This window comes from Salmo trutta, chromosome 31 (genome assembly GCF_901001165.1).
Source record: "Salmo trutta chromosome 31, fSalTru1.1, whole genome shotgun sequence".
NCBI lineage: Eukaryota > Metazoa > Chordata > Actinopteri > Salmoniformes > Salmonidae > Salmo > Salmo trutta.
The window spans coordinates 11,957,681-12,087,200 of NC_042987.1; the positions used below are offsets into that span (position 1 = coordinate 11,957,681).

General features: G+C 41.5%; 3 protein-coding genes and 1 long non-coding RNA gene across 9 annotated transcripts; 2 read left to right on the forward strand and 2 right to left on the reverse strand.

Annotated features, from left to right (window-relative positions):
* Positions 1 to 8,366: 8,366 nt before the first annotated feature.
* On the forward strand, positions 8,367 to 25,619 carry LOC115169551 (alanine aminotransferase 2-like). 2 transcript variants are annotated; one of them, XM_029725273.1, is made up of 12 exons: positions 8,367 to 8,526; positions 8,964 to 9,155; positions 15,731 to 15,820; positions 16,055 to 16,163; positions 16,385 to 16,518; positions 16,672 to 16,915; positions 17,106 to 17,185; positions 20,178 to 20,314; positions 20,580 to 20,754; positions 23,874 to 24,029; positions 24,380 to 24,492; positions 24,762 to 25,619. In XM_029725273.1, exons 2-12 carry the CDS (start codon positions 9,018 to 9,020, stop codon positions 24,850 to 24,852), a joined length of 1,467 nt encoding a protein of 488 aa, XP_029581133.1. In that variant the 5' UTR covers positions 8,367 to 8,526; positions 8,964 to 9,017; the 3' UTR covers positions 24,853 to 25,619. The 2 variants fall into 2 exon arrangements, with proteins under 2 accessions (XP_029581133.1, XP_029581132.1); XM_029725272.1 differs by lacking the exon at positions 8,367 to 8,526 and having other exon boundaries at positions 8,533 to 9,155.
* A 16,477-nt stretch (positions 25,620 to 42,096) lies between these two features.
* On the reverse strand, positions 42,097 to 58,695 carry pter (phosphotriesterase related). Of its 2 annotated transcripts, XM_029725274.1 has the most exons (6): positions 58,586 to 58,695; positions 55,403 to 55,625; positions 48,161 to 48,392; positions 47,715 to 47,980; positions 46,475 to 46,615; positions 42,097 to 43,473 (listed from the first exon to the last, which is right to left on the reverse strand). In XM_029725274.1, exons 2-6 carry the CDS (start codon positions 55,600 to 55,602, stop codon positions 43,263 to 43,265), a joined length of 1,050 nt encoding a protein of 349 aa, XP_029581134.1. In that variant the 5' UTR covers positions 55,603 to 55,625; positions 58,586 to 58,695; the 3' UTR covers positions 42,097 to 43,262. The 2 variants fall into 2 exon arrangements, with proteins under 2 accessions (XP_029581134.1, XP_029581135.1); XM_029725275.1 differs by lacking the exons at positions 55,403 to 55,625; positions 58,586 to 58,695 and adding an exon at positions 48,485 to 48,491.
* A 6,588-nt stretch (positions 58,696 to 65,283) lies between these two features.
* On the forward strand, positions 65,284 to 66,695 carry LOC115169553 (uncharacterized). Its single transcript, XR_003870882.1, has 3 exons — positions 65,284 to 65,780; positions 66,152 to 66,191; positions 66,547 to 66,695. It is a non-coding gene; the product is annotated as an uncharacterized LOC115169553 (long non-coding RNA).
* A 6,277-nt stretch (positions 66,696 to 72,972) lies between these two features.
* Positions 72,973 to 116,363, reverse strand: LOC115169554 (matrix metalloproteinase-16). 4 transcript variants are annotated; one of them, XM_029725276.1, is made up of 12 exons: positions 115,891 to 116,363; positions 114,245 to 114,393; positions 113,970 to 113,984; positions 110,029 to 110,145; positions 107,451 to 107,617; positions 107,197 to 107,334; positions 92,212 to 92,388; positions 82,800 to 83,017; positions 78,662 to 78,800; positions 76,414 to 76,564; positions 75,435 to 75,550; positions 72,973 to 75,195 (listed from the first exon to the last, which is right to left on the reverse strand). In XM_029725276.1, exons 1-12 carry the CDS (start codon positions 116,017 to 116,019, stop codon positions 74,828 to 74,830), a joined length of 1,884 nt encoding a protein of 627 aa, XP_029581136.1. In that variant the 5' UTR covers positions 116,020 to 116,363; the 3' UTR covers positions 72,973 to 74,827. The 4 variants fall into 4 exon arrangements, with proteins under 4 accessions (XP_029581136.1, XP_029581137.1, XP_029581139.1 ...); XM_029725277.1 differs by having other exon boundaries at positions 92,227 to 92,388; positions 115,891 to 116,362; XM_029725279.1 differs by lacking the exon at positions 113,970 to 113,984 and having other exon boundaries at positions 92,227 to 92,388.
* Positions 116,364 to 129,520: the final 13,157 nt, after the last annotated feature.

The following is a 129,520-nucleotide window of genomic DNA, read 5'->3' on the forward strand; positions in this document are numbered from 1 at the left end:
TGCAATTTGAGTGTTAGAAAAATGCTTATTTAAACATTACAAAAATAAGCAATGGCAACACTGCCATGTTGCACTGAGCCTTGCTGTTGGAAAACCACACTAGTGTCCGACTTTCGGCAGTTGCAGATACACCTCCCCAGACTTCACTCCTTGACATTCATCTGCAGTCGGTTGCATCAGCCTTACAGCTCAAACAATCCCAATATCTCTGAAACTTTAATTGGTGCATATGACCAGAGATATGGATATAATGACGTTATGCTTTGTCTTTGCAGTAACAAGGAGATTTGTCGTCCACAGAGAGGAACGGCTGAGTGTCAAGCTCCAGCTCCGCTTATTCCTCTCTTTGGATTGGTGTATACATCTCATTATTTGAGTCATTTTTAAATGCTCGAAGAGTGGTGTTGACATCAACCACCTGTATTCAATGGAGTGAGATGCTATGCCAGCCTCATGAATATGTATTGAACATCTCGAAATTCAACAGATACAAGTCCAATATCAAGTGTTTTTTCTCAAAGTTGACAGGATGTCACGTGCATCACACTTATCAGTACACTCGTAACAACCTAAGTATTACCAAACTTCTATTAAATCAAATAAGCCACACATATCAAAATAGTAATTAATGTTAACCTTGACTGAATTTGACACTCTCTCATTGCCTCCCATACAAAAACGAAGGATCTGCTTAACGTGGACAGATTTTGGCCAGAGATAGGGCTCTCCCGTCACCTGATATGACCCTGTAGTCATGGTCACACACACACACAGTGTGACCATAACGTGTGTGCAGACACTTGAGTACAGTCGTGGCCAAAAGTTTTGAGAATGACACAAATATTAATTTCCACAAAGTTTTCTGCGTCAGTGTCTTTAGATATTTTTGTCAGATGTTACTATGGAATACTGAAGTATAATTACAAGCATTTCATAAGTGTCAAAGGCTTTTATTGACAATTACATGAAGTTGATGCAAAGAGTCAATATTTGCTGTGTTGACCCTTCTTTTTCAAGACCTCTGCAATCCGCCCTGGCATGCTGTCAATTAACTTCTGGGCCACATCCTGACTGATGGCAGCCCATTCTTGCATAATCAATGCTTGGAGTTTGTCAGAATTTGTGGGTTTTTGTTTGTCCACCCGCCTCTTGAGTATTGACGACAACTTCTCAATGGGATTAAGGTCTGGGGAGTTTCCTGGCCATGGACCCAAAATATCAATGTTTTGTTCCCCGAGCCACTTAGTTATCACTTTTGCCTTATGGCAAGGTGCTCCATCATGCTGGAAAAGGCATTGTTCGTCACCAAACTGTTCCTGGATGGTTGGGAGAAGTTGTTCTTGGAGGATGTGTTGGTACCATTCTGTATTCATGGCTGTGTTCTTAGGCAAAATTGTGAATGAGCCCACTCCCTTGGCTGAGAAGCAACCCCACGCATGAATGGTCTCAGGATGCTTTACTGTTGGCATGGCACAGGACTGATGGTAGCGCTCACCTTGTCTTCTCTGGACAAGCTTTTTTCCAGATGCCCCAAACAATCGGAAAGGGGATTCATCAGAGAAAATGACTTTACCCCAGGCCTCAGCAGTCCAATCCCTGTACCTTTTGCAGAATATCAGTCTGTCCCTGATGTTTTTCCTGGAGAGAAGTGGCTTCTTTGCTGCCCTTCTTGACACCAGGCCATCCTCCAAAATTCTTCGCCTCACTGTGCGTGCAGATGCACTCACACCTGCCTGCTGCAATTCCTGAGCAAGCTCTGTACTGGTGGTGCCCCGATCCCGCAGCTGAATCAACTTTAGGAGATGGTCCTGGCGCTCGCTGGACTTTCTTGGGCGCCCTGAAGCCTTCTTCACAACAATTGAACCGCTCTCCTTGAAGTTCTTGACGATCCGATAAATGGTGGATTTAGGTGCAATCTTACTGGCAGCAATATCCTTGCCTGTGAAGCCCTTTTTGCGCAAAGCAATGATGATGGCACGTGTTTCCTTGCAGGTAACCATGGTTGACAGAGGAAAAACAATGATTCCAAGCACCACCCAACCTTTTGATACTTCCAGTCTGTTATTCGAAATCAATCAGCATGACAGAGTGATCTCCAGCCTTGTCCTCGTCAACACTCACACCTGTGTTAACGAGAGAATCACTGACATGATGCCATCTGGTCCTTTTGTGGCAGGGCTGAAATGCAGTGGAAATGTTTTTGGGGGATTCAGTTCATTTGCATGGCAAAAAGGGACTTTGCAATTCATCTGATCACTCTTCATAACATTCTGGAGTATATGCAAATTGCCATCATACAAAGTGAGGCAGCAGACTTAATATTTGTGTCATTCTCAAAACTTTTGGCCACGACTGTACAATTTGAAGTGGAGTACATAAAGGACCCAGTAGAAATGTGAAGACTTTAGGTTAGTGATTTTATTTACCTGATCAGAGTTATGTAGAGGTGGTAGGACCTTGATTGGGAGGAATATAAGATGGTACATACAGTGCCTTCAGAAAGTATTTACACCCTTTGACTTGTTTCACATTTTGTTGTTGAAAAGGTGGGATTCAAATGGATTTAATTGCCATTGTTTGTCAACGATCTACACAAAATACTCTGTAATGTCAAAGTAGAAGAAAAATTATAACATTTGTAAAAAACATCATGAAAACAATATATCTTCATTTGATATGTATTCAACCCCTTGAGTCAATACATGAGTCAATTATTTGTTCGAGCAGCTTTGGCATCTATTACAGCTGTGAGTCTCTAAGAGCTTTCCACACCTGGATTGTGCAACATTTGCCCATACATTTTCCAACAACCATTTTCAGGTCTTCTCATTGATTTCAAGCAGATTTAAGTTAAAACTGTAACTCAGCCACTCAGGGACCTTCACTGTCTTCTTGGTAAGAAACTCCATTGTAGATTTGGCCTTGTGTTTTAGGTTATTGTCCTGCTGAAAGGTAAATTCATCTCCCAGTGTCTGGTGGAAAGGATTTTGACTGTGCTTAGCTCCATTCCATTTCTTTTTTATCCTGAAAAACTCCCCAGTCCTTAACGATTACAAGCATACCCATGACATGATGCAGCCACACCATGCTTGAAAATATGGAGAGTGGTACTCAGTAATTTGTTTCATTGGATTTTCCCCAATCATAATACTTTCTCTTCAGGACAAAAAGGTAATTGCTTTTTGACTTCCTTCTTTTCATTGTCAATTTTGTTAGTATTGTGGAGTAACTACAATGTAGTTACAATCTCAGCGATCACTGCCTCATTGCCTGCACCCGTAATGGGTCAGCGGTCAAACGACCTCCACTCATCACTGTCAAACGCTCCCTGAAACATTTCAACGAGCAAGCCTTTCTAATCGACCTGGCCCTGGTACCCTGGAAGGATATTGACCTCATCCCGTCAGTAGAGGATGCCTGGTTATTTTTTTAAAATGCCTTCCTCTCCATCTTAAATAAGCATGCCCCTTTCAAGAAATTTAGAACCAGGAACAGATATAGCCCTTGGTTCTCCCCAGACCTGACTGCCCTTAACCAACACAAAAATATCCTGTGGCGTTCTGCATTAGCATCGAACTGCCCCCGCGATATGCAACTTTTTAGGGAAGTTAGAAACCAATACACACAGGCAGTTAGAAACGCCAAGGCTAGCTTTTTCGAACAGAAATTTGCTTCGTGCAACTCCAACTCTAAAAAGTTCTGGGACATTGTAAAGTCCATGGAGAATAAGAACACCTCCTCCCAACTGCCCACTGCACTGAGGATAGGAAATTCTGTCACCACCGATAAGCCCACTATAATTGAGAATTTCAATAAGCATTTTTCTACGGCTGGCCATGCTTTCCACCTAACTACCCCTACTGCATTCAACAGCACTGCACCCCCCACAGCTACTCGCCCAAGCCTCCCCCATTTCTCCTTCTCCCAAATCCATTCAGCTGATGTTCTGAAAGAGCTGCAAAATCTGGACCCCTACAAATCAGCTGGGCTTGACAATCTGGACCCTTTCTTTCTAAAATTATCTGCCGAAATTATTGCAACCCCTATTACTAGCCTGTTCAACCTCTCTTTCGTGTCGTCTGAGATTCCCATAGATTGGAAAGCAGCTGCTGTCATCCCCCTCTTCAAAGGAGGTGACACTCTTGACCCAAATTGCTACAGACCTATATCCATCCTACCCTGCCTTTCTAAGGTCTTCGAAAGCCAAGTCAACAAACAGATTACCGACTATTTTGAATCCCACCGCACCCTCTCCGCTATGCAATCTGGTTTCAGAGCTGGTCATGGGTGCACCTCAGCCACGCTCAAGGTCCTAAACGACATCGTAACCGCCATCGATAAGAAACATTACTGTGCTGCCGTATTCATTGACCTGGCCAAAGCTTTTGACTCTGTTAATCACCACATCCTCATCGGCAGACTTAGTAGCCTTGGTTTCTCAAACGATTGCGTCGCCTGGTTCACCAACTACTTCTCTGACAGAGTTCAGTGTGTCAAATCGGAGGGCCTACTGTCTGGACCTCTGGCAGTCTCTATGGGGGTACCACAGGGTTCAATTCTTGGGCCAACTCTTTTCTCTGTATACATAAATGATGTCGCTCTTGCTGCTGGTGAATCTCTGATCCACCTCTACGCAGACGACACCATTCTGTATACTTCTGGCCCTTCTTTGGACACTGTGTTAACAACCCTCCAGACGAGCTTCAATGCCATTCAACTCTCCTTCCGTGGTCTCCAACTGCTCCTAAACACAAGTAAAACTAAATGCATGCTCTTCAACCGATCGCTGCCTGCACCTGCCCGCCCATCCAGCATAACTTCTCTGGACGGTTCTAACTTAGAATTTGTGGACAACTACAAATACCTAGGTGTCTGGTTAGACTGTAAACTCTCCTTCCAGACTCACATCAATCATCTCCAATCCAAAGTGAAATCTAGAATTGGCTTCCTATTTCGCAACAAAGCATCCTTCACTCATGCTGCCAAACATACCCTCGTAAAACTGACCATCCTACCAATCCTCGACTTCGGCGATGTCATTTACAAAATAGCCTCCAATACCCTACTCAACAAGCTGGATGCAGTCTATCACAGTGCCATCCGTTTTGTCACCAAAGCCCCATATACAACCCACCACTGCGACCTGTATGCTCTCGTTGGCTGGCCTTCACTTCATAATTGTCGCCAAACACATTGGCTCCAGGTCATCTACAAGACCCTGCTAGGTAAAGTCCCCCCTTATCTCCGCTCACTGGTCACCATAGCAGCACCCACCTGTAGCACGCGCTCCAGCAGGTATATCTCTCTGGTCACCCCTAAAGCCAACTCCTCCTTTGGTCGTCTCTCCTTCCAGTTCTCAGCTGCCAATGACTGGAACGAACTACAAAAATCTCTAAAACTGGAAACACTTATCTCCCTCACTAGCTTTAAGCACCAGCTGTCAGAGCAGCTCACAGATCTCTGCACCTGTACATAGCCCATCTTTAATTTAGCCCAAACTACTACCTTTTCCCCTACTGTATTTATTTATTTTATTTATTTTGCTCCTTTGCACCATATTATTTATATTTTAACTTTTAACTTTCTTCAAACTACAAATCTACCATTCCAGTGTTTTTCTTGCCATACTTTATTTACTTTGCCACCATGGCATTTTTTTGCCTTTACCTCCATTATCTCACATCATTTGCTCACATTGTATATAGTCTTATTTTTTTCTACTGCATCATTGATTGTATGTTGTTTTACTCCATGTGTAACTCTGTGTTTTTGTATGTTGTCGAACTGCTTTGCTTTATCTTGGCCAGGTCGCAATTGTAAATGAGAACTTGTTCTCAACTTGCCTACCTGGTTAAATAAAGGTGAAATAAAAAAAAATACAATGTTGATCCATCCTCAGTTTTCTCCTATCACAGCCATTAAACTCTGTAACTATTTTAAAGTTACCATTGGCCTCATGGTGAAATCGCTGCGCGGTTTCCTTCCTCTCCGGCAACTGGGTTAGGAAGGACACCTGTATCTTTGTAGTGACTGGGTGTATTGAACACCATCCAAAGTGTAATTATTAACTTTACCATGCTCAAAGTACTCAATGGCTGCTTTTTTTTGTACCTTCTTTGCGAGGCATTGGAAAACGTCCCAGGTCTTTGTGGTTGAATCTGTGTTTGAAATTCACTGCACGACTAGGTAGTCATTCAAAAATCATGTTAAACATTATTATTGCACACAGTGAGTCCATGCAAATTATTATGTGACTTGTTAAGCACATTTTTACTCCTGAACTTATTTAAGCTTGCCATAACAAAGGGGTTGAATACCTATTGACTCAAGACGTTCAGATTTTCATTTTTAATTAATTTGTAAACATTTCAAAAACATCATTCTACTTTGATATTATGGTGTATTGTGTGTTGGCTAGTGTAAAAAAAACATTTCAATTGAATCCATTTAAAATCAGGCTGTAACAACAAAATGTGGAAAAAGTCAAGGGTTATGAATACTTTCTGAAGGCACTGTAGATACAGATTTTGTTGTGGCAGAGCAAGTTGGACTTTATCACTATAGCCGGCAGGGTGATGAGCAATAGGACAAAGCAAACCATTAACAGATTGTATGCAGATGGTAGCAGGTAATAACAACTCCATCATAACATTAGTTAATGAGCATATGTTATCCATAGTTGTATAACACCCATTGAGGACAGAGATCCAGCCATTGAGGGAAAGACCAACTGCAATGCAGGAAAATGTTATTATTATTATTATTATTATTTTTTTTTAATAACTACCTAATACACACAAATCTAAGTAAAGGAGTGTAATAAGAATATATACATATAAATATATGGATGAGCAATGACAGAGCAGCATAGGCAAGATGCAATAGATGGTATAACATACAGTATATACATATGATGAGTAATGCAAGATATGTAAACATTATTAAAGTGGCATTATTAAAGTGACTAGAGATCCATTTATTAAAGTGGCCAGTGATTTCAAGTCTGTATGTTGGCAGCAGCCTCTCTGTGTTAGTGATGGCTGTTTAACAGTTTGATGGCCTTGAGATAGAAGCCGTTTTTCAGGACAAGGCTTCTCACAGTTGTGTCAAGTTGGCTGGATGTCCTTTGGGTGGTGGACCATTCTTGATTCACACAAGAAACTGTTGAGCGTGAAAAACCCAGCAACGTTGCAATTCTTAACACATTCAAACCGGTTTGCCTTGCCCTTACAGTACTACCATATCCTGTTCAAAAGCACAGTATTACTTTACTAGGTGACTTTCACTTTTACTTGAGTAACATTCTATTAAGGTATCTATACTTTTACTCAAGTATGCCAATTGGATACTTTTTCCACCACTGGTCCTAGCAAAAATGTAGCATGGGAAATTGCTCTTTGCTAAGAAGCATTTTTTGTTTCTTTTTGACCATTTTAATTGAAAACAGTCACAGTAAGGTACTTAATTGTTACCCAGAAATAATTTGATATTGATATAAAAATGGCTGCATTGGACATTTCATTTAGGAATGGATATATCCTTTGAATGAAGTATTTGCTATGTTAAAGAACTATCATATCATATAAAAAGTACCCAATTGTCATACTTGAGTAAAAGTATAGATACCTTAATAAAAAAGTTACTCAGGTAAAAGTGAAAGTCACCTAGTAAAATAATACTTGAGTAAAAGTCTAAAAGTATTTGGTTTTAAATATACTTAACAAAAGTCAATTTAGTTGCTAAAATATACTTAAGTATCAAAAGTAAAAGTATAAATCATTTAAAATTCCTTATATTAAGTAAAGCAGAAGGCACCATGTTGTTGTTTTTAAAATGTACGGATAGCCGGGGCACACACCAACACTCAGAAATTATTTACAAAAGATGCATTTGTGTTTAGTGAAGTAGGGATGACCACTTGTTCTCTTGATAAGTGTGTGAATTTCACTGAAAATGTAAGGAGTACTTTGGGTTGTCAGAGAAAATGTATGGGGTAAAAGTACAATATTTTCTTTAGGAATGTAGTGAAGTAAAAGTTGTCAAAAATATAAATAGTAAAGTAAAGTACAGATACCCCAAAAAACTACTTTAGTAGTTCTTTAAATTATTTTTACTTAGGTACTTTACACCACTGTAAATATGCTATAAAGGGGAGTGATAAAGCGACATTTACCTCAGTCATTCACACTAAAAACTGAACTAGCCTAGAGTAGAGCGCCCTTAAAAAGTATCAAGTTAAGCGCCGTGCACATTTCGTGCAAATACTGTATGCTGCTCCAACAGTGAGAGAGCTGGTCTCGTGTCCAAACAGGAGGAGTTGCGCTCAATTTCTGCAGAATAACCAGGTCCGTAGTCTCCTCCCAATAGGTTAGAGCGCGCCGCCGGGTGTGTGTAAACCATCAAAAGAGAGGGAGTTGCACGGAGAGGGTGAAAGATTGAAGCTGCCCCAGATCTCCTCGCATAGGCGTGTCGCTTGTGTCTGTCTTTTCGGATACCGGAGATCTGTTCCTGACGGACAATTTATCGGTGCGTAATGGGGAAATGAGGGGATGGAAGTTGGATAAAACTCACATGGGGGAGTAATGTTACAATATATGTACTGTGCAGAAGACATACATTTCAGGTTGAAAAGAGTGCCCCAGTCTGTGAATAACAGGGTTGTGGAAATTGTAAGGTACAAAGGTCTGGCCGGCTTTAAAAAAATATTTTAAAGTTTGCCAGTTGGACAACATTCATTGAGCGTGAGGGTGGTCGCAGCGCTTCACAACTAACGTAACGAGATATAATATTGTGACATGTCTGCTTCGCTCATAGGGCAAATGTTGTCATCCAAAAGTTTGCGCGTTATAACCAGAGGAAAGTACCGTTTTTTCGGCAATGGGGCACAATACCCCGCGGGGCACCTCACCTCTGGTGTCCGCTCAGTGACGATCCCCTCTCCGCTGTCACCTTTCTCTTCCCAGAGAAGAGCACTTTCAGGAGTCAGTGAACCGCCGCGTGGACTTGTCCAAGAGAAAATGACCGAGAATGCAGCGTTCTCCCAGAACAAGGTTTTGACCATCGACACCATGAACCCCAATGTGAAGAAGATGGAGTATGCCGTGCGCGGACCCATTGTGCAGCGCGCGATGCAGATCGAGAAGGAGCTGAGAGAGGTATACTTAATAATAAAATGTAACTTTCTTAAATCATTATTTTCTATTTTTTCCCATTTGTTTTTAAATTGCTCAAATCATTTGTTTCTCTCAATCTGAAATGTACAGCAGTTTGCAAAGTGAGAAAGCAATCCTATGCACTGTCTGTCTCACCTAGACTCATTGCAACAGTCTGACTTTTAACTTGACAGTTTCCTGTGGCCTCAAATGCTCCGTTTTTCTGGATCTGCAACTGCAGCAGTGACATGCAGCCTAGGCCTGCAGGCTTGTGTGATTATAGGGTGACCAGACGATTTTGGTGGCCTGTCCCCCAGCTAAAGATTTCCCAGAAATGTTCCTGATTAGCTCCCAGAAAGAAAAAAAGCAACTCTGAAGTAAATTGAGGCTGACAATTCACTAATCAAATGCTATATTCAATCAGATTTGTATGTAAAAACAGTCTATCCCTGTATCAAACATGTTTGCTCTCTGCTACCAAACTTGGGTGATTCTAAAATAAATAGATAGGCTAAGATTAAGAACTATGGAGAGTTAGGCTAATCCATTTCTGTGTTAAAATTGATAGAAGTATTTGAACCCCCCCTAAAATGTCATAAATAACTGGTTTCCAGTGGCTTGAGAAGCTCTTGTCATGCCCTTTGCCATCTAGCCTAAATGCTCACCAAAATGTATACTTTTTGAGTGCATTTGCTCACACACCCAGTGTGTCACCCACAAGCAGATTGACCCCTCATCGGAAATCAAATTATTGTTAAAACACCACATCGCTGATTTCTTATGACACCTGTCTAGTTATTTGTTCAACAATGATGAGGCAAGAGCTTATTGGCTTTGTTGTTGAAGATTGGAGAGAGCGTAATCGCTCTTTCTTTCACTCTCACTCGCTCGCTCATTCATTATCTCCCTCGCCCTCTCCCTCTGACTCGCTCTCCCTTGTCACTGTTTGTTCTCGGTTATACAGTATCAGTTTTCATTGGAGCTGAGGAAGAGCAAGGTCAAAGTCCTCAAGTCAAACAGCAAACCGAGGGATTCACTTCAGTTCAGTCTGTTGTCTGTTTTTACAACGGCTCTATTTAAACTTCTGAGCTCACAATGACGTACAGTATAAAATCTATCAGAGGTCAAATCCTCACTTTCCCCCAGACCAATGCCACTGTCTCCTTTAACTCTCTTAAAAGCAATAACTCGTCACTCCTAGAGTCGCCAGCCCCCCTCCAGTCCTACGACATTTGTTATGTGAAATTGTTGGTACTCGCTGGTCATCATGTTACAGCTGCTAGTAAGTGGAGTGGTGTTTCTAGATTTAACAGTCCACTCAAGAGTGAAGAGGTAGGTTGTTGACATTTTGATGTAGCCTACTGACATTTATTTTTTACAATCATACTGTACATTTTTCAACAATGTACACATGCACACAATGCAATATTTGTTGTTTTTCTCAATTTCAATCTACATCTATTGATATTGTCCACACTGTTACAAACTTTGATCAGACTTTGTCCTCTTAGGTCAATGTTATTTTCCAGTTGGTTTTTATGTACCTGCCCTCAGTGTAACCTTTACCTGCACCATCCCGTCCCCTCTCACTTAATTTCAAGGGTTGTCATGGAAACCCAGAGAGCATAATTTACTGAGGTCAGTCAGGTGTGTAAAGCGGACCCTCCGAGGGGCTCTTTCCAGGAAGACGAGCAGCGTGTATCTGTGTGTGTGAGAAAGAGGTGAAAGGGTCGCTTTTTGGCTGCGGCGGGGTGTGGAGGGACTATCATAGTAATGACTATGGTGACCTTTACCAGATGGTCCTGGGGCTTTACCCAAATACAATTTGGATTCATGGATTTTCTCTCTACTATTTGTTCCGAGTCATCCTCAAACACCCCAGCCAACCAAGAGCCAACCTGGGTTAGGGAATGTTGGTTATTACCGGTAATGGCGCCGGAGAGGATGGCTGCCGTTTTACGGGCTCCTAACTAACTGTGCTATTTTGTTAGTTTTTTCGCATTGTTTGTAACTTATTTTGTACATAATGTTGCTGCTACTGTCTCTTATGACCAAAAAGAGCTTCTGGACATCAGAATAGTGACTACTCACCTCGAACTGGACAAATACTTTTTCTTTAATGAGTCCGACGCAAAATATATACTGCTTTCCCGAGACCAGAACCAAATCCCTGTCATTCTCATGAAGAAAAGACGGAAATACAGGGGGCGGAGGTAAGGGTGCCTTGTGAGAATTTGTCGGCAAGTAGGTAAACCGCCTCTACCATCCATTCTATTGGCCAACGTGCAATCACTGGAAAATAAACTGGATGATCGGCGATCGAGACTATCCTACCAAAGGGATATTAAAAACTGTAATATCTTATGTTTCACCGAGTTGATGCTGAACGACGACACGGATAACATAGAGCTGGCTGGGTTTTCCGTGCATCGGCAGGACAGAGCAGTTACGTCTGGTAAGATGAGGGGTGGGGGCGTCTATTTTTCAATAACAGCTGGTGCGCAATGTCTAATATTAAAGAAGTCTCAAGGTATTGTTCGCCAGAGGTAGAGCTCCTCATGATAAGCTGTAGACTACACTATTTACCAAGAAAGTTTTCATCTATATTATTCGTAGCTATCTACTCACCACCACAAACCGATGCTGGTATTAAGACTGCACTCTACGAGCTGTATAAAACCATAAGCAAACAAGAAAATGCTAATCTAGAAGCAGCGCTCCTAATGGCCGGGGACTTTAATGCAGGCAAACTTAAATCCATTTTACCTCATTTCGACCAGCATGTTACATGTGCAACCAGAGGGGAAAAACTATAGACCACCTTTACTCCACACACAGAGACGCATACAAAGCTCTCCCTCGCCCTCCATTTGGCAAATCTGACCATAATTCTGTCCTTCTGATTCCTGCTAACAAGCAAAAACTACAGCAGGAAGTACCAGTGACTCGCCTGTACCCCCGAACATTGACTCGGTCGCGGTGCCCCCTGTATATAGCCTCGTTATTTTAATTTTATTGTGTTACTTTTTATTTAATTTTTTACTCCATTTTATTTAGTAAATATTTTTTTAACTCTATTTCTTGAACTGCATTGTTGGTTAGGGCTTGTAAGTAAGCATTTCACGGTAAGGTCTACTACACCTGTTGTATTCGGCGAATGGGACAAATAAAATTGGATTTGATTTGATTGATTTTGTCTGTCAGAAGTCTACATCAGGGGTTTAATAAGAAGTTGTTACGTCCTCATATCGTATTGAGCACCTGTAAATCCAGGCTGTATCACATCCGGCCGTGATTGGGAGTCCCATAGGGCGGCACACAATTGTCCCAACGTCGTCCGTGTTTGGCCGGGCTAGGCTGTCATTGTAAATAAGAATTTGTTCTTAACTGACTTGCCTAGTTAAATAAAGGTAAAAATAAATCCAAAAAAACAAATATGAAAGCAAGTGTGTTTTGTTATTTAGGGGAACCTCCAAATATATTAAGTCTGAAACATAAAACTTGTTAATCTGTGCTGTATCAGGTGAACTAGCTGTAGGCTATTCCAAGTCTAACCTGATTTTCATACTGAGCTCTGATGGGTGTTAGATTTCTTTGTGAAAACAGGGAACAAAGCTTACATTCACTTGCTTGCTTTAAAAAAGGTAAGGAAGGAACACCCACTTTCACACAAAATACATTCTCTTTTTCTCCACTCCCTCTCTATCCCCTTTTCACCCCCTCACTATTTTCTCCTACTAACACACCTTCCTATTTTGAGGGCTCAGATGAACTGTAATGTTTCAGGTGCAGATAAGGTTCAGGAACATTTTCTGAAACCTGATACGGCTTAAATTGTCCTCATTAGTTAATTCCCCTCTTAGCCTAGCAGGAAGAGAAAAAAACACTAAGTAGAATGTGAGCAAAACAACTTCAACCCAATAACAGCTCTAGGACCAGGCTAGAGGCCCACGGAGATACCTTCTACCGCCTCAGTGGTCTCCATGGAGACTGCAGGAGAATTTCTGAGTAGCACGGCACACTGTGACTTTCTTTAATGAATGAAAGACATCACATTTCATCTCCTGCCTCTGCTACTTCGCTAATTTTGAAGAGTAAACTAGTAGCCATAATGATGTAGCTTTCTTTGGCCAGACTTTGAATTTGTTTTGCCAGACCAATTAGAATGCTACTTACCAGAGACAGAAAAAGAGGCAAATAAACTTAAACACGCAGAAAGAGAAACAACTAGAGACCTGGGTAAGGAGGTAGAGAGAGAGAGAGGGCAAAATCAACTGTAGGCTAGTCTCAATCATCTTATAAAGAACATGCAATATGCAGGACTCTGACAAGAGCACATGGCCTAATCAGTGAAGGTTTTTCAACAAGGGGCCTGCTATGTGGTCTTTATGTGACAATGTAAAAAGACTCCCTGAGATAAAATACCTGATTAGAAGCACTTTGAACACTTAAAAATACTTTTAAAGTTCCCAGAAAAAGAGGGGGACTGATTTTTGGAATTATTTTTGGATTTGTTTTTTAATAAAACGTACTCTCGTCACTTGGGAACATTTTTTTTTTTTTTTTTTTTGCAACATATCTCGTTGCAAAAAAATGTAAACTGCTCTCTACTCTCAGTATGAATGGAATGGGAGGAGGTCCTTTGTTATTCAGTGGGTGTCACTCCCCTGCTGTTTGTGATTGGTCTGAACTGAGAGACACCTCTGTCTTGTGACCAATGGGAGTGTAGGAGGTTTATTTTCTGTTGTGAACTTTGGTGGTCATTGCTGGTCCAGCTGGCCCAATTAGATTGGATAAATGTCTCTGGTGGGTAGAACAACAGCAGGGCTGCTTTGCTTCCCTCTGGGTTTGAATGAGTTCCACTTGTGGCCACTGATCGCTGTCCATGTTGTCAAATACCGAGCATCTGGACACTCACTGAGGAGCCTGTGTTCTTGGCCAGTTTAGTTCCGTTGTCCATCCAGGACAGGTTGTTCTTAAGGAGATACTTTCAACCTCTTGACATATTGTTCTCAGATAATGAGAGAAGTAGCTACATAAGTAGTTGCATTTTTCTTTGCTTATAAGGACAGAGAAAAGGGAACAGACTGCTAGTGTTACCATTGGCCTATAAGAACAATATTTCACCACATTCCTTGACAACCTCCCCAAATTCATTATTTTTTCCTATTCTCCATGACCAGTTCTGTTTTGCAGTCTGTTTTTTACACCGCATTTGACACCTACTTTACACTTATCGTCTGTTTCTACAGCTGGAAACGGGCTGATATAACACTTGACAAGCCTTCCAGGCAGCAGCCAGCATGGGACTGTGTGTTTCTTTTTGCTTTCCAGACGGCATTTTCTCTTCTTTAATATATTACTATACAGTAGTTGGGCTGAACAACTTCTCGTTTTGACTTCCTCCACTCTGCTCCCAAACACACAGACACACATGATGTGTTTGTGTTTGTAGGTAAGTGTGTACAGTTGGAAACCCTAACATTGGAAAAGCTAAAATTGGATTCTGTCACTCATGTGTTTTATCTTTTTCTTATGGTTTTATTTAATTTCATCTTTATTTAACAAGGCAAGTCAATTAAGAACAAATACGGCCTGGCAAAAGGTCTCCTGTGATGTCCTACATTTTAGGACCTAAAAGCAAGGGATGAGGAAAGCACATATTTAAGCAATGCAGGCTGCCAAGTCATTTCTCCTGGCAAAGACTATACCTGCATTTTGTATTTGTGCTTGAGAGTTTAAGTAAAAACACATGGCAAAGGAAATTATGAAGAGCTGTTTGGCTTTAAGGGTTGTCTATTTAAAGGTCTAAGGGCTAGGGGCTGGGTTTCTACTAAACTAACATCTGGAATTGTTTTACGATGGTCATACCAAGGATCGTTTAGCTATTTTATTTTGAATTTTAGGACCCCTTTAGGTATAAAAAAATATATATATAAAAATGATTTGATGAAATATTGAATTTAGCTTATAGAAACGCATTGAATAACAGATTCATACATGGAAAACAGTGTACAAATAAAGGAAGTATGTTGTCCAATATCTGAGAGATATAAGAAAGCTCAGGAAATAAAAAAAAAGTTCAATGTGGAATTATCTGTATACCTTTGATGTGGAACTGCCCCATTCACTTCCATTCATTTTTCGGCCCGGTACCGGGTTACCTTTAGACGTGACCTCATATTCCAGCAGGAAGTGACCTCATACTCATGTCTTACTTAGAGGGACACGCTCAGATAAGTAGTTATAAATTGTTAATTATGAGTTTATAAAGAATAAAATAAAGTATTGGACTGCCTTTATCCCCTGCACACCCCTGTGACCAAAGAACGCATGGGACACACTCTTTTCACTACTCTTTTTGCTATCCCTAACCATTTTCCTAACCTTAACCTCAGTCTCCTAACCTGCTGCGCAAGTTCCCCTAACCTTCTATGAAAACGTAACTTCGGTATCGAAGTGGCGTGAAGAGTGTTTCCCAAGAACACATTGTATTCATCCATCTCTTTCTTCCTTGCCCTAATTGTTTCATCCTCTCTCTGCCTCATTGTTTTCTGTCTTGTTTCTCTGTCCTGCAGGGAGTGAAGAAGCCCTTCACTGAGGTCATCAAGGCCAATATCGGTGACGCTCATGCCATGGGCCAGCAGCCAATCACCTTCTTCCGCCAGGTCTGCTTTTATCCCCTATGTTCCAAACCATTAATCTAAAACAACTCTCTTTTTGATTACAGGGTGTCTTTCATTGTCCTTTGTCATTTGAAACCGTTCTGTATATGGCAAAATCACATTGTGACATTTTCATGCAGATTCATGCAGCGTTTCATGCAGATTTGTGTACACTATCCTGCATCAACTCCTGTCTGTTCCTCACCTAGCTCTCGCTGTCCTCTCTTCCTCCTGAAGGTCTTGGCACTCTGCTCCTACCCGGAACTCTTGAATGACAACATGTTTCCAGAGGATGCCAAAAGCAGAGCGCGCCGCATTCTGCAGGCTTGTGGAGGGAATAGTTTGGGTATGTTGTTCAGATACTTGATTGATTGTGTATGGGAGGGATGTAAGTTAAGATAAAATTCACAAAGGGGATATTTTAGCCAATAAGCCTGTGTCAGCCTGTTAGTGTCTGCATAAGCAATGAATGACCTTTCGCAGTCTAGGGTGGTCAACCCCGATCCTGGAGAGTTCCACAGTCCCATTCCACAGTCCCATGCTTGCTCCTCTCTCTCTCTCTCTCAGGTGCGTACAGTGCCAGTCAGGGTATAGACTGTGTGCGGCAGGATGTAGCTCGCTACATCGAGCGTCGGGACGGGGGCGTGCCCTGTGACCCAGACAACGTCTACCTCACCACCGGCGCCAGCAACGGCATCGTGGTAAAAACTAAAAAATCAAATAATTAGATTTTACAAGTAAACTTCTCACTGCAGATGGGGGGGGGGGGGGGGGGGGGGACAGGAGGGAAGCGTTGAGGACTCTAAACTTGAGATGCACCCATCGGTCCTCCTTCACTCCCATCTCTCTCCCAGACTATGCTGCAGCTGTTGGTGTGTGGTGAGGGTGCGTCGAAGACAGGGGTGATGATCTCCATCCCTCAGTACCCTCTGTACTCGGCTGCTCTGGCTGAGCTGGGCGCTGTGCAGGTCAACTACTACCTGAACGAGGATAAGTGCTGGAGCATGGACCTCAGTGAGCTGGAGCGCTCCCTAGCGGAGGCCAGGAAGCACTGCAACCCCAAAGCCCTCTGCGTCATCAACCCTGGAAACCCCACTGGTAAGCAGCCAAAGCTTAATACATACGGAATTCATGATGCGTCATGTAGAGGTTGACATAGTGATTTCACAGTCCTCCCAGTCATGTCACTAGACGGCGCCAGAGGACATAGATCCCACTTAGACATAAACCAAAATGTCCAGTTCTGCCAATATGAATCTGAACCTTTCCCTCTCCTCCTCTGTAATAGGTCAGGTCCAGAGTAGACAGTGCATTGAGGATGTGATCCGATTCGCTGCTAAGGAGCATCTCTTCCTGATGGCTGATGAGGTAAACTAATCAGGCAAGGTCAAGAACTGGGGCCTCATTTATAAAGGTTGAGTACCCATAGAATATGCCCCAAAACATGCGCGTGCCAGTTTTCACCTAAAAGTTGGCATTTATAAAAACTGAACTTGATGTAAGAATGTGCTTATCATCCCGCAAACTTTAGACCATGTATACGCACAGTTTCTAATGGTTAAAGTATTGCATTGAAAGAAGTCAAAAGTAGCCTAGTAGCTTTTTGCAAATAGGGAATATATGATGACTTATTCATAACAAAAAAAATCTAATAACAAGATGCAATCATTTGCTGTTAGTGAGAAGTGTGAAAATATATACATTTTATCTTTGCGTTCTAAAATAATTAGAAATCTCTTTCCAATTATTTATTACATTTCCATGATTATTGCAGAACACATTCTTCACCTTTTCTGACTGTGATGGTTTAATACAAGTCAGGATAGGCTACCATTCATCCCATCTCTCATTTGATTGGACCCACTTTACAGTAGTGTATAAATAATCAACCAATATTTAAAGTGTTTTGCCTTATGCGGTCCGAAGCACAGTTTAACGGTAGAACAGACTGTTCACATTTTCCATTGACATTTGTAGGCAATGTCTGTTTACCATAATGTCGAATGTCTAGACAATATATCATTTATTAACGTAATACATACAGTACCAGTCAAAAGTTTGGAGACACCTACTCATTCAAGGGTTTTTCTTTATTTTTTACTATATTCTACATTGTAGAATAATAGTGAAGAAATAAAAACTCTGAAATAATATGGAATTTATGTAGTATCGCTGCAGAATTCTGTGGTAGCCATGCTGGTTAAGTGTGCCTTGAATTCTAAATAAATCACTGACAGTGTCACCAGCAAAGCACACCCACACCATCACACCTCCTCCTCCATTCTTCACGGTGGGAACCACACATGCGGAGCTCATCCGTTCACCTACTATGCATTTCACAAAGACACCAAAAATCTCAAATTTGGACTCATCAGACCAAAGGACAGATTTCCACCGGTCTAATGTCCATTGCTCGTGTTTCTTGGCCCAAGTAAGTTTCTTCTTCTTATTAATATCCTTTAATAGTGGTTTCTTTGCAGCAATTCGACCATGAAGGCCTGATTCACGCAGTCTCCTCTGAACACTTGATGTTGAGATGTGTCTGTTACTTGAACTCTGTGAAGCATTTATTTGGGCTGCAATTTGTGAGGCCAGTAACTCTAATGAACTTATCCTCTGCTGCAGAGGTAACTCTGGCTCTTCCTTTCCTGTGGCGGTCCTCATGAGAGCCAGTTTCATCATAGCTCTTGATGGTTTTTGCGACTACACTTGAAGAAATTTTCCAGATTGGCTGACCATCATGTCTTAAAGTAATGATGGACTGTCGTTTCTCTTTGCTTATTTGAGCTGTTCTTGCCATAATATATACTTGGTCTTTTACCAAATAGGGCTATTGTAAGGGCTGTCGTCGGAAGAAGTGGACCAAAACGCAGCGGAGTTAGTGTTCAACATATTTAATTATTGCCGTAACACTATTCAAACAAAAACAAGGATCTGACAGCCAACACAGTCCTGTCAGGTGAAACACACTAAACAGAAACAATTACCTACAACCCCCAAAGGAAAAGTAGGCTACTTATGTGTGACTCCCAATCAGCCACAACCCTCTACAGCTGTGCCTGATTGGAAGTCACACGGCCAAAATAAACGAAACAATCAAAACACAAACTTCTCTTCTGCCACGTCCTGACCCAACTACACCCTCTACTGGTCAGGACGTGACAGCTATCTTCTGTATACCACTTCTACCTAAACACAACTGATTGGCTCAAACGCATTAAGAAGGAAAGAAATTCCACAAATGTACTTTTAACAAGGCACCCCTGTTTTTTAAAATGCATTCCAGGTGAAGTTGGTTGAGATAATTCCAAGATTGTTCAAAGCTGTCATCAAGGCAAAGGGTGGCTACTTTGAAGAATGTCAAATATAAAATATAATTTGATTTGTTTAACCCTTTTTTTGGTTACTACATGATTCCATATGTGTTATTTCATAGTTTTGATGTCTTTACTATTATTGTACAATGTAGAAAATAGTTCAAATAAAGAAAAACCCTTGAATGAGTAGGTGTGTCCAAGCTTTTGCCTAGTACTGTGTTTATATATATACATATGTATGTATGTGTGTATGTATTTTAACTGACAAATAAAATAAATCAATCATTCCAATTTGATGAATGGAAAGAGGCATCTGTTACAAAACACTCAAAAGTTTACTGACATTCAGAGATTGTCAAGCCAAGCCTTGGGCAAGCCTACAAGATAGGGAGGGATGTGTTTTCTGTTTGCCATGATTGACATAGTCTATTTATTGTGGTGTTGAAAATGCAAACCATGATATTGAAGTGCCGGTATGTTTTGTTTATTGGTTGTGTGGTGCATTGGCACAGAATCATGTTGGTGGAAAATGTGTTTTATTTATTTTATGTAATTATAAATATGGCATCAAAATGTTGAAAATCTGATTTCACCCCAGCTGATAATTGTCTGCAACCGGCTCTGATCGTAAAGTAATGAAACAGGTAGGGAGAGTGAGCTCCTGTGTGGTGGCACGTAGCCCTGTGTGGCATTGACTGTGACAAAAAAAGCAAAGTAGATATCCACGTTTATAAACACAGGGTCGCTACAGTTATTGTTATTTGTGGTCATAAACATTATTTTGAGTTAATTCTATGAGGGGGAGGGTGTTAAATAGATTTGACAGTACAAGGGGAAGGTCATGTGAAAAGAAATGTACTTTGAGGAGGGGGGTGCATTTTGTTTATGACAGCTTGAGTTGGACCAGCCTCCCCCTTCCCACTAGTAAATTTAGATCTGTCCCTTACCAATATCATACTGATGCTCCTCATAAACACAATTTCAACTGTGCTTACCTTTACGTAATCTACTAACATCCCCTTCCCTCCTCTTCTGTCCCTCAGGTGTACCAGGATAATGTGTATGCGGAGGGTTGCCAGTTCCATTCCTTTAAGAAGGTGCTGTTTGAGTTGGGACCACAGTACTCGAACACTGTAGAACTGGCATCTTTCCACTCCACCTCCAAGTGCTACATGGGAGAGTAAGACATTTTCTCCCTCTCTTGCTCTTTCATGCTCATACCCTGAACCGTTCACAACCAATATACAAACAGGCCAAGAGGACTGAGTTATTTTCTGTAGAAACCTCAAGAGCAATATTCAGTAACCTGACTTGACATATAAACCATTATATGACTTAATTTAAACCAGTATATACTGTATCACCAATAGATATGGTAATGGTACGGTGATGTGTTGTCTTATGAACCACTGTACTGTAACTGGTCTCCCCTTTTGCTCTCCCAGGTGTGGTTTCCGTGGAGGTTACATGGAGGTGATCAACATGGACCCAGAGGTGAAAGCACAGCTCACTAAGCTGGTGTCGATCAGACTGTGTGCCCCCGTCCCTGGTCAGGCTCTGATGGACCTGGTGGTCAACTCCCCACAGCCAGGAGAACCTTCCTACACCACCTTCATGAAGGTAATCATTTGGTTATATGGTTATTTAGCAGACATTTTTTAATCAAAAATGACTTACCGGACTGTTAACATTGATAGGGACACATATTTAATATACAGCGGGGTCTGGAATGATTGACACCCTTGATAAAGATGAGCAAAAATGACTGTATGAATAAATAAAACAAATACTGAGCAATATTGTGTGCTCCAAAAAATTGGGGAAATTATATTATTTTCTACTAATACAATTGCTCAGAGACATAGATTTTGTTTAACAAGTAAAACTTTTTTCTCAAAAAGGTAGGGGTAAAAATGATTGACACCCCTGTTTTCAAAATGGTTGCCTCTGCCTTGATATCCTTCGTCTACGCTTATGGACTGCTCTCTTCAATTCAAACCACAAAACATCAAAGATCGACCACCATAATTTACAGTAGGTATGGGGTTCTTTTCTGCTCATGCATTCTCATTTAGATGCCAAACCCACCACTGCTGTGCGTGGCCTAAGAGCTCTTTTTTTCACGTCATCTAACAAATGTAAATGACTGGAGTTTGCTAAATGGCATTGGCACTTGGATTGGGACTGGTGCTTTGGGCAAATTACATGAAAATAGAGCTCTTTGGCCACGCACACCAGTGGTGGGTTTGGTGTCGAAATGAGAATGCATTAGCAGAAAAAAAACCCATACCTACTGTAAAATATGGTGGTTGATCTTTGATATTATGGGGCTATTTTGCTTCCACTTGTCCTGGGGCCCTTGTTAAGGTCAATGGCATCATGAACTTTACCCAGTACCAGGACATGTTATCCAAAAACCTGTTCGCCTCTGCCAGGAGGCTGAAACTTGGCTGCAAGACAATATCCCCAAGCACACATTAAAATCCAGAAATAAATTGTTAACTGGCCACAAAGTTTACATTTTGCAATGGCCATCTCAGTCTCCAGACTTGAAACCCATTGAAAACCTGTGGTTTGAATTGAAGAGGGCACTCTATAATCGCAGACGAAAGACATCAAGGATCTGGAAGGATTCTGTATGGATGAATGATCTAAGATCCCTCCCAATGTGTTCTCCAACTCATAAAACATTTTAGAAAAAGGCTCAGTGCCCTTGTCCTCGCAAGGTGATGTATTGGTAATGTATGAGAGTTCATTTTTGACGGAAAAAATTGTATTTTTTTGCATACAATATAGTCAATAATAGTCAAAAGTTTGGACACACCAAGTCATTCAAGGATTTTTCTTAATTTTTACAATTTTCTACATTGTAGAATAATAGACATCAATACTATGAAATAACACATCGAATCATGTAGTAACCCAAGAAGTGTTAAACAAATCAAAATATATTTGAGATTAAAGGTTCAATTAAATAAAATAAATATATAATTAAATTATTCAAAGGAGCCACCATTCGCCTTGATGACAGCTTTGCACACTCTTGGCATACTCTCAACCAGCTTCACCTGGAATGCTTTTCCAACAGTCTTGAAGGAGTTCCCACATATGCTGAGCACTTGTTGGCTGCTTTTCCTTCACTCTGCATTCCAACTTATCCAAAACCATCTCAATTGGGTTGAGGTTGGGTGATTGAGGAGGTCAGGTCATCTGATGCATCACTCTCCTTCTTGGTGAAATAGCACTTACACAGCCTGGAGGTGTGTTGGGTCATTGTCCTGTTGAAAAACAAATGATAGTCCCACTAAGCACAAACCAGAGGTGACGGCGTATCGCTGCAGAATGCTGTGGTAGCCATGCTGGTTAATAAATCACAGACAGTGTCACCAGCAAAGCATCCCCACACCATCACACCTCCTCCTCCATGCTTCACGGTGGGAACCACATATGCAGAGATCATCCATTTACCTACTCTGCGTCTCATAAAGACACAACGGTTGGAACCAAAAATGTAATTTGTACTCATCAGACCAAAGGACAGATTTCCACCGGTTTAATGTCCATTGCTAATGTTTCTTGGCCCAAGTCTCTTCTTCTTATTGGTGTCCTTTAGTAGTGGTTTCTTTGCAGCAATTTGACCATGAAGGCCTGATTCACTGTCTCCTCTGAACAGTTGATGTTAAGATGTGTCTGTTACTTGAACTCTGTAAAGCATTTATTTGGGCTGCAATCTGAGGTGCAGTTAACTCTAATGAACTTATCCTCTGCAGCAGAGGTAACTCTGGGTCTTCCTTTCCTGTGGCAGTCCTCATGAGAGCCAGTTTCATCATAGTGCTTGATGTTTTTTGCGACTGCACTTGAAAAAACTTTCAAAGTTCTTGAAATGTTACGGATTGACTGACCTTCATTGGGCTCCCGAGTGGCGCTGCGGTCTAAGGCACTGCATCTCAGTGCAAGAGGCGTCACAACAGTACCTGGTTTGAATCCAGGCTGTATCACATCCGGCCGTGATTGGGAGTCCCATAGGGTGGCGCACAATTGGCCCAGTGTCGTCTGGGTTTGGGTGGAGTAGGCTGTCATTGTTAATAAGAATTTGTTCTTAGCTGACTTTCCTAGTTACAGAAAGAAAGAAAAAGGTCCTAAAGTAATGATGGACTGTCGTTTCTCTGTGCTTATTTGAGCTGTTCTTGCCATAATATGGACTTGGTCTTTTACCAAATAGGGCTATCTTCTGTATACCACCCCTACCTTGTCACAACACAACTGATTGGCTCAAGTGCATTAAGAAGGAAAGATATTCCACAAATTAGCTTTTAACAAGGCACACCTGTTAATTTAAATACATTCCAGATGACTACCTCATGAAGCTGGTTAAGAGAACGCCAAGAGTGTGCAAAGCTGTCATCAAGGTGAAGGGTAGCTACTTTGAAGAATCTCAAATATAAAATATATTTTGATTTGTTTAACACTTTTTTGGTTACTACATGATTCAATATGGGTTAATTCATAGTTTTGATGTCTTCACTATAATTCTACAATATAGAAAATAGTAAAAATAAAGAAAAACCCTTGAATGAGTAGATGTCCAAACTTTTGACTGGTACTGTAGATCAGTATTTGACAGTATAAAATAAACGATTCATTTTTCTTCATCTTTGTGAACGGTGTCAATCATTTCGGGCCTCACTGTTTGTGGCCCATTCGCAAAATGAAACACACACCGTCTTCCCTGTGTCCAGGAGCGAACAGCAACCCTCAGTCTGCTGGCAGAGAAGGCCAAGTTGACAGAGGAAATTCTGAACACTGTACCTGGGATCACCTGTAACCCTGTCCAGGGAGCCATGTACTCGTTCCCCAACATCAGCCTGCCTCAGAAAGCCATCAAGGAGGCGAAGGTTAGTCAGCCCTAATTAGTTCTGCTCTGCTGTTAGGACCTGAAACAAGTCAAATTCAGGAAATGAATTTCCATTTTATTTGAATAATAATAATAAATTGCATTTGTAGAGCGCTTTTCGTTTACAGACGTAAAATCACAAAGCTCTTTACATTCTGAGCAACCATTCAAAGAAAAAGCTTTAATAAAAAGGGCTAAAAACATTAAGCAAGACATTTTTAAACAAAATCCTTTTGTAAAAATCTGGTTGTGAAATACTTACTCTATGGACGTGTGAACCTACTGCAATACCGTAATTCACATATGCTTCTGAACCTGCTTTAATACTGTAATTTGTGCTTCTCTCTCCAGGCTCTGGGCCAGGTACCAGACATGTTCTACTGTATGAAGATGTTGGAGGAGACTGGCATCTGCCTGGTGCCGGGAAGTGGCTTTGGACAGAAAGACGGGACCTACCACTTCAGGTATGGCCAACCCAGTTTACTCAAACATCTTATCACAACCTCTCTCAGCGTAAAATGGGCATAGTACGTTATGGTGAAACTGGATCTTTTGGATGTACATCCCAAAGTAGGAATGTAGACAACATAAGTAACGTGTCATCCATAATTTCCAATGCACTGCTTTCTGTTCAAAGTCCAAGCTGTAGTAGATTACCAAGGTGTGGAGTCTATTATTTATTTTACAGCTCTTTAATGATGTTCTCTTTCATTTTCTCCCTTCCTTGTTCCAGGATGACCATTCTGCCGCCCACAGACAAGCTGAAGATCTTACTGGCTAAAGTAAAGGAGTTCCACCTGAGATTCACTCAGCAGTACTCTTAATCATCCTCCTTAACTTCCTAACTTTCACCAAATCAGAAGAGAATAGGACACAGACCAATATGTGCACAGTCTACCAGCCAACCTATCAGAAATCATCTGTCACTAAGTGCCTACTGTACTAGTGCCTCTGTCTTCGGTCACCTTGACAATGCACTTTAACTCCTAGGCCTACAAGATTCCAAGAAATGGTGGACTCACAGACTGTACATGTGAAAATGTAGTGGTTGTGAACACCAAGGAGATTTAGTTTTTATAAATCAGGATTAGAGCTGTAGTTTTTTTTTTTAATGTTGGGACATATCAAATTTATCTGACATATATAACTTGATGTTCATTGTCATCTCAGTTGTGTGTCCGTGCACACACTTGTGTGGGAGAGAGGGTGTGTGTCATGATCCCACAAGTCAAGGCCAGTATGATGGTATAGTACATTTTAGTCATTTATCACACACTCTTAACCAGAGCAACTTACAGTAGTGAGAGCATACATTTTCATACTGGTCCCACATGGGAATCGAACCCACAACCCTGGCGTTGCAAGCGCCATGCTCTACCAACTGAGGTACGCTGGACTAGTAGTAGTGTATGAAATGAAGAAATGGAAAGAGCTACTAGATTATTTCCAGACTCTGTAGAAATAGTTTTGTAAGTATTGTAGTAAGGTACTGTATAAGATAGTATTATGTAAGAGAAGCTTTCACATAATGATTTTAATTGAAATATGATTTTATTACATTTGCTAAATAAATATAACATTTTTGCCTTTTTTTTGTGTGGAACTTTCCGCCATAGTGCTAGAATTCCACAAGAGGGCACACTTGTCACACGCCATACATCTACTACAAAGAATGTCCTTGACTTTCAGTTGAGTAGCATACCGTTACATTCTTTAGACCAAATTCATGGAAAAACCGGGATAAAAAGGAGACAGCAGGGAGAAAAATCAGAGACCAGTTTTTGAATAGCAGGAGAATGAAAATAAAAGAAATGCTGTCAAGGATTTGTAGAATTATGAAGACAACAACAGCTCATGGCAGTTATCATGGGGAGTGAGTCAGGAGCCTACTGTGAGCACACACACATTGGGAGAGGTTGTCCCCTGAGGATGAGTTCTCCTTGAGGACTGGCCTGCTTTCACAGGTTTTATTGAGAGTTCAGTTCCTGTTAATATTATCTCTAATGATGTCACGTGAATGTATTTATTATATAACCACCACTTCCATCTTCTAGCTATTATCTACAATGATCAAGATACTGTTGGACATATACTTTATTTCTTGAGGGAGGGGGAGAGCTTTTAGTCTGTAAAGCTCTTTCTCTCTCCTGTCCTCTACAGTGGCTGCCAACATTCATTATCCCTGACAAAGCAGACCCCCTTTCCTAATTAACCACCTCTTCGTCTTTCTGTAGCCCTTACAATCCCCCCTCACAGCTAGATACGTCCAGTCAGCCACACATCCCTGTCCTCACTAATTGAATTGGGTGAACTTGTTTTACACTGTCGCCATCAACTCGTTTGATCTGACCTTGGTCAGAGTAGGACGACAAAGGCAACCTGTATATTTGCAATTTCCATTTAATCCACCAGAAAATACAGAAAAATAATACAACAAATATTGTGGTTAAACTCAAATATACTAATTGATTAAAAAAATATATATATAATTTAAGAATGTTTAAAATGTATAATCTTCATAAATGATATCATAAATAGGACTCGTGGAGTAATGTGACACATGCAGCTAACAAAAACACATGGAAATGTCTGCTCTACTCAAAATTACAACCAACTACTTGCAGAATTACAGCAAAAGTGGAAGAGGAAAGTGGAAGGGGGAAAAAGTAAGGAACTTATCTGTCGCCCCTGCATTAAAGACCATAACTGTCATAAATAAAAAAGTATACCAGTTTCATTTAAGGACAAGAAAATTGACAGCTGTGCCATATAGATTGCAAAATAGTTTGGGAAGAGATTTTTGACGTACCGATTCCATGGCACATGGTTTATGAACTGATACTCAAAACGACGGCGGATTCAAAACGTAGAATTTTTCAATTTAAATTATTATACAAAATTCTTGCAACCAATAGAACGTTATTTATATGGGGGATACAACCTTCCCAGCTCTGCAGATTTTGCTGCGAAGGACCATAGTCATTAGATCATTTGATTTGGTCCATATCTAGCTTGTTTTTGGTCACAGATCCAGGAATGGCTGAAGAATTGAAATATTTACCTGGAGCTAACCCAGCAGATAGCACTACTGGGTGATCTGAAAAGTCATAGTCAATCGATCAATAATACTTTTAGCAAAAACAAGCATGGCTACCCCAACATTCTGCAGCGATACGCCATCCCATCTGGTTTGCGTTTATTGGGACTATCATTTGTTTTTCAACAGAATAATGACCCAACACACCTCCAGGCTGTGTAAGGGCTGTTTGACCAAGAAGGAGAGGGATGGAGTGCTGCATCAGATGACCTGGCCTCCTCAATCACCCTACCTCAACCCAATTGAGATGGTTTGGTATAGGTTGGAATGCAGAGTGAAGGAAAAGCAGCCAACAAGTGCTCAGCATATGTGGGAACTCCTTCAAGACTGTTGGAAAAGCATTCCACGTGAAGCTAGTTGAGAGAACGCCAAGAGTGTTACAAAGCTGTCATCAAGGCAAAGGGTGGCTACTTTGAAGAATCTAAAATATAAATTATATTTTGATTTATTTTAACCTCTCTAGGGTAGGGGGCAATATTTGCACGGCCGGATAAAAAACGTACCCGATTTAATCTGGTTATTACTACTGCCCAGAAACTAGAATATGCATATAATTGATTTGGATAGAAAATACCCTAAAGTTTCTAAAACTGTTTGAATGGTGTCTGTGAGTATAACAGAACTCATATGGCAGGCAAAACCTGAGAAGATTCCAAACAGGAAGTGCCCTCTCTGACCATTTCTTGGCCTTCTACACTCTCTTTATTGAAAACTGAGGATCTCTGCTGTAACGTGACACTTCCTACGGCTCCCATAGGCTCTCAGAGGGCGCCAGAACGTTGAATGATGACTTAGCAGGCCATGGCTGAAAAACAGTAACGCATTTGGTAAGTGGTCGATCTGAGAACAATGAGACGGGGGCGCGCATGCACGTGAAGAGTCCATTTTAGATTTTTAGTCTTTGAACGAAAACAGGGTTTCCCGGTCGGAATATTATCGCTTTTTTACGAGAAAAATCTCATAAAAATTGATTTTAAACAGCGGTTGACATGCTTCGAAGTACGGTAATGTAATATTTATTTTGTCACGATACGCGCCGGGCGCGTCACCCTTCGTCACCCTTCGGATAGTGTCTTGAACGCACGTACAAAACACAGGATATTTGAACATAACTATGGATTATTTTGAACCAAACCAACATTTGTTATTGAAGTAGAAGTCCTGGGAGTGCATTCTGACGAAGAACAGCAAAGGTAATCAAATTTTTCTTATAGTAAATCTAAGTTTGGTGAGTGCCAAACTTGGTGGGTGTCAAAATAGCTAGCCCGTGATGGCGAGCTATCTACTCAGAATATTGCAAAATGTGCTTTTGCCGAAAAGCTATTTTAAAATCGGACATAGCGATTGCATAAAGGAGTTCTGTATCTATAATTCTTAAAATAATTGTTATGTTTTTTGTGAACGTTTATCGTGAGTAATTTAGTAAATTCACCGGAAGTTTGCGGTGGGTATGCTAGTTCTGAACGTCACATGCTAATGTAAAAAGCTGGTTTTTGATATAAATATGAACTTGATTGAACAAAACATGCATGTATTGTATAACATAATGTCCTAGGAGTGTCATCTGATGAAGATCATCAAAGGTTAGTGCTGCATTTAGCTGTGGTTTGGGTTTATGTGACATTATATGCTAGCTTGAAAAATGTGTGTGTGATTATTTCTGGCTGGGTACTCTGCTGACATAATCTAATGTTTTGCTTTCGTTGTAAATCCTTTTTGAAATCGGACAGTGTGGTTACATTAACGAGAGTCTTGTCTTTAAAATGGTGTAAAATAGTCATATGTTTGAGAAATTTAAGTAATAGCATTTCTAAGGTATTTGAATATCGCGCCACGGGATTCCACTGGCTGTTGAGTAGGTGGGACGATTTCGTCCCACATACCCTAGAGAGGTTAACACTATTTTTGTTACTACATGATTCCATATGTTTTACTTCGTAGTTTTGATATCTTCACTATTATTCTACAATGTAGAAATAGTAAAAATTAAGAAAAACCCTTGAATTAGTAGGTGTGTCCAAACTTTTGACTGGTACTGTATGTATATACACTTGCAAAAAAATATATGGGGGATTGGAAGTGATGCAGACAATTACATTGATGGAAGCTACAATCTATCCTCAATATTAAAGCTGATCTACCCCCTAAACAAAATATTTGTGGGGGTCAAAGTCACCATAAAACGGGGTCAGCAGAGTGACAGTCAACATCAGGCTGCACCATTTTCCCGGCTCTTGAACATAAGCCTAACTTGCGATTCTCATATTTATGATGACTTGCCTTGGCTCTGTCTCTGTTTCCCTGCCTCTACTACTACAGTTCTCTTCCATGCATCTTCAAGGTCGCATGTGATGGATGATAGTGTAGTCTGCTAAGCGCGGCTACTTTCAAAGCTGGTACCCAACCCAAATGCAGCCACCACTCATGTTGAAATCAGAGGGTGTGGTGGAGCGATTGCTGAACTGAGCTGAGCCTGATTTAATGATCAGTGGTTGGGTTTGAATGTAATTGCAGACTTGAAGAGTGAAGGAGAGGGGAACTTACTTCTGTGTGGTTTTCCTATAATTGTTGTGAATGTCTGATTTGCCACTTGTTTAGCTCCCTGTAGCAAACTATTATAGGCTTCTATCATCCCCTCTTTTTCTTTCTACACCACTCCTTTTCCGTCACACACTTCAATCATTTTTTTTTTGCATCTTATTGTTTTTCTGTCTTCTCTCTTTCCTCATCCCTCTCTCTCTCTCTTCTTTCCCACCGACCCTCTGTTCAATCCCCAAACCCCACCTCTTTTCTCATCTCTCCCTCGGCACCGTTTTCACCTACACTCTCACACTCATCCATAAACCTCTGCCATTACATTTCAACATGCCAGAGTCTGTATTTTACGTAGCACATGTAGGCCTAGGCCCAATGAAAGTAGTAAGAACTATTAAGAGTGAGAGCTAGTGGAGTAGGAGATTGCTAGGATGTGATCTGGTTTCTCTGTGGCTCCAACAGCACCTCAGAACCTCTTGCAGCCAGGGTAATTAGTTATTCCCAGACTGGCCTTATCGATCGTTGTCTCTGTGTTCCCCTGTGTTCCACTGGCATGTTGACAACTTTCATCTAATTTGCCACTAAGCTCCTCGCCACCACTCAATTGCATTGGCAGGGAGTGTGACCCCCCCCCCCTGATGTCATCAGCAAGTGGAACATTGATCGGTGTTCCTCTAAGAATCCATCCTCTCTTTTTCATTTGGGGGATTTGTTTTTGTCTAGTTTCTACCTGTAACAATCCTTTGCAGTTTTGGCATGGCAGGTTCATTTTACTGTCTCAGGATGCCTAGCACTAAGTCCACGTAGCACCAAATGTTTGATGACAAAAACGCATAAACAACTAAGAGCACCCAAAAAAATACATTCTCGAAATATGAACTCAGATCACAGTCCTTTTGTCTTTGAGAGGTTTCTATTTCAGAACCCAGACCATTTTTTATTGGAATTGATTGAAGGTTCTAGAGGTGATGTAACCACTGATCAGCTACAAGACACACTTTGAGGGGTTGGTGGTGTGGTCACAGGGGGAGTACATACAATTTGACACATATCCATGTAAAGATTCTGCAGAAAGAGCTGGTTGTGTGAAAAGCACCAGGGTTGTTAGGCCTACATCCTTTGAACAATGTGGACATCCAACAAGCAGGACAGATTGATAAAATACTTATTTACTCTGATTCCTTTTTAATTAAATCATTGCACATCTCACTATTAATATCCTCACTATGATGAGGTTTTGATGTAAGGTGCCTCTTCTAATTTTCGTGCCAAATCATGTTCAAATAATCCTAAAGTATCAGAAAAAATACAGTTTTACTCAATTAAGTTAATTGTAGATGATTTGGACATGATTTGCAAAATGCTAATTTAGGTACCATTGATTTGCATTGGATTGCCGGAGAGCATTGGAGCGGGGGGCAGTTTCCCCCAAACACACTCACCTTAAATTTGACTGCTTTATTCAAAACTGATTATATATCTTTAGGATCCCCTAATGGGATATATATGAAACGTTTATAGATCTAACTTACTTAGATTATATATATAACTTTTTCAAAACGACAAAATATTAGATCAACTAACTTTTGTTAGAGTGACTTAAAAACATGTAGATGAGACATAAAATGTTTAGGACATCGGTTTAACGTCTCATCCCAAGACTGAATTTAATATATGAACAACTTCAATTAATGAACTGATCTCTCTGCTGTCTTTTGGGTGATTGCGTTATCATTCAGAGGCAGTTTATCCAGTTATTTTATCTTTCACTAACCAGGTTTCCAACCTTTTAAAGCAAGTAAAGTAGGCCTATGTCACGCCTACACTGCTCCCTCCCTCCAGAGCTCGAAGTTGCCATCTACTAACCACCTGCTCCCCATCGTTAAGCACACCTGGACTTCATCACCACCCTGATTACACTCCCTCCATATAGCCCTCTGTAGCCTCAGTCATTAGGCAGTATTGGTTTTGGTTACGTTCAGTACATGGCTCATATTTTGTATTTTCGTCATGTTTATTATTATTATTAAACTCCCCGTCTGCATCTGACTCCCTGCGTATTCGTTACAGCCTACATGTCGGGTATTTTTTTTTTATGACAGGCCTGATGGAAACAGAACACTTATCGGTAAACTTTCCAAACGACAACAAAACAAAATATGGTAGACAAGGTGAAATCTTTTTATGTGGGTAAAATTAATTATGCGAGAAATGTCGGTGGAACCGCTTTTATGCGCAAATATTGATATAATAACCATCAAATCGAAGTAGAGTCACGCGATGACATTGTGTGGTCCTTCCAGTACGACTGGTCAGGAAAGCATGCAGTTTATTAGGCTACAGATTAAATAAATTATGATGAACTTCACAGAGTGGTAAATTTGTAAGTCGCTCTGGATAAGAGCGTCTGCTAAATGACGTAAATGTAAATGGTGAAAGTGCAAGGTGATGAGTTTGAAGCGCCTTTCCAATACCTATCAGGGTCTTATTCTGGTGACATGATCATTGATGTTTTGCTGCCTTTTGACAAATAAAAATTATATCGCTCTTTTGTCCATAATAATATCATGTAGGGTAGGCTATATACCTGCACTGTTGGCCCATCTGTGAGCTGTAGGCTAGAGTGCCCGTTCCAATATCAGTGTGGGCACACTCGCTATATAACGCAACATTTTTCGAGAGAAAACCATCCGTAGAGTAGAAAATGCGATGGAAACCCATTTAACTTGTATTTTTTTATTTAACTGCAAAAGGTATTTTTATGTTTGCAACGTCTTCACACACAGCCTTTTATCCTCAACAAGTCAATTTGAAGGAAACACAAAGTGCGATTTTATAATATTCGCATGAAAATCTGTCGCTAATTGGATGGAAACCTAGCTAATGTGCATTTGATCTCCACTTATTTAGCAAAAATAAATAAATATGTATTTATTTATTTAGCCTGTTTTGCATGTTATTTTGGCATTCATACGTGTCACATGTCAGTTTGCAAACAATGTAAAAAAATATATAATAATTGCGTTAATAAAGCCGTAAACAAACATGGTCTCTTTTTTGCTTTCTTGAGTTAGGCAGCTCCAAAATGCAGGTGTTTCAGCCTAGCTCAGTTTCACGAAGTTCTATCAACACATTGACTGTAGTACTCGCACTGGGATAATACTTGACCACTGCTATTCTTTTTCCGGGATGCATACAAGGCCTTCCCCCGTCCTCCCTTCGGCAAATCAGATCACGACTCCATTTTGCTCCTCCCTTCATATAGACAGAAACTAAAACAGGAAGTACCCGTGCTAAGGTCCATTCAGCACAAGTCTGACCATTCGGAATACATGCTTCAAGACTGTTTTGATCACGCGGACTGGGATATGTTCCGGGTTGCCTCGGATAATAACATTGATGTATACACGGACACGATGGCTGAGTTTATAAGGAAGTGTATAGGGGATGTTGTTCCCACTGTGACTATTAAAACCTACTCAAACCAGAAACCGTGGATAGATGGCAGCATTTGTCCTAAACTGAAAGCGCGAAGCACCACATTTAACCATGGCAAGGTGACTGGGAATATGGTTGAATACAAACAGTGTAGTTATTCCCTCCGCAAGGCAATCAAACAGGCAAAACGTCAGTACAGAGACAACGTGGAGTCGCAATTCAACGGCTCAGACACAAGACGTATCTGGCAGGGTCCACAGACAATCACAGATTACAAAGGGAACACCAGCCACGTCGCGGACACCGATGTCTTGCTCCCAGACAAGCTAAACACCTTCTTTGCCCGCTTTGAGGATAACACAGTGCCATCGACACAGTCCGCTTCCAAGAACTGTGGGCTCTCCTTCTCCGTGGCTGACGTGAGTAAGACATTTAAGCGTGCTAACCCTCGCAAAGCTGCCGGCCCAGATGACATCCCTAGCCGCGTCCTCAGAGCATGTACAGACCAGTTTGCTGGAGTGGTTACAGACATACTCAATCTCTCCCTATCACAGTCTGCTGTCCGCACTTGCTTCAAGATGTCCACCATTGTTCCTGTACACAAGAAATCAAAGGTAACTGAACTAAATGACTATTGACCCATCGCACTCGCTAATGTCATCATGAAGTGCGTTGAGAGGCTAGTTAAGGATCGTAGCCTAGTGGTTAGAGTGTTGGGCCAGTAACTGAAAGGTTGCAAGTTCTAATCCCTGAGCTGACAAGGTAAAAATCTGTCGTTCTGCCCCTGAACAAGGCAGTTAACCCACTGTTCCTAGGCTGTCATTGAAAACAAGAATTTGTTCTTAACTGACTTGCATAGTTAAATAAAGGTAAAAAATATTACCTCTATCTTACCTGACACCCTAGACCCACTTCAAAATACTTACTGTCCCAATTGAACTGCATGCTGCTGTATCTCACCTGGACAAGAGGAATACCTACAGTTGAAGTTGGAAGTTTACATTCACTTAGGTTGGAGTCATTAAAACTCATTTTTCAACCACTCCACAAATGTCTTGTTGACAAACTATAGTTTTGGCAAGTCGGTTAGGACATCTACTTTGTGCATGACACAAGTAATTTTTCCAACAATTTTTCCAACAATTGTTATTTCACTGTATCACAATTCCAGTGGGTCAGAAGTTAACATACACTATGCCTTTAAACAGCTTGGAAAATTCCTGAAAATGATGTAATGCATTGTGTCCCACCACCCACCAAACTCTTTTTTTAAACTCTACTGCTACTCTCTGTTCATCATATATGCATAGTACTTTAACCATACCTACATGTACATACTACCTCAATAAGCCTGACTAACCGGTGTCTGTATATAGCCTTGCTACTCTTATTTTCAAATGTATTTTTACTGTTGTTTTATTTCTTTCTTTACTTACACACACACAATAATTCCCAACGAAAACACACAGAATAATTCCCAACGAAAACACACACACACACACACACACACACACACACACACACACACACACACACACACACACACACACACACACACACACACCTTTTTTTTCGCACTATTGGTTAGAGCCTGTAAATAAGCATTTCACTGTAAGGTCTACACCTGATGTATTCAGCGCACGTGACAAATACACTTTGATTTGATTTAATGACTTTAGAAGCTTCTGATAGGCTAATTGACATCATCATTTGAGTCAATTGGAGGTGTACCTGTGGATGTATTTCAAGGCCTAACTTCAAACTCAGTGCCTCTTTGCTTGACATCATGGGAAAATCAAAAGAAATCAGCCAAGGCCTCAGAAAAAAAATTGTAGACCTCCACAAGTTGGTTCATCCTTGGGCAATTTTCCTTGAGCAATTTCCAAATGCCTGAAGGTACCACATTCATCTGTACAAACAATAGTACGCAAGTATAAACACCATGGGACCAAGCAGCCGTCATACCGCTCAGGAAGGAGACGCGTTCTGTCTCCTAGAGATGAACGTACTTTGGTGCAAAAAGTGCAAATCAATCCCAAAACAACAGCAAAGGACCTTGTGAAGATGCTGGAGGAAACAGGTACAAAAGTATCTATATCCACAGTAAAACAAGTCCTATATCGACATAACCTGAAAGGCCGCTCAGCAAGGAAGAAGCCACTGCTCCAAAACCGGCATAAAAAAAGCCAGACTACGGTTTGCAACTGCACATGGGGACAAATATTGTACATTTTGGAGAAATGTCCTCTGGTCTGATGAAACAAAAATAGAACTGTTTGGCCATAATGACCGTCGTTATGTTTGGAGGAAAAAGGGGAAGGCTTGCAAGCCGAAGAACACCATCCCAACAATGCACGGGGTTGGCAGCATCATGTTGTGGGAGTGCTTTGCTGCAGGAGGGACTGGTGCACTTCACAAAACAGATGGCATCATGAGGCAGGAAAATTATGTGGATATATTGAAGAAACATCTCAAGACATCAGTCAGGAAGTTAAAGCTTGGTCGCAAATGGGTCTTCCAAATGGACAACGACCCCAAGCATACTTACAAAGTTTTGGCAAAATGGCTTAAGGACAACAAAGTCAAGGTATTGGAGTGGCCATGACAAAGCCCTGACCTTAATCCTATAGAACATTTGTGGGCAGAACTGAAAAGGCATGTGCGAGCAAGGAGGCCTACAAACATGACTCAGTTACACCAGCTCTGACAGAAGAGGAATGGGCCAACATTTGGGTAGCTTGTGGAAGGCTACCCAAAACGTTTGACCCAAGTTAAACAATTTAAAGGCAATGCTACCAAATACTAATTGTGTGTATGTAAACTTCTGACCCACTGAGAATGTGATGAAAGAAATAAAAGCTGAAATAAATCATTCTCTCTACTATTATTCTGACATTTCACATTCTTAAAATAAAGTGGTGATCCTAACTGACCTAAGACAGGGAATTTTTACTTTTTTTAAATGTCAGGAATTGTAAAAAACTGAGTTTAAATGTATTTGGCTAAGGTGTATGTAATCTTCCGACTTCAACTGTATGTAAGAATACTGTTCATTGACTATAGCTCAGCCTTAAACACCATAGTACCCTTCAAGCTCATCATCAAGCTCGGGGCCCTGAGTCTGAACCCCGCCCTGTGCAACTGGGTCCTGGACTTCCTGACAGGCTGCCCACAGGTGGTGAAGGTAGGAAACAACACCTCCACTTCACTGATCCTCAACACAGGGGCCCCACAAGGGTGCATACTTAGTCACCTCCTGTTCACCCATGACTGCGTGGCCCCACACGCCTCCAACTCAATCATCAAGTTTTCAGATGACACAACCATAGTAGGCCTGATTACCAACAATGACGATACAGTCTACAGGGAGGAAGTGAGGGCCCTGGCGGAGTGGTGTCAGGAAAATAACCTTTCCCTCAACATCAACAAAATGAAGGAGCTGATCGTGGACTTCAGGAGAAAGCAGAGGGAGCTCTCCCCTATCCACATCGACGGGACCGCAGTGGGGATGGTGGAAAGCTTCAAGTTCCTCGGCGTACACACCACTAATGATCTGAAATGGTCCACCCACACAGACAGTGTGGTGAAGAAGGCTGAAGAAATTTGGCTTGGCACCTAAGACCCTCACAAACTTTTACAGATGCACAATTGAGAGCATCCTGTCGCGCTGTATCACCGCCTGGTACGGAAACTGCACCACCCGCAACCGCAGGGCTCTCCAGAAGGTGGTGCGGTCTTCCCAAAGCATCACCGGGCACACACTGCCTGCCCTCCAGGACACCTATAGCACCCGATGTCACAGGAAGGCCAAAAAGATCATTAAGGACATCAACCACCCGAGCCACGGCCTGTTCACCCCGTTATCATCCAGAAGGAAAGGTCAGTACAGAAATATCAAATCTTGGACGGAGAGACTGAAAAACAGCTTCTATCTCAAGGCCATCAGACTGTTAAATAGCCATCACTAGCCGGCTACCACCCGGTTACTCAACCCTGCACCTTAGACATTGAATCACTGGTCACTTTAATAATGTTTACATACTGCTTTACTTATTTCATATGTATATACTGTATTCTATTCTACTGTGTTTTAGTCAATGCCACTCCAACATTGCTTGTCCTAATATTTACATATTTCTTTATACCATTATTTTACTTTTAGATTTGTGTGTATTGTTGTGAATTGTTAGACATTACTGCACTGTTGGAGTGAGGAACACAAGCATTTCGCTACACTTGCAATAACATCTGCTAAATATGTGCATGTGACAAATAACATTTGATTTGATTTCTGTGGTGGTGGGGCAGCCAGCGGAAAATACGGAGCGTAGGGGTTGCTAATGTTCTCTAGGTGCACCGTGATTGGCTCACTGTTCCGTCACCTATGGGGAAACTACATCATAACCGCAAAATCTACGGGTAGAGCTTGAAAATTCAAGAAAATTGACTAGAGATAAAATGTCAAATCACGTTATATCTACTGTAGCTTTGACTGGACTGATCATGTCAACATCATACTTTCAACATTTTTGCTAGCAAGAAAGCAGTCATAATCATTAATCAAGTCGACAATCTACTGCCAAGTCCTTTTCAATCCTTGTCATATGAAGAGAAATAATCTAAAACATATCGGTGCTCATCGGCCATTGGACATAAACATTACACAATCAGTTGGAAATCGCAAATTGAACAATGAGTGTTTTGGAAGGAATCAATGGCTAACTGCAAGCGTTGCAAAGCAATCACTAGCCTGCTATTCCATGGAGTGGATGTGTGGTCCAAAGTCTGGGTTTAAGGGTCTCTTTTCCATGCTTAAAAGGATAAACATTAATTGGGCCATAAAAGGTTGAATATTGGCCATGCTGTCAATCCAGAATGACTTCTGCTGCGTTCAAAACAACTAGAAACTCGTAACTGGGAAATCTTAGACTTCAGTGAGTTCAAGACAACTGGGAAAATACGTTTTGAATGGTCCTCCAACTCGGAATTCAAAGTCGGGAACTCGCGCCTCTTTCTAGAGCTCTGACCTGAAGTTCACTGACGTCATAATTCGAGTTCCAGGTTCCCAGTTAACTTGAAAGCACCATAAATCCAGAGAATGCCAGACTTTGATGACAAAGTTTCATGACAAAATTTGCCCACAAGAAGCATCGTCGTGCCACCTTCCTATTCAAGTGAGCACAGCCCAATGGTCCAAAAATGTATTGTATGCTGTTCCATAATTATGTAATTTTCCAGGGAGCTATGTATACTGTAGCTAAGAAAGTAATACTAAGTGTATGTTGTGTAGTAAGTTGTTGTGCCCATGTGTCTCATCCTAAATATTTGTTCCCTTTCACACTCATAACTTAGCCTACTGTTCTGACTTGATGGTGCACATGTAGCCTATAATGTAATCATGAAATATTGTAATAGCTTTCATTGTCTGCTTATTTGCCCCCTTTATTTATCCTACAGTTCTGACTTGGTGTATAGGGAGAATACTGTAAGAATGGCCCATGTTCTGAATTCTGTCGCTGTACATTTTAAAAGTGCTGAACTACTGACAACGTCCGTCCTAGCTCATTTATTGTCTTAATCAAAATTACGGATTGCCTTTTATTCGCTCGTCATCCCCTTATGTGATAGCTAGTACATCTCAATTGTCAGTAGAAACCACATTTATTTAAGCAAGTCAGCCATATCAGCTATGTTTTTTTTAAAGGCAGTAAACGAGGCTAAATTAACTGCTTCACTGCCAGACAAGGCTTCCCTGACAGCCAGGTAGTAAGGATTCACTCCATGGTGCTGAAAAGAAAGCTCTGTTGTTGGGACAGCTTTATGTAGGCCCTAATAGTTTCTGGGCACCGTTTGTCACCTTTATAGCGCAATTAATGTATGTTTAGTGTTGTGTTGTGGATTTGCTGGCATGCATCCCCGAAAAATGTGGGAGTTTGCCCCACCAAGATTTACATTCTGAAATCGCCACTGCTAATGTGTATGGGGAAACATGCCCTACACCCAACTCCCACCTAATGCTATCCCTCTGTGGCTTTATTGATTTTCTCCAGTGATTAATTGGACACAGGGGGAGCTGAGGTGTGACCAGGTACCAAGAAAACTTACTGCCCATGTCCTCTGTGGCCATCCAGAAAGGCCATTCTACAAACAGCATGCCTCTGTTAGTGGATGTTCAAATATGAAATTGCAAAAATCTCTCTCTCTCTCTCATGAATTTGCAAAACTCTCTCTCTCTCTCCTTTTGATGGAAGAGATTACATAATATTTGAATTGGAGTACTTTTCCCTCAACATGCATCTAATATCAGAGCTATCACCATATCTCCCTCCTCCCCTCTTCTCTCCAAACACTCATGCACAGGGAATCGCTGTGACCATTTTGAAGATATTGTAGCATGGTTCATCGCGCTCTAGCGACTCTATGTGGCTGGCCGGGCGCCTGCAGGCCGACTTCGGTTTTCAGTTGAACAGTGTTTCTTCCGACACATTGGTGCAGCTGGCTTCCGGGTTAAGCTGGCGGGTGTTAAGAAGCACGGTTTGGCAGGGTCGTGTTTCGGAGGACGCATGACTCGACCTTCAATCTCCCGAGCCTGTTGGGGTGTTGCAGCGATGAGACAAGATTGCAATTGGATATCACGAAATTGTGGAGAAAAATTAAAAAATTAAAAAAATATTAGGCTACTAGGGAATTATAGATTGAACTAATTGTGAGTTTTAGTTGAATACAAAAGAAAGGCTCCAATGTAATGTTACTGAGCCATACCAGCACGGAGAGGAAAAACAGAATAGATATTGTTGCGTGTAAAAGTTGAATTCATTAATACCTTTTCAAGACAAGAACGGGACAACATTAGAAAAGCCTGCTGTGCATAGATTATGCACACAAATTTATAATTTTTTTGTCTACTTTTCCAATCATTAAAGTGCTCTGGCAGAACCAAGCGATCCCTGTCATCCACCAAAACTTAGTCCAGAAGCAGACTGGAAGACCGTCCACTCAGGAGAAGGTTGGCCGCCGGGCTGAACAAACAGCAGAAGTGCTGAAATTTGATGACGTGGTCACCAACCTTGGCAACCACTTTGATTAGGATTCAAAACATCAACTTAAGGCTACAGTTTTACACACACATAATGCACACCCTTAGGAGGCTGAAAATATTTGTCATGAGCCCTTGGATCCTCAAAAAGTTCTAAAGCTGCACCATCGGGAGCATCTTGACTGGCTGCATCACTGCTTGGTATTGAAAATGCACCGCCCTTGACCACAAAGCGCTACAGAGGGTGGTGTAGACAGCCCAGTATATCATGGGGCCGAGCTCCCTGCTATCCAGGACCTCTATATCAGGCGGTGTCAGAGAAAGGACCGAAAAATGACCAAAGACTCCAGCCACCCAAGCCATGTACTACTATTCACTTTGCTACCATCCGGAAAACGGTACCGGAGCATCGGCTCTCAGGCCAAAAGGTTCCTAGACAGCTTCTACCCCTAAGCCATAAGACTGCTAAATAGTCAATTAATGGTACCTGAACTATCTGCACTGACTCTATCTTGCACTGACCCTACGCACACTCACTAGACTACATATACAAACCATATACACACTCACTAGACTATATATACAGACCATATACACACTCACTAGACTATATATACACACCATATACACACTCACTAGACTATATATACAAACCATATACACAAACCATCTACACACTCACTAGAAAATACATACAAACCATATACACACTCACTCACACATATTCACATACGCTACATATGCACCCACTCACTTTTACCGACACAACACACACACACACACACACACACTTTTATACATCATTTGCTGGTGCTACTCTGTTCTTTATTTTATTATATTATTTATCCTGATACCTAGTCACTTTACCCTGCCTTCATGTACATATCTACCTCAAATACCTCATACCTCTGCACATTGATCTGGTACAGGTACCCCATTCTTGTGCATATTAATTTATTCCTCATTGTGTTACTATTTTACTATTTGTATTAGGATTTTTAAACTCTGCATCGTTGGGAAGGGCTTTTAAGCAAGCCTGGTCTACACCAGTTGTATTCAGAGCATGTGACCAATACAATTTGATGAGGTGAGTTTATGTAGGTACCAAAGGGGTTGCATCAATCAGAGAGGAGCCGTCAGTGGTGCAGAAGTTCCAGTCCTACACCCAAGACGCCGACCAGAACTACGACTTTGCCAGCGACAGTGTCGTCCAGCATCTTGAGCCCGGCGATGAGATCTACATCAAGCTGGACCGGGGATAAGGCAAGAGGTACAGCACCTTCTCCGGCTTCATAGTCAACGCCGATAAACAGATCATCTATTCTACGCTAGGCTATTCCCTTCATCTGCTATAGTCTCTTGTTTAGATTGGTGAACCCGCTGTCGTTTAGAAGACAGGTGGTTACAGAGAAACTGGGGGACCTTGACACAGAAGTGAACCTTTAAATTTACACTACAATGGACATTTAGTTTTACGAGTAAAAATCTCAGAATTATGCAATGTCCAATAAAGAAAGTTGAACACGTGGAAACAAGGAAGGTGATGAGTGAACGTTTCATGTGTATAAGCCAATATTAATGCAGGTTAAACAGGAATGGTGTTAATGCTTCATTGCTGTTCATGGCTTTTGACATTGGGTCAACGAATCAATTCATTTCAATTGGTCTTGTAAGTCTATAGAATAGGAAATAATACTCAGAGGTGATTAAATCTATACTGTATGAAGTAATGTTTGGTGTGTTTCCGTCTGCATCTTACTGCATTGCTGATCTGTTACTAATGCTTTATCAGACTACTGCATTAGTGTAAAAGAGCCATCATTATCTTCATACACAGTCCAATTCAACCTTTTCCTGGGAAATGAATTAAGTGCTACTTCACTAAGATGAATTAGGCCTACAGCCAGTATTTGAAATGGAAACGATACATTATACGTAAGAAAAACATGCCACTAGAGAAAATAAATCAAAACCAATTTTAATGACTTTGGTACAGTATTCATGTAAAAATCAACAGGTCAGTTCTAATTTTAGCAGAGCATTAAAAATGGTAAGAAAATATTCCTGTGTTACATTTCCCTTTGAATGGTAGGCTACCATGATGTTCGATTTGGTGATTTTTCAGGAAGAAAAAAAAGACACTCCCTACTCCCTAACTTTTAAAATCCTATCACACTGTCCTAAAGTGACATAATGGTTATGTATTGTCTGCTGTGATGTCATTGCTCATGTGGTGAAGTCCTTCTGTGATGCCACCTGTTCTCAGAAGGAGAGACCATGTCCTTCAGGATGACCTACCAGCCAACCAGCCCCCTCCCATAGGAACCCATTGGGTGACATCACAACCTACCAGCCAACCAGATCCCCTTCTATAGCCACCCAGTCACAGTGTGACATCACGAAAACTCATCTAACAAGCTTTGAGTGCAGAGCATACTAATAAAGAACTTTTGGTACCCCAATATCTTTTAGTAGCAAAAAAAAAAAAAAAAAAAATCGAACGGGAACAATGTTACTACTTTTCACAAAGAATCTTTGTTAAATGTTATTACCACAAACAAAGCTCCTATGGCTTTCAATAAAACTAGTCAGAACAGAGAGCACCATATTTATGAGTAGAGTACCAAGTGCAGACGATGTGCAGTCCACGTCCTTGAGTTTGTTTGGGGCAGAAACTGTTGTTTTGTGTTGTTAAATGACATTCGGTTTCTGTGTATATTGGCACCACAATTATATTTAGTCTGCGACTTATTTTCTAGCTGGATGGTTTAATTTATTTGCTTACAGTATTAATTATTAATCACAAACATTAATTGAAGCTTTGATTCAGTCATGGCTAGTAATTGTGTGACAAATAAAAATATTTGATTTAACGTTACTCCTCACTCAGCTATCAGAATGTTGTTAGTGTTCAATCCAAGGTTTTTTCCTTGTTTACTTCTCAATAGCACACTTTAATTCAGTAAATCACAGACAAGTAGCAAGAATAAAGTGTCAACTTCTGACGTCAATTGCATTTGGTAATTTGCAAGTAATAAAACTTTTTTTTTTTTTTTTTACTGTGAGTTCAGTAGCTGTTGCAAAGGATAAAGGCCTATGGAGCAGCCTTTCTATCTGATTCTGATCCTTCATTTGAATGTGAGCCAGCGTTTGGGGTTGTCTATGAGGATCTTGTCCACCTGGGTCTGGTTGATCCCTCTTCTCAGCATCTTGGGCACGATGTTCTTCAGTATGTGTGAGTAGCCGTGCCCTCCGTACTTGGTGAGACGGTTCTTGGTGTGGATGTCGTGGGCAATGACAATGTTGTCCTCATATCCCTCCTGGACCAGGAACGCCAAGCTAGAGAGGGTGGGAGACACAGGCACAGGAGCGAGCGCACACACACACACACACACACACACACACACACACACACACACACACACGAGTCTAATGGCGCTGGAGTTGATGGCTGCCGTTTTACGGGCTCCTAACCAACTGTGCTATTTCATTAGTTTTTTCACATTGTTTGTAACTTATTTTGTATATAATGTTGCTGCTACCGTCTCTTATGACTGAGAATAACTTCTGGACATCAGAACAGCGATTACTCACCTCAAAATGGACAAAGATGTTTTTCTTTAATGAGTCTGACATGAAGGATATGCTGCTTTCTCGGGAACGGGCCCAAATCACTGTCATTTGCGTGAAGAAAAGACGGAGAAAAAGGGGGCGAAGGTCGGGCTGCCTTCGGAGAATTCGTAGGCAAGTGATTTGTAATATCTTCTGTTTAATCGAGACGTGGCTGAACGGCAACACGGATAATATAGAGCAGCGGAATTTTCCATGCATCGGCAGGACAGAGAAACTATGTCTGATAAGACGAGGGGCAGAGGTGTGTGTCTTTTTGTCAATAACATCTGGTGGGCGATGTCTAATATTAAAGAAGTCTCGAGGTATTACTCGCCTGAGGTAGAGTACCTTATGATAAGCTGTAGACCACACTATCTACCAAGAGAGTTCTCATTTATATTATTCGTAGCTGTCTATTTACCACCACAAACCGATGCTGGCACTAAGACAGCACTCAACCAGCTGTATAAGGCCATAAGCAAACATGGAAATGCTCATCCAGAAGCGGTGCTCCTTAGAGGCCGGGGACTTTAATGCAGGCAAAGTTAAATCAGTTTTACCTCATTTCCACCAGCATGTGCGACCAGAGGAAAAAATAAATAATAATTAACTCTGGACCACCTTTACTCCACACAGAGACGCATACAAAGCTCTCCCTCGCCCTCCATCTTGTAAAGTGACCATAATTCTACCCTCCTAATTCCTGCTTACAAGGAAAAACTAAAGCAGGAAGTACCAGTGACTAGCTCAATACGGAAGTGGTCAGATGACACGGATGCTACACTACAGGACTGTTCTGCTAACACAGACTGGAATCTGTTCCGGGATTAATCCAATGGCATTGAGGAGTATACCATCAATAAGTGCATCGACGACGTCGTCCCCACAGTGACCGTACGTACATGTCCCAACCAGAAGCCATGGATTACAGGCAACATCCACATCGAGCTAAAGGCTAGAGCTGCCACTTTCAAGGAGTGGGACACTAATTCGGACAATTATAAGAAATCCCGCTATGCCCTCAAACGAACCATCAAACAGGCAAAGCGTCAATACAGGATTAAGATTGAATCCTACTACACTGGCTCTGACGCTCGTAGGATGTGGCAGGACTTATAAACTATTACAGACTACAAAGAGAAACCCAGCCGCGAGCTGCCCAGTAGCACTCACGTCGGTAGCCATGAAGTGCTTTGAAATGGCTCACATCAACAGCATCATCCCAGATACCCTAGACCCACTCCAATTCGCATACCGCCCCAACAAATCCACAGATGACGCAACCTCAATCGCACTCCACTCTGTCCTTTGCCACCTGGACAAAAGGAACACCTATGTGAGAACGCTGTTAATTGATTACAGCTCAGCGTTCAACACCATAGTGCCCACAAAGCTCATCACTAAGCTAAGGATCCTGGGACTAAACACCTCCCTCTGCAACTGGATCCTGGACTTCCTGACTGGCCACCCCCAGGTGGTAAGAGTAGGCAACAACATATCTGCCACGCTCATCCTCAACACTGGGGCACCTCAGGGGTGAGTGCTTAGTCCGATCCTGTACTCCATGTTCACCCAAGACTGCGTGGCCAAACACGACTCCAACGTGGTAGGCCTGATTACCGACAACGATGAGACAGCCTATAGGGAGGAGGTCAAAGCGCCAGGACAACAACCTCTCCCTCAATGTGAGCAAGACAAAGGAGATGATCGTGGAGTACAGGAAAAGGTGGTCCGAACAGGCCCCAATTAACATCAACAGGTCTGTAGTGGAGCGGGTCGAGAGTATCAAGTTCCTTGGTGTTCACATCACCATAGAACTATCATGGTCCAAACACAAGACAGTTGTGAAGAGGGCACAACAACACCTTTTCCCCCTCAGGAGACTGAAAAGATTTGGCAATGGTCCCCAGATCCTAAAAAATGTCTACAGCTGCACCGTCGAGAGCATCCTGACCGGTTGCATCACCGCCTGGTATGGCAACTGCTCGGCATCTGACCATAAATCGCTACAGAGGGTAGTGCGAACGGCCCAGTACATTACTGGGGCCAAGCTTCCTGCCATCCAGGACCTATTTACTAGGCGGTGTCAGAGGAAAGTAAAAAAAAATGTCAAAGACTCCAGTCATCTAAGTTCTCTCTGCTACCGCATGGCAAGCAGTACCGGAGCGCCAAGTCTAGGTCCAGCTTCTACCCCCAAGCCATAAGACTGGTGAACAATTAATCAAATGGCACCCCTGACTATTTAGATTGCCTGCCTGACCCCCCCCCAAAATTTGTTTTTACACTGCTGCTACTCACTGTTTACTATCTATGCATAGTCACTAGACCCCTACCTACATGTACAAATTACCTCGACTAACCTGTACCCCTGGAAAATTGACTCAGTACCGGTACCCTGTGTATATAGCCGCGTTATTGTTATTTTATTGTGTTACTTTTTTTTTTTTTACTTTAGTTTGGTAAATATTTTCTTAACTCTTTCTTGAACTGCATTGTTGGTTAAAGGCTTGTAAGTAAGCATTTCACGGTAAGGTGAAATACCTGTTGTATTCGGCGCATGTGACAAATAAAATTTGATTTGATGCACGCACACACATCAAAAGAGATCCACGGGCGTTATTTAACTTTTTACGTTTGGTAAAGTATTACGAAGTAGATACAGACAACCAAATTGACCTAGTTTAGCTGCAGTTGTGTAGTAGGTAGTTTGGTAGCAAAGAGCACTCACGCCTTGACTCTCTGGCTGTCACTGGGCATGTCCACCTCCAGGTTATAGGCGTAGTTCAGCGTCTCCATTCCAAACAGGTCGTATTCCAGGTAACTCCCCATCTTTGCAAACTCCAGCAGCTCTCCATTGTCCAATATGGTCCTGTGTTAGGGAGAAAAGAAACATGAATAATTTAGTCACTCATCACTGAAGCTACCTTTGAGGCATCAGCAGATTAAAATTCTCCACAATACGCCTTAACACATTCCTGAACAATTACAGTGTATTCGGAAAGTATTCAGACTCCTTCACTTTTTCCACATTTTGTTACAGCCTTACTCAACAAAAAAAAATACTTAAAAAAAAAAATCTGATCTACACACAATACCCCATAATGACAAAGCGAAAACAGGTTTAGAAATGTATAAAACATGAAAAACAGAAATACCTTAGAAGTATTCAGACCCTTTGCTATGAGACTTGAAATTGACCTCAGGTGCATCTTGTTTCCATTGATCATCCTTGAGATGTTTCTACAATTTCATTAGAGTCCACCTGTGATAAATTCAATTGATTTGACATGATTTGGAAAGACACACACGTCCATATAAGGTCCCACAGTTGATAGTGCATGTCAGAGCAAAAACCAAGCCATGAGATCCAAGGAATTGTCCGTAGAGCTCCGAGACAGGATTGTGTCAAGGCACAGATCTGGGGAAGGGTACCAAAACATTTCTGTAGCATTGAAGCTCCCCAAGAACACAGTGCCTCCATCAGTCTTAAATGGAAGAAGTTTGGAACCACCAAGACTCTTCCTAGAGCTAGCCTCCCAGCCAAACAGAGCAATCAGGGGAGAAGGGCCTTGGTCAGGGAGGTGACCAAGAACCCGATGGTCACTCTGACAGAGCTCCCGAGTTCCTCTGTGGAGATGGGAGAGCCTTCCAAAAGGACACTCCACCAATCAGGCCTTTATGGTAGAGTGACCAGACGGAAGCCACAGCTTCAACAAAGAACTGAGTAAAGAATCTCAATACTTATGAAAATGTGATACTTTTGTTTTGCTTTGTAACGTAACAAAATGTGGAAAAAGTCAATGGGTCTGAATACTTTCCGAATGCGCTGTAGAAGCTTGCTTTAAGTAAAATTGTTTATACTATATTATAAACCCATGTAGGCTCTGACTTTTTCCTGACCATGTGACTGACCAGGAAAAAAATTCCTGCCACCCCTCCAGTCCACTCTGGGTCCTGAAAGCTCTCACCTATCCAGGTGTGACATAACGGTCTTGCTGATGTCACCTCCAGCTTCCTGCAGGAGACGGACTATCTCAGCCGGTGCACCAGGGTTCCGTCCTGGGTGGATGATGACTGGGCAGCCCAGCTCGGTCTGAGCGTGTGCAGTGGCTTGCAGCACTTTCTTCTCACTGTCCGTGATTGGCCAGCTGCAGCCGATCTCTCCAATCACACCGCAGCGGATCTCGGTCCCATCTGCCCCGTGGAGAACCTCACTGATGATGATGTCTGTGAGCTGGAGAGAGAAGTCGGGTGTTAGTCAGGGGAAGTAGTGGCAGACAATGGACACAAACTGGCCATAGCTCCCTCAGGTGGCTGACCAAAGCCACTTGGATACATTTGACTGAGACAGGGCTTCTACAAAATGGGCCAGTATACCTTCACACAGACACAAACTAACATAAACCTCCCCCACCTTCTCCACGGTCATCTTCCTAGTGGCCTCAGAGTGGGTGGCATCCACATAGTACCCCGCCCCTCCTATGATGTGGACGCCTGATTCCTTGGCCAGCTGTTTGAGGCAGGGCAGATCCCGGGCGATACCCTGGGTAGTGTTTTCTACGATGGTTCCCCCTCCTGCCTTTCGGTACTCATGCAGCTCTTCCCGCACAGCATTGGTCTCCTGCAGCAGCAGCAGGTTCTCATGGCTGAAGAAGATTGTTACAGGGACACAGAGATTTGTCTATTGGCTTCAGCCTGATCACGTTCTAGACTGCCTGCTGTACAGGTTCTAGATTACCTGCTGTAAAGGTGCTAGACTACCTGCTGTATGGTTCTAGAAATCTGCCTGCTGTACGGGCTATATAGACTACTTGCTGTTAGGATGCTAGACTACACTGAGCGTACAAAACATAAAAAAAACACCTGCTCCATCCATGACAGACTGACCAGGTGAATCCAGGTAAAAGCTCTGATCCCTTATTTATGTCACTTGTTAAATCCACTTCAATCAGTGTAGATGAAGGGGAGGAGACAGGTTAAAGAAGGATTTTCAAACCTTGAGACATGGATTGCGTATGTGTGCCATTCAGAGGGTGAATGGACAAGAGAAAAGACTTAAGTGCCTTTGAACAGGTATGATAGTAGGTGCCAAGCGCACCGGTTTGTGTCAAAAACTGCAACGCTGCCCGTTTTTTCACGCTCAACAGTTTCCTGTGTATATCAAATCAAATTTTATTGGTCACATACATATGGTTAGCAGATGTTATTGTGAGTGTAGCGAAATGCTTGTGCTTCTAGTTCCGACAGTGCCGCAATATCTAACAAGTAATATCTAACAATTCCACAACAACTGCCTAATACACACAAATCTAAGTAAAGGAATGGAATAAGAATATATAAATGTAAATGCACTACTGTTCAAAAGTTTGGGGGTCACTTAGAAATGTCCTTGTTTTTGAAAGAAAAGCACATTTTTTGTCCATTAAAATAACATCAAATTGATCAGAAATATAGTGTAGACATTGTTAATGTTGTAAATGACTATTGTAGCTGGAAACCCGCAAAACACCAGTCTCAACGTCAACAATGAAGAGGCGACTCTAGGATGCTGGCCTTCTAGGCAGAGTTGCAAAGAAAAAGCCATATCTCAGACAGGCCAATAAAAAGTAAAGATTAAGATGGGCAAAAGAACACAGACACTGGACAGAGGAACTCTGCCGAGAAGGCCAGCATCCTGGAGTCGCCTCTTCACTGTTGACGTTGAGACAGGTGTTTTGTGGGCAATATTTAATGAAGCTGCCAGTTGAGGACTTGTGAGGCTTCTGTTTCTCAAACTAGACACTAATGTACTTGTCCTCTTGCTCAGTTGTGCACCGGGGCCTCCCACTCCTCTTTCTATTCTGGTTAGAGCCAGTTTGTGCTGTTCTGTGAGGGAAGTAGTACACAGCGTTGTACGAGATCTTCAGTTTCTAAGCAATTTCTCGCATGGAATAGCTTTCATTTATCAGAACAAAAATAGACTGACAAGTTTTAGACTAAAGTTATTTGTTTCTGCTATTTTGAGCCTGTAATGGAACCCACAAAGGCTGATGCTCCAGATACTCAACTAGTCTAAAGAAGGCCAGTTTTATTGCTTCTTTAATCAGACAACAGTTTTCAGCTGTGTTAACATAATTGCAAAAGGGATTTCTAATGATCAATTAGCCTTTTAAAATGATAAACTTGGATTAGCTAACACAACGTGCCATTGGAACACAGGAGTGATGGTTGCTGATAATGGGCCTCTGTATGCCTATGTAAATATTCCATTAAAAGTCAGCCGCTTTCAGCTACAATAGTCATTTACAACATTAACAATGTCTACACTGTATTTCTGATCAAGTTGATGTTATTTTAATGGACAAAATGAGCTTTTCTTTCAAAAACAAGGACATTTCTAAATGACCCCAAACTTTTGAACGGTAGTGTATTTCCTCCTAATATTGTACAATCTGTGTGTCGCTTCATTGGCCTGGGCTATTGTTCTTTTTTAAAATTCAAGACCAGCTTGATCTCAGTTTGTCAGTCAGAGTAGCCACTCATTTTGGTCATTTGTGTGGTATTAAAAAAGCTATAAAAAAAACTAAACTAAGTACCTATGATTTCTTTTTTTCTATGATTTCTTAATCCAGCCATGCTCAAAGGTATGCTTTCAGTTTTCAGAATTAGAAGTGTGTGGGCTGGGGATGAAAATGAAGAGGAAAAAAAAGATATCTGCCCCATGTGGGATTAGGGTGGCAGGTAGTGGTTAGAGCATTGGGCCCATAACCAAAAGGTTGCTAGATCGAATCCCCGAGCTGACAAGGTAAAAATCTGTCGTTCTGCCCCTGAACAAGTCAGTTAACCCACTGTTCCTAGGCCGTCATTGTAAATCAGAATTTGTTCTTAACTGACTTGCCTAGTTAAATAAGGGTTAAAGAATTTTTTTTAAATAACTCACAACCATTGAACTATGAGCCAAGTTGTCATGACCACCATTGCCATCTACTTCTTGTTAAGATGATGTAGCTACAAATATAAAAGTATAATCCTCATAGCCTACATTTCTTTTCTTTTTGGAAAAGCACATAATGTGTATGAAACGTTGAATTTGGTCATTTAAGGAAATGTGCCTTACTGCCTTTTGAATTTTGAGTAACTTTAGTAGTCTAGTCAAGAAAGCATCATGCAAAATATATTGGCACACTATACTTACCAAGACCATTGCCAAATAAGGCGTGCTGTCACCTACTTTTATAGTAAGGCTGAGGTGGTACCACCCAGCACATCTAGAAGGGAGTGTATTTCATACCGAACACCTCCCTTGAGATGACGTAGAGGCACGTTGCACCTTCTCAAGGTGCCTACACATCATGATGTCAATGGTAGAGTTGAACCGCTAGGGGCAAAAAGAGCTAGATTTACTACTGAAGGACCAAAATCTATCACTTTTGTAACGAACTGTCAAAATGAAGACCAGAATCGACTTGTTTCACTATAACGAAGACATCTGGTTTTCGATTATGTTATTTTTTATCTTCGTAAAAGTTACTCTTTAAAAAAGTGTGATTTTGAGATCGAAAACCTGAAAAACTGATGAACGTAAACCTAGAAAAACTCAACGGAGAAAACAGAATTTGGGAAAAAACGGAATCAGGCAAAAATAAAACTGGTTTATAAAGCCCTATGACTGGAGTAATTTTCTTTCTAAATGAGAAGATGAGATGTTTCTGAACACTTCTAAATTAATCCTGATAATGCCATGGTTAAGAAAAATCATGAATGAATCAAATCAAAATCAAATCAAACTTTATTTGCCACATGCGCTGAATACAACAAGAGTAGACTTTACCGTGAAACGCTTACTTACAAGCCCTTAAATAACGGTGCAGTTCAAGAAGAAAAAAAATATTTACCAAGTAGGCTAAAATAAAAAGTAACACAATAAGAATAACGAGGCTATATACAGGGGGCACCAGTACCGAGTCAGTGTGCAGGGGTACAGACTAGTTGAGGTAATCTGTACATGTAGGTGGGGGCGAAGTGACTATGCATAGGTAACAAACAAACAGCGAGTAGCAGCAGTGTTCAAAAGGGGGGGGGGGTCAATGTAAATTGTCCTATGGCGATTTTTATGAATTGTTCAGCAGTCTAATGGCTTGGGGGGAGAAGCTGTTGAGAAGGCTTTTGGTCCTAGACTTGGTGCTCCGGTACCGCTTGCCGTACGGTAGCAGAGAAAACAGTCTATATCCTGGGTGACTGGAGTCTCTGACAATTTTATGGGATTTCCTTTGACACCGCCTATTATATAGGTCCTGGATGGCAGGAAGCTTGGCCCCAGCGATGTACTGGGCCGTTCGTACTACCCTCTGTAGCGGCTTACAGTCAGATGCCGAGCAGTGGCCATACCAGGCGGTGATGCAACCACTCAAGATGCTCTCGATGGTGCAGCTGTAGAATCTTTTGAGGACCTGGGGACCTATGCCAAATCTTTTCAATCTCCTGAAGGGGAAAAAGTGTTGCCGTGCCCTCTTCACGACTGTCTTGGTGTGTTTGGACCATGATAGTTCGTTGGTGATGTGGACACCAATGAACTTGAAACTCTCGACCCGCTCCACTACAGCCCCGTCTATGTTAATGGGGGCCTGTTCGGCCCGCCTTTTCCTGTAGTCCACGATCAGCTCCTTTGTCTTGCTCACATTGAGGGAGAGGTTGTTGTCCTGGCACCACACTGCCAGGTCTCTAACCTCCCTATAGGCCGTCTCATTGTTGTCGGTAATCAGGCCTACCACTGTTGTGTCGTCAGCAAACTTAATAATGGTGTTGGAGTCGTGTTTGGCCACGCAGTCATGAGTGAACAGGGAATACAGGAGGGGACTAAATACACACCACTGAGGGGCCCCAGTGTTAAGGATCAGCGTGGCAGACCTATTGTTGCCTACTCTTACCACCTGGGGGCGGCCCGTCAGGAAGTCCAGGATCTAGTTGCAGAGGGAGGTGTTTAGTCCCAGGGTCCTTAGCTTAGTGATGAGCTCTGTGGGCACTATGGTGTTGAACGCTGAGCTGTAGTCAATTAACAGCATCCTCCCATAGGTGTTCCTTTTGTCCAGGTGAGAAAGGGCAGTGTGGAGTGAGATTGCGTCATCTGTGGATCTGTTGAGGAGGTATGCAAATTGGAGTGAGTTTAGGGTGTCCGGGAGGATGCTGTTGACGTGAGCCATGACCAGCCTTTCAAAGCACTTCATGGCTACCGGCGTGAGTGCCACGGGGCGGTAATCATTTAGGCAGGTTACTTTCGCTTGGGCACAGGGACTATGGTGGTCTGCTTGAAACATGTAGATATTACAGACTCGGTCAGGGAGAGGTTGAAAATGTCAGTGAAGACATGACAGTTGGTCCGCGCATGCTTTGAGTACACGTCCTGGTAATCCGTCTGGCCCAGCGGCTTTGTGAATGTTGACCTGTTTAAAGGTTTTGTTCACGTCAGCTACCGAGAGCGTTATCACACAGTCATGCAGAACAGCTGGTGCTCTCGTGCATGCTTCAGTGTTGCTTGCCTCGAAGCGAGCATAAAAAAGGCATTTAGCTCGTCTGGTAGGCTCGCGTCACTGGGCAGCTTGCGTCTGGGTTTCCCTTTGTAGACCGTAATAGTTTTCAAGCACTGCCACATCCGACAAGCTTCAGAGCCGGTGTAGTAGGATTCAATCTTAATCCTGTATTGACGCTTTGCTTGTTTGATAGTCCGTCTGAGGCCATAGCGGGATTTCTTATATGCGTCCGGATTAGTCTCCCGCTCCTTGAAAGAAGCAGCTCTAGCCTTTAGCTTGATGCGGATGTTGCCTGTAATCCATGGCTTCTGGTTGACACATGTACGTACAGTCACTGTGGGGACGACGTCCTCGATGCACTTATTGATGAAGCCGATGACTGAGGTGGTGTATTCCTCAATACCATTGGGTGAATCCCGGAACATATTCCAGTCTGTGCTAGCAAAACAGTCCAGTAGTGTAGCATCCGCGTCATCTGACCAATTCCGTATTGAGCGAGTCACTGGTACTTCCTGCTTTAGTATTTGCTTGTAAGCAGGAATCAGGAGGATAGAATTATGGTCAGATTTGCCAAATGGAGGGCGGGGGAGAGCTTTGTATGCATCTCTGTGTGTGGAGTAAAGGTGGTCTAGGATTTTTTCCCCCCTGGTTGCACTTGTGACATGCTGGTAAAAAAATTGGTAAAACTGATTTAAGTTTGCCTGCATTAAAGTCTCCGGCCACTAGGAGCGCCGCTTCTGGGTGAGCATTTTCTTCTTTGCTTATGGCCTTATAAAGTTGGTTGAGAGTGGTCTTAGTGCCAGCTTCGTTACGTGGTGGTAAATAGACAGCTACGAATAATACAGATGAGAACTCTCTTGGTAGATAATGTGGTCTGCAGCTTATCATAAGGTACTCTACCTCAGGTGAGCAATACCTCGAGACTTCTTTAATATTAGCACCAGCTGTTATTGACAAAAAGACACACCCCCACCCCTCGTCTTACCAGAGGTAGCGTCTCTCTTCTGCCAGTGCATGGAAAATCCCGCTAGCTCTATGTTGTCGGTATCTTCGTTCAGCCACGTCTTGGTGAAACATAAGATGTTAGAGTTTTTAATGTCCCGTTGGTAGGATAATCTTAATAGTAGGTCATCAATTTTATTTTCCAATGATTGCACTTTAGCAAGAAGAATGGAAGGCAGTGGGAGTTCTCGCTCGCCTCCGGATTCTCAGAAGGATCCCCGATCTGCGTCCCCTTTTCCGGCGTCTTTTCTTCACGCAAAAGGAATGGATCTGGACCTGTTCCAGTGAAAGCAGGATATCCTTCTCGTCGGACTTGTTAAAGGAAACATTTTCTTCCAGTCTGCGGTGAGTAATCTCTGTTCTGATGTCCAGAAGTTATTTTCGGTCATAAGAGACGGTAGCAGCAACATTATGTACACAAAAAGCAAAAAAATTAAATATGGTTGGGAGAATGTAAAATATCAGCCATGTTCTTCGGCACCATATTTTCACAAATCATGAATAATGAGTAAGACGCCGTTCAGAGGCTACAACAAAACATGCTAACCTCTCACCATTATCAATAACAGGCAAGATTAGCATTTTGAGGGGTGGTATGATCTTCGTGCCTCTGTAACCTTCTTACTCATCATTATTCACTCATCATTCATGACTATCCATAATCATGATAGCATCCACATGGATGTAGAAGTGTTCAGAAACATCTATCCTTACTTACAATAAAAGTGACTCCCAAATGGCAGACGTCATTATTCATCATTCAGTTCCTATTGGGAAAAACATAATCCAAAACACAACCATAACAAACCGCAAATGCATCCAACAAGTTTGTAGAGTCACAAGCCTGATGTAGTCATTCTGTGCAAGGAATATGGGACCAAATACTAAACTTTTGACTACATTATTAAACTAAGTGAATTTGTCCAAATAATGATGACTTCTTCAAATGGGGAGACTAGAAATTAAAGGACTTTATGCATCTAAACAGTAAAACAGATATGTATGAAAATACCCTCAAATAAAATCTGACATTATGTACTGTCACCTAATATGAAACATTCTCTCTCAAATCTAAAATGCTGGAGTATAGACCCAAATGAAATAAAAAATGTCCTTCACTGTCAAAATACATATGGAGGGGAGTTTACCTGCTGTAAGGGTTCTGCTTCAGCCAGAATAGATTCTTCATCTGGATGGGGGCCTGGGCCACAGTCTCGTCCCCCGGGGCCGGAGAGAAGTAGCAGCACTCAAAGGTCATGGTCAGGTGCTCGTGGGTCATGGTTCTACCCAGCTGGTCGGGTTCTATCGGACCCAACACCGTCTGGACCTTACCGCTCAGTGCTGACATGGTTGGGTCTCTGGGTTTTAATCCTGCAGAATATAATATTTTATAATTACTACATTACACATAACGTATTAGTTATGAGCTATTCCAGTTCTGGAAAAACATCCCTTAGTAAAAAAGATGGTAAACAGAGTGCAGTATAACTGCATTATGCTGCAAATACTGCATCCAAAATAAAATAAAACATTTACTGCAGTAATTTTGCAGACTAACTGCAGTTATTCTGAAATTACTGCATCCAAAATACCACAGTCGACTGCAGTTACTACACTTCTACAGCAGTTTCAAATCTGCAATCTTTTTTTAAAGGGAAAACTATTTGGTTGATGAATAGTTCCATGGATTACTGGTTTGATTGAGACCAGCAGGAAAACACAGAGATAGAAAGCTACTGGACACACGTCTTTCACATGAATAGATATGACTAGACAGGTGCCCACTCAAGCAGGGTTGCCATGTTTGTGGTTTTCCGGTAAGAATTGGGCTACTTTGAAAACGATGTCGCGGGTGAAAATGTATTGTTCGTAGTTTCAGGGCTACTTCTAAATTGCACCGCGGCCGCCACTGCATTTCTCTTTAAAAAAAAAATCTATATTTCGCTGTGACCTGCTGTTGCTGACTATCAGGCAGTGAGCAGGCTGTTACTGAGGAGGGGAAGAGCCAGCCGGAGGGGTGAGTGCGTTAAGGGGATTGGTTGAGAGAGCGGTGAGACAGAGCAGTACGCGCGCACATCGTGACAACTTTTTAACCAGTTGTTGGTAGGTCATTACGGAGACACCTATTTCAACCCCCTTTTCCATAAAACATATTAACGCGCTAAAACTGACATAGCGTCGACAAAGCATTGGAAATCTAGAGCTCTTTAGATACATTCGTTCAGAGGCGGTTTAAAGTAAACTGCATTCTAATGTCGACGTTTCCTTTGGGAAACCGTATCAAGCGAAGGTTTTTACTCATGCTCAGTTCTAGGGTCTGGAGCGCTGAGCGAGTGGATATTTGAAACGGTAAACTGACATTAAAATGTGTAAAATGATACATTTGCATCTGTTGGCCATCAAACATGTTATTCATGTGGTTGCCATTGTAGGCTACCATTTGATACAATAAAAATGTTGAAATGAAGATATCACTGGAGTCAATGCAAATCAATGTGCCACTTGTGTAGCCTACCTGGAGCTGGCAATGATCAAATGTGATCATGGTGACAGCTCTATCGTAAATGTATCATCCTCCACATTTAATGCCAGTTTCATCGTGGACTTCGGCATGTTGGCCTGTCAGGGCCTATAGGCTACCTGCATCTAGCTCAGCAAACCATGGCAAAGTTGAATTGAAATTATAAACCCAGATTTTAGTCAGTAGCCTACCCAATTGAAATGACAAGTACATCTTGCAAATAGGCTATTTTTTATGTTTTATTTAACCGTTATTTAACTAGGCAGTTTAGAACAAATTCTCATTTACAATGATGACCTACCAAAAGGCAAAAGGCCTCCTGCGGGGTCGGGGATTAAAAATAAATAAAATAAAAATATAGGACACACACATCATGACAAGAGAGACAACACAACATTACATAAAGCGAGACCTAAGACAACATAGCATGGCAGCAACACATGACAACACAGCATTGTAGCAACACAACATGGCAGCAGCACAACATGGTAGCAGCACAAAACATGGTACCAACATTATTGGGCACAGACAACAGCACAAAGGTCAAGAAGGTAGAGACAACAATACATCACGCAAAGTAGCCACAACTGTCTGTAAGAGTGTCCGTGATTGAGTCTTTGAATGAAGAGACTGAGATAAAACTGTCCAGTTTGAGTGTTTGTTGCAGCTTGTTCTAGTCGCTAGCTGCAGCGAACTGAAAAGAGGAGCAACCCAGGGATGTGTGTGCTTTGTGGGGAACTTTAACAGAATGGGTGTTGTATGTGGAGGATGAGGGCTGCAGTAGATATCTCAGACAGGGGGAGCGAGGCCTAAGAGGGTTTTTATAATGGTTTGTAGTCTTAACATCTGGCACATAATAATGGCACCATTGACAGTGTTTCTTGAACAGAGATTGAGATCCTCTGTCCAACTTAGATCATTCAAACTTTCCTATCATATTTATCTATAGTTATGCACATGCGTAAACAGGATTTATTAATAATTATAAACTGGATGGTTTGAGCCCTGAATGCTGATAGGTTGAAAGCCGTGGTATATCAGACCATGTAGCACGGGAATGACAAAAAAAATTGTCCTAAGAACAATTCTTAGTTGTGGTAAATTGGCCATATACCACACCCACTTGGGCCGTATTGCTTAATCATAGCAGTCAAAACAAGTTAAATCGACATCCATTGATGGAATATTACCTGGCAAGTTTAATAAGGGTGATTTATATGCTCTTGCGACATTCTTAAACTCGCAATAATTATTATTTTGATGGAAAACCAAATTTTGCTTCTTAGCCTGTCGTTATATGACGTCGATATTTGTTCTTAATTCGCTCAATAACATTATGGAAAAAATGTTTATTTGATAAATGTGGCAACTCTTTTCATGTGAAAAAATATTGGGCTAGTTTTCAGACCTTGTGGCAAGATTTTAGCTAGACCTGGCAACCCTGCACTGAAGAGCCCTTTAGACCTATGGTTGTATACAAGAGGTCAAGTGCCCCCATTTTAACTCACATGTCCTGCTAACTAGTCTACTGCAGTCTCTGGTGCGAATAAATATAATTGAATTGTTCCTAGTGTTATTTTCTTACAAAAATAATGCATTCTTGCACCGTTAGTTTTAGATTTTGTATCACACTTGTGATCTCGAATTATTGAACATGCAATCAACTGAATGTAGTAACTGAGCCTAGTAAATACAGCGGGCTGAAGCATGCAACTGCGATTTCTGCAAATGCAACAGCTATTCAGTTCATTAGTGAAAAATATACATTCATTGTTCATGACACTACGATGTAGCAAAAATTATATAAGACCTGGAAATCTTGCTTCAATTCAGTAGTCCAAACGTTCTTCTTAACTTGCAAAAGAGAGGAAGACCCAGGAAGCAACAAGTCGTGCGATTAGGCAGTCTTAACTATCGCGAGAATTTGACTGATACAAAGTATGCTACTGTAACCCGCCGGAATGTATCGTACATCATAATGAGTAAATACATTAGGCGACTAAATGACATTACTCATACGGTCATTGACATATTAATATAGCCTTCAAGAATATCCTACCACCATGTGTTTGAAGAACTGAGTATTCTTGCAAAATGCTACACACCATTTACAGTGCCTTCAGAAAGTATTCACACCCATTGACTTCTTCCATATTTGTTGTGTTATATCCTTAATTTAAAATGGATTACATTTAGATTTTTTGTCACTAGCCTAAGCACAATAACCCATAATGTCAAAGTGGAATTATGTTTTGGGGAATTTTTACAAATTATAAAAAATGATTCAGTAAGTATTCAACTCCTTTGTTATGGCAATTCCCTTACGAAAAAGATTGCAGTACACTGCAGCATAACTGCAATTAGAGTGCAGTATAACTGCCATGTTTTTAATTTGTCATTATTGGGTATTTGTAACGGGTGAGTGACTGGTTGCCGGGAAGTCAGGCGCAGGAGAGCAGAGATGGGTGATAACAGTAGAACTTTAATATACACCCTGGCCCAAAGGCACAGGAGAGGCAGCACAAAGCACAACCACGGTAACATGAACCGGATTAAACAAAACAAACAAACCTAGCTGTCAAGTGTCAATGTGCAGTGGGTAGGACGGAGTCAGGCGCAGGACACAGAACTGAGTAAAACAACGTACTTCACTCGAATAAACCACAAAACAATTCCACGCAGGGAAAATACTCCAGCTCACAGAAATAGCGAACACTTAACAACGAACAATCACGCACAAAAACCATGTGGGAACCAGAGGGTTAAATAGGGAATAAATAATAATGTAATTGAAACCAGGTGTGTACAATCAAGACAAAACAAATGGACAATGAAACGTAGATCGGTGGCGGCTAGAAAGTCGGTGACGTTGACCGCGGAACGCCGCCCGAACAAGGAGAGGCACCAACTTCGGCGGAAGTCGTGGGGGAAACAGAGGGTAATATACATTTAGTCTGATGAGGGAATGTGAACCAGGTGTGCGGGAAAACAAGACAAAACAAATGGAAAATGAAAGGTGGAGTGGCGATCGCTAGAAGACCGGTGACGTTGAGCGCCGAACGCTGCCCGAACAAGGAGAGGGACCGACTTCGGCGGAAGTCGTGACAGTATTGTGTGTAAAAAAAAAAAAAAAAGATTTAATCTATTTTAAATTCAGGCTTTAACACAACAAAATGTGGAATAAGTCAAGGGGTATGCACTTTCTGAAGGCACGGTATAACAGGATTGATTGTAATTTGGACATGTTATCACATCCCCTTCGTTCATCTCTATCTTTCTCTGTCATCCTCTATTCTCTCTAAATTCCATATTTTCTATTTCCTTTGTATAGCTCCCATTCCTTGACCAGGTTCACTGACAGTGACAGATTGATTAGGTAACCTCAGTGTATCATTCTCACTCAGTGACTGGCCCAGTGGATATAGAACTCATACAGCATGTGAGATCATTGCAGAGAGCCTGATATAGGCTACAGTTTGAGTTAGGGCCAACGTATGTGCTCTCTCTGAGCAAGTTTGAGCAGAATCTTTTGCACTTTATGTTCTCCAGCATTCTGTTATGAGAAATGAGTTCAGAGTGAAGTAAACCATTTCTCCCAATGATTGAGTGAATGACAGACTACGGCTGTTCTCCATCTGCAAGCAAGAGGATGACCTCTCAACAGTGTCACGTGGGACAGAAAGAGAGAGAGAGGCTATGACAATTTAAAAAACCGATGTTTTGCCCTAGTTATTGTCTTTAATTGGGACCCAGAGCTTTTCCAGCTCAGATCGTATGATCAGAAAAAACTCAAGCCCCTAAAGATGACTGAGGCTTAAAACTAGAGTTCACTGCCCTCAGTGACGGACTTACCATTAGGCAGAAAATGCAATTGCCTCAGGCCTCACATCATAAAGGGGGCTCGTGAGCTTGGCATAAGAAAAAAATACTATTAATACATTTGTAAAATAATTTCTCTGCTTGAGGTCCCCCAACCCCTCCTCCCACGACAAACGACCCGTTGTCATGGGCTGCTCAGCTCATCGCTTTCATAACCCTTGGTTCAATAGGTTGGTTCAGCAGCAGCAAAATCTTCAGGAAGCTTCAAATTCGGAAAGGACATGGGGAGGGAGGACATGGGGAGGGAGGATGGGGAGGGAGGACATGGGGAGGGAGGACATGGGGAGGGAGGGAGGACATGGGGAGGGAGGACATGGGGAGGGAGGGAGGGAGGACATGGGGAGGGAGGACATGGGGAGGGAGGGAGGGAGGACATGGGGAGGGAGGACATGGGGAGGGAGGGAGGGAGGACATGGGGAGGGAGGACATGGGGAGGGAGGGAGGACATGGGGAGGGAGGACATGGGGAGGGAGGGAGGGAGGGAGGACATGGGGAGGGAGGACATGGGGAGGGAGGGAGGACATGGGGAGGGAGGACATGGGGAGGGAGGGGGGGGGGGGTTTGCCTGGCCACTGTGTTAAAAAAATGAATTCATAGACCTGTTGTCTGAAAACTTCACGAAAATAATTAGCGTGCATCGATGTGGCCGGAAGCTGTGCTTTGTTATGATTCTGAACGGTTAGATCCAGTAGCTAGCAATAATGACAAGAACCTGCCATGCGGGGAATTGTAGGTTTCGTTTCAGCTAGTTTTATCTTGTTCTTGATATCATGTCTTGTTTTGAGGTGTTTTGGCTGATTTCATGTCAATGCTAATATGGCAACAAAATCCCTAGCTAGCTAACCAACAACGGTAACAATGTATTTAAGAGACAACAAGTGTTCATTGTGCAAATGTGTTTATGTTTTCAATAAACATTTTGACACTAAATCTAGTTTACATGTTGTCAACGATGTCAGCCAACCTCTAAGAAAAATGTCCTTAGTTAACGCATTTCTTTAGGAAAAAGACAGGTTCTGCTGTGGTGATAATTCCTGCATCGTCCAGACAGCATCAAATACGTGGGCAAATACGTGGCCTACATATAGTAAGACAGAGAGGCCCTGTTTCGCTCGCTCAAATGCTTTCTCCGGTGAGATACATGTCCTTTCAGCACCTTGCAAATTGATGAAATGTTGGCATGTGCACAGTGCACTGTTCGGATGCTGGATTTATTTTGGATGAACCGTGCAAACTTTTTGAAGTGATTTGTTTGACAATCAGATGAAAACATCATGACAGTTTGTGTTCATGGCACATTTAAAGGCAATACTTTTTTTACAGTTAAATTCCATCTTTACTATAAAACACATAAAAACATCAGTCACCCTGACTCTGCTGCACGTACGCACACAGAGAGAGGCATGGCATGGGGGGAGGGAGGTGATTTCATGCATAGTTTTGCTGTTCTTTGATAGTGGTCGTTGTCCATTGCCATTTGTTAATCATTGTGAGTTAGGGGTAGGCTGTTGCTACCCACGATGTCTTGGTTTTCACAAACAAAGAGGGCAAAAAAGATATACTCATGTTAATGTTTTACTGTATTCTTAGCATTGGGATTATATTCCTGAATTTATAAATCAGTAAATTAAATCCCAAATTGTCAATCGGCAATCACTCACTACATACTACTGTTCATAACGTTTTGAAAGCTCTCCTGTCATGCTGGAAGGCAGGATACTGTGTTTACCATTAGATCATAAGGCCCTCTGTGGGTGGAAAAGGAGAGCTGCATGCAAACTGACTATTCATTTATCCAAAAGTCAATGAATAGACTGCAAGGATGGTCGTAGACAGGAGAATATGAATATGACTTTGATTCCTGCATATCTCCCACCCCGCCACTCCCATTCCCCCATCCACACATTCCTTTTCCAGATTAGTACAGCAGCTGCCAGTTAGTTGTGGATTTTTCTATAACATAGAAAGCACTGTAATAGTGGACCATTCCTCTGATCCATCTAAGAGGTTTAAACACCTAATAAAGAGCATCATGATAATCAATAGGTATGCTCTGGCCAATGATTAGTGTTGCTGTAGCTGATCAGTGGAGAAACATTACAGGGTTGGAGTTAATTCCACAAATTAAATTATAATTACATTTCCTCTCTCCGGTAAATTCCATTTAATTCAACTCAAATACCAGATCAGTCTTTGAATTCAGAGATAATTAAATTCCTCTCAATTCAAATGTTAGGTAAATTCCAAGAATACAATTCCTAATTCAATATTATCCCCAACAATTCCACAAATTCCCTTAGGCTTTCAGGTGGATCATGTCACTGGAGTACTAAGCTAACATAGTGAATTGTTTTAAGATTATCATCCAATGGATCATTTAGCTATTTTATTTTGAATTTTAGGACTCCTTTAGGTATAAAAAGAAATCCCCAAAAGATATTTGATAAAATATTGAATTTGGCCTTTGCTACAATTGTCATGTCGTGTGTGTGTGTAGGTGGCAGGGAAGTCAGGCGGCAGGGAAGTCAGGCGCAGGAGAAACAAACTTGGTGTAACTGGAGTAGTTTAATAAAGTTAAAAACAAACTCCAAAAACCAAAGTACATAATAAAATAAACATGGGTACAATAACCCGTCGCGCACCAATCCAACAACACGAGCACATAACAACAAACAATCTCTGACAAGGACATGAGGGGAAACAAGAGGGTTAAATACACAACATGTAATAAATGGGATTGGAACCAGGTGTGTAGGAAGACAAGACAAAACCAATGGAAAATGAAAAAAGGATCAATGATGGCAGGAAGACCGGTGACGCCGACAAAGACATCATAAGGAATAACGTTTTAAAGTGTCTGTCCTATATCTAGGAGATATATGAACGCTCAGGAAATATATTAGTTTTTTTTTACACATATTTAACCTCTTATTTTAGTTGGCACAGAACTACCTCCATACTTCCACTCGTTTGTATAGGGTACCTTGAGATGAGTCCCATGACACTTGTGGGAGTCAAAACGGAGAACACCATTGTCTTTGTGAGAGTCTCTCCTTTCCATAATAGGTTGTGGCCGAAACCGTTCGGACGCTAAAGACATCTTTGTGGCATGACCGATTTTCGGGATGTCTCGTGGTCTGACAAACAAACACCACTGTAGCTTGGCCACCTTCCACCGCAGATGGGAAAGTCCGACATAGGCGGATGCAGTGAATTGAGACAGCCCATGCAACAACGGATTTTGATGTTATTGTTTTATTATGGTACTTAAATTGACGGAAGGCGTCGCTAGTCGCTAGTGTCAAACGCATGCTCTTTGGCAATTTCGACATGTAAAAGCCAGCACTGTAGTATTTTCCAACCCAACCCTGGCACCATCTTATATCAGCCCCTTGTGCTGAGGGGTGGAAATATTTGAGGTGTGTTCGTTAAAAATGTGTGCCAGTGTGCCTATTTCAAAATTCATTAAAAGCTGGTATTTTATTATTATCATTGTTGTTATTTAAAGCTGGTCTTAGCGATAATGCAATTGGTTATGCCATCGATTGGTTATGGCATCACACAGCCCAGCCTAACTAGCCTAATCACCTAGCCTAATTAGTAACCTATAACCTATCATGTTTATTGCAATATCAGAGCAGCAAAACAGTCAACAGACATTCAAGTAGATTTTTTTATTTATATTGTAAATTATTTTGTCCATACAGCTTCTGTGAAAAGTTTGGACTCATAAGGCCTAAATGCGATGTACATTGAATGAAAGGTGTCAGTGACTGCAGGGAGTCTGTTTTGGAACATCAAGTTATTACAATAGAATAGACTGGTTACTGTTTATCCTTTAGAATACTTTCATCTGTTGGACCTAACTGTCAAATCAATTGTAGGTTAGGCTATTTCCCTGCTCGTTTGTTTACCTTTCACGTGGCAAAGTCACTAACAGGCCATATCAACAATGATGGTAGGCTAATCTTATTATAAAGTTTGGGTAATCTGTAATTGTACATGTCTCGAACATGCAGTGCATTCTCAATATGCAAATTCAATGTGTGTAGAGGATTTTTTCCATGTTAAAGCTAATAAAAAAAACACGACATTGGCTACATGATATTGGCTACATTTTTGTTTACAGTATTTTGTGTAGATCGTTGACAAAAAAAAGACAAAACAATTTTAATCCCGCTTTGTAACACAAGAAAATATGAAAAAGGTAAAGGGGTATGAATACATTCTGAAGGCTCTGTATGTAACCGTTGTGAAATGGCTAGCTAGTTAGCGACGCGCGCTAGTTGCGTTTCAATCGGTGACATCACTCACTCTGAGACCCTGAAGTAGTTGTTTCCCTTGCTCTGCAAGTGGAGCGATAGGTAACCATGCTTCACAGGTGACTGTTGTCGTGGTGTGAAAAGGGTCCCTGGTTCGAGCCCATTTTGGAACAATGCGGAGGGCTCCGTATAGCTCCGTATAGACATGATTGGTTGATGGTAGGTGGGAGCGGGAGGTCCAGTATAAACACAAACTCACACCCTTGACAACTTCCTTCACAACTGTTCTGCGCTGCTCCGTGAAGAGCAAGAAATATGAATGCCCTGACTTATGCAGAGGCCGTATCCCCATAAATGCTGCACGCCCTATGCAGATGTCGGATTTGACCATGTAGCACCTTTAAAGGTCATGTTGTCCAAAAATCAGGAAGTCACGCTCTGGCTCCTGTTGCCAGGTCTGACTAATTAATGCTATGCTGCTTCCTTCTTTAGGCCGACCGGATATGACAGGCCTATTATGGTCATCTAGAGTCAAAGATCATTTACAAAACTGTCAAAGATCAAACAAAACCTTCCCAAATATGTACCAAGACGTCGTGCCATTGTCTTACAAATCCATGTCGCACTGCTCTCTTTTCTTTACACATGTCAGTCCTATGGTGTTGAAGATTTTTGGGAAGAATCCTTTATAAAACCTGGGTTTGCACCGCTACGGCACACACCGACACTCTTCCCAAGGAGCAAGCAGCTACTGAAGAAGACACCAAACCAGCTCCATCATGCCTGTGAAACATCTGCTCTGATCTTGGGGATGTCCATGATCTCAAATGCTTCACCCGTCCATGCATTCTGAAACGTGATCTGGTAAGTCTCACTGATCTCTGATTCCTTTCAACAAACATTTCCGTGTACGTTTTCCGGTCTCTGTCATGATAGCATCTTGAGTAGTTTGGAATTGTGTTACTAACTAAGATGAGGGTGATCATGCTGTTGGGAAATCAATTAGAAACTAACAGGACAGTAAATCGTTTTTTGTTTTTTAGATTTCAAACGAATATAGTCAGGTTACTGCAGCAGTTGTATATCTATCTATATAGCATGTCATAAATTAAATTAGTCCTAGTGATGCCAAAATCTGTATGTGTCTGTCTGTATGTCTGTCACTCACACTCTAAGTCTTGCTCTGTGTCTTTTTATTAACCTGCCTGTCTTTCTTGTCTCTTGTCTTTCTCCAGGCTGTTTGGGCAGCCATGTGCTGAGGTCAACAAGGCTCTGGTGAGTCAGAGTAAAGCCTGGAGCCGCATGGCCGGCTGAGGAAAGAACCCTGCTTCTGTATACATCACACTTAACTTCACTGTGGAAGATCAGTTTTCGTAACAACGTTTTTTTTTTTATTGAAATAGAGAGTGCTCTGACTGATATGACAAAGGAGCTTTCTCCAAAACGTGAATCTGTTTTATCACCTCAGACACTTTGTCATTTCTTTCCTTGCTAGTGGTGTAGGCATAGTAAAGGTTAATATATGCACCAACTGGTGCAGTTTATAACAATTTAAAACACTGTACTGTAGCATTACAAGACAGGTAATACACACTTAAACATTGCTGGTCTTTCTCTTTCCCTGTTCTAGCTGACATCAGCCTCTGTAGCAGAGATAACATCCAACCACACGTCTCCAGATAACCCCCAGGTTGAGAACCTTAGCTTTACCATGCCCTCTATCAAAGTAGCTATGGGCTGCTAGGTGTCGGTGAGTCAGACAATTGTAGTTCATTCAATGTAAAAGGAAAACTATCACATCATCAACAGCAGCCACCATTTTTATTCTAAACAAGACAAATCTTGGCTCATCATAATACCGCAGATGTAACAGTGTAGGTTCCGTCCATCTCTTCGCCCTAACCTGGGCTCTGTTGACACTGGCTCTTACAAACCATTTTAATATGATATATATTTCTTCTTATTAATGGATTAAAAAACAGTTATTAGTGCTTTTTGTTGTGATTTTCAACAGGGTTCATCAAAAACTCTCTTGGTTCAGTCTTCTGGACAATGGAACCAACTACTGCAACCTCTACAACCTGCTGCAGGGTAAGACCTAGTTTTCTATTGTAGAGTAGTTCTCTACAATATTATTACATGTCACACTGCTCATGAAGTCTTATAACTGGTACCGGGTCCGACGAGTTTGGGGGGTACCTCCCCCCACAATTTTTGGGGTCAGAAAATAGAAAGTGACATATCATTTGATAGCTACAGCCCTTGTCTTTTTGGAAATCAAACTCAAATCTTACTGCAGGCAACGTCATAAGAATATTCCTGTAAGCCCAAAAATTACATTGCACAAGCCCTGCACATTTAAAATGGCTGTGTTCCTATGGGAATTTGTCCATGCTTAGAGTGTCACAATTAGGTAAAAATCATTTTGGAACAGTAATTGGTGACATATTTTTCCCCCAACATTTAAACATTGTGGGGCCTGCTGTATCTCAGACTCTGTAATTGTCACATTGTTTCTGACACTTTTATCCACATTTCTTACCTTTCTAACAGTATGTAGCATGTGTTTGTAGGGCTTAGAGTTTTGAAACCTAAATATACTTTAGAGGGTAGTATACAATATTATGCATTGCTTAGAAAATGCCACCAGAGGGCATCAGAGTTTAACAGGTTAAGTATTTTCATGTCTGTTTCCTGTCTTTACAGGAAGTGGACTCCTCTTTGTTCCAGGCTATGTTGAGATTTAAAAATATATATATATTAAATTAACTAGGCAAGTCAGTTAAGAACAAATTCTTATTTACAATGACTGCCTAAGCGGGGACCGAGAGACTGAAAAACAGCTTCTATCTTAAGGCCATCAGACTGTTAAACAGCCATCACTAACATTGAGTGGCTGCTGCCAACATACTGACTCATCTCTAGCCACTTTAATAATGAAAAATGTATGTAATAAATGTATCACTAGCCACTTTAAACAATGCCACTTTATATAATGTTTACATACCATACATTACTCATCTCATATGTATATACTGTACTCTATACCATCTACTACATCTTGCATATGCCGTTCGGCCATCACTCATTTATATATTTATATGTACATATTCTTATTCATTTCTTTACACTTGTGTGTATAAGGTAGTTGTTGTGGAATTGTTAGATTACTTGTTAGATATTACTGCATGGTCGGAACTAGAAGCACAAGCATTTCGCTACACTCACATTAACATCTGCATGTGACAAATAAAATGTGATTTGATTTACCCTGGCGACACTGGGCCAATTGTGCACCGCCCTGTGGGACTTCCAATCATGACCAGATGTGATTCAGCCTGGATTTGAACCAGGGACTGTAGTGACCCTTCTTGCACTGAGATGCAGTGCCTTAGACCGCTGCGCCACTCGATTGGTCCAATGATTGGTCCTGTCTTGGATACTCAAACCAGTAAATGTTTGACCAATGACATTGTGGGGCTGACATGTACCTGATAATTGTCTGTTGAGAAAGAGAGATGGGCAATTTGGATATTTTGTGAATAAGTATTTAACATTTTCCTCAAAGCAATACAATAGAATCTTTTTATCAGGAAAGCTATATTAACCTACTATGTATTGTACCATAATTATTTCATAAAATACTGTAGATTTATCAGACAGTTTCATCCTGAATGATTCTCTGATGGACCTTAGATAGCTGTAGATCCCTACAGAAAGTTTATTTTACTGATCCACCTCCCTGAAGTGGTCAGGATATTCTCCATTCATACATAAAGTAGACAATCATTCACAAATTGGATGATATGCCAATTGAGGAGTCCGCATGTCTCACCTGGTATGACCATTTCCATGTAGTATTATCATGCACTATGTTGTGTGGTCAAGGGAAGAAACATCTGTGACATTAATAATGTGTCCCATGCAGAACAATAATTAATTGTTTCTGTGAGAATGTTATTATCCTTTTATAAGTCTCTGTCCCATGATGCATGTCAAATTACCCCAGCCTTTCTGGGAAGCTCAGGTTGAGAGCTTCAAGTTCCTTGGTGTCCACATCACCAATGAACTGTCATGGTCCAAACACACCAAGACAGTCGTGAAGAGGGCATGACAATGACTATTCCCCCTCAGAAGACTGAAGATTTGGCATGGGCCTTCTGATCCTCAAAAAGTTCTACAGCTGCACCATCGAGAGCATCCCCGCCTGGTATGGCAACTGCACGGCCTCCGACCGCAAGGCACTACAGAGGGTAGTGCATACGGCCCAGTAAGTCACTGGGGCCAAGGTTCCTGCCATCCAGGACCTATATACCAGTCGGTGTCAGAGGAAGGCCCTACAAATTGTCAAAGACTCCAGCCACCCTAGTCATAGACTGTTCTCTCTGCTACCGCACAGCAAGCTGTACCGGAGCACCAAGTCTAGGTCTAAAAGGCTTCTTAAAAGCGTCTACCCCCAAGCCATAATACTCCAGAACAACTGACTAAATGGCTACCCTACATGCACATACTAGCTGAATCACCTCGACTAACCTGTGCCCCCACACATTGACTCTGTACCGGTACCCCCTGTATATAGCCTCGTTACTGTTTTTTATTGTTGCTCTTTAATTATTATTATTTTATTTTTTTCTTCTTTGTATTTATTTATTGTTTACTTTATTTAGTAAATACTTTATTAACACTTTTTTCTTAAAACTACATTGTTGGCTAAGGGCTTGTAAGTGAGCATTTCACTGTAAGGTGAAATACCTGTTGTATTTGGCGCATGTGACAAACACAATTTGATTTGATTTGATTAATCTGCTACCTGACACTGTTAATCAAAGATGAGGTACCTACCGTGGAGCTGCAGTACTACTGTAACTCTCCTGGATAATACATATTTCAAACCATCTTTGACTTTATCTTCATTAGCATATGTTTTTTCTGTAATCATCCCATCACACCTCACACTGCTTTCACAGTGTATTTTTGTTTTGTCGAACGTCATTAATTGTCGAAGACAAAACAGATGGATATGAATATATGGGTCTGTGCTGTGGGAGTGTGCGCCCCCCTTCTCTCTCTCTCTCTCTCTTTCTATCTCTCTCTCTCCAAAAATGTCACGTCTCTTGTATCGACTGCTGTGTAATGGCCTCTTCCAACTTCCATTAATGGCACTCCAAATGATCCCTAATGGCTTAATAGCATGTGTCAAAGCAGCAGAGAGAGAGGCACTCAAGAGCCTGGTAAAGGCAACACTTATCTACTTCCAGAGGACAGACAGAGCTGGTTACTATGCCAGACAGTTTTAACATTTAATGCTCCTGGTTTTTATGACGTTCCCTTTTGCCCTTACTGGAGAAGATCTCATGTTAGTTGACTATACAATTATAGGGTTTTGGCTTGTTATGGCATTGATGCTGATCCTTTGTACACACAGATGGAATTCTCTATACAACCCAAACTGATTTAATGGCAAAGCCTTTTTTTTAAGCGTATTCATCCTTTTGGTTTAGCCTTTTTTCTCATTTTCTCTTTTGATCTCTTTGCTTTCAAACTTCAATCATCACTTCTGTTGGCGATGATACTACTACCACTGTATTTCATTTTCTTAGAATTAAACACTTAAAAGGAAAATAACATTTACATGAATGGCGTGACTGTAATGTACAATGACAAAAACAACCAACAACAAACAAAGCATGAGGATGCCCAAAAAAGCTGCACTGCATTTTAAAATCCACTTTATTGACAGACTTTATCTTGCCCTCAGAACAGTGCAACGAGACTGAGGTGCTGATGAGCACAGAGGAATAAATACAGCAATGCAGTACTGACTGAACAGAACTAGCCTGACTGGCTCTGCTTCAGAGTTGGGTTCCATTTCAATTCAATTCAGTCAATTCAGGAAGTACACCAACTGAATTCCAAATCCTCGTTAGGGAAAATTTGAATTTCAGCATACTTCACGAATTGACATGGAATACTAAGCTACTAAGCCATATGGAATTGTTTTAAGAAAGTCATACCAAACATAATTTTGCTATTTGATTTTAAGACCCCTTGTATAAATAATATATATATATATTTTTTTATGACCATTTTTATTTGGTCTTACTGCTATTAGCCTATCCAAACGCATTGAATAACAGATTCACATTGAACAACCGAGTCCCCCCCAAAAATCTAAAGGAAGTTTGTTCTGAAGTGTCTGTCTGATATCTGAGAGATATAAAAAAGATCAGATAACATTTGTTATTTTTTTGTTATGTATTTAATCCCTATTTTTGGCACTAAAGTCTCCAGATACACTTCCATTTATTTTTTCGAACTGGTACCTGGGGACCTTCAGACGAGTCTTGTGAGGCCTGTGGGCGTCCTAGAGCAACTACCGACATGTACCTGTTCGTGAGAGTCTCACATTTCCATAGAGTTTTGTAGGCCAAACTGTTCGATGTTACAGACGATTTTGTGAGAAGACCGATTTTCGAGATGTCTCATGGTCTTCCAAAAACCGCTCTAGCTCTGTTACCTTTCAGCGCAGATGCGGAAGTGCGACATTTCTGCGGGGGAGCGGACATCGACTCTAGATTAAATGATCCATGGAGAACAACAATGAAAAATGTATGGCTTGATAAGAACCGTTTAGTTCTATGATTTCTAAGGGTTACAATTCAGTGTCTAGTGAAAGTCTACACACCCCTAGCAGTTTTCACATCACCGATCTACACAACCAACTGCACATTTTCAAAGTGAAAGAAATTGTATAGAACATTTCTCAATGTCAATTTTTAAGGCAGCGATTCCAAAAGCAGGGGTCGCGACGAACTCTGGCCTCTTTCTAGAGCTCCGACTATCCGACCTGAAGATCACTGACGTCATGATTTCACCTCATATTTTTCGGAGTTCTTATGCCGCGTTCAAAACAACTGGGAACTCAGAAAAATACAAGGTCAAATCATGACGTCAATGATCTTCAGGTCAGAAAGTCGGAGCTTTAGAAAGAGGCCTGAGTTCCCGAGTTGGAATTCCGAGTTGGATGACCCTTCAAATCATTTTCTCCCAGTCGGAGCTCGTTTTTTTCAGAGTTCTCAGTTGTTTTGAAAGCACAGGTCGGAAGTCTGAGATTTCTCAGTTCCCAGTTGTTTTGAACGTGGGAACAGTTGTCTTGAAAGCACCATAAATCTCATGGTACCCTTCGCCAGCTCATATCTGTGTGAAGCTGGATTCAGTGCTCTCATCTGCATTAAAACCAATTATCGATCCAGGTTGGAAGTGACCGCAGAGATGAGGTGTGCACTGTCGACCACGCCCCCTGACTTTAAGAACCTCCGACGCAACATGAATCAAGCACTCCCATCTCATTAGTGGATATCAGATATCAAAATGGTGTTGTGGGGCAAAAATGTTTGGGAATCTCTTTTTTAGGGCAACATACACTGAGTGTACAAAACATTAAGGACAGCTTCCAATTCACCGGGGCATGGACACTACAAGGTGTCGAAAGCATTCAGGGATGCTGGCCCATGTTGACTCCAATGCTTCCCACAGTTGTGTCAAATTGGCTGGATGTCCTTTGGGTGGTGGACAATTCTTGATACACATGGGAAACTTTTGAGTGTGTAAAACCCAGCAGCGTTGCTGTTCTTGACACAAATCAGTGCGCCTGGCACCTACTACCATGCCCCATTCAAAGGCTCTTTAGTCTTAACCCTCTGAATGGCACACATACACAATCCATGTCTCAATTGTCTCAAGGCTTAAAAATCATTCTTTAACCTGTCTCCTCCACTTCGTCTACACTGATTGAAGGGAATTCAACAAGTGACATCAATAAAGGATCATAGCTTTCACCTGGTCAGTCTATGACATGGATAGAGCAGGTGTCCTTAATGTTTTGTATATCCATTGTTTTTGTAAAAATGGCTCAAACTCAGTCAATTTCGTTTGAAATGATTGATGTATAGAAACATTCAAACCTTGTCTCTGTTTTTCAAGAACATTTAAGTCAGGACTGAGACTGGACCACTAAGGAACACTAACACGTCTTCAAAAGCCATTCTGGAGTGTATTTTGCCTTAAAACGTGTTTTATTTGTCCCACTGAAAAATACAATTATATCGCAGTGTTAGGTCTTCAGAGGACTGAGGCAGGTTTTCCTCAACATTTTTACATTGACTTTGTTCCTTTCATATTTTTGGGATCTGGACCAACTCCCCAGTTCTTGCCGGTGACATGCATACCCATAACATATTGCCCCCACAATACTTGGAAATACACTTTTTCACTCTGTGATGTGTTGGATTTGCCCCAAACCTTCCTTTTTAAAAAAAAATCGAGGCCAAAAGTTTATTTCTTTGCCATGTTCTTTCACTGTGGAGTAGATTGTGTACACCAAAAAAATCCCAATTTAATCTCTTTAGATGGAAATTTAAGGCACAAAATGTTAACTTTTACAAGGTTGTGTAGATTTTCACAAGGGTGTGTAGATTTTCACAAGGCACTGTATGGTATTTATATAGCTGTTGATATGGGAGTTCAATATCCTGATTCTATCAAATATTTTTAAGTAAAAACAAAAAAGAAGTACCACAAATGTGCACAACTCAAATCCCTAAAAATGAAAAGAATAACGTTTTTTTCACGTTCACCGAGTCATCTCACACACGTCGAGAGGAACGTGACATCACACAACCACATTGATTTTAATATCATGGAGGGCAACCATGGGCAATTCAGAGACAATATACTGTAACATGTTTCTTGGGACCTACTGTATATTGTATTCACATTGACTGAACCTACTGTATATGTCTTCAGATCACAGCCAGGATTTTGCCACTTTTTCTTTAACTTTTTTTTTATCACACCATGTAAAAGAATACATGAAAAACCAACCGCTGTCACTGCCAGTCAGAAGAACAACATGTCAAAAGATGTTAAGAAATGGATACAGTAAACCCCACTACCACCATCTTCATACAGATTTGTGGAGCCTACATACAGTAGATATGTTAATGCACACACACACACACACACACACACACACACACACACACACACACACACACACACACACACACACACAAAGAAACATAAAAAAAAGTAAGCTATGATTAAGGCAGTCTCCAAAATATTGCAGAGATGGTTTTGGCCCCTGTGTTAGAGACAGACTGCCACAACAGTCTTATTCAGTTCTCAGCTCTGTTCCTAGCTGCTGCTGCTTCCCATAGACCACAGACAGACAGAGAGCACACCAGACCAGACGGATGGTCATGAGCAGATATGGAAAAGACATGGCCAAAGAAAACGTAAGCGTGATGTCATGATGACGTTAGATTAGAATTAAACATCCCAACAAAGAATCCCGGAGTCGTAATCCTCACAAGGAAGGGAAGATAGGTCAAAGGTCATATTTGGTTTGGGTATCAGACAGTCCACCTCACAAGTACTAATATTTGAAAGAGAATGAAATCAAAAAGCACAGAGTCTGGGCAACTTGAACTTTACTAGGACATGAAAATAAAAAGTAGTAGCCTATTACTAAATGGTCCACTGTAGTTAGTAAGGGCTTGTTAGGGGCGTGCAGAGACAGAGATAGACATAGGTCCCACACAGCTTTCCTTTTTCTCCAATAACTACTGAGTGTACCCAATGATAGAGTCAAGAGTTAAATCAGACACATCTTCGTTGGAATTGGCAGCCACAGTCCATCATAGTCTTGAATGAAGACGGCTAGCTTCGCTCCACCTTGCATGTCACAAAGAGGGCAAAGCACAGTTTCGAACATGTTAGGCGGACTCCTCTACTGTACTGCACATACTGTCCATCCACAGAGGGGGTTAGTTTAACAACTAGAGAGCACAGTCCCTAGTGGAAGTTCCCATACACCTCCCCTACAGTTCCAGTCCCCTCTTAGGTTCAGCTCAGACCCACTCCTGCATGGAGCGCTTGCAGTACAGTATGTGTCTCTGCGTGCTCTTCCTCCTGAACTGGAACACGGTGTAGAGCAGGACCATCATGCACAGCGCCAGGACGCAGGGGATGGCGATGGCCACAGCATTCTCTGTGCCCCCCGTGCTGTCCAACTTGATGACGACGTCCACGTCACCGTTGCTGCTGTCGGAGTGGCGCTCCTCCACCTCTGGGGGGCTCCAGTCCCAGTCGGGGTCGGCCGGCAGGCCGTCGCAGCCCATGAAGTCCCTCAGGACGGAGCGGGGGTAGCCCGGCTCCACACGCAACCGCTGGTTGTTGAACTTCCAGTACTCCTTCCCCTTGTAGAAGTAGGTGAATCCTGTTCACAGGAGAGGAAACTCAACATTTAAACATTCGTACAAGTTAATAAAATGACTTGTGCCAAAAAGTTTATCCTAAAATGTACATTTTCTAGTTTTAGAACACCATCAAAAATGTCCTGTACTGAGAAGCAAGGCATAAATAGGCTATATAGAACAAAGAGGCCAATTTGAGTCATTAGAAAGAGATGTGATGCAGAGATAGAGGACGATATAGAGGGAGGAATGGATGGCCTACCGTTGGCCTTGTCCACAAACGCCCCCTGAGGGGAGTCAGGGATGCCCTTCCAAACCGTGATGGGTTTGGGGTAACCAGGGTCCATGTTCCTCATGTCTTCATTGTACCTCCAGTATCTAAAACCAGGTACGAATGAAACAGTGCAGTCAATATCCATAAACGCAGATTAGGATCATCATTTGAGCCAGTTTACTAAAGCAGGGAAATAATCCTGCAGCAATAGGAAATTAGAATTATTATGTGGATTATAATTAATTACATTTTTATAAGGGTTGATACATTTTTTGTTAGGGCAACTTAAGTCGGACATTTCAAAGTGGAAATTCCAAACTTTAGAAGCTTTTTTTAAAACCCAAATACACTACAAGTTTGCATTTCCTGCACACACACACACACACACACCACACACACACACACTAATCTCATGATTTTCTACACGCACACACAACTTTTAAGGCTCAAGATAATGTTATGCTGTCATACACAGAGGGACGATGGCGTGGTCTTAAAGAACAACTGCGGAATGATGACAGCATCATGACAAATCATTTGATCTGCCCTCGCAACAGGGTCAGCGCCTCACATGATTTAATATACCATGACAGCTTCACAAAATATTTGAGTCATATCGGTAAACACCATGTACTAAGAATAGCATCTTATCCTCTTGCAGTCCACATACATAGATGGTCTCCTTAGCAGACAAGTCCCTCAACATTCGTGCCAATATCAGTCAATTCTATATCAGCTAGCCTGTATCATTGTCATTGATAAAAACTAATACAGTATAACATACAACCTAATTCACAATCTAACAAATCTAATGTAAATAGATGGTCAGATGGTCTCAAAGCCTCAATAATATGCAGGCCCCTTGTCATCAATGCCTGCCAGTCAATTCTGTCATCAGCTGCAATCTATCGTCACTATGAATAAAAACCAATGTGGTGTCATGGAGACATGAGAAGGTTAAACTGACCTGTCTCCCTTGAAGAAGTATGTCTTGGCCACGTCCTCCCACCACACAGCGGTCTCTATACTCTGGGTGGGCATCCCGCTCCCAAACAGAGAGATATCCTGAGGGTAGGTGGGCTGCAGAGTAGTGTCCTTGAACACCCAGAAGCGGTTCCCTAAAAAGAAAAATAGACACAAATGGATCAGTGGTCATAATTATCCAGTAATCACAAACAGAGCCTGGGTCCAAACATTATGTTTTACACTGTTGCTATGTAACACTGTGAGCAGTACTGGCGCTATTGTGACTTTTAATTCATTCCAATAATGAGGGCTTATTACACTGGCGTACCGGACACCCCCGCAGCCCCTGCAAGGCGGAGGGCCCACACCTCTGGGGGCCCATCCGCATGTCCTCTATGTCTATTTTATTTACTTATTTACATTTTTTTACAGTAACCCTCCAAAAAGTAATTTATAAACCTTTTTCATTTCCATACGTACTAGGAAGCTAAGTGTGTTTCTTGGGCTTCAGGAATGTGTCTCAAGTGCCTCAAGCCTTGAAAAAAAGAAACTGATTGAAAGAAACGGGATATCAGTGAACAAAGGCCGTGGTCAAGGCTACGACGGCGCTAGTGCAATGAGTGGAGCTTCCTCAGGTGTTCAAACGCGCATATCAGACCGAGAGAGTTTTTGTTCAGAGAACGATCTCTCCGCAGAAGCGACAGTTACAGGGATGGGTAAAAACAGCTTGATTGCCGTAGCAACATCAGGGAAACTGGGCAGAAGGGAGTGGTGCTTTAAATACAGTAGTTCTGTAACATCTTTAATTAAACCTCTCATTCTTCTTAATTGCCGGCCTCAACACGTTAAGGAAAGAGATGAACTGTATAGGAAGCTCTGGGGACAGGTCGTCTGGATACTGGACAGTCAATACATTTGGCATTAATAGATTGGTTTTACGCACAACAACTTTCTATCAAAGCTGGGAGAAAGCGTGAGGACAGCTCATGTCATGCATGTTCAGGTAGGCTATACAGGACCGTTGTATATTCCCAAAAAATCAATTGGGAGCTGATTAGTATGCTGCTGCATCAAAAATGTATTTTACAATCTGCAATGTTTGAATGTCCTACTTTAATTACCGAACAAGTAATTACATTATTGCCGCCAGCCGGCAGACACTATGTATAGCTTCGTGAAATGTTAGGATTAACATGAGAAAAGGACGACTAAATAGGCCTAGTAAGAAACATTTATCCAACCCATTAGCTAAAGCAAAGCTACAGGCTACATGCCCTGGCATCATCGATTCTATAAGCAGCCAAATAGACATGAAGAGGGGGGGGGCACTGCATTACGCCAGTGACTTATTTGCATAGTTCAGGAAGAAGTAAAGAGCTACTATAGTGTTGTGAGATTATTTAAGAGCTTTTGAAAACTAGTGTAATTATAATGAGTACAATAAGGGGCTACTGAAGTGTTGTTTTATTGTGAACGCAGTACAATAAGGGGCTACTGAAGTGTTGTTTTATTGTGAACGCAGTACAATAAGGGGCTACTGAAGTGTTGTTTTATTGTGAACGCAGTACAATAAGGGGCTACTGAAGTGTTGTTTTATTGTGAACGCAGTACAATAAGGGGCTACTGAAGTGTTGTTTGATTGTGAACGCAGTACAATAAGGGGCTACTAAAGTGTTGTTTGATTGTGAACGCAGTACAATAAGGGGCTACTAAAGTGTTGTTTGATTGTGAACGCAGTACAATAAGGGGCTACTAAAGTGTTGTTTGATTGTGAACGCAGTACAATAAGGGGCTACTAAAGTGTTGTTTGATTGTGAACGCAGTACAATAAGGGGCTACTGAAGTGTTGGGAGCCCAGTCCAGTAAGTAGCTCCTTCACGAGGTAATAAATAAAGCATGATGCTCTGTGATCCTGCTGGGTGACAGATGTCATGTTAATCTGCCTGATGGAGGGATGCAGGAGGGGCTGAACTCTCACCTGTTATCATACAGTACAAAATGGATGCTATTTAGAACATATTTCTAATTGCATTGGCATTCTCTTGTACTTATTAATATGACATTGTGATGACCACAAACTGCTTTGCTCTGTCTTTTTCTCTCAATTGCTCTCCTCAAACTACACTTCAAATGTAATGCTACCTTCTGCTGATACAAGAGTAAAATAAGCTCCCTTTCATCTCCGCCATCTCTCTCCCATCCTCTCCTTTTTTCCTCTCCTCCATCTCTCATTCCTCTCTTTCTCTCACCTTTGAAGAAGACAAACTTCCCTTCGCTGTTTTCATAGACGGCGTCGATCTTGGCAGGCAGGCCTTTCCAGAAGTAGTTGATCTGCATGGGGTAGCCAGGGACCACCGAGTTGTCCCTCACCCTCCAGAACCACTGGTCCTACACACGGTGCAGACAACAACACATGATCGTCATCTCCTTCTCTGTGGTGGCATAAACCCAAACTCTGAAACCTGCTTCGTCGCATTCCCTAAAACCAGCAGTGATTGATTCCACTGAAAGCCTTCAGTGAACACTTCCACCTCCTTATGTAAACATATCTTTTAACATCTCTCCATCCAAAGTCAGGGGACATGGTCAACAGTGGAAGTGTAATAATAACCATAAAATCTAGCGGTCAAACAGAGAAATGGTTCCAATAATTTTCCCACCATTCATTTTCCCCATAGGAAATGTTAGAAGCACTTACAATAAGGATTGTGTTTCGTGTAGGCTTACCCGGCATGACGTTTTGGTAACCGTGTAAATCTCTTTCGGACAAGGGGACTTTTATCAATGTAGTAGGTTTTATTTACTCTCAAATTCGAAAACGCTAGTTAGCATTGCTAACAGGTATTGTGTCAATTTAAAACTTACAAGACAGTTCACAGAATTTCCAATTTAAAGAAATTTTGAATTTTTGAAAATAATTTAAAATCTGTGTTTATCAAAGATAGGTGATAGTGAGAGCACTGGGTGGAGTCCTTACCTTTTTTTAAAAATAAAAGCAAAATTAGTGCTGTATTTACATCCCTTCAAAACAAACCTTTGTGAACGGCTGTGTTAATCATTTCAAGTAGCAGTGGACCTAATTGGTTCCCCAAAAAATGATAGACCTCAGGAGAAATACCGTCACAACCAGGTGATTTGTCTTTATTCATGTTATCCAATGCTCTTTTGCGGTCATGGAGAGAGATGTGGGCTCCCAGGAAGCTGGCTTCTTCAGTTGAAAAAAGATGAGTTCTTATAGCTTTTAAAAATGATTCAATCTGGCTTTGTGTGGACAAATCAGAGGTGTACAATTATTTTATAGAAACGGGAAGTAATTAGTAATTCACCTGATTAAGATTCAATAGTTGCAATATCCGCTAATCGATCATTACTACAAAGCTCGTTAGACAGACGACTGGATGGATTACTATGGAAGTAAAGGTTGAGTCTAACTTGATGGATGTCAAATTCTGCTCTCTGTCTTAAAAATAGATTTAGATCTGTCTTGACTTTGAAAAGAGTAGTCGCTACCTAGTCTGATAAAGGTGTTTGTTGAAAACACTCTAACGTCGTTAACAACTTTTCCAATTCTGATATCTTCTTTTATTGTGATTTATTCAGCCCAGATGCAAATGCAGTTGCATTGTTTTTAATAAAACCTTGACATCCCATAAAATCTGATGATCATCAATTTAATTTTTGTTAATCATTATCAATTAAATTAATTCAGTTTCAAATTGTTCACAGAAAGTATGATTTTGTAGTAAGGAAACATTAAAGCGCCATCTTGTGGTTCTTTTAGGAGATTCTGGCATTTGTATCTGGCAATAGTAAGCATGATGATCAGATATGCTCATATGTCCAATTTCTATTCTCATGATTTAAGAAAATAGAGGAATAGATATTAGCACAAAGTCAATACGGGAGAATGTTTTGTGCCTGTTTTAATAGAAAGTGTACTCTTTTGCTTTAGGGTTATGAGCTAGTCAGGCATCAATGAGGTTGTAATCAGAGAGTATGTGTTGGAGAGCCTTGGCTGCCTGTGGATTGTAGTTTGTCTTATTAGATTTGTCCCGCATGTCAAAAATGGCATTCATGTTTGTCCCAATAACCAGTTGGAATTCCCTTAATTCTAATAATATGCTGCTCAGAGAATCAAAAAACATAGGATCATATGAATTTGGAGCATACATATGAGTAAAGGCAATTTTCTTTCCATTATGGCTACAGTTAAGGAAAGTGATTCTGCCTTCTTGGTCTTTGCCTTTACCCAAGATGGTACTTTTTTATTTATTGTGTGTCACAATGATTACCCAAGCAAAAAATAAGTATATTTTAATATATTACAAGTATACTAAAGTATACTGAAATATACAAAAAATTCTAATAATATACTTCAAATATGAGATGTATTTTTCTAGTATATATTAAGTAGACTATAATATTATATTCATTGTTTTTCAGACTTGTAGTATAGTATAAATATGCTATCATCAACCTTCAATACACTTATTAAAAGTTAACTTTAAATTAATCCTTTTTCAGTCTTTAAGTATACTATATGCTCACTATCATTAAACTTAAACACATTAAAACTGTACTTGAATTTCAATCGCTTGAATTGTAATTTAGTATATTCATTCAAAATACACTAGGAGTTGTTTTTAATAAGTTGAAGCATAATTTTTTTTTTTATGAAACTCTTGTGATTGATCAAGTGCACTATAAGTATACAGTGCCTTGCAAAAGCATTCATACCTCTTGTATTCAAATTTGATTGTGTTAAAAAGTGGGATTAAAATTGATTTCATTGTCATTTGTTGTCAACAATGAACTCAAAATACTCTGTAATATCAAAGTAAAACATTTATATTACAAATTAGATCACAAAAATATAGCCATTGCATAAGTATTCAGCCCCTTTGTTTAGGCAAGCCTAAATTAGTTCAGGAGTAGAATTTGGCTTAACAAATCACAGAATATGTTTCATGGATCTGTGTGAAGTAATAGGGGTCGACAATTTTTTTTGTGACCAACCCTTCCTCTGTCCCCCATACAACATAGGTAAGGTCCCTTAGTCAAGTATTGAATACCAAGCACAGATTCAACTACAAAGACCAGGGAGCCTTTCGAAAGTCTCATAAAAGGGCAATGATTGATAGATCGGTAACAATACAAAATCAGACATCGAATATCTCTTTAAGCATGTTCAAGTTAATAATTATGCTGTGGATTATGAATTAAACCACCCAGACATAGCAAAGGTACAGTCGTTCTTCTGAACTGAGCTGCAGGACAGGAATGAAACTGCTAAGTGACGTTACCATGGTGATTGGTGATTGATTGTAAAACAATTACAGACAATGGCTGTGATGAAAGAAAACGGAGGATAGATCAACAACATTGCAGTGACTCCACAATAATGATGTAAATGACAGAGTGAAAAGAATAATACAAATATACAGAAGAAAAATATTCCACTTTTGAGAAATACACATAAAATGTACTTAAGGTGTATTCAAAGTATATTAGAATACACCTTAGTATCTAATATTCTAAGAACATGCCCCAATTTAGATAATTTTGTATGTATTTAATATACTTGAATGGTTATAAAATACAAATAAATTGACATTAAATGCATTCATTAAATTTATTTAAAATGTTGTTCCAATTTAGATCATTTTAAATATACTTAAATACATATACTTAAAATATTAATGGTGTATGATTTAAGGATATTTAAATATTAATATTTTTTGCAAGGGTGCACCTTTAGTTTTGTTTGGGGTTGATGAAAAAGAAACAGTTTGTACAAGTAGTTCTCTATTCTATGTGTGTCCTTTTGGAGCAGGTGTTTTCCTTGGAACTTCACTATATCAATATGGTTTCTTGCTAGAATATCAAGACAGCTGGAACATTTGATTGGTGAGTTTAGGCCTTTCACATTCCAGGAGAGAATAGCTAGCGTTGCCATTGTCCCCCCCCCCCCAAAAAAAAGTAGTATTAAGTAATAAGCCCATGGCTGTAAAACAAAAAGCAGGAGCCACAGAAAAAAACACTAATTTGTCGTTCCCCCCTCATGAACAAGCTGGTATTGAGAGACGACATATTCCCACAGTCGAATTGTGAACAGACAAATTCTAGCTGCTGGAGCGCCTTAGACCTACTAGTTATTCCTTGTCACACAATGAATGTTCCATACCTTAATATGATGTTTATTATTGACAAGTTTTAGGAAATAAGTCCATTAATTTATAGTAATTTGCAAAAGAAAGCCGTGAAAAGCCACACGTTTCAATGCATGCCACCGGAACCAGAAGGAAAAATCTATTACCTTTTAACACTTTGTAGATTTTATAGGGTAGACAAGTGTACATTATACAGTATCTGTGCATGCCGACCTACCTTAAATACGAACAGCTCCTGTCTGAGGATTGCCAGGGTGTTGAAGCCTCCGTCACAGATGTTGGGTTTGGCGTAGGGGTTGGAGGGTTTGGCGCCCTGAGGAGGGCGGTGGGGCCGGACCTGGCGGTCGTGCTTACGGGGTTCCGAGGGGGAGTGGAAGCGTGGGGGAGGGGCCGTGGGTGGGGCCCTGGTGGGCTGGAGAGCCCTGTCTGGTGGACCTGGAGATGAATGAGAAACATTAGCCTAGCCAGCTAACTAGCTAAGGGCATAAAAAAATATACATATTGTCATTGAACATTATCATTGAACATTTATTCCTTCAATGAAAACAACAAAACAAATGTTTTTTAAATTATATACACAATACTATTATTATTATTATACTACTTTGTGTAGATTTAGTGTACTAAACAGATTGAGGGCATTACTATAATATAATATTATGTTGGAAATGAAATGCAGTACCATAGATACAGGTAAATACCCAAATAAAGGAAACACTTGAGTAAATGAAGGATACAAAGTATATTGAAAGCAGGGGCTTCCACACAGGAGTGGTTCCTGAGGTAATTAAGCAATTAACATCCAATCATGCTTAGGGTCAGGTATAAAAATGCCCAGTTGCTCATTATTTTGGCAACCATGGCAAGAAGAAAGGATCTCGGTGACTTTGAAAGAGAGGTCTCAAAGGAGCATAGGGGGTTTAAAGGGTGTGTGTGTGTGTGTGTGTGTGTGTGTGTGTGTGTGTGTGTGTGTGTGTGTGTGTGTGTGTGTGCGCGTGCGTGTTAGTCATAAGATCTTAACCCAATTGAACACTTGTGGGAGATTCTGGAGGGTTCCCTTTCAGTCAGTTAACTTCAGTACAACCTACTATGGGTAGTCGCACTCTAGTTGAAGGATCTACAATCACGCCTGATAAGGCAAATTAAATCCACGCCTCGCTAGAAGCCCAGTGTGAGGCCCGGATTCTTTCAATTACTCCACTCTTCACCACGTGTAGTCCCGTGTGGCTCAGTTGGTAGAACATGGTTTGATTCCCACGGGGGACCAGGATGAAAATGTATCTTGCTCTCACTACTGTAAGTCGCTCTGGATAAGAGCGTCTGCTAAACGACTAAAATGTAAAAACATGAACGATTCACGCTACTAACACAAACAATTGGAAAAGGAGACTGTCTTACGTTGCACTAACTAAACTGTCCCATAGTGATAGAGTGAGATCACTTCCTGTACGCTGTACTAGTTCTCATAAGTTTTCTAATCACAAACAAAGTTTTTAGTTATTAGTTATTCTTCAGTTTGCTGGTGCAATGAGTTAGTTGGCCAACAAAACGACTGAGACAATAATCCATATGCCAGGTTTGGGGTTGAGATCATGCCCCCAGTCATGAGGTTATAGCATTTCTCTGAAAGATACTCATGATCTATGTGTAGTTTGCCTCGGCTTGGAACACGCTCAGGTGGCCCTCAATCAAACCAGTTCGGGTACGCATTGCCACGTACTGTGTACAAACTCCCTGGAAAGACGTGTAGCATTCTTGAGGAAGCTTGGAATTACTGATGGTGACTTTCCTTTCCCGAATGCTGGAAGCGGAGATGGATTGGGTGGTCTGCCTGGGCGTGGGGTATGTGGTGGCTGCCTGTGCCCATCTCGACTTCTGTGCACTCGGTCATCGGTTTCGGGAGGCTACTCGGAGAGAAGGGGCATCCTGGTTCGGTGGGTACCTCCCACCGCCTGTGTGTCTCAGTCATCGGTTTCGGGAGGCTACTCGGAGAGAAGGGGCATCCTGGTTCGGTGGGTACCTCCCACCGCCTGTGTGTCTCAGTCATCGGTTTCGGGAGGCTACTCGGAGAGAAGGGGCATCCTGGTTCGGTGGGTACCTCCCACCACCTGTGTGTCTCAGTCATCGGTTTCGGGAGGCTACTCGGAGAGAAGGGGCATCCTGGTTCGGTGGGTACCTCCCACCGCCTGTGTGTCTCAGTCAAGCACTGCTTGCCTCTCTTCCCAGACTTGTTGATGAAGGGTCCGGCCCACCTCAGTGAACCATTCCTATGTGGACTTTCGAGACCGGGCTAGCTAAACAAGCGCTGCATAGCGCGCTAGCCAGGTTGGCTAACTCACTAAGGCAAGCAAGCTATTACTAGCTATTCCTGCCTCCCCACAGTGGAGTTTCTGGACTAGCTCTCTTGTTTAGTATATGTATCATTAAGTCGGTTGGTTATTCTAAAACGAACCGTGCTGCGGTCAAAGAGGCTAGCCTAGTATCATGACGTGGCCCTTTCTGGGTATGGATCATGCCCCCCCCCCCCCCCCCGACTCTCTCTCCTAAACCCAGGTTTTGTTATCTCAGGCCATAAATTCTTGGCAGAGGCTCTCTCCCCCTGGTCATGCAGAAAAAGAGGGAGAGAGCACAGAGAGAGAACAAAGGACTTCACTTTGCCAAACTCCTAAATCCCCAAAATGGGAGAATTAAACTATTTCTACTTTTGAGAATGTGGGAATGGTCCATGGACACTTAAGGGACAGTTATAATGAGTGTGTTTCATTTGGTGATCTCATGAAGGACAGGAAACACACATAACGTTCTCTTAAAGTGTATATTTCCCAGCTGTCAGGTTTACATCTAAATATTGTGAAAAGGATGTGATTAAAAATGAAACTATTTGTGAAAAGATGTAATGTGATATTAACCTTCTAAATGAGAGTATGGATTTTCATAAAAAGATTAACTAGTCAGTGGCCACACTCCTGTGAGCCCAGACATCACATTAGGCGTCATGGCCCTTTTCTACTGAATGGTATCTCTTAAAGTGTACATTTCCCAGCTGTCTGAAACGTATAAAACCCACTCCTGATGAAACTCACATCAGACCACGTAAACCCCGATGTAAGCTAAGGTTGCAAATGGTTGAATTTCTAAGACCAAAACATGCCGTGTGATGCTGGTGTGTGAAGTGGTTTAAACTACAACTCTACAACTCTTTGAATGAGTGGTCGTTCATGTAAAGTATTAGCAATTTCTATGAGTGTAGTAATCCTCTATGAGTTTCCCGCTCTTTATCGGTCCACACCCCCTTTCTTTTGTCTACCAAGCCATCATATTGGCTTTGCCAGCTAGGGAGTCTTTTCTTTGTATCATGTAGCAACCCAATGTATAATATCTACTGTTTGTTTGTTATGTATTTATGTGATTTGATTAGTTAGTAAATAAATAATTAAGCCAATTTGTATAATGCTGATTCATAATTTATGCTAGGGTTCGTGCAGAATTTTTAAGACGTTCCGATGAGACTGATAGAAGGTAAAGAATAATTAATGATGGACTGCTATTGATATAAAAGATCGTCAGATCTTTAAGAGTGGATTTGGGAGATAGCCGCTCCATATAAACGAATGCTTCCGTGGTGCCCCGGATTCCTAATGAGTTAGTTATTGCCTGATTAATTTAATCAAATAATTAAACGTTAGGTAATCGTTTTGAAAATAGCCTGTCATCACATTAAGGATAATAGAGACACGACACTAGCTTATGCTAAAAAGCCTCCTGGCTAACATTGGCTAGCCTACTTAACCTATGGCAAGTAAAACTGACTAGCTTTCCACTGGCGTTATGGCAACCTTCTTGCTATTTTCAGTTCCTGGAGTTGGAGGGAGTGAAACAAATGGAGTTTGTGTGCACCTCAGATGAAGAAGCAGTCACCCGGACACTTGGCTGGGGTAACGCCCAGAGCGAGGGGCTTTGGCATGGGTCTGTGAAAACAGTGCCCCTACTTTAGCTAAAACGGTTACTATGTCAGCCATTGCCAGAGACCCCTGTGCCAGTAAAGGGGCCGGGCTTCATGCAGGCTATACAGTCTCATGGAAGCACAACGTATGTTGGAAGCTTGGCCATGTTTAAAGCTGCTCCCTCTGTTACCCCATGTTCCACGTTGTTCACAGGGTTGAAGGGGTATATCAGTGTCCCCAGGTTGAGAGTGACAAGTTGGGTCACTGTCCGCAAGGGGGTGTCCCTCCCCCATAGGTGGGATCCATTGCTGATTCCTGCCTGTAGCTCACTAGTCCCTTTAAGGTGTCTAGTGATACAGGTTATGGGCTCTATAGGCAATTAGTTGTTGGTAGGGGAGTCGAGGGAACCAGCAGGGTTGGACATGACAACGCTATTATCCCACACGCAGTCTCTGTGGTTAATATGAATGAGCTATGTCTCCAGCTCAACGCTTTTCATTCCTGGGAATAAGATTAAATTACAAATCGCCCCTGTCTGCTACAACAAAAGGGGTTCGTTTGTTAGAGCTGTCTTCCCATTTCCAATGATGTTACAAGGAGCTTTGTCACCAGTACCTATCACTGGTTGGTAGGGTAACCTCCATGATAACGTTTTTTCCCTGGGTCTATTTTTAATGCGTCCAGTCCAGCTCTGGGTGCCAGCAGGTTACTGGAACACATTTTACCGCCTAAACCGAGTGAGGCTCATTGTGGCACGGACAATCGGGGTACATCACTGGCTGCATTTCAAACCCATAAAAGACACATACTCGTCCACTTACCCTCGCCTTATGCCCTTGGGAGAATCCCCGCAGCCATATTTGTCATCGGTCCAAATGATTAGCCAAGCAAGGGAAGTTTGCAATGAATGCCCCTCCGCCCTCGATTTTAATGGAGTTTGAGAGTGTACATTTATGTTCACGTCGGTGCTGAAATGCCCCATAATTCAATTCGCGATGATTGTACATCCACTAAGAAAAGTCCACCAAAACTTGTGTGTAAGTAAAAACGAATGTAAATAAGTTAGAAATGGTGCTACTAATGCACATGACGGCACAAACACGTCTCGTAAAATTAATGTTTTTGTTTGGGTAGCTTTTGGAAATTGCAGAAATAAAAAATGTTCCTTCTTCAGAAGTAGCTAGGAAGGCTAACGTTATTTAGCTAATTCATTTGCTAGCTATCATACAGTAGGTGTATATTAATAATTATACATTTAATGTAAGTAGAAATGCAATCATAATTGACGGTAGCAAATATAAAGCACCCACAAGCTACCAGTGGCTGAAAACACAATCATCGCGGGATGAATGAGTGACGAATTTTCGGGCAAGGGCGGTCCATTTAAAAATCATTCCTTCCTCCCACGCCCCTTGCCCTGCAAGTGTATACTCGTCAGACGTCATGATATGTCATTAGAAGTGTCCACTTAATTTGAGGGCTGAGGGGAGAGTGTGTGTCTGTTAAGTGTTTGTAATGCAGCCACTGATAGCCGGAGCCATTGTACCCAGAGTGGGATGGGCTTTAGGCAAACCTTGGCACAAACACATTTTTTTTTCAAGTGAGTTCCACACTGTTCACGGGTGTTAAAACTGTTGTTTCCTGTATTTGAGTTTAATTAAACGTTTTCCTTCTCTGGGCTTCTGGTGACACAATTTAGGAAATGGCTGCTTGATTTTCCGTACTGCACATCGGTTGGGTATTTTCCCCATAAATTCAAGTATTTACTCTGAGTATTATAGTAACTTACACTAAAAGGGGAAAGTAGGAAAAGTTAATGGAAGAAGGACATTGTGACCTCTGGTGGACAATCAGAGTGTGTACAAGTGGCCCACAGGAAAGGCCAACAAAACCCCCTTAAAAGAAGGGTTGGTTTCAATAGAGATAGATGACGAATGACGGCATTCAAACGCGTAAATACAGTAATTTCTTACTCCCAACGGGCGGTGGTTCGTATGCAAAGTAAATGGTTACTGTGAGTGTAGTTTACAAAAGTGTCTCTTTCCCTTTGTCTCTCTCTCTCTCTCCCCCCCTCTAATGTTATGTTGTAACAAGCCGTCATATCTTGTCAGTCCACTAGGGACTTTTGTCTTATGCAAGTGTGTATGTGTATTCTGTGTTATTATTTAGTTAGTAAATAAATGATTAAACCAATTTGTGTTATACTGAATAATCAGCAAGGCTGGGGTTCTTGCAGATCCAAGAAGGTTACGACTGTTCAGAATGAGACTGATATGAGGTAATGGTTAATAAGTGACTTATCAGTATATAACTTATATATCATTTAGAGTTTAATTCAGGAGATGGTATGTCATTAAACAACTTCTTCCGTGGTGCCCCAAATTCCTAATGAGTTCATTTGTTACCTGATTAATTTAATACTAATGCACATGACGGCACAAACACGTCTCGTAAAATTAATGATGTTTTTGTTTGGTTAGCTTTTGGAAATAAAACATTTTCCTTCTTCAGAAGTAGCTAGGCAGGCTAACATTATTTAGCTAATTAATAGTTAGCGGATTAAATAAATAACAGTCATCAGATTAATGAAAGTCACTACAAGGTTTTGTTTGCGTCACGCATTTTGACATTTGAGTGAGGGGCCCCTCCAACAGTCAGGCTCATCCCCCTCAGTCCTCTTACATTGCAAAGTCTTTCCCCACTTTAATTTACTTTTTTATTGTTCTTGTTTTTTCTGTCTTTTTTAGGTTGATGCTAAGCAGGCTGTTATGGTGCACAGGTTTTTTGGTTTATATCGATGCACCATCGGGAATTTAAGGTCATAAATTTCAGTGTAAACAGATTGGGGAGTGCCATCAAGAGAAGTGAGGTAATAGCAAAGTTGAAACGGGAGAGAGTTGACATATTATTCTGGCAGGAAACTCACTTATCCTGTCCTGATCACGAGAACTCAAGATTATGGGATATAGGAATACCATTTTCTCTTCTTATAAAATGGGTAGAAGGGGCATTGCAATTTTGATCCCAAATTCAGTTCATTTTGAGCTTATATCAGAAATAAAAGGAAAGGAGGGTAGATTTATCTTTGTTAAACATAAACTGGATCACAAGGAAGTTACATCATTTAATGTTTACGCGCCACCGGGGAATGACATGGTGTTCTTTAGGAATGTGTTTGATTTAACTGCCACAGAAACCTCTGGCACGCTTATCAGTGGAGGGGATTTTAACATGATTTTAATCTCAGAATTGGACAGTACAAATCAAAATCGGAAAACGAGCTTGGTTGCTAAAAAGATCAATAGGATATTACAGGATTTAGGACTGTTTGATGTTTGACGCTACTTCCATATGTCAGATAGGGAATGCACTTTTTACTCAGCCCGCCACACTGAATACTCCAGGTTAGAGTACTTTTTCATGTACAGTGCAGATAGACACAGGCTTAAGGATTGTAGGATCAGGCAGAACGACTTATTAGATCATAATGGAGTTGACCTAACTCGACATCTTGATAGCAAACCAAGAAATACTCTATGGAGGCTTAATACACGCATGCTGAATGATCCAGCATTTAAGGAGTCAATAAAGACAGAATTGAATGTCTATCTGGAGAATAAGGATAACTGGGAAGTATCCCCTGCTGCATTGTGGGATACACTAAGCTGGGTAATAGAGGGAAGATCATAGCCACATCATCTCTCAAGAAAAAGATTAATGCACAGAAACTGCTGAAATTACAGGAAACATTAGGAAGCTTAGAACGATCTCATAGTCAATACAAAGACCCTCTTATATTACGAGAGATTCAAAAGGTAAAACAGGAAATAGACCAGATTTATATTGAAGAAGTAGAGAAAAAGCTTAGGTTCCTGAAAGAACGATATTATGAAGCAGACTCAAAGGCAACAAAATTACTAGCACGGGGACTCAGAAAACAACAAGCACAGAATACAATTTTCTAAATAAAAGACTGCAAAACAAAGCAGATTACATGCAAATTATATGAAATACAGAATGCATTTGAATCATACTATACAAATCTGTGCAAGCAACCAGAGAAGGCAGATGCACAGACAACAGAGCGTTTTTTGAACTCACTTCATCTCCCTTCAATTGGGACAGAGCAAAAAAATAGACTTACTTCAGAAATAACTACTGAAGAAATGAATAATGCAATATTTAATCTAAAAGCAAAAAGATCTCCAGGCACTGATGGCATGACTGAGAACAACTAACTTCAGAGAACAACTAACACCTCTACTTCAGGCCTCTTTTAACTGGAATCTACGAGAGGGAGATCTACCACCATGGAGAGAAGCCATCATATCTGTAATTCCAAAAGTGGGTAAAGATAAGAAGGAATACAGTTCCTATAGACATATCGCAATTCTTAACATGGATTATAAATGGTATGCATCAATAATAGCCAAAAGAATGTAGGACATAATCCCAGAATTTATAGGAATTGGGACTTGGCACTGGTTTTGGAGGCACTGAGCCTCTGGATTCGGTGGATCTGAAGATCCTCTCCTACAAAACCTCCCTTTGGCCTCAGCTAAACATGTTGGGGACCTCCGTACATTGTTATCCGTACATCCTTCCTGTATTCAGCTCTAAGGTGACATTGCGTCCAAATGCGGCCTTCGCTCCAAAAGTCATGGCTATGTCCTACAGGTACTTAGCTTTTGAGCTATTTCCCTTTTTGTGTCCTCTTTTTGCTTCTGAAGAGAAACAGAGGTTACATGCCCTGTGCCCCTTTGTGAGCTTTATGCACGTATATTGAACGGACCCAGGACATCTGGTTATGTGACCAACTTTTTGTCTGTTTTGCTAATCCAGCTCACGGCAGGGCGCTCTCTATGCAGCGTTTCTCCCATTGGATTGTGGAGGCTTTCTCACTGGCATATAGCAGCATGGGGCAAGGGTTACCTAGCGGTGTACATGTCCACTCCACCAGGAGTCTGGTGGCATCTTGGGCATTGTTTAAAGGGTTGACTATAGGAGATATTTGTGCTGCGGCGAGTTGGGCATCACCACACACTTTTGTGAGGTTTTATTGCTTGGATGTCACTGCTCCAGGGGAAAGTCACTAGCCAGCACGTTGTGTGCGCAATACCCAGACTGCCGCATCTGGCGAGATCAGGTCTGGGTGGTTTGCCATGGGCCGTTTCATTTACTATCCGTTGGGGTCGGCTTGGGGCGTGATTATATTTCCCCATTGTATGTTGTACCGAAGTTGACTGACTGAAAGGGAATGTAACGTTATGACTATAACTACTGTTCCCTGAAGGAGGGAAACGCACCATCCATTCCTGGGCTCGGTTAAGAGTGGTATTAAATTGAAGGAGTGAATCCGAGCCTCATGTTTATCACCTGTGGAAGACGTGATTGTAGATCCTTCAACCGAAGTCGCAAGAGTGTGACTACCCATAATATGGTGTACCTTGTTGCCCTCATTCAGGGAACAGTAGTTAAAGTCATAACGTTTTCCACCACCATCAACAAAACACTGAATTATGGAATTTCTCGTGGAAGAATCGTGTCGCATTCCTCCAGTAGAGTTTCAGACACTTGTAGAATCTATGCAAAGGTGCAGTGAAGCTGTTCTGGGGGCTCGTGGTGGTTGGCCCAACTCCCTATTAAGACACTTTATGTTGGTGTTTCCTATATTTTGGCAGTTACCTGTTGGTACAGTACCATAGATTTTCTGGATGCCCTGAAGGTCGTCGTGAGGAAGTTTGAAGTTCTCTGTGTCCATGTACTGGTAGAATGGAGCCATGATGGCTGTGGGATCATTGGAGTGTTCCAGACCCAGGGCGTGGCCCAGCTCATGGACTGCCACCAGGAACAGGTCATTACCTGGGAAGGGAGAGAAAGCCTAGGGATTAGAATCACACAAACACACACACGCAGTGTGACTGCACACACACATGCACACACACAGACCTCAGCTAGCACATTTGGTTCCTTGGAAGTTGTGGGAATGTATACTACCATTCAAAAGTTTGGGGTCACTTAGAAATGTCCTTGTTTTTGAAAGAAAAGCATTTTTTTGTCCATTAAAATAACATCAAATTGATCAGAAATACAGTGTAGATATTGTTAATGTTTTAAATGACTATTGTAGCTGGAAATGGCAGATTTTTTATGGAATATCTACATAGGCGTACAGAGGCCCATTATCAGCAACCATCACTCCTGTGTTCCAATGGCACGTTGCGTTAGCTAATCCAAGTTTAGCATTTTCAAAGGCTAATTGATCATTAGAAAACCCTTTTGCAATTATGTTAGCACAGCTGAAAACTGTTGTCCTGATTAAAGAAGCAATAAAACTGTCCTTCTTTAGACTAATTGAGTATCTGGAGCATCAGCATTTTGGGGTTCGATTACAGGCTCAAAATGGCCAGAAACAAAGACTTTCTTCTGAAACGCATCAGTCTATTCTTGTTCTGAGAATTGAAGGCTATTCCATGCAAGAAATTGCCAAGAAACTGAAGATCTCGTACAACGCTGTGTACTACTTCCTTCACAGAACAGTGCAAACTGGCTCTAACCAGAATAGAAAGAGGAGTCAGAGGCCCCGGTGCAAACTGAGCACTGAAGGGAAGTAGACAATTTAAGGGGAAAAACTGAAGGGGAATAGACAGTTTAAAGAAGCTTTTTTAAGCCTTGAGACAATTGAGACAGGGATTGTGTATGTGTGCCATTCAGAGGGTGAATGGGAAGTACAAAGGATTTAAGTGCATTTCAACGTGATATGGTAGTAGGTACCAGGCGCACTGCACCGGTTTGAGTTTGTTAAGAACTGCAACACTGCTGGGATTTTCACACTCAACAGTTTCCCGTGTGTATCAAGAATGGTCCACCACCCAAAGGATATCCACCCAACTTGACACAAGCATTGGAGTCAACATGGGCCAGCATCCCTGTGGAATGCTTTCGACACCTTGTAGAGTCCATGCCCCGAATAATTGAGGCTGTTCTGAGGGCAAAAGGGGGTGCAGCTCAATATTAGGAAGGTGTTCCTAATATTTTGTCCACTCAGTGCATATGGTTTTAAATAACATTGTTAGAAAGTTCCTTGAACGCTACTGATGTTCTTGTGGTTTTTATGGAAAGTTCTCTTAATGTTCTGAGAACATGACATTAAATAGAACTATGAGGAAACCTGCAGAAAACATTCTTCTGAAGTACTGAAATTCCCACAGAAGAATGTTGTTTCTTAACGTTCTCTGAACGTTCTGAGAACATTACTTTAAATTGAACCGTGAGGAAACCTGTCGAAAACATTATGTTGAAAATATTGAAATTCCCACCTGAGAAACTGAAAAAGAAAAGTAAAAGCTGGGTATCCTGCACCATTCTCATAACTTTGTGGGAAAGTTGCATGCAAAATAACTATAGGACAACCAAACTCTCACCAAGCTCTTAGAAACATATGGTTCTCAGAACGTTATGTGCTAGCTACGACACACACACCTACGAAACTGGCTCATTTCCAATTGAATTCTACAGAAGTGGATCAACACGTTAATCACACTGCTGACATTTACTATAGTCTATAGGGCTATAATTCATACGGTTTCGTGTTTTTCACCTGGGGATTCAACTCTATTATGAACGGCAAGGTTAGAATGAGGCTATTGAGGCTGGGAAACGTGAAGGGCATATTATGTGTCTATAGGGAGTCACAGCTTACAGAGAAAAGAGTGTCCCTGCCCAGGGCATTGGAACATTCATGTCCTGTTACACAACACACACACACCACAGATATACGTGCTTGACTCCACGTTACTAGTCATAGGTCTGGAGTATGTGTAATTTTAACTGACTTGTCCGGAAGGGCCCGTACAGACCTGAACGCAACTGCTGCAGTAGAGAGAGAGAGAAATGGTCTAATTTATTCTGTTGCTCACGCTTTTCACAAGAGTGGAGCGTGACGCATGTAGCTTGTTGTTGTTGGCCAATCACAAGTCATTACAAGTGGCTACAGTCGTTGAGCCTCCGTGTGGAAAAAGTTAGGAGATATCTAATCAACGGAAGATGGAATTAATATGACAGAATTAAAAGTTAAAGGAGAAGGATAGGCTACAACCACCAAAAGCCAACAACTAGCCTGCTATTTAGCTAATATTCTGAATGGAGTTGTTGTTATTTGCAACTGTAGGATGAGAAAATGCATCAACTGCAGCGTCAATTAGCCAAGCTAGCTAACGTTAGCTGGTTTAACTAGCTTCTCCCGGTTTGATGCAGTCAAGACAGGTACCACTTAATCACATTTGATGATAAATAACCTAGCTATGGAAGCTATTAGTCTAATATAGCGCGAGTCGGCTTGGTTGGTTGGTTGCTGTCTCTCCGTCCATGCTCCCTGTTTCACTCGTTCACAGTACGGCCCCTCCCCCACCTGCTAGAGCGGCACCTCTCTTCTTCTTCCATGGGGTTTTTGCAGCAATTCGACCATGAAGGCCTGATTCACGCAGTCTCCTCTGAACAGTGGATGTGGAGACGTGTCTGTTACTTGAACTCTGTGAAGCATTTATTCGGGTTGCAATTTCTGAGGCTGGTAACTTTAATGAACTTATCCTCTGCTGCAGAGGTAACACTGGGTCTTCCTTTCCTGTGGTGGTCCTCATGAGAGCCAGTTTCATCATAGCGCTTGATGGTTTTTGCGACTGTACTTGAAGAAATGTTCAAAGTTCTTGAAATTTTCCTGATTGACTGACCTTCATGTCTTAGTAATGATGGACTGACATTTCTCTTTGGTTATTTCAGCTGTTCTTGCCATAATATGGACTTGGTGTTTTACCAAGTAGGGCTATCTTCTGTATACATGTCACGGATCCCTCCGGAACTGTCATACGCACACCTGGTCCCTATTCCCAGTGATTAGTATTGTATCCCTTTGTTCACCATTTGTTCACCATTGTCCTGTCGATTATTGTTACAATGTCAGTTGGTCGTGTGAGCACCTGTGCTGTGTTGTTTTGGCTTTTATGCCACTTGTATTGCGTAGATGATTAAGGGTCTCGTCCCGTGTAATAATCATTGTGTGTTCGGGTCTTGTCCCGTGTATTTATTAGAGGTACTCCTCGCTCTTTTGTTTGGTCTTCGTCCCCGTGTTTTTACACGGCACACTGTAATTTGGGAAATAAAAACCCCTATTACGCATTTCTGCGCCTGTCTCCTGACCATTTATGCCAACGTGACATTACCTTGTCACAACACAACTGATTGGCTCAAATGCATTAAGGAAAGAAATTCCAAATGAACTTTTAACAAGGTACACCTGTTAATTTAAATGCATTAAACGCTTTTCCAGTTCTGCCCACAAATGTTCTATGGGATTGAGGTCAGGGCTTTGTGATGGCCTCTCCAATACCTTGACTTTGTTGTCCTTAAGCCATTTTGCCGCAACTTTGGAAGTATTCTTGGGGTCAATGTCCATTTGGAAGATCCATTTGCGACCAAGCTTTAACTTCTTGACTGATGTCTTCAGATGTTGCTTCAATATATCCACATAATTTTCCTTCCTCATGATGACATCTATTTTGTGAAGTGCACCAGTCCCTCCTGCAGCAAAGCACCCCCACAAAATGATACTGCCACCCCCGTGTTTCACGATTGGGATGGTGTTCTTCGGCTTGCAAGCCTCCCCTTTTTTCCTCCAAACATAACGATGGTCATTATGGCCAAACAGTTCTATTTTTGTTTCATCAGACCAGAGGACATTTCTCCAAAAAGTATGATCATTGTCCCCATGTGCAGTTTCAAACCGTAGTCTGGCTTTTTTATGGTGGTTTTGGAGCAGTGGCTTCTTCCTTGCTGAGCGGCCTTTCAGGTTATATCAATATAGGACACATTTTACTGTAGATATAGATACTTTTGTACCTGTTTCCTCCAGCATCTTCACAAGGCCCTTTGCTGTTGTTCTGGGATTGATTTGCACTTTTCGCACCAAAGTACGTTCATCTCTGAGAGACAGAACGTGTCTCCTTCCTGAGCGATATGATGGCTGTGTGGTCCCATGGTGTTTATACTTGCGTACTATTCTTTGTACAGATGAACATGGTACCTTCAGGCATTTGGAAGTTGCTCCCAAGGATGAACCAGACTTGTGGAGGTCTACAAATGTTTTTCTGAGGTCTTGGCTTATTTCTTTTGATTTTCCCATGATGTCAAGCAAAGAGGCACTGAGTTTGAAGGTAGGCCTTGAAATACATCCACAGGTACTCCTCCAATTGTCTCAAATGATGTCAATTAGCCTATCGGAAGCTTCTAAAGCCATGACATAATTTTAAAGGCACAGTCAACTTAGTGTATGTAAACTCTGACCCACTGGAATTGTGATACAATGAACTATAAGTGAAATAATCTGTCTGTTGTCATGCCCTGACCTTAGATTACCGTTTATTTTCCCTATTTTGGTTAGGTCAGGGTGTGATTTGGGTGGGCATTCTAGATTTTGTATTTCTATGTTCATTTCTATGTTTTCTATTTCTTTGTGTTGAGCCGAGTATGGTTCCTAATCAGAGGCAGCTGTTTATCGTTGTCTCTGATTAGGAATCATACTTAGGCAGCCCTTTTTTTTTCCACTTTCAGTTGTGGGATCATGTTTTTGCACAGCTTTGTAAAGCCTGCAGAACGTGACGTTCGTTATTTGTTGTTTTGCTTTAGTGTTCTGAGTTTAAATAAATATTTATCATGAGCACTCAACACGCTGCACCTTGGTCTACTCATTTCAACGAGCATCACATCTGTAAACAATTGTTGGAAAAATGACTTGTGTCAAGCACAAAGCAGATGTCCTAACCGACTTGCCAAAACTATAGTTTGTTTTAACAAGAAATTTGTGGAGTGGTTGAAAAACGAGTTTTAGTGTCTCCAACCTAAGTGTATGTAAACTTCCGACTTCAACTGTATATTCAGGAAAGAAGCAAGGTTGTTCTTGTATGCTGGATATAAAAGAAGCTTCAGCGTTCACACTGAACTGGCGGGGAAGATTGAATGGTTAGAGCTTCTCTGGTGTGATACGATCACATTGGCTGGTGGTTAAAATGCAATAAACGGAAATCCTCTGTTCTCCCCACGCCCTGTGTTTATGTTTGCAATGAAATGTATTACCTCAGAATGCCCGATGCTATAATGTATGCAATCAAATCCATTAATTAAGTTTTCCTATCAATCTAATTTGCATAAACATTGTGATTGGAGTATAGCTGTGACGGTTATCGAATCAGGATCAAATCCTCTGATTTCCTCGAGCTCATTAATGATAGAATGTTCATATTTGAAGATTACCGAAAGGGTCAGTCTCTTTGGCAATGACAAGGGGTGGAATGTTAGCTAAAGAGACTGGTACTAAGGCTATAGATACAGTAGGACACAAACATTTTTTTTTATTGTGGTACGGCATCAACATGCGCTCAGGTGTGACCAATTAGTGGGCACTGCCAACCAGTGCTGGAAAAAGTACCCAAAGTAAAGATACCTTAATAGAAAATGACTTAAGTGAAAGTTACCCAGTAAAATACTACTTCAGTAAAAGTCTAAAAGTGTTTGGTTTGAAATATACTTAAGTATCAAAAGTAAATGTAATTGCTAAAATATACTTAAGTTTCAAAACTAAAGGTAAGGATAACTCATTTCAAATTCCTCATATTAAGAAAACCAGATGGCACCATTTCCAGGGGCTACCTCCAACACACAGACATAATTTACAAATAAAGCATTTGTGTTTTGTGAGTACGCCAGATCAGAGGCAGTAGAGATGACCAAGGATGTTCTCTTGATAATTGTGTGAATTGGACCATTTTCCCATCCTGCTAAGCGTTCAAAATGTAATGAGTACTTTTGGGTGTCAGGGAAAATGTATGGAGTAAAAAGTACAATATTTTCTTGTGTAGAAAAAGTAAAAGTTATCAAAAATATAAATAGTAAAGTACAGATACCCCCAAAATCGACTGAAGTAGTACTTTAAAGTATTTTTACTTAAGTACTTTACACCACTGCTGTCAACACATTTGAACACAGTTAACAAGATAGACGATAGAGTTTTGTTGACACAGAATGGAATGTACATATTTTTAAATAACATTCTTATAACGTTTTCTGAACGTTGCTAAGTTTTCCTGTGACTTTTATGGAAAGTTTTCTTCATGTTCTGAGAACGAAATTTAAAGCTAATTGATTCTTTAAATTGATGTGTAGAATAATTATTTTTCTTACATTCCCAGAATATTGCCAAGGACTGACACAAAAGAGAACCACACATTCTCTGAACATTCTGAGAACATCGCTTAAGGAGTTTCGGCTTTCCATGGTGACATCCCCATGCGGTAAATTGGTTAATAGACCAATAAAAACCTCTGCCAATAACACCTAGTTTTCAGTTTTCCCCTCCCCACTCAGACCACTCAGACAGTCCTAGCGTAATTCCTGCTTGAGAAATAGTTTTTTGCTAAAAAAGCAATTTTTGCTGATTTTATTGGAAATCTCTAACAGTAAGGTACTTTGTCAAAATCAAATGAAATGTTATTGGTCACATACACATGGTTAGCAGAGGTTATTGCGAGTGTAGTGAAATGCTTGTGCTTCTAGTTCCGACAGTGCAGCAATATCTAACATGTAATCTAACAGTTCCACAACAACTATATATATACAGACAAATCTAAAAATGATTTGACAGCTCTGTTTTACAGTCATTGATTTACACACACAAGCTGAGGCAAAGGATTGAACCAGAGTCTATTCTGCGTGGTTAGCCATGATTTTAAACAACATGTAGAGAGAAATCTGAATCAGAGATAATAACAAGAAGCAACTGAGGAGAATTGATAGGGGGCTACAGGACAAAAAGCTGAACCAAGAAACAAACAAAACACTGGCTGCTATTGCCCTTTTCACACTGACAGGCAGGCGGCATAGGAGGCGACTGCCTATCTAAGTGGCAGTGTTGTGCCAGTTAATGCTGCCTGACAGCCCTCTAGATGTGCTGTTCCGCAGGCAGTACTAACGGCAGCCAGAGCAGAGCAGGCTGGCAGCAGGGTAATTAAAGTAAAGTGCTGCCTGACGGTGGATGGATGGAGGCTGACAGGGCTGAGAGAGGGATCTGATTACCCTCTTCAAGCTGCAGCTCTCTAGGGCTGCAGGCTGGATCCCCACTCCACCCTGCCCTGCAGCTACAGTACAATACACTCCCTGACCATAACAGAATGAAAATGTGAGGGTTTATATCTGATAACAGCAGGGTGTGGTGCAATACAATGCAGCCTGTTGAAATGCAGACTGTATCAGTGACGTGCAGTCAGGGTAGGCGGTCTAATAAAAGCTGTTATGAAAAGCCTAATAAAAAATACAATTATATAAAATATGGTAATTCTATTTTTTTTATCAGATGTCTTTTTTCAGTGATTCTATTCTGGTGGTTTTTAAGCTCAAAATCCCAAAATGTGCAAAAACTGTATCAAAACCTCAGGAAAGACGCCACGGTATGCATTCCTTCCTTCCCATCCTTTAAAATCCATTCAAATCGTTGATGCACACGGCCGTTCATGATTCCAGTCACTGTTAACGGACAGGGTCAGGGTAGGACTCACTGCTTTGCCTAGCTGACATTCGTTGCATTGAGTGGATTTCATATTTTGCATGTTTTGCCTAAACATGTTGTGTGGGAAAGCTCTGCACATTTGGGCATGTCTACATAATTTGGCGCGTGCATCCTTTAAACTGAACGATGCTAGCTAGCAAAAACAACATGACAAAATGGACACTATTGTACCTCAAAAAACTTCCAATTTACTGTATGTATTAGGTATTTTATTAGCATCCTGATTAGCTGTTGCGAAAGTAGCAGCTACTCTTCCTGGCGTCCACACCAAACATTAAACATGGCATAATACAGAACATTAATAGACAAGACCAGCTCAAGGACAGAACTACATACTATACATTTAAAAAGTCACTCATAGCTATATATCAATACATACAGTACACACAAAATATTGAGGTCAAATAGGGGAGAGGAGTTGTGCCGTGTGTTGTTTATAAAAAATGTTCAACCAGGTTTGCTGTTCATTTGAGCAATATGAAATGGAAGGGAGTTCCATGCCATAATGGCTCTATAAAATACTGTACGCTTTCTTGAATTTGTTCTGGATTTGGGGACTATGAAAAGACTTAGATTTCCAAGGAAAACTTGGTAGAATTCAGAGAGGGAGACCAACACCTGCACTTACTGAATTTCAACAGAGGATGGGACAGAAAATCATACGACCGTTTAAACAGAAGTGGTGTAAAATAAAAGAGTGGCCGTTTGGCTGCGCTACTAGAAGCCGCCTGTACTCTTTCTCCTGCCTGCTCTTCTCATCCGGGGACAACGTTCGGGTGGAAGGCGGCTACTGCAACCTCAACAACCTGACCAATGCCCTCAACAAACACGAAAAGTCGGCATCGCACATCCAACACCAGATCACCCTAAAAACTTTTGAGAACACATGATCGATCTGGCGTTAAATGATGGGCAAAAACAACAAGTGACCATCCACAATGCTAGTGACCATCCACAATGCTAAGGTAAAGGAAAACTATGAGATTTTGAAGGACCTTATTAGAGCAACATGCTACCTAGGGAAACAAGAGTTAACATTTTGCAGTAATGATGGCGCCGGAGAGAATGGCTGCCATTTTACAGTCTCCTAACCAATTGTGCTATTGTGTGTGTTTTTTCGTGTTATTTGTAACTTATTTTGCACATAATGTTTCTACCACAATCTCTTCTGACCGAAAAGAGCTTCAAGAAATCAGGACAACGATTACTCACCTCATATTGAAAGATGATTTTTCTTTAATGAGTCGGACAAGAGGGATTTACTCCAGATACCCGACAAGGCCCTCATCCCCGTCATTCCCAGGAGAAAGAGACGGAGATATCGAGGACGAAGGTCGGGGTACCTTGTAAGAATCTGACGGTGAGTGGGTAATTTGCCTCTACCATCGGTCCTATTAGCCAACATACAATCATTGGATAATGAAATAGACTAACTACAAGTACGTATATCCTACCAATGGGACATTCAAAACTGTAATATCTTATGTTTCACCGAGTCGTGGCTGAAAGATGACATGAATAACATACAGCTGGCAGGTTATACACTGTATCAGCAGGAAAGAACAGTAGCCTCTGTTAAGTCAAGGGGTGCCGGTCTATGTATATTTGTAAACAACAGCTGGTGCACGATATCTAAGGAAGTCTCAAGGTTTTGCTCGCCTGAGGTAGAGTATCTCATGATAAGCTGTAGACCACACTATTTACCAAGAGAGTTTTCATCTATATTCTTCTTAGCTGTCTATTTACCACCACAAACCGATGCTGGCACTAAGACCGCACTCAATGAGCTGTATACGGCCATAAGCCGCTCATCCAGAGGCGGCGCTCCTATTGGCCGGTGTTAATGCAGGGAAACTTAAATCTGTTTTACCTCATTTCTACCAGCATGTTAAATGTGCAACCAGAGGGAAAAAAACTATAGACCACCTTTACTCCACACACAGACACGCATACAAAGCCTCTCCCTCGCCCTCCATTCGGCAAATCTGACCATAATTCTATGCTCCTGATTCCGGCTGACAAGCAAAAACAACGACAATATTTGACATTTATTTAACTAGGCAAGTCAGTTAAGAACAAATTCTTATTTACAATGACAGCCTACAGGAGTTTAACTGCCTTGTTCTGTGACAGAACAACAGATTTTTACCTTGTCAGCTCAGGGATTTGATCCAGCAACATTTCAGTTACTGGCCCAACACTCTAACCACTAGGCTACCTGCCACCCTAGTAGCAGGTAGCATCAGTGACTCAGGCAATAAAAAAGTGGTCAGATGAAGCAGATGCTAAGCTACAGGACTGTTTTGCTAGCACAGACTGGAATATGTTCCGGGATTCATCCAATGGCATTGAGGAGTACACCACATCAGTCACTGGCTTCATCAATAAGTGCATCAATGACGTCGTCCCCACAGTGACTGTACGCACATACCCCAACCAGAAGCCATGGATTACAGGCAACATCCGCACTGAGCTGAAGGGTAGAGCTGCCACTTTCAAAGAGCGGGACTCTAACCCCAGAAGCTTATAAGAAATCCCACTATGCCCTCCGACGAACCATGAAACAGGCAAAGCATCAATACAGGACTAAGATTGAATCGTATAACACCAGCTCCGACACGCATCAGATGTGGCAGGGCTTGCAAACTATTACAGACTACAAAGAGAAGCACAGCCACGAGCTGCCCAGTGACACGAGCCTCCCAGACGAGCTAAATTACTTCTATGCTCGCTTTGAGGCAAGTAACACTGAAACATGCATGAGAGCATCAGCTGTTCCGGACGACTGTGATCACGTGCTCAGTAACTGATGTGAGTAAGACCTTTAAACAGGTCAACATTCACAAGGCCGCAGGGCCAGACGGATTACCAGGGCGTGTACTCCGAGCATGCGCTGACCAACTGGAAAGTGTCTTCACTGACATTTTCAACCTCTCCCTGTCTGAGTCTGTAAGCAGGCCACCATAGTGCCTGTGCCCAAGAACACCAAGGTAACCTGCCTAAATGACTACCGACACGTAGCACACGTCTGTAGCCATGAAGTGCTTTGAAAGGCTGGTCATGGCCTACATCAACACCATTATCCCAGAAACCCTAGACCCACTCGAATTTGCATACCGCCCCAACAGATCCACAGATGATGCAATCTCTATTGCACTTCACACTGCCCTTTCCCACCTGGACAAAAGGAATGCCTATGTGAGAATGCTTTTCATTTACTACAGCTCAGCGTTCAACACCATAGTGCCCTCAAAGCTCACCACTAAGCTAAGGAACCTGGGACTAAATACCTCCCTCTGCAACTGGATCCTGGACTTCCTGACGGGCCGTCCCCAGGTGGTAAGGGTAGGTAACAACACATTCGCCACACTGATCCTCAACACAGGGGCCCCTCAGAAGTGTGTGCTCAGTCCCCTCCTGTACTCCCTGTTCACTCATGACTGCATGGCCAGGCACGACTCCAACACCATCATTAAGTTTGCTGATGATACAACAGTGGTAGGCCTGATCACTGACAACGATGAGACAGCCTATAGGGAGGAGGTCAGAGACCTGGCCGTGTGGTGCCAGGACAACAACCTCTCCCTCAATGTGATCAAGACAAAGGAGATGATTATGGACTACAGGAAAAGGAGGACCGAGCACGCCCCCATTCTCATCGGGGCTGTAGTGGAGAGCTTCAAGTTCCTTGGTGTTCACATCACCAACAAACTATCATGGTCCAAGCACACCAAGACAGTCGTGAAGAGGGCATGACAAAACCTATTCTCCCTTGGGAGACTGAAAAGATTTGGCATGGGACCTCAGATCATCAAAATGTTCTACAGCTGCACCATCGAGAGCATCCTGACTGGTTCCATCACTGCCTGGTATGGCAACTGCTCGGCCTCCGACCGCAAGGCACTACAGAGGGTAGTGCGTACAGTCAAGTACATCACTGGGGCCAAGCTTCCTGCCATCCAGGACCTCTATACCAGGTGGTGTCAGAGGAAGGCCCGAAAAATTGTCAAGGACTCCAGCCACCCTAGTCATAGACTGTTCTTTCTGTTACCACACAACAAGCGTTACCGTAGCGCCAAGTCTAGGTCCAAAAGGCTTCTCAACAGCTTATACCCCCAAGCCATAAGGCTCATCTTTTACACTACTGCTATTCTCTGTTTATTATCTATGCATAGTCACTTTAACTCTACATACATGTATGTACATATTACCTCAATTACCTCGACTAGCCAGTGCCCCCGCACATTGACTCTGTACCGGTACCCCCTGTATATAGCCTCGCTATTGTTATTTTATTGCTGCTCTTTAATTATTTGTTACTTTTATTTCTTATAATACTTAACACATATTTTTCGTAAAACTGCATTGTTGGATAAGGGCTTGTAAGTAAGCATTTCACTGTAAGGTCTACACCTGTTGTAAAATTGTATTTTATTTGAGTACAAGCTTATGTAATCGTGGCAACTATGTGGAGTTATTGTATACCTTTGCTAAAAAAAACTTCCACTGTGTTTTCGGTTATCAAACAGAATACAGAATGATTTGATTGAAGCAGTCATTGATATGATTCGAAAGGACTTTGAAGATGAGATTAATGTAGCCCCATTTTTGCAGTAGAAGTAGATGAAACCATAGATGTTACAAACAAAGCCCAGATCTCTGTAATTTTTCGTTATGTGGCTAAAAGTGAAATCAAGGAGGTGTTTTGGGAATTTAATGATGTGAGGGATAGTGCCTAGCGATTAGTGCTTTTCGAGGTTGTTTCAGTTTCAGCTCGATTATTAGTTCGGAAAACTGCCCTTTTCGTCCTTATGCTAGCTAGCAGTAGCCACAGCAGTCATTTTGGAATGTCATTCTCAGCCAATTAGCTTCTTTGTTGTTATTATTATTTCAATCTTCTCAATGTATCAGTGTGGATAAAGGTAAAATTTGGAGTACAGTGGCATATCTCATCCCTACATTGAGGTAAATTTTCCGACCCATATATCGCAGTGGCTCCACAGTGTCTTAAAGTAACCATGATTGTGTTCCGACCCCAGTGCAGCTCAGTGTAAACAACTGTAAAGGCAGGGTCGGTATCTTCTGGTAAACATCCATAGAAAATATTTCAGTAGCAATAGTAGCCAGCCAGCCAGACCATCTAACGTTATCTCTGTCCTCCCTATACTGTACTGTCTTTAGTCATCCTATTTATCTAGGCTAACCTGCCTAAGTATGCTGCAGAGCTGTTTGACTAAATCATTTTACTAGTTCTTCAAAGAAGATAAGGCATACTTTCACAAACTGTCTCTATCCCTCTCGTCATTGTTGTGTACATTCCTCTTTCATGTGGTCTATGTGGTCTGTGTGTATCTAACCTAATGTAGCAGGTAGTAAAGTGTATCTATCTCTGTCCGAGCCAGAAAGAACAGGCGCAATGGATTATGGTCATTGTAGTTAATTACCACGTTTATGCGCTGACCTAGGTTGATGAAAACTCCAACTCTATTCAGCCCAGCGTCCCACATAGTTCTTGACTTGATTTCTCTCGTGAATGATTTGATTTCTCTCTAGAGAAATTGCGCGTCGGTCAATTAGTTGTTTAATAACCAACATTTTGGTTAATCATTCAGCACTAGTGAGTGATGACAAATGAGCTGCAGCCTTGGCAGATTATGTATTGGGAGTGTTGGGGAAGTACAACTGAGTTGAAACGCTGGTAGCTCAAACATACGATGGGTCCTCAGTGATGGCATCCCAGCTTAATGGGGTGCAGGCCAAGATAAGAGAAAAAGTGCCCGAAGTTCCATTTATTCACTGTTAAACTTGGTGATCTCACAGTCAGTGAAATGCAGCCCAGAGTGTAAATTTTTATTTATTTATTATTATTAATTTTTTTGCAGTTTAGGTTACTGTTGACTGAACATGAGAATATTGCTGCTTACCATTCAGCACAACAGAGTTAACCTGTAGGCTATCACGTTAGTTGCCTCCAAGGCGCTGTCCATTCAGTAGTGCTGAATCCTGGCCACAGCCTCACATACCTTTAATCAAATATTTTCCTTTGTAGCTTACTTCCTCATTTTCACCATTGTCTATACTTTAGTGGCTTTAATATGTATTTCATTTCCTTAAGCTGTCTAGCTGTTTATGGTTTTGATTAACGGACAACATCCCTTTGATGCCTTCCCTGTAGTTCAGTTGGTAGAGCATGGTGTTTGCAACGCCAGGGTTGTGGGTTCGATTCCCACGGGGGACCAGCACAGAAAAAAAAAATGTATGAAATTGTATGAAATGTATGCATTCACTACTGTAAGTCGCTCTGGATAAGAGTGTCTGCTAAATGACTAAAATGTTAAAAAAAATGTAAAAATTGATGCATTTGATTTATCAAGCTAGAATTCCGTTTTGATGAGACACTTTTCAGTCATTTCGATTGTTGATATGGACATTTTGTTAATACCTTATTTATTATATACAGTATTTGTGTGTAATAATATTTGACCTAATAATATTATTGTGTGTGTGTGTGTGTGTGTGTGTGTGTGTGTGTGTGTGTGCGTGCGTGCGTGCGTGCATGCGTGCGTGTTATCGTTGGGAATTATTCCGATTAAATGTGTCCACACATGGGTATTTTAGTGACATCAGTTGTAACTGTGGACGCTACATCGGCCTACGGCTGAGTTGAGCAGTGTGTCATTTTGTCGGATGATATGAAATATGCTGCCATCGGAGGCTATCCCTTGTGTGTCTTAGCTACATTGGTATTTACATTTGGTGATATTTTTTTGTTAATTTCAGTTAATAGCTTATGTCGCTGGTTGTTGGAGCTATCTGTTATATGGTGAATTTGGGCTTCATCAAGGTTTATTTGTGAGTAAATCTGGCTTTGATAATAGCCAGTGCACCGACCTCACCGCACGTCACTGGACAGGATCCATTTTTGGACTTGTTACTCTTTGATATGATTCTCTCACAACTATATTCCTTTAATCTTTCTCTCTAAACCTCCCCACCCCCTCTCCACTCCCTCTTTATCTTTCCCCCTTTCTCTCCCTCTCCCTCTTTCCATCTCTCACCATCGTGGTTGGGGTTCCCCAGGGTCCAGGGTTCGTCTGAGTCGAAGTGGGTGTCCCCTCCGATCCCAGGGCCCGGAAAGTAGGCGTGGGCTAGGAACCCGCCCTCGCCGTCGAAGGGTGAGCTGTCGCCATGGAAACCTGAGGTGAGATCAATTTCATTTAACTTCAAAGTTTACATTGGGAGAACGGGATTAGGCCGACATTGACATAGTTTCAGTTTTCCTCTCCCAGGCACCATTCAATACAATTCTCACCTGAGGCGAAGATGATGGTGATGTCCACATCACGCCTGCCGCTCTCCAGGGCGCTGTAAGGGACGGCCTCGAAGTGGAGCGGCGTCACCCCCTGCCACACATCAAACGCACGCCGGATGGCATCGTGGGTCTCCCTGGAGCCCACTTTGGGTGTGACGTTCTTTATGCTGAGGGAGGAAGAGAGGGTGAGTCAATTAAGAACATATTCTTCTTTACATTGACAACATGTTTTACAATAAAGACCTGATGTTAGGAGAGAAATGGATAGGGAATATGATAAATGTGGAAAACAGATTGTGTGATCCATCCTGGGTGGGGGGTTATTGGGAGGTTGGATGGTACCACCAGCTAGATGAGAGCAAGGTTTTACTGGTCATTTTTTTTTATAAGACATTGACAGTAATATAAGAAAAATATTTTACTCCTTAGAAAGATTTAACTCCTATTCTGATCTAACCAGACCAATTATACCCACATTGTCACGTCCTGACCATAGTAAGATGTTATTTTCTATGGTAGAGTAGGTCAGGGCGTGACAGGGGGTGTTTTTCTATGTTTTCTATTTCTATGTTCATGTTCTAGTTTTGTATTTCTATGTTGGTTTTGTTTGGGATGATCTCCAATTAGAGGCAGTTGGTCCTCGTTGTCTCTAATTGGAGATCATACTTAAGTTGAGTTTTTTTCCCACCTGGGTTTGTGGGAGATTGTTTTTGAGTAGTGTATGTTTCACATCTGCGTCACGGTTTTTTTTGGGGGGGGGGTTATTCAAGTTTGTTTATATGTATTGCATAGTTTCACAGTGTAAATAAAATGTGGAACGACACACACGCTGCACTTTAGTCCGCTCATTCCTACGACAACCGTGACACACATCATTCATCATTTTTACTGCAGTGGGCTAAATCAGGGTCACACAGAGCGTTTCTTGATAGTCTTAAACAAATCTACTTTGAAACAAAAGTATACACCTCACACACATGGTTATGGGCTTAAAAAAGGAGACATCTGAACCATGTCAGATATAGAGCTGATATGTATTAAATGTTGAGTTTGATTCCCAATATTACAGTTTTTACGCATCACAGAAGACTAAAATATAACAAACCATTAGATATAGAAACACTGGATTTTCGGCATTTGAAAAAAAAAAGAATGTTGATTAATTATGACATTCAAAAATATATTAACATTCCACCCATGAGGCCACGAGAGGGTGATTTGGTCATTCGATTGCAGGAAGGGAGGCTACAACAAAGCTTTAACACAAGGCAGCCCCGCAAACAGAGCATTTTAAATAGAGAACGAAAAAGATGGCTACAGCGTCACATACAGCACCACATATCATATACTGTATGTCCAAATCTGAACCACCCTCCCACTATTGCTTGGGGAGAATATTCTCTAAAATGGTTGACGAGACACTCGAAAAAGTTTCAGTATTAAACTATTCCAACAAACCCAGCAGCTTTCACTGCACTTTTAACACAGCTGTCGTTATCAGTCGCTCGCAGACAGAGAGAGAGGGAGAGAGAGAGGGGGGGAGAGAGAGAGAGGGAGAGAGGGAGGGAGAGAGCAAGGGAGAGAGAGAGAGAGAGAGAGAGAGGGAGAGGGAGAGAGAGAGGGAGAGAGCGAGGGAGAGAGAGAGAGGGAGAGAGAGAGGGAGAGAGAGAGGGAGAGAGCGAGGGAGAGAGAGAGAGAGGAATCTTCTTTCCTGTTTTCTCTCCCCAACTCATTTTCATGTAGAGAGTGCAGTCAGTAGTGACAGCCAGAGCCTGGCAGCACAGCCAGGCTGACTGACATTCCATTAGAAGAGGTGCCTCATCAATTCACATGCAGGAAGGAAGGAAGGATTTAAATAAATTGACAGTGTTATCGTCTATTACGGCTGTAACCTGTCAATTTCCCACCGCGCCGAGCAGCACCCCTTATCCCGCTCTCTCAGACCCCATTAACAGTGGAAACTTAATCACGCGTGATAAGATGGGGAATTTGAATATTTTTGTTGCGATTATTGGATGATTTGCATTGAGGAATTTGGAGAGAATTGGACAAAGTAAAAGTTGTCCTCGTCTCGGTCGTCCTTGCTATTAAAATTTGCCAGTTTGTCTTCTGGTACTCTTAAAAGGAGAAATGAAAGATAACTGCAAAGGAATGCAATGGAATGCAAAGAAGAAGAAAGTTGAAAACCATTACATCACTTTATTCTGTTCTCTGACCTGACTTCTATTCACACACAAACAACTCTTCCTCTATGTATATCAATGTGTGTGTGAGTGTGTGTGTGTGTGTGTGTGTGTGTGTGTGTGTGTGTGTGTGTGTGTGTGTGTGTGTGTGTGCGCGCGTGCGTGCGTGTGTACCCATATGTGCTATCTCTAAGGCAACGCTGAGGGAATGTGAGACCAAGGAGGAAGCGAGAGCACAAATTAATAACTACACTGACAAACACAGAACCCTATCATAACCCTTGGCTTATCTGACTAACAGCTGGTTGTCATGGTAACCGTCAAGGCTGCTGGAATGAGTCTCTCACCTGTAGATGATGCGTGTGTGCGTGCATGTGCCGGCCTACATTTCTCACCTGTAAGTGATGTGTGTTCGCTGCCACTTCTGCCCCGTCAGCGCGTACCTCCGCTTCCGTGACCTTGAAATGCCCTTTAGTTTGTCTGGATTTCCACACCTCGGCCTCTTCATCCAACTAAGAACAAAGGAAGTAGTGGAGGTGGAAGAAGCGGACAATGGAGGGAAGAGAAGGACAACAGTTTGGGTTTGGCGGATACCAGGAGAATGCTAATTGCCCCAATGCATAGTGCCAACTGTAAAGTTTGGTAGAGGAGGAATAATGGTCTGGGGCTGATTTGCATGATTCGGGCTAGGCCCCTTAGTTCCAGTAAAGGGAAATCTTAACGCTACAGTATACAATGACATTCTAGACGATTCTGTGCTTCTAACTTTTGGGGAAGGCCCTTTCCTGTTTCAGCATGACAATGCTCCCATGCACAAAGCGAGGTCCATACAGAAATGGTTTGTCGAGATCGGTGTGGAAGAACTTGACTGGCCTGCACAGAGCCCTGACCTCAACCCCATCGAACACCTTTGAGATGAATTGGAACGCCGACTGCGAGCCAGGTCTAATCACCCAACATCAGTGCCCAACCTCACTAATGCTCTTGTGGCTGAATGGAAGCAAGTCCCCTAGTGGAAATACTTCCCGGAAGAGTGGAGGCTGTTATAGCAGCAAAGGGGGGACCAACTCCATATTAATGCCCATGATTTTGGAAGGAGATGTTCGACAAGCAGGTGTCCACATACTTTTTTTAACCAGACGTTTGACTGATTATATCTGATGCCACATCAAGAACTACTCTGAACTAGAATACCAAACACATGGCCTTACATACTGCAGTTAAGTGCACAATGGGACTAGTACTTCCCACAATAATATACACTGAGTGTACAAAACATTAACAACACCTCGTAATATTGAGCTGCACTCCCTTTTGCCCTCAGAACAGCCTGTATTCGTCGGGACAAGGACTCTACACATTGTCGAAAGCGTTGTCCTATGGGTGGTGGACCATTCTTGATACACACGGGAAACTGTTGAGCGTGAAAAACCCAGCAGCGTTGCAGTTCTCGACACACTCTAACCGGTGCGCCTGGCACCTAGTGGTTAGAGCGTTGGACTAGTAACCAAAAGGTTGCAAGATCGAATCCCCGAGCTGACAAGGTAAAAATATGTCGTTCTGCCCCTGAACAAGGCAGTTAACGCACCGTTCCAAGGCCGTCATTGAAAATAAGAATTTGTTCTTAACTGACTTGCCCAGTTAAATAAAGGTAAAATAAAAAACCCGTTCAAAGGCACTTAAATATTTTTTCTTGCCGATTCACCCTCTGAATGGCACACATACACAATCCATGTCTCAATTGTCTCAAGGCTTAAAAATCCTTCTTTAACCTGTCTCCTCCCCTTCATCTACACTGATTGAAGTGGATTTAATAAGTGACATCAATAAGGGATCATAGCTTTCACCTGGATTCACCTGGTCAGTCTGTGTCATGAGAAGACTTCCTATTGTTTTATATAATCAGTGTAGAGCTGCCTCTAACTACCCCTAATAATCCTACTAACACTGACCTTAACATCAACCCAAACAAAATACATCATCATAAGCCTTAAAACAGTAACTGCAAGACTGTACAGAGATGGTGTGACAAAAAAGTTTTTTCAAGTGTATATACAGTCAATTGGAAAGTATTCAGACCTTTTGACTTTTTCCACATTTTGTTGCATTACAGCCTTATTCTAAAATGTATGAAATAGTTTTTTTTCCTACATCAATTTACACACAATACCCCATAATGACAAAGCAAAAACAGTTTTTTAGAAATGTTTGATAATTTATATAAAAATAAAAAATGGAAATATCACATTTACATAAGTATTCAGACCCTTTACTCAGTACTTTGTTGAAGCACCTTTGGCAGCAATTACAGCCTTGAGTCTTCTTGGTTTTGGTGCTACAAGCTTGGCACACCTGTATCCAGGCTGTATCACATCCAGCCGTGATTGGCAGTCACATAGGGCGGCGCACAATTGGCCCAGCGTCGTTCGGTTTGGCCAGGGTAGGCCATCATTGTAAATAAGAATTTGTTCTTAACTGACTTGCCTAGTTAAATAAAGGTTCAATTAAAAAATTAAAACAATTACAATGTTGGTGAGTTTCTCCCATTCTTCTCTGCAGATCATCTCAAGCTCTATCAGGTTGGATGGGGAGTGTTGCTGCACAGATATTTTCATGTCTCTCCAGAGATGTTCGATCCGGTTCAAGTCCCTGCTCTGGCTGGGCCACACAAGGACATTCAGAGACTTGTCCTGAAGCCACTCCTGCGTCGTCTTGGCTGTGTACTTAGGGTCATTGTCCTGTTGGAAGGTGAACCTTTAACCCAGTCTGAGATACTGAGCGCTCTGGAGCAGGTTTTCATCAAGGATCTCTCTGTACTCTCTGTTCATCTTTCCCTCAATCCTGATTAGTCTACCAGTCCCTACTGTTGAAAAACACCCCCACAGCATGATGTTGCCACCACCATGCTTCACCGTAGGGATGGTGCCAGGTTTCCTCTAGATGTGACGCTTGGCATTCAGGCCAAAGAGTTCAATCTTGGTTTCATTAGACCAAAGAATCTTGTTTCTCATGATCAGAGTCTTTAGGTGCCTTTTGACAAACTCCAAGCTGGCTGTCATGTGCCTTTTACTGAAGAGTGGCTTCCGTCTGGCCACTCTACCTGTAAAGGCCTGATTGGTGGAGTGCTGTAGAGATGGTTGTCCTTCTGGAAGGCTCTCCCATCTTCACAGAGGAACTCTAGAGCTCTGTCAGAGTGACCATTGGGTTCTTGGTCACCTCCCTGACCAAGGCCCTTCTCCACCGATTGCTCAGTCTGGCCGGGCGGCCAGCTCTAGGAAGAGACTTGGTGGTTCAGACAGGGTCTGAATACTTATGTAAATAAGGTATTTCGTTTTTTTATATACATTTGCAAAAATGTAAAAAAAACTGTTTTCGCTTTGTCATTTGTCGTGGAAATTCTAATCAATAATGAGGAGAGACAAGATCGATCACCAATCAGGATATTACTTTATTCAAAACGTATTAATAACATTGATTCATTTTTGCAATAATAAAGCTGGTCGACGAACCACCCTTAGATGATTCGTTGAGAGCACAACGAGCGGATTTGAGCCACAGCATCTTATAGCAAAGTACATCCTCCTGAATGTTCATGACAAACAACAGATGTGTGAAATGGGTTGTATTTGTTAGGATTTTATATGAAATAAATTAATAATTCACAGCAAACAGTATCTGCTGTAAAGACTGTTCTCATTGTGTGGAAACCAGGGTCTGACCCCCAAAACAAGATTCCTCTCATATTTATCCATACCCGAACCATCTCCACCCTGGTACCTTCCAGCACACAAACACTAACTCATGCTATGGAATGCGGTCTTTAGATTTTATCACCAAATGCATCGTAAATCCACTGTCAGCATTAAGCCCCCAGACGCCCAACTCAGAACACACACAGATGACAGTGTTCTAAGAACCCTATTCTACTCCATAAAACAACCATTTGATGCAATAACAGCATTATAACATCATCTCACACATTATGGGGTATTATGTGTAGATTGCTGAGGAAAATGTTTTCTTTAATCAATTTTAGAATAAGGCCATAACGTAACAAAACGTGGAAAAAGTCAAGGGGTCTGAATACTTTCCGAAGGCACTGTATATTACTTCTGGGAGCGAAACCAAAAAATATTCTAGTACAAAACAAAGTAAATATATGACCATAAAAATGTGACATCTAGTTGACTGAAATGGTTCTTTCCATTCTGAGAAAAAGTGGTGAGACTGTGCTGGCCAGGTTAGAGCTTCAATGACTGATCTCGTTACATTCAAACCCATGTGACACATATGGAACACTGTGCTCAGAGATAATATGGAAAAGATAAAGCCTCACCTTAGTGTGATATCACTTCATCAATTTAAGCAAGAAAGAGAGGAATGAAAAGTGTTATGATCTCAATGGGGCTGCTAGTAGAGATGGAGCTAATTTGGGTAAGTCAATGTAGGCTACATACATTTATCATTGGTGATAATTACTTTTTTGTGTTCATATTTTCACTGATACATCAGTGCCATTCTGTGTGTGTGTGTGTGTGTGTGTGTGTGTGTGTGTGTGTGTGTGTGTGTGTGTGTGTGTGTGTGTGTGTGTGTGTGTGTGTGTCTACTCACTATGTGGTCCTCTCATCCAGTGTCCCTGTGACATTGAGGCCGTAGACACGCTGCATTGCTGCGATGGCTTGCTGCATGGTCTGGGCTGAGCGCAGGACAGCCATTCTGGGGTCTGTATGGGGCAGGTAGCCGTACTTCTGTAGCCATCCCTACAGGACAGAGAGAGGGAGAGAGAGAGGGAGAGAGAGAGAGTCATGACAAATGCTGCTATTACTTTGTTATTACGTGAGTTATAAGCTACATTTTGGTCATCGTCACCAAGATAGAAATGACAGGGTGCTGTTCTGTCCTTGTTCATAAAGTCTCTAGTATGAGTCAAACTGATCGTACATTCCAGGTTCATACACTCGGGACTGAAGTGTAGCCTGTAAGCCACGTCCAATGGGCTACAGTATACCTCCATGCCCTCCAGAGTTACAGGAACACTCAGTGCTGTCTATCACCACCACTGCTCAAAGCTTCCACCCACACACAGTAACACTGACAGAGGAAAGGCCTAGTTCAGGTTCAGATCTTCTGCATATTAGGATGGACCAAAGTCCAGTATTCAAGGCTGAACACTGTAACCCATGTGGCTATGCCCAGTTACCCAAATCAGTTCCCAATAACATTCACTCAGTGTTTCTACCTATAACCACCACTGGTCAAAGCTGCCACCCACACAGAGTGACACTGCCACCACTGCACTCCTTCTGAGTAAAGTAGAGATTCAGTGTCGTCCAGGGGTCATTGTCAGACCCAATCCCCCGTTTACCGTTAGCCAAGAGTCATGAGGTGGCGGCTAGGCAGGCAGCCACGCTCCACCACAGCTGTCCACACTGCCGTCCAACTGCTGCTGCTCACAATCACCATCATTACCCAGCCTATGAGACGCTTCCGCTAATCCTTCATCTATCTCTCCCTCACCCCCCCCCCCCTCTATCCCTGTATCTCTATCGCTTGCTCACTGAGCCAAATGCCTTGTTGTTGTTTGTCCATCTTTCCCACCATCCCTCAATCAGATGTAGTCAATGGTTGTTTCTTTGTTTTGTCTGTGTATAGCTAAGGCCCGGGTTCTGGTTCACAGCACAAAGGACCGAATAAGGATCCGAGGCCAGAACGATGAGAGAGAATAGCCTACAGTAGACTAGGCCTATATAGAAAATATGGTACAATATATTCAACCCGATCTATCCTATTACGCACCTTGGATCACATCTTAATCTGCACAACCATAAACCCACCCAGTTGCGTAGGTAATTTATAGAATACTAGTATATACAGTATACTACAGATATATATTTACAGATGTATGACAACAAATATTACAGACGGTGTCAGCTCATGAGCCGACTGAGCGGAAGGGCGCTGGACCATCTCGTTCAAAACAATGCCAACAGCATCAGATGTTGTTTTTGTGATTGTAAAAAAAAAAAGAATAGAACGCATAATCATTTCGATGTTCCGCGCGTCTTGAAACATCCATCCGAATCAGATACATTTGCCATGCCATCCACCATGCTTCAGTGATGATGTAGCAGATAAATAACAACCCTCGTCTACAGTTAATGTTGTTTTTCGCGCAAAGCGCTGCCACCCGAGCAGAGGAGAGTGCACAGTAATTTATGATGAGCAGCCGCGAAGCACAAGCAGGCCATTTATCTTACCTCAACGCTGAACTGATGATGCTCTTCTCCGGACACAGCGCATACAATCCACAGCAAGAAATGCAAGCAGAACGCTGCTGCGTAAAAACAATCCAATGGTTTTCTTTTAGATGAGGATACTAAGGTCATAATGACCCGTTTTTCCCAAGTGGGTTATTAGATAAAACCGCCCGTCGTGTGATTAGGTTCGTGCGTCAAATTAAGAAAACCATCCGGTGAGGTGTCAAAGCCAAATTCGGAGACGCGCATAAAAGGACGGCCGCGGTGGTTTTGCCAAGGGGATAAACCCAGATGCCATGTATTACTTTCTCATGTCAAGCTGTGATAGAATTAGGCATGTTAGATCCACCGCCTCCGTCGCTGTTATTTACATCGCTGGTTTGGTTTATCCAGCGGCATCGATGGCCATGTACAGTAATCATACCTCCAGAGTCCACGCCTGCGCTTTGATGTTTCCAGCAGCGCAACACTCCCCATGAAGGCGTAAAGACCAGCGTCTTGTAATGTTTGCCTGGCTACCCAAACTCCTTGCTCCCAAACGCAACGCGATTTACGCCCACGGCAGTTTTACAGCTTATCTCATGCTATTTGACACATTTTGCCGTGAGGCTGAGAGAAAATGTTGCCGTTTTAGAGGGATCCTTGAAAGACGGGACAATCTCAACTTTTTCCCCAAAAATATTTATATATAGATGTTAATCATAATGTTAATCCCTGAGCTAATTTCTTGCTATTCTACACATTTTGCCATGAGTCTGAGAGAAAATGTTGCAGTTTTAAAGCAAATTGCCAGTAATTTAAAAAGAAAATCATGGTTAATGACGTGTTCATATGCTATCTGGTGGACCCGAACTCCGGGTGGACCCCAACCTACATTGTATTTTATATATTTCGTTTTTAGGAAGGGTTGGGGGTTGCAGCGGTGGTGAACTATACGCCAGTGGCCCAGGGATGTTAGTTTCTTCTCCCCACTGAACATAGAGCAGAGGAAGAATTCCGTTTCAGTCGTCAGGCAAATGTAATGTACCCTGGTATAAAATATGTATACTGGGAATAGAAATAGCCCGAGACAGATGGAGCAATCATCCTTCAATATGCACCGATATCATTCAAGTACAGACTATTACACGGTTATAACAATGTAATGTAATACGGGGTATATTAACAGTTTTAATCATATGGCCTATTCCGTAATACGATACATACGAAGATACACATATGATATTCGGTGAAGACAAGCATTTTAATATCAATAACCATTCAGTCAGATAAGCCTATCCCAACACCACTCTAGGAAATACTCCATTAGCAGGTTCATGGTGATTGGTGAATGAATGCATGGAGACAAGAAACCTCATCTGGGTACCAATGTCAGGAATCTGCATGAGACAGAGATACTGTACTTTAACCACAAGCTGGCAGTGTTGAACTGAGAAACAGGTTCCCTACTACTACTTCAATGGGGTCAAGATAAATATATCTTAATTAAATAATTATGTGGCGTGTGCTACACCCTACTCAATGGATATGACAGATTAAAGAGACATTGTTACATTTGTTGGACGGAATACGCCTCTATCTCTCAATGTCTTGCGCTTGACAACAGACCAAGGGTGCACTGCAGTGTAGGAGGGAGTCAGGGGGAGGCTAATGAGGCTACGTTAAACCAACACACACCATGGAAAATCGCCACAGATCTGTCTCACCTTTTCATGATGAAATTGGATTGATTACTCACTATACAGTGCATTCGGAAAATATTCAGACCCCTTGACTTTTTTCCACATTTTGTTACGTGACGTTTGGTGGTTACAGCCTTATTCTAAAATCGATTACATCATTTTTTCCCCTCATCAATCTATGCACAATACCCCATAATGATGAAGCGAAAACAGGTTTTTAGAAATTGTAGCAATACCTTATTTAAATACCTTATTTACATAAGTATTCAGACCCTTTGCTATAAGACCTGAAATTGAGCTCAGGTGCATCCTGTTTCCATTGATCATCCTTGAGATGTTTCTACAACTTGATTGGAGTCCACCTGTGGTAAATTCAATTGATTGGACATGATTTGGAAAGGCACACACCTGTCTATATAAGGTCCCACAGTTGACAGTGCATGTCAGAGCAAAAACCAAGCCATAAAGTCGAAGGAATTGTCCGTAGTGCTCCGAGACAGGATTGTGTCGAGGAACAGATGGGTACCAAAATATTTCTTCCAGCATTGAAGGTCCCCAAGAACACAGTGGCCTCCATCATTCTTAAATGGAATAAGTTTGGAACCACCAAGACTCTTCCTAGAGCGCGCCGCCCGGCCAAACTGAGCAATCGAAGGGAAAAGGGCCTTGGTCAGGGAGGTGACCGAAAACCTGACGGTCACTCTGACAGAGCTCCATAGTTCATCTCTACAGCACTCCACCAATCAGGCCTTTATGGTACAGTGGCCAGACGGAAGCCACTCCTCAGTAAAAGGCACATGACAGCCCACTTGGACTTGTCCAAAAGGCATCTAAAGACTCTCAGACCATGAGAAACAAGATTCTCTGGTCTGATGAAACCAAAATTGAACTCTTTGGCCTGAATGCCAAGCATCACGTCTGGAGGAAACCTGGCACCATCCCTACAGTGAAACATGGTGGTGGCAGCATCATGCTGTGGGTATGTTTTTCAGAAGCAGGGACGGGGAGACTAGTCAGGACCTTCCAAAAGGAAAACAACCCTATACACACAGCCAAGACAATGCAGGAGTGGCTTCGGGGCAAGTCTCTGAATGCCTTGAGTGGCCCAGCCAGAGCCCGGACTTGAAATGGATCGAACATCTCTGGAGAGACCTGACAATAGCTGTGCAGCAACACTCCCCATCCAACCTGACAGAGCTTGAGAGGATCTGCAGAGAAGAATGGGAGAAACTCCCCAAATACAGGTGTCCCAAGCTTGTAGATTCAAGGCTGTATTCACTGCCAAAGGCGCTTCAACAAAGTACTGAGTAAAGGGTCTGAATACTTATGTAAATGTGAAATTAAATTATTTATTTTTTGCCAAAAAATCTAAAACCTGTTTTTGCTTTGTCATTATGGGGTATTGTGCGTAGATTGATGTGGGGGAAAAACAATTGAATGCATTTTAGGTGAAGGCTGTAACGTAACAAAATGTGGAAAAAGTCAAGGGGTCTGAATACCTTCCGAATGCACTGTATGTACTGTACAATGGACATTCTGATACTGTACTTTCCTTAAGAGTTGAAACAGGACAGGATGACTAGTCTACCACTTGTGGAAAGATTCCTATTGGATTAAAATAACCAGGTTCATTCATATACTCTGAGTGTTTACTGTATAAGCCAATGGGCTGCTATGGAGACCACATGCTCTGGCAAGAACTGTATTTGCCTGGGGAGATCGTTGGGAAACGGTAAACCATCACCAATGAGACAAGTCCTATTTCACTTTGTCAGTACAAAAATGTGTGTGTGTTTGTTTTTCTGTACACAGAGCAGCCAGGACTGAAATAATTGTTTTTTGTCACATCATTCTGCCCTTGAACAACGCAGTTAACCCCCAACAACAACTTCTCCCGGGCCCTGATAACATCGATTGAGACAGCCCCCCCCGCATGTCTCTAATTCAAATTGGTTTGGTTAAATGCAGAACACACATTTCGGTTGAATGCATTCAGTTGTAGGTATCCTCTTTCCCTTTCAGTCGTTATCACATTATGGTGGAGCAGGGGAGAACGACTGCCCCCTCTCATTGAGGATTTCAGTTCAAGACTGACCGGAGTACTGCAGGCAATGTTTTCAGAAAACAGAATCCCCCATTATAGTCAATCAAAGTATGGCGATCTTCGTGGTCAATATCCGTGAATATAAAAGAAAATTGAACACAATAATGGCACCAATACGTGCTTCTATTTCCCCAGATGTATGTCCTTGAACCGATTGTTTTAGAATCGCACACAGAAGAAGTTATAAGGATAATTTTGTGGCTACAGTAGTCTGCAGTATCCCAGTCGGCTTTCAACTTGAGATTCTCAATGAGAGGGGGCAGCACTGAGCTTGCCTGCAACATGACTTCCTAGAGTAGCTCAAACTGCGCCTGCAATGTTTCCATAAACACCTCCATGAAGCAAGATGGTGACACACTAAAATGACATTTTCTGATCTTCAAATGATTTTTAGCATGTGGATGTGTTGCAACTAGTTTGCCCTCTTAGAAAAGATTAAGGTAACACTTGACACCCAGTGTAATACCACATTATGACACTGTCATAACCATATCATATCGTCTTAACAACTGACATAACGTTCATAATATGGTCCTAACACTGTCGTGACATATATTTAGACCTGTTGTGACATATATTGTATTATTTTATGGCTGGTTATGACACCTTCATAAGAGTGTCAAAACCCACAAAACCTACCACACAAGGCAACACATTCCATTACACCATAGCCTACTTGTCAATATTACGTTTATGTTACATAACATTTTCTGAAATGTACTATATTCAATTATCATTGGAATTGCGCACAAATTGATGTCAGACATGCACCTACCCCAATGCTCTGTTGCTGATGACTGGGATGAATGCAGGAGCAGATTTCAGGAGCAGGACAAGACACCCTCTTTTTGACTGATGACTGACATATGATTAGGATGGTCATAATGCTCCTTGAGAGTGTCATAAAGTGCATTTTTTTTGTCCAAATAAAGTGACACAGGATGGTCATAATGCTTCATGACAGTGTCATAAAGTGCATTTTCTGAAAGTTATTTTAAATATGATGGAAAAAAAACATGACTAAAGAACTCATTATAACAACAATAAAGCAAACTTTCAAACGAAAGGAAACTTCTTGGCAGGGAAAAAAATACATTTGAATAAATGTTGGTTTTGACACTCTTCTGTAGGTGTCATAACCAGCCTTAAAATAACACAATATATATCACAACAGGTGTAAATATATGGGTCATGACAGTGTTATGACCATATCATGACAGGTTATTACAAGCTCTGTCAACTGTTATGACATATTATGACATGGTTATGACTGGGTGTCAGGTAAATTGATACCAAAATGGGTATGTCTGTCTCTGTGTTTGCCAAAATAAGTAAGGGGAAAATAAATGTGCATTGTGCAAGTGTGTGCACCAATTAGTAAGGAACTCCCCACACCTGGTTGTCTAGGGCTTAATTGAAAGTGAAAAACCAAAAACCTGCAGACGCTAGGCCCTCCATGGAATGAGTTAGAAACACCTGCTGTAAACAGTCTATGGACAAGGTATGACAGCAATCCATGCTTTGGTTTAGTTTCCTTGGCACTATTTCCACATGCTAACGTTTTAGCATTTGTGCCACGAATCCAGTTCAAGTCATGGGACCGATATTATCATTTTTCATGCATCATGTTCAAAATATGTATAAGTGACTTTGTTGGGTTTCACAATCACTTTGAGATACATTCGGATGATTTGGGCATGATGCACGAAAAATGCTAATATCGGTCCCATGGCTTGAATGGGATTTGTGCCACATGCTAAACCACAAATATACCACAATTCATGAACTTAATCTCCCCTGGAAAAAAAGCATCTATACAATATTGCTACTAGCCTAGCATTTGGTTTGCAACAGTTGTGGTTTGTCTAAACCTTGCTGCCTGGCTCACCACCAACCTGTGCAACAATGTTTCTGTGTCTTTTTTGAAATCTCCAACGTGACGAGACTGACAGCTTCTCTGAGTCAGGCAAATTAATTTCTCTGTAATTTTGCAACTTCAAGCTTTTTTGTGTCTCGGTTCTATTTTTAAGAAATTAAATATATTGTGATTTTTATTTTACATATATTAAGTAAACACTAAAATAACCTAAAACGGTTTTTTTTTTTTCAGCTTTCAAAATGTTTTGCCCTGTTTTAGCAATGTCTCACACCCAGACTTTTCATATTCTGCTATGTATTACACTTTAGATTTAATGCACCTGGTTAGAAAAATAATATTATTTTGCTATATAAATTTTTTATGCACTAAATATATTATTTTCTAAGAAATACAGTTCTCTCACAGTATTGCGCCATTACCATCACACTGAACAAAGTAATCAATTATAGTGCTTTTTCAACATTAAATCATTGTATGGTGTACGCTACACCCTACTCCCCAGATATGAAAGATTAAAGAGGCATTGTTACATTTGTTTGATAGAATACACCTCTCTCTCTCAGCCAGGTAACAATGTCTCATGGGCAGTATATCAGAGGAAATGTCTTGCTCTGGATAGCAGACCAAAGATGCACTGCAGTGTAGGAGGGAGTCAGGGGGAGGCTAATGAGGCTATTTTTCAACATTTTAGACATCAAGTCACACAAGAACTGGGAAGTTGTCACGTACGTTGTAGGAATGGGACCAAGGCGCTGCGGGAATGTGTATACTCATCTTCTTTTATTAATGAAGAAAACCAAAACAAACACTTAAATGAAAAAAACAACGACGAGAAACAGCCCTGTGAGGCACACAGCTACACATACGGAACAACTACCCACAAAAACCCATGAAAAAACACCCCTTCTAAATAGGACCTTCAATTACAGGCAACGAGGAACAGCTGCCTCCAATTGAAGGTCAACCCAATAAACTAAACATAGAAATAGAATAACTAGACACAGACATAGAAATAGACTAACATTAACCAAAAAAAAACGAAACACATAAAACAAACACCCCCTGCCACGTCCTGACCAAACTACAATAACAAATAACCTCTTTACTGGTCAGGACGTGACAGAAGTGGAGAACAAGGATATGACAGTGTTTGAAATTATATCTCAATCTCCAAGAATGCATAAAAATAGAACATTATTCTTATTCTGCGTCATTACTGCAATGTCTATAACTTGTCTGGATTGTCCTCTATTTGAAAAAATACATCTAATTCTGTTGTGGTTGGAGTTTATCAAATGATAGCTGATCATATTAACGAAGTAAACCTTATGGCCTGGCAGTTAAATCCCAAAAAGTAGCAAATTGTCATTACCAACACTGTCATTACCATGACAAAGTAGAACAAAATGTAGAACATTTGCATTAAAAGGGTATACCCCTGCTCAATACTGCTTATTACTTAATCTTTCACTGTCTTTATAGCAATCAATCATATTTTTTATATACTTTTACACAAAGTTATTTTTAACAAGTAATGCATTTTACAATTACTCTAGTCATAATCTTGGTTACCCAGAAGTAAAATTCTCAAAAAAGTTGTCACTTCCCGTTCTTGAGAGATTACCCTAGTCATTACCGCTACACAGTAATTACCACCACAATCTACACATATTTGTTAAGAAAAAATATAAGTACACATTAAATATCATACTCCTGTCTTCAGGTGTAAAGCACTTACTTGTTCTCAATATAGCTACTTAGAAATGATAAAAACATAACAATTTCAACAAGTAATTGCATATTTATGCAATAAGAAATATAAATAATTATTTAAAATGTGGTAGTACCAAATCCTACAGACAGATAAAGCCAATAATCCCAAATCCCATTGTGTTTGTTATTCAATTTGAAACTAAAATGTAATGTTTATGATGTGAAACTAATGACACCTGCACAAGATTTGTATTCAATAAAATGGTCACAGCCAATAACAGTTTATTATTCCTGACAAAATGAGAAAAGTTTTTATGTTGATGAAAGTATTTTTCAAGAAACATTTTTTTTTCCAAAATAAGAAATGCCGTAGTATATCCATCGTAGTTAATGGATATATGCAAAGAAATGGCAATAGAAAACAATGGTTGAACAAACGAAAATGCAGATAGTTTGCTGTCATTTCAGCTGCTTGATCTGACTGTGTTAGCTAGCCTCCGTGGCAACCTTATTTACTTAATCCATCCATGCCAATAGAATAGATGACCAGCCCATTTGGCTAACAACTTCAGAATCTCAGAACTAACAACTGGCTTTCCCCCGGACTATATTGAATGGTGGAAGGATGGAATAAAACAAATGTACTCATTCAAATAATGTTTTCAGTGAAAACATGTCGTTAATCTTTTTTTTAATATGTTGGCAACAGTTTTATAAAAGCAATAAGGCATGAGAACCCGGAATGATTGTGAATACCAACCTCCTACGGGCTGTTTCCCGGCCCTTAGCTTCGCGTAGGGCCTAAGAACAGCCCTTAGACAGGAGTTATCCACACAATAATTCCCAGGTTCTCATGCCTTATTGCTTAAAGGTTTACAAACACTTCTGAAAACAAGAGAACACCATGGCATTTCAGATCTGCATTTACACAAGAAAAGGAAAGAGCCTGTTTTGGTCCATGATGATGTTGACCCAAATATAAATGAATGGCCATATTAAAAACATGTTGTTGTGACAGACCCTGCTAATCAACCTGTCCCCATAACTCCCCCTTTAACCCTGTATCAGAGCATGCACCATCCATGACTATCTGGTACTCTCCACTTCTCTCTCCCTCCCTCAGGCTGTTTGTGTAGACCCTAACCTACTCAGAGCCCCAGCCCCATACCACAGCTGTCAGCCAAACAGAAACTCTAAACGAACACAACATAATGACCTGCTAGTCTACCGGGGATTCCTCTGAAAAGGGAGAGTGGTGGCTGAATGAAGGTAGTGGTTGGTCATCCCTCCTTTCTTTCCCTCATCACCTTTCAATTTAGCCCCTCCTCGTGTGGTTAAGACCAGTTCCCCAGGGAATGACCTATCGGAGGAGAAAACATGTTCTTCACATAAAGAAGGAAAATGTTGGTAGGAAGCAGGTCTATAGTCTACTCCCAGTTGACTGAAGAAGGTATTAGGAGCATCTACAGTAACTAAAAGAAAGGCAACCCAACTACGATAGCTACATGTCCATCATTATTCAACAACAACCGGACAAAGCAGTCGAACCAATTAAGTGGTTAATTGAAGCAGAGCGATGGGGGATGCTACCGTGACTAATGATGTGAGGGAGGTGGCCTCCAGGTCTCAGGGCTCTGCTCTGGTTTGATCTGCATGAGAGGCACCAGCTGGACCAGGGTCCTCTCATCTAACTAAGTTATTCATTGAATGTAGGAAGAAAAAAACGTACAACCATATAATACACAGAGAGACCCCTCCCCGATCCTCCTCAGAGAGAGAAGTATCTTGGAGGTGGGTGGAGACAGGCAGACAGAGGAGGGGGAGGTACCGTACAGTACTGTAAACACCATATGGCATATCATATAGGAGGACCCTGTGTCAGTTTGAGGCTATATACCATCTGCCAGATTGACCCATCACTCCATTAGAGGTGTTGTTATGGCTTTGGGTTGGTATATCAGCATTATAAGATGGCAGTTCTTGTTCCTACTTCTAGGTTTTGTTGCTCCAACAGTTTTTCAATACAGTTGTTAGTTCTGGTCAACTGACTTGGCCCCCTTTCAGAACTGTAGGACAACACTAAAAATGTGGAGAACGCACACAGCAGACTTGAAATGTTGAAAGGGATAACTGAATACTATTCTCAATGGCAGCCTGGAAATGGTTTGTTCACATCATTCCATCTGCATTAACCAGGCTATGTCAACAGTTCAGTGATATAAGAAGGCTCCATGCACTGTGAACAAACAGCCTAACACTAATTAATGAAGAGTTAATTAGCAGAGCTGCAGAGATTACAGAACACCACCTGATATCTGTAAAGCGTCTGCTTTCCTACAGGCAGTTTTCACTGTGTTCACACAGCTTAAACTAGCTAATATTTGAATGCGCAATGGGGACTTCACAAGATGGGACAATATTTTCACTGGTCGATTCCCCTACTGTTAATGGCAACAACATTGTTTTGTGATGGATGAGATAGCATATGTACTGTAAAATAACAGTGAAACTCATATCCACACACGCATGCATGGACACATTGTACACACACACACCCACACACACACACACCCACACACTCACACACGCGCACACACACACACCCACACACTCACACACGCGCACACACACACACACACGCAGACATTTATGTTATGACACAGTGAAACAGGACTTCTCTCATTGCATGGTGATGGTTTTACCGTTTCCCAACAATCTCTCCAGGCCAATACAGTTCTTGTCAGAACATGTGGTCTCCATAGCAGCCCATTGGGTAATACAGTAAACACTCAGAGTATATGAATGAACCTGGTTACTTTAATCCAATAGGAATCTTTCCACAAGTGGTAGACTAGTCATCCTGTCCTGTTTCAACTCTTAAGGAAATTACAGTACAGAATGTTCATTGTACAGTACATTTAAGTGATAATGCCTGGGAAGCCGGTGTTTGGAGGATATATTGGCACGAGACAAAGTCAGCCGGCTTGATGACCAGCTGGCTTCATGAATTTATTCATACTATTTCATCCTTCCACAAGATATAGACACAAATCTTGGGTTGCTACCCAAGCCGGCTGGTCGTTCGTTCTATCGGTTCTGTTGCCAGTGACGAGACCCAGTCGTTCCGTCTTTTTGTTCTGTATCTATGGACGCGACCCAGTTGTTCGTTCTAAATGTTTCATTACCATACTGGCTGGCAACGTTCTTATCCCTTGCCTGCTACAGTAGCTAGCCAACTGCGGCTAACTTACAGTCACATCAAAAAGTGCAGCCAGAATAAAAAGCAAAGTAGCTGCATTTGCATTTGTTTAAGTTGTTTTCTAGTGACATTTATTTGGATACATCCATAACAATGAGCTAATGAGGCGCGATTTCGCCTGGCATAGAAAATGTCAGGCGAAACTTGTCAGGACACTGTTGTTCAGAGGAGCTAGCCAAAAACACAGCTAACACAATAACTTCAAATTGATGCTGGAACAACTGCAAACTAGCTGCAGTTCGTTTCCTTTCACCTTTTTTCAAATTACATTTCTTTGTATATATCCATAAAAATGATGCCAGCTGATTCATGATTTCGACTGGCTGAGAAACGCTGCCTGTCTCTCTCTGTCACGTTCGTCGTAGGAATTGGACCAAAACGCAGCGGGAATGTGCATGCTCGTCTTCTTTATTTAGAAGAAAACCAAAACAAACACTTAATCAAAAACCGACGACGACGACGACGACAAGGAGAAACAGTCCTGTGAGGCACACAGCTACACATACGGAACAACTACCCACAAAAACCCATAGAAAAACACCCCTACTAAATAGGACCTTCAATTAGAGGCAATGAGGAACAGCTGCCTCCAATTGAAGGTCAACCCAATAAACTAAACATAGAAATAGAAAAAAATAGAACGAACATAGAAATAGACTAACATAGAACACTAACCAAAAAAAACGAAACACATAAAACAAACACCCCCTGCCACGTCCTGACCAAACTACAATAACAAATAACCTCTTTACTGGTCAGGACGTGACACTCTCGTCCCGACTCCTGACACGTTCATTAACATGGAGATCGAATTTGAATATTGAAACAATGTTAAAAATGTCGGAGAGACAGACAGCAAGGTTTATACAAATCTTTGCTGTTGAAAACGAAATGTTAGTATAAAAGAAATGTGAGATAATGTCTAGATGCTTTTCATAGCCGTTGTGGAGATGAAGTTTATAAATTGCTTGGCTGGGCTGATGAGACAGTGGATTTCGCAGTCAGATTGAACAGAGTGAATAGGCATTTTAACCTCATAGATTTAGCCGGTGGTAACTTGTGGAACAGACACTGGCTGGAATGCGATTTTAACCAATCAGCATTCAGAATTAGACCCACCCGTTATATAAATAGTGAATAATCAATCCAATTTCATCATGAAAAGGTGAGATAGATCAGATCTTTTTCATGGAGTGTGTTGGTTTAAAATAGCCTCATTAGCCTCCCCCTGACTCCCTCCTACACTGCAGTGCATCCTTGGTCTGCTATCCAGAGCAAGACATTTCCTCTGATATACTGCCCATGAGACATTATGTTACCTGGCTGAGAGAGAGAGGTGTATTCTATCAAACAAATGTAACAATGCCTCTTTAATCTTTCATATCTGGGGAGTAGGGTGTAGCGTACACCATACAATGATTTAATGTTGAAAAAGCACTATAATTGATTACTTTGTTCAGTGTGATGGTAATGGCGCAATACTGTGAGAGAACTGTATTTCTTAGAAAATAATATGTGCTTCTAAAACAAAATGTATATAGAAAAATCCATAGCAGAATATTACAAGTCTGGGTGTGAGACAAGGCTACAGTGCAATACAGTGAAATCCAGACAATTGAGAGCTTAAAGAAAAAAAAATATGTCAAATAAAACTCAAAATTATTTTTTTTCTTAAAAATAGAACAGAGACACAAAATCTTGTAGTTGCAAAATCACAGCTAAATGAATTTGCCTGGCTCAGAGAAGCTGTCAGTCTCGTCAAGTTCTTTCTCATATGGCACATTGCAGATTTAAAAAAAAAAGACACAGAAACATTGTTGCACAGGTTGGGAGAGGCAGGCAGCAAGGTTTAGACAAACAACAACTGTTGCAAACCAAATGCTAGGCTAGTAGCATGGGGAAATATTGTCTAGACGCTTTCTTTCCAGGGGATTTGAAGTTTATGAATTGTGGTACATTTATGGTTTAGCATGTGGCACAAAACCCATTCAAGTCATGGGACCGATATTAGCATTTTTCGCGCAACTAAACCAAAGCATGGATTGCTGTCATACCTTGTCCATAGACTGCTTACAGCAGGTGTTTCTAACTCATTCCATGGAGGGCCTAGCGTCTGCAGGTTTTTCCCTTTCAATTAAGCCCTAGACAACCAGGGGGGTACCTTACTAATTAAAGCACACACTTGCACAATGCACACACTCTGTCTACATATTTTCCACTCATCTTGGCAAACACAGAGACAGATTTCATTTTAGCGTGCCACCTTCTTGCTTCATGGAGGAGTTTATGGAAACATTGCATGCGCAGTTTGAGCTACTCTAGGAAGTCATGTTGCAGGCAAGCTCAGTGCTGCCCCCTCTCATTGAGTATCTCAAGTTGAAGACTGACCGGGATATTGCAGGCTGCCGGTAGCCACTAAATTATCCTTATAACTTCTTCTGTGTGCGATTCTAAAATAATCGGTTTAAGGACATACATCTGGTGAAATAGAATCAAGAATAAATACCCTCTTCATAATACATAGGAAGCACATTTCTAACGCCTCTATAGTCTGACTTAACGGACAAGTTAACTGCTTTTGTTTTACCACTTTTTTATTTTATTTTATTTTTTACATAAATGGAATGTTATAGAAGTGTACTGTAAAGACACATTTTTTGTGATACTCCTCATGCTCATTCTGCAGTTGCAGGGGCACCCAAAACGCTCAACTACGTTGTTTTAGAAACGGCAACGCTCTCAGTATAGTGACGCAGGTCTATAGATGTTGTACACATGAAATTGTCTCATTCCGAACTTTCTCCACAACGCTGTTTTTATGCACAAAGCAACGCGGAGTGCCTGGACACAGCCCTTAGCCGTGGTATATTGGCCATATACCACAAACCCCTGAGGTGTCTTATTGCTATTATAAACTGGTTACCAATGTAATCAGAGCAGTGAAAATACATGCTTTGCCATAACCGTGGTATATGATCTGATATAACACGGCT

Bases quoted from the DNA above. Each gene is read 5' to 3' on its own strand.
- LOC115169551 (XM_029725272.1), top strand. From the start codon at position 8,796: ATGTCTGCTTCGCTCATAGGGCAAATGTTGTCATCCAAAAGTTTGCGC. The intron at 17,186-20,177 runs GTAAACTAATCA...TCTGTCCCTCAG, and splicing joins TCTTCCTGATGGCTGATGAG to GTGTACCAGGATAATGTGTA. The intron at 20,315-20,579 runs GTAAGACATTTT...TTGCTCTCCCAG, and splicing joins TCCAAGTGCTACATGGGAGA to GTGTGGTTTCCGTGGAGGTT.
- pter (XM_029725274.1), bottom strand. From the start codon at position 55,602: ATGTCAGCACTGAGCGGTAAGGTCCAGACGGTGTTGGGTCCGATAGAA. The intron at 48,393-55,402 runs GTAAACTCCCCT...AATCTTCTTCAG, and splicing joins AAGCAGAACCCTTACAGCAG to CCATGAGAACCTGCTGCTGC. The intron at 43,474-46,474 runs GTGAGTGCTCTT...CACCCTCTCTAG, and splicing joins GACAGCCAGAGAGTCAAGGC to CTTGGCGTTCCTGGTCCAGG.
- LOC115169554 (XM_029725276.1), bottom strand. From the start codon at position 116,019: ATGACCTTAGTATCCTCATCTAAAAGAAAACCATTGGATTGTTTTTAC. The intron at 78,801-82,799 runs GTAGGTCGGCAT...CACCGTGTGTAG, and splicing joins AGGAGCTGTTCGTATTTAAG to GACCAGTGGTTCTGGAGGGT. The intron at 76,565-78,661 runs GTGAGAGAAAGA...TTTTCTTTTTAG, and splicing joins GAAGTTTGTCTTCTTCAAAG to GGAACCGCTTCTGGGTGTTC.